This window comes from Medicago truncatula, chromosome 3 (assembly GCF_003473485.1).
Source record: "Medicago truncatula cultivar Jemalong A17 chromosome 3, MtrunA17r5.0-ANR, whole genome shotgun sequence".
NCBI lineage: Eukaryota > Viridiplantae > Streptophyta > Magnoliopsida > Fabales > Fabaceae > Medicago > Medicago truncatula.
The window spans coordinates 45,338,322-45,443,832 of NC_053044.1; the positions used below are offsets into that span (position 1 = coordinate 45,338,322).

Genomic DNA, 105,511 nt, shown 5'->3' on the forward strand with positions numbered 1-105,511 from the left:
TCAATGACTCTCTCTTTGTTTTTTTGGTCAAGTAGCCTATGGGTAGACTCGAACATCTTAAGTATGAAGGAGTAGAAAAGCTAAAGTTCGAACCCCAACATCTACATATCAATATCCTTACAACTACCAACTGAGATGTACTTACAAGACGTAAAATTTTATCTTCAAATTGATTAAGTCATTCACATTGATACTAACATTTGTTTTAGCTGCTGGTGCCCAATTTTGTGTTGCTGATTGTGGTCTCATTGAAACATCTAATCATTTGTTTATTCATTGTAATTTTTTTGGTTCGGTTTGGAGTGCTATTTTTCAATGGATTGGTATAGTTACGGTCGTGCCTAAGAACGTTCAAAGGCATTTTAAGCAGTTCAGTTATTTATGCGGTGTCTCTAAGACGAAGCAATCGATACTTCAGGTGATATGGTTTGCGACTATGTGGGAGATTTGGAAGGAAAGGAATAATAGGATTTTTAATGCCAAGGTTGGCTATATTATACAAGTGGTGGACAGGATTAAGTTGCTAACTTTCCAGTGGTTGAAGGTGAAGTTTGTCACTCTTCCCTTTAACTATCATGGTTGGTGGCTTAGTCCATTTACTTTACTAGGAATAGGTTAACGGGTGTTTTTGGTGGTAAGCTGTGTTGTGGTGCTTGCTATTGTTGTTCTTGTAAATTTCATACTTTGTATCTTTTTTAAGGCTTTTATTCCTTTGCACACCTTGTGCTAGGAAGTAGAGCTGTCAAAACGGGCGGCCCAGCCCTAACGGGCTTCGGGCTTTATCGGGCCGGCCAAAAAAATCCGGTTGAAAAAACGGGCTTGAAATATACTACCCGAGCCCGGGCTAACGGGCCGGCCCGTATTAAAAATCACATTTTTTTTTTATATAAAAAAGTACTATAAAATACTCCTATAGATTTTTTTATAAATAAATTTTTATTATGTTTAAATAATGTTTAGCACAAAAAAAATTGTAAACATTTTCGTACACTAGTCGTAAACTAAAACGGCAAGGAAAACAATTTTAAATAAATTAGATACGTTATGGTTATAGATATTTACTTCCCTAAATAACGAAACGAGTAAATATAATTTTATATTACATTCATATGTGTTAATTCATTGAATCTTCACTTTTATAATCAACTAAGTAAAGAATTATTTGAAAAATATATATAATTTATAGAAATTTTTTGTTATGTGGGCTAACGGGCTACCCGCGGCCCTTTCGGGCTAGCCCTAACGGGTACCAGACTTTTTAGGGCCGGGCTAAAAAGCCCTATTAAATTTCGGACTCAATATTTAAGGTCCAAACCCTATAATTAATCGGGCTAAACGGGCCGGACCTTACTACTAGGAAGGCCTTTGTTGTGGTAATATATCTCATTTTAGTTTCTTAAAAAAACATTTAATAATGTCTTCAATTGGATCAAGGTCCATTTAGATATTTTCGGACCTCATTTGTATAAATTACTCGGATCATATTTCATATTTCTTTTTCAAAACCAAACTAAAGTGCATATACGAACTTTAATACTTATTATTTTTGTTTCGTTATGAGATATTACATTATTATATTATATGTTGATTTTTATGCTTTCAATAATACTTATAAGTTAATTTTATATATATTTTACTATTTCATGTGTTCAACATAACTGGTCATTCCCTTCAACAAAAAAAAACATAACTGGTCATTATAATTCCTTAATGTTATTTTTAGTATGTTATAGGTTTAAATATGTAAATCGTTTCTGTAAGTTCGTGTGTTTTTGGTTTTCGTCTCTGTATCTTTTTTTGTTCTAAAACAAACCTTGTAAGTTATAAACGTTTTGATTTTCGTCCTCCCATCAGCATCTGTTATAAAAATGCTGATGTGTCCAACGGTGACTGACGTGGCAAAACAAACTTATGTGTTTCCACGAAAGATTATAGGGATCAAAATCAAAAACGAAAAACTACATAAGGACGAAATTAAAAATCACTAAGTTACAAAATTTGAAATTAAAAATCCTTGATGTTTCCATCCTCTTCCTTCTTCTTCTATATTCTTCTTCTTCTTCTTCTTCTTCTTCTTCTTCTGCTCAGACTCTCTTCACTGTGAACTTGTAAATATACCATTTGTAACTTCTCCTGATTTGTATCATGATTTCTCCATTCACCAAACATATACTTCATCATTTTGAGGTCAAAACTTGTCCAATTTTTTGTCCTACGTAACATGAGTAAGTACATGTTTATGGGAGAAAATTTAGAAAAAGGTGATAACATTATTCAACAATATCATTTGCTTAACTTATCCAATCATTATTCAAAATCATAATTGTATTGCAATTTTCTTGGGCATCTTCTTTATGTCAGTTGCTTAACATTGTAAATTTAATCAACAATAAAGAACTTCTACCATATGAAATGAAAATTGTGGTATTGATTGATAATTTATGAGCTTGAAGCACTCACAGTGGAAGAAAATGGAAACCGAAAAGAGAGAAATGACACCAGAGTTGCAAGAACTCCTAGACCAGAGTTACAAGAACTCGGGCAACTTTATATTGTTCAATTATAAGCGGAACTCTCTCTGATTTAAGAGCAATACTTCTCTGGTCATGCTTATCTCTCTGCGGATGTCTTGAATTATTTACTACTTGAATTTGAAATTTTCTTAAATCCCTAATGACTAATGAGTTAATATAAAAGTCATCAGTGATTTAAGAAGCGATAATTACTAATTTTCGTCTGAGGATGTAGCCTTTGATTGTAGGGTGAACCATATTGATTTTGTTGTGTTCTTGTGTGCTCTGTTTTCTAGGTTTTTTTATTTCATTTGTTTATGTGTTTATTTTGTTCTGTAAGTGTTTTTTTTGTTTTGCTCTTTCATCCACGTAAAACCATCTGCCACAAAACACTTACTAATTTTTAATAATGGATTCTCTTGTTGGATTTTCGTCTTCCTTAACGATGAGCTGGTGGTTCTCTTGTTGAGAGTTCTAAGGCCGGATTGATTTGTGGAAATATATCTTATATGGATTGTTTATTCAATTTGGTTTGATAAATTTAAAATGCAGCACAAGCTGAATTTGTATGAAATAATGTAAAAATGTCATAGTTGTTCATTTTTTAAAATAACACAAAGAGGATTGTTGTTAGAGATGAAGAAATTGGAGTTGGAGACGAAGAAGAAAAAATAGAGGTTGGAGATGAAGAAGAATAAAATTTTAAATTTCAAAATTTAATATTTACATTTTTTTCAATTTCATCCCTCTGCAATTTTGTGTTTTTGGTTTTGGTCCCTCAAATCTAGTCACTTATCATCTGTCAGTACACATAAGCGTGTTTTGCCATGTCATCGATTGCCACGTGTGACTCCATTTGCAAACAATGCGTTTTTGTAACGGAAGTTAACGTTAGGGACTAAAACCAAAAGGTTAACAACTTACAGGATGAAAACCAAAAACACGCGAACTTACAGGAACCAAAAACCAAAAACACGCAAACTTACGGGGATTATAAATTGTATCCACAAAAAATCATTTCCATGTAAACGCACTTAGTTGGATCATATCAATTTTTTGGATCGGGCGGACTTTTGTTTCAAGATCCAAGTCGTACCGTAAGCATCCTACTTGCAAGTACCACAATCCCATGGAGGCGATTGAACCGTCGTCCTACTCCCGCGCTTCGACGACTTCGATTTTCATTCGAGACCGATGTCGGATTCAATAATTTTAGTTGTATAAACATTAAATTCAATATGATTTGTATCGAGAAACGTTAAAGTATTAAGTGTTTTTTTCTTTTGACTTATGAAGTATTTTTATAGGTGACAACTAGGGTACCCGTGGAAGAATGGTGGATAATTTACTTTTTTAGATGGTATCCATAAACTATCTTGACCCCACCAATAAATTGCTCATTATGATTGGTTGGTGGGTAAATTACCCACCATTTTTCAAAGGTAATCTAGAAAAAAACCATTTTTATATCTATGTTTTCATATTAATTTTTTTTTTTTTTGACAAAATGCCTACACATATGACTATATTTAAATCTCCGAAATAACTATTTTTTTGGATCTGCAACGTGGATGACGCCAAAGTCATTGATTAAATCTGCACTGGATTGAAGCTGATCTGACAATCTGAAGCGATCAAATACCTGAGAGAAACAAGAAAAACAAACAACGTCGCACAAAGACGACGAACAACCAACGTCGCACGAAGACGACGAAATCACAAAATAAAAAACAAAATAGATGTGAAATCACTTATTTCAATACAAGGGAAATAGAAAAACGAGTTAGAGGGGTAATTTTGGGTCAAAAATTGACCCTAAATCACTCCTCTTTGATGGATGAAGGAGAAGAAACTAGGGCTTGTGTAACGGCTCACAGGAGAGAAAGGAAAATAATAAAAAATTAACTTTTTTCTTATCGTTTATTAAATATCCCTTACTAGTTGAATCAATATTTTCTTTACCAATTTTGTGTTAGTAAAAACTAGGTATTTTATTTTGAACGGTAGAGACCAATTAGATAAGAAATCCTTGCTACTTTCAACGTTGCTTTCTTACTAAGATCAAATTCCTACTCAATACCAATGACTAAACTTAAACAGACTTGTATAATTTGAACTGACACAAACGCTTTATTTTTCATGGATTCGGATAATTAGACGGAATCTTCACTTTTTATGTAGGAAACATCAGTTATGCATTCCTCTCAGTCATTTGTATGATTAAATCATTAAAGAGGAAACAAAAGAAAAGAAGAAATGAAAGTGAAAATAAATTGAGTAATAATCAATAACAATACTAACTCACTTTAATAAAAATTGTACGTACTCAAAAATGATTTTATGAAGAAAGATTCAAGAATGACATGGTAAAATAATCATCTTTGGATTTCAGTCTTATTTATCAACCTTTTATAAAAAAAAAAATACATAACACCCACCACCCCATGATTTCTAGCCAGTCTGAGATTTTATTGACTAACATTAATTTCGGGACAATTTCTTGATAAAATTTAAGGGTGATTATTCTGCCATGTCATTCTTGAATTTTTCTTGATATATAGCATTGCTCATTTTTCCGTCGGGTATTGTTAGTTGTTGAGATGCACATTTCCAGTGCAAAGGTGCATGACGTAAAAGCCAGCTTTCTAGTTACACGTTCTATGCCTGCCTTTCAAACAGTGAACCCAATACCATAATGCAGTTCATTGACGCTAGCAAATTGAGCGACTAATTTTTACTTCTGAAGGTATGTCTACTCAAGTGATGGTGACCTCCACAGTTTTCCACTTAAGAAAAATGTTGTTTTCTTATTTATATATTTATTATTATTGAGAAGTGTAAGAAACTCTCCCTAACACTCTTCTTCTAGTCCACTATCTATTGTTGTTTTCTGTACTAAATATTTAAGTTGTTCGATCACTCAGAGTAGAGCGTCTTCATTCTTTGTGTTGGAACAAGTATTTTGGTCAATAAGATTGGACTTAAGGTTGATTTACATTTTTTTTTTACTTAAACATTTTGCATGTATGACACATTTTTATGATTGTAGAGTGTTTGCAGGCACACTTCCTCGTCTCTTGGAAGAAGAAATCTTTGATCGAAGTTCGACGACTCAAAGTCATCAACACCTCCACAGGACGTAGATCTTACTTCTTAGGTCCCATGAGGGATCAAATGTGAAATATAATCTTGCAATTGTAATAATGTATTTATTTAACTTGTCCCTTAAGGTATGCAATCACACTGTCTGTGACACTGTTTGTGACCCTACACTTGTTGTTATATATTCCGCTGAGTGGACCCTTTAATTTGTTTTCGATGGGCTAAAGTTGTGTCCCAAAGCTGGAAACCTTTAAAATACTGGGTTCGCATGTGTTGGTTGTTTGTGTACTATTGAATTACTTTTTTTTCTTTCTTTCAAATCATGGAAATCATTTTAATGTGAGTGTGTTGTGTTGGCCGAAATGGTCCTATTTATATTTGTGAACTGAATCATTGAAAGCTGAATTGATGGAAGATGTATTGGGAAAACTTTGAGTTTCACATAAAACAAATATAACAAAAAATGGATTAACTCCTATGTAAAAATCTAATATGATATGATCTCTGAACAACTCCAAAACTCGTTGACTATCGCTACCAGGTTATGGTTATCGAATTATTCGGATCACATTTTAGATGTTCAATCATTTTTTTATAAAGATAAGTTACTAGACACAATATAAAAACTTTTAAGATGAACCAATACCACTTGACTTTGCCATTGGGAGTTCAACTTCATGGGACTGAATGAATGCAGTGAGGGGCTATCCATTGTTTTAGTGGTCTCTTCTTTCATAGATTTGCATTTAATTAACTTATTCAACCTGAAATACCATATATTGTTACTCATTTTACATAGCATCAAACTTTAATTATCTTAAGGTGTCCTTGAATTCAATGAATATCCCTCGACTGAAAAAAAATAAAAGACATAGAGTAAGAGAGTGGAGTTTGTTAGGTTCAATTTTGAGGGGGATAGTTTCTGATCGACTGTTAAAGGGCTTAACATTGAATTTATAAAAGAGGTGACTCATATTTTCAATGACATGGATCATTATCTCTACAATTACATTGTCAAGTTTTGCTATGAAGTTTGACATGAAGAATTTTGATGGATGAATCAATTTCGCTTGTGAAAAATTAAAGTCAAAGGTGTATTCATTCAATTAAGATTAGATAAGGTGTTTAATTATACATGAGCATTTATCGACATTTGTGCGAGATGTGATGCGATATTATGTTGAATATTGATGAAAAACTTCGCAACATGAAAGTTGCACCATAGTTTTTTAGTCTAATTTTAGTTTCAAGTAAAGTATATTCTTTTTGTTACAATTACAATATGATAGTTCTTTCGAACTACCCGTAGACAATGAAAGCAAAAGATATATAATTTTCAATTAAGGTGTAGATTACTAAAATGAAAAATCTTTGAAACAAGTCTCACATTGTAAAGGAAGACGAAGACCAATATTGTTTATATTGTCTCACGTTCTTAGTTACAATGGACCAATTGAATGATTTTAAGTTTGTAATATGATTTTCTTCTTTTCTCTTATACTTGTGTGAGATGTATTTCAATTTTTTCTTTTTAGAAGTTCGAGTGCACATATCAATCATATAAGAATTTATCATAAATGCAATTCAAACTCATTCAGATAGTTTTTTTTTTTTAGGGAAACTCATTTCACATGGGAGAGCCTAAAACTTTCCCACCATGGGAAAGTTTATATTGACTTTTAGATCAAATCAAGAACACATTTTTATAATACCCTCTCCACACTAAATTTTTTTACACACTTCCACACCACTGTTCTCTCTCCTCCGTTCTTCATTTTATTCTTTCCTATATTTCTCCCCATCATATAATTTTGTAAACCTGCAACTCACCTACCACCACCTATTACTTTAACCTCATTCTCTTCAACTTACTATCTTCAACCTCCATGAAACTACAAGTACATTTCCATCTTCATCATTTGTTCTTAAAAAATCTTGAAAAATAAAAAGAAAACAAAAAAAATTAAAATTAAAGAACAATTCAAAAACAATCTCCATGTGTTGCAATTGAAAAACCATGGTATTTATGGAACCCACAATTAAAAACAATATTCTAGCTTCAATCTAATTAAAGAACCTAATCCTCTGTTTAGGTTTGTTTTTGTAGCATGATAGTTTCTCCATTTATATGGGTTTCATAGATTCCTTCTGATTGTAGCTCACCAGTATTCTGTTATTTTGATTAATAGCACGTTTTTGTTGATAAAACAAAATTGGTTAGGCATACTAGATCTATTATTACCCAAATTAAGGTAATAGTTCCAGATTTCAAATTCTAAATCAGAGTTTTAGATGAATGGGAGAGAAATGATGAAAGGGAGAATATGAAGTTGTTGGATAAACAATTTTGCCCAAATCCATGAGTTGTGATTTTTGTGTTCTTTTATGATTTAAAAATGAAGACCAAGATGGAGAGATGAAGGAAAGGACGGTTGTGGTGGTGCGTGTAGGAGAGAGAGTAGTGGTGAATGATATAATATGGACATACCATAATAAAATCTATGTTCCTATTTAATCTAATGGCAAAGATAAACTTTTCTATGGTAGGAAGATTTTAGACTTTTCCATATGAAATGCCACCACAATAGATAACCATAATCAACTAACTAATGAATTGATTCAAAAGAACGATTAACCCAATATCTCGTTTCCACAATTAAAAACAAGGAAAATCACATGATTAATCAAGAGGATCAAAACCCACTTGATTTCTTACCCAAAAAAAAAAACCACTTGATTTAGACATAAAAAAAAAAAAAAAAAAGAATCATCTAGAAATTTTATGCTTTATCTTATTCATATAGAAACTAATAACCAGCAATAGGAAATCTTTCAAAAAAAAAAAAAAACCACCAATAGGAAATAGTATCAACAAAATAAGACATACATGAGTTTCAGCCAATATTAAGAATTTTTTTGAGAAAGAAGTGCCAAATGCTCTTTGATCTCTCCATCCAATGCTCTACCTAAAATTTGTTAAATTTTATACAGATCACCCACTTTGAACATGATCTCACCACATAGAAAATGAAACTTAGTAAATAAATTAGTAAAATTTCATCTAATAATAAGTGGTGCTAAATAAATATGCCGTCAAACAAAAGTGGTGCTAAATAAAAAGTGTGTAAGAATGTGTCCCAATTAGAACAGTGGAACTTAAAGGAACCTTATTGTACGGAAAGAGAAGACAAAAGAACCGGTGTAAACGGCTTTGGTGGATTTATATGATTATCCTTGCCAAAAGAATGTTTAAAGGTGATCACGAGTTTGACTTCAAAATATAGGTTGTTGAATGCTGAAAATTTCTCATCATGTAATTACAAGTATACAATATTAAAAATAATTTTCATTCTTTATATTCACCTTTGAGACCTACTAATTTCATAAGCATGCTAAATAGTTTTTTAAATGACCGGAATACAATAAACAAAGTTGAGTTGGGCCATCCTAAATCACAAAGCTTTGATTTAATTGGTGTTGCAATTAAATAATTAGTGAAGGGTTGGTTGTAGGAAAAGCACTATACATACATACAAGTCAAGAAAGGAGTGGCCAAGTAAAAAGCCTACTAATACAAAAGTTTAGTATATAAAGAAATGGTAGATTTTATGCATAAATTTTGTGCTCTAATGATTCTTAATTGGAAGGGTCTTCTTTTTCATTGAGTCACTCAGTTTTATTAACTAATTAACGTGCTTAGTGGGTTCCACCTAATGCAAAAGATAGTGATGAGGACCCATATAGAATGGCTCTTTGAGATTGAGCTTACCGGCCGTAAAATAATTTTGCTTCTTTTGAGAGGGAAATTACATCCGGATTCTAGACTATGCATGAGGTTGTTTCCCATTCATAATAAAAGAAAATGACTGGTTTGTAAATCTGCACCAAAAAAATGACAGGGACATAATAACTAAATTGGAAAGTGGAGACATGACTCAACGTTCTCATGAATGAAAAACTAATAAGAAACACATTTGATTCAAGGGAGTGGAAAGGAAGAGGGTTTGTTTAACTAAAGGTAGAGTCGGCCCAACATTTATGATGTAAAGTGAACTCTAAAATACTAAGATATTCGCAACAAAAAAAAAATAGAGATTTTTTAATACCGATAATAATATTTTATTTAAATTTTACCTTTCTTACTTTCGGAGATGCAAATTATTTTAAGGATTAAATAAGTTTTTGTTCTTTTGATATCTCAATTTCATATTTAGTCATTTAATTTTTTTTATAACAAGTTTTGGTCTTTTAAATGGTTTTCGTTATGACTTTTAATCTAAAATCAATTCATATGTATCCTACATATTTTTAAATGTATTTTTATAATTTTGTAATAATATTTTCAACAAAATTTTCTATAATGTATTAAATATGAGTGCAAATACTGATTCAAATTTGGAGGATCAAAATTTGTTGAAATTTTTTAAATGATAAAATTAAATATTTGTAGGGATTAAAAACTTATTCTAACATTTATGTTAATAAAATTTGGCTATCAATGTATCTTTGTACATTCTGATACATTTTACTTGTTATACTTAAATATTTTACTTTTTTTAAGGGCAAAATATACATGAAAAAAATAATTCTTTTAGGAGACCTAAAACCTTTGCTTTACCAGCTTGGCAGTCGTGAAAGACATATGTGTCGAAACTCAAGACCTAATTAAGGCCAACAACTAAAAATCATATGGTAAAAGTTATCTTTTGAATGCCGATGAATGTGAGAAAAGAAAGAAAATAATAGAAAAAATGTGAGGTTTAAATTACTCTATCTTATTTAAAGGATATTTACGCATTCAAGATATCAACCAATTAAAATGTAATATACAAATGTAACATTAAATGTTAATTAAATGAGTCAATTTTTCTATAAAAAAACCAATTTTAATAAGGTAAATTTTAATTTTTTATTTAATTATATTTAGGTATCCAATTTTAATTAATTTACACTATACGGCTTGTAACAATTAAAATTTCACATCAAATTCAACTCATCGTGGCTGTGTTTGGTAACACGAATAAGCTAGCTTATAGTTTGTTGGACTAGCTTATAAGCTTGTTTTGATATAATAAGATGTGTTTGTAAAAAGTTTTTTTCACTAGCTTATAACGTTTTTTGAGAAGCTATTTCAAGTAGCTTTTGAGCTTATAGCTGGTAGTTTTTTTATATATTTTCTTCCAATTTTAACCCTATTAATTTAATTTAATTATTTTTTAATAAAACAACATGTTCATGGCTTAAAAAATAACGGCCAAGTTCATAGCTTATTTTTTTAATAAAACAACTGCCACGTTTTCTCCTTTGAAAAAAAACTGTAGGTTAGTTATAGTTAAATATAAAACCTTTCTTTTAAGTAATATATATAAAGCATTCATTAAAAAATAAAATAAGAATGGCAGTTCTTTTTTTAAGGAGAAAACGTGGCAGTTGTTTTATTAAAAAATAAGCTATGAACTTGACCGTTATTTTTTAAGCCATGAACATGTTGTTTTATTAAAAAATAATTAAAATAAATTAATCGGGTTAAAATTGGAAGAAAATATAAAAAAAAACTATCAGCTACAAGCTCAAAAGCCACTTGAAATAGCTTCTCAAAAAACACTATAAGCAAGTGAAAAAAAGTTTTTTACCAAATACATCTTATTATATCAAAACAAGCTTATAAACTAGTCCAACAAGCTATAAGCTAGTTTATTCGTGTTACCAAACACATCCATGATGGGTTGAATTTGATGTGAAATTTTAATTGTTACAAGCCCTATAGTGTAAATTAATTAAGATTGTCTACCTAAATATAATTAAATAAAAATTAAAAGTTAACTTATTAAAATTGATTTTTTTTATAGAAAAATTGACTCATTTATTTGACATTTAATGTTACATTTGTATATTACATTTTGATTGGTTAATATTTTGAAGGGGTAAAAATACCCTCTAAACAAGAGAGGGTAATGTAAAAAAAACTTAGAAAAATGCAATTCATTATTAAATCTTGATGTAAATCATTCATCATTAAACCTTGATGTAAATCAATTAGGTTGTAACTTTGCACTATTTCACTTTGATTAAGTGAATTCTTAAAGCACTAGTTGTGTCCGTAACTTTAAGAAGACAAAGAAACTTAAGTTAAATCGCGATCTTCACAGGAGATTAAAAAAGTTCGTTGAAATTAGGATCTTTGATCAACACAATTTAAACCCTTGATTTATTGTGTTTTCATAACACTAATAAAATACTAGCATTCACCTTTCAAAAAATTAGAGTATTTTTCTCTCTCCCTCCTTCAATTAAATTAGTTGTTTATAAATAGAATACTTTTTGCTGTGGAAGAATATGGAATTAGTTTTTTGACGTTAAGTTACATTGCTAATCAAGTCTCGTTAAGTAAACTGCATTCTCGTTTTTATTTTTGACTTATAAGCTGAAATCAGTTTGACAACACTGTTGGCAATGGCATGCATGCATTGATCACCGATGCACGGATACAATACAATGATATCGAATATATCCTTTGCAGTCAAGGAACCCAATTTAATGTTTGCTTTCATATCTTACTGTACATAACTTTAATTTAAACTTCGTACGGTTGAATTCCTCTTCAGAACAACTCTGCAGAACCTGATCTAGAATGCTGTTGTAGCTAGTACTTGTACAACTAATACATGATAATCTTCTGTACATAATTCTCAGACCATCCACAATGGTTTTCACCATTCAACACCATTCAACATCACTTTTTCAATTCCCAACACTCCACATCATTTTCTCTCTCTTATTCAACACTCATTCAACTTTTACCCTCTCCAATGGTTTTTCATTCAACACTCTACCCCACCACTTTTTATTTTTTATTCTTATTTAATTTTTGTTTTTATAATTACATAAAATTATCGATTATAATTAAATTAAAATAATACAATTAACAATTTATTTTTTAGTATTTTTGTAAAAACAAAATTTATTTAAATAATTTATTTATATTTTCTTAACTTAAAATGCAATACAACAAACTAAGCACGCAACACACAAATAGCTTAAAATGCAAGACAACAAACAAGCACACAACACACAAGTAATTTATTTAGTACGATACAAATCATCTTCAATCATGAAACATTTCAAACTTTGTCCATATGTGCTTCACTAGATCTGCTTGCAATTCGTGATGAACATTTGGATCACGCAACTCGGATCTAGCACGCACATGATTTGCAAAAGTGGGTAACACCTCGGTCGAGTATGGTTGCTGTGTACTAGATCCACTTCCCTCAGATTGCTCAAAATCGGTCCAACGTTGAGCATATGTATCTCGTTCATCCTCAACAATAATATTATGTAATATGATGCATGACCTCATGATTATACCCAAATCAGCTATGTCCCACAAGCGAGCTGGTTCACGGATGATTTTAAATCGAGCTTGAAGCACACCAAAAGCACGTTCGATGTCCTTCCGACAGCTCTCTTGATGTTTTGCAAATAACTTATCGGGTTCACTTTGAGGAAGCCTAATTGATTTGACGAAAGTTGGGTAAGAAGGGTAGATACCATCAGCTAGATAGTATGTCATATTATAGGGACGTTGATTCACAAAGTAATTCACCCTTGGAGTCTTTCCCTGTTCCACATCATCGAACACTGGTGACCGGTCTAGAACGTTTATATCGTTCAACGTTCCCGGACATCCAAAAAAGGCATGCCAGATCCATAGATCATGAGATGCAACTGCTTCAAGAATAACTGTGGTGGTTCCCTTATCCCCCCTGGTGAATTGACCTTCCCATGCTTTAGGACAATTTTTCCACTCCCAGTGCATGCAGTCAATACTCCCGATCATCCCTGGGAACCCCCGCATTTCACTAACATGTAGTATTCTTTGAAGGTCATCTTGGGTTGGTGCTCTCAGATACACTTGCTCATACAGTCGTATGATTCCTTTACAGAATCTACGTAAGCACTCCAATGCTGTAGTACCTCCTATTTTTATGTATTCATCTACCGCATCTGCTGCCACACCATATGCTAACATTCGCATTGCTGTGGTACATTTTGCTAACGGTGATATACCTTCTTTGTTGGCGGCATCAACTCGCTGGGTGAAGTAGTTATCACTACTTGAAAGGTCTCCAACGATTCGAAGGAAGACATGTTTTTGCATCCGGTACCGACGACGAAACATTGCATCGTCATATGTAGGCTCATTGGCAAAGTAGTCGTCAATGAGTCTTTGGTTTGCCCCTGCATGATCTCTCTTTAAATATTTTCTAGTACGAGATCCACTACCTTCCTCTATTTGTTTTCGACGCTGAATAAATCGGTTGACCATATACGTGTCTTCAGCATCACGTTTTTGGAAGTAGGCTTCCAAATCAAAAGGATCCATTGATAGGTTTTTTGGAAGAAGATATGAATGAGATTTGTGAAATTGAAAGTAGATTTTAATGAGACTTGTGAAATTGAAAGTAGATATGAGTCCCTATATATAAGTACATTGTGTGGTGGACATTGACGGATTTGAAATAAGTTATAGTAGGTGAAATAATGGGCACACAGTGGACATAATTATTAAAGCAAATAAGTCACGGGGACTAGACAACACTGACAATTATTAAAGTAAACATTGGGGACTAGACAACACTCTGATAACTATTAAAGCAAACAGTGAGGACTAGACAAAACTCTTATAATTATTAAAGCAAACACTACGGACTAGACAACACTGACAAATATTAAAGCAAACAGTCGGGACTAGACAACACTGATAATTATTAAAGTAAACATTTGGGACTAGACAACACTCTGATAATTATTAAAGCAAACAGTGAGGACTAGACAAAACTCTGATAATAATTAAAGCAAACACTACGGACTAGACAACACTGACAAATATTAAAGCAAACAGTCGGGACTAGACAACACTGATAATGTTGACTGAATACAAACAAATATTTGATTAAAATTAATTTTCAAACAGCTCACGCTCCAACTTCTCCAACAGCTCCTTCTTCCGGTCATCGAGATGCTCTTCGTCCCTTAACTTTAGATACATTTTCATTTTTTTAGCTTGAGTCTTTTCTTGCAGCAACTTGTTTTTTTGTTGTTTCACCAAATTTAACTCTTTCAATTGTTCAATCTCTTGCTCTTTTAATTCTTTGAATTGAACCCATTCCTTTTCCACCTTCTCCAATGTCTCGCCCTTGCTTTTCATTTTACCTTTTTTTTTAGCTGCCTCCCTACCCATTGGACGAGCACTAGATCCTACAGAGTCCTCGTGAGATCTCTTAGATCCACTACTCCCTGACCCAACATTTCCTCCCATCTGACTACCATAACGTGGTTGATCACGGAGAGCGTGCCATTCTTCATTCAAAGTAAATTGAATATTCTTCCCACCTGCAAATAATTCCTGCGCTTTTGTCAAAACATCATCTTCCGACCAACCGCTTCCTTGCATACGCTTAGCGCTTTCATAAGCACCAATCCATTTATTTATTATTTTGCTCATATAATTAAAACGGTTTCGGCAGGCAACTAGATCGCGGGGAGAATCGAATGAGCAATACTCATTACAATACTCAGCAATTTTACCCCAATATGTTTCTCCTCTCTGGTTTCTCCCGACAACACTGCTTGTTCCATATTTAATCCATGCACTAATTAGAACCAAATTTTGTTGAGTGTTCCATGCTGGTTCCTTACTTCTCTTGCTCTTAGGAGTTGAATCTTCTGGAGTGACTTCATCAGCAACTGCCATGCCACCATGAGTTATTTGTGTTGAAAATTCAGGATATTGGTTTGCATCAACACTAGGAAAATTTTCATTCCCCATTGGCATATAACCATTAAACGGGGGTGTTTGAGATGGATATCTCATCATAGATCCATAATATGGATGAAAGTTTGGAACAGAGGATGACTGGTTGAAATTTGGTGAAAAACCAAAATTAGGTACGTTTTGATGTATGTTTTGAGGACGTTGGTTATAAAATTGATTTGGATTTGGATAATTGTTGGGATTTTCGTAGTTATATGGGTAATTAGAAAAATTTTGGGTGTTGAAATGGTTATTATTAGGATCCATTTCACAAAAAATAAGATTAAAACTTCACTTAGTTTGCTAATAGAAAGATAATAATAAGATGAAGATAGTGAAAAACTTGGTTTTTTTTCTGTGTCCAAATCAAATGATCCAAGTCTCTATTTATAGAGGAAAAAAAATCATGAATTTTGGTAAATTTTTTTTTTTTTTTTAAATTAATTTACAACGAAATAATTGAGGTCAAATTATTAAAATGATAAGAATCCGGACAGCCAATTAAAACGCGCCACGTGTCATTATCTATCCAAAAAATCTTTCTCTCTCCGGACGTCTGACGCGTCACGCGCCTTGTCTGCGCGTGTAACGCACGCGCCAGTTTTTGCCAAATAGCGCGTTGCCACGTGTCCGGCCGGCAGGGTTAATTTGTGTTTAATGGATTCACCTTCTCTCTCTTCTCTTCCCTCATTCAACACACTTTAAACACACCATTGCAAATGAAATTGGTGTTGAATGCTTCATTAAATTGGCCATTGCATATGGTCTCATTCTTCTCTAATAAGTTATCTTAGCGGTACTTAAAAGATTATTTTGTTGAGATGATAAAGAATCTCATTCAATTTGAATATTCACTTAACAATTTTGTTTTCATTGTAATTTTATCTATCTAATTTAAAGAATTTGTCACTACAGTTGCACGCACTTGATGAGAAAGAAAAATCAATAATTGTGTAGAACTTATTTTTATAAATAATGAATATCCTAAAATAGAGAAAGTAATATAATTATTTTTTTAAAAGAAAAAGTAAAAAGTATGAGTAAATTAGTCAAAACACTTGATGAGAAAGAATAGTATGTGGAAAAAGGCATTTCTCCTTCTCTGATCTTAACCGACTAAAATGCCACTGTGCTAGCTTCTACAAAAAGACACCAAGGAAGAATATTATTGAGTCATGTAAAATACTACTTTATTTATCACACAAAGTAGGCTTCATGTCATGTACACAAATTTCAAGTACGTGTCATCACATCATATAGTAATTAGAATTATTTCGAAATGACTATATCACCCCCCCCTTCATGCGCAATAATAATACACCATGAAATGGAAATGAAACCACTACCACTCAGCACTCACTACTACTATATTCCAATTCCAAGTCTCAAAAGCTTTATGCACTTTGCTTTTCACTCTCCTCTAGAAACTAGAAAAAAGTGGTTGTTTTTCTTTCTCTGAACAAGACTCATACACCTTTTCCTTTTTTCCATTTTTCTTCTTAAATCTATGGACACAGCTCAGTGGGCACAGGTAAACATCTTACCTTTTTCTGTTTTCTTTCCTTCTTATAATCATGAAAAAAAACTATAAGATTTAACCATAATAAAGTTTTATGTTTCATAAATTATGTTGATTATTGTTAGTTCTAAGGAAAGTTTCACTTTATATCCTTTACTACTTTTCCTGATCCTCTACTAAAAATTTCAGTTTTTGTTTTGTTCTTGTCTTTTTTTAGATCCTTTTCATTTATTTTTTTCTTCTTTTAAACGTACTAGTACTACACCTTTCTTTTTCCCAAGAAAAAGTTGATGAATTTGTTTGTATTATTTCTAACTTCTTCTTCAAAGTGTAAAAAAGCTACTTCTTTCTTTGTTTTTGTTTGTTTCCTTTATTATTTCTTATATACTTTTTTAATTTGTTTTTATTATTTTTGAAAAATTTAGGGGAATATTGGATTGGTTAAACAAATGGATGGATCAACTTCAAATTCAAAACCAACTCCTTCTATGTTAGAGAGAAAAGCAAGGCCACAAAAAGATCAAGCTTTAAACTGTCCAAGGTGCAATTCAACTAACACAAAATTCTGTTACTACAATAACTATAGCCTCTCACAACCAAGGTACTTTTGCAAAACCTGTAGAAGGTATTGGACTGAAGGTGGTTCTTTAAGAAATGTTCCTGTAGGTGGTGGTTCAAGAAAAAACAAAAGATCAACCTCATCATCATCACCTTCAATCTCACAATCACAACCTCCATCATCAATAACAAAAAATATTATCATTAATCCTGATCTTGCTACAACACAAAATAATTTCCCTCAATCTGCTTCTCAAAACCCTAAGATCCATCAAGGACAAGATCTTAACCTAGCTTATCCACCACAAACAACTGAGGATAATTATAACACCATATCTAAATTCATTGAGCTTCCTTACACAACTGATCATCAAGACAAAACTACAAGTGCTATGGAGCTTCTGAAAACTGCTTCTTCATCAAGGGGTTTGAATTCTTTTATGCCTATGACTTTGTCTGAGTCTAGTGCAATGTATAATTCAAGTGGCTTTGCTTTGCAAGATTTTAAGCTTGGGGTCAATTTTGGCTTAGAAGGGTTTGAGAATGGTTATGGTGGTTTACAAGGGATTAATAATCAAGAGGGTTCTGCTGGTGGTGGTGGTGGTGGTGGTGCAAGGATGTTGTTTCCTGTTGTAGAGGATCAGTTGAATAAGCAACAGCAGCAACAAGTTCCAAATAGTGGTGAGTTTGAACATCAGCAAAATAGAACTCAAGGTGATTCTACTGGTTATTGGAACGGAATGTTAGGTGGAGGATCATGGTAGATAATGGATAAGAAGAAGGAAAAAAAGTGATAAAACAAGGGGTTGGTGCTTTTAATTTTATTTTTATTTTTACTTTTTTTCTTTCTCATCTTTATCTTTTGGTAATGTTGGGGAGTGGATGTTTGAAATTTGAAGTGATCATGATCAGAACCACTAACAAAATAGGGTACATAGGTTATTATTATTTATGGATGGATGTTGTTTTGTTTCTTTAATTTGGTGTTTTTTTCGTTATTATCGTGCTAATATCACTTTTGATTGAATTTTGGCTTTATTTCTTCTATAACTACTAGTATATTATTTTGATCCAGAAGATTAATGTGGCTGCTGCATCTGCATTTTGAAGCTACCTTTCGTTTTATTTTAGGTTATAATTATCAGTGTTATTCCAAGCTTATATATAACCTAGCTATAAAAGTGATATAACTAATTTGTTGAGTTTTCCCGTGACAATATTATTGATACTTACTATTGTTCTTGGGGTTCTAGCTACTAGCTAGTACCAAAAATCATGGTGCACGGATTGCTGCTACTACTACAACAAGTGAAAGAGGATTTCCATCAATACTTACTACCACTGTCAGAAGCCACCAAGTGATAATATTCATATCACCAGATATTTGTCCCCCAAGACGTACTTCAGTGGTAGTTTCATAATTTTCTTACATATTCTTCTTCTTTTAACCAATTAACCGCTAATATTTATCTAAATAAAAATACAGAAGATATTCCCCTCTTTCCGTTATTGTTTATAACACTTTTTCTAACTGTTTTTTTTTTTTTTAATTTAAGACCATTTTCTAACATGCATTAATGATACCTTTTCAGGAGTATTTGATATTTAAAGTACCATTGGACATATATATTAGGTTTCTCTTTTATGATATCAATCAATAATTCTAAAGATAAACATGTAAAAATTGATACAATTTTGTTGACAAAATTATTAGGCATATGTTTGGATGTCTGGTGGAGATTCCGTTATGCTATAATTTCTGAAATCACGGTAATTTTAAGCCTCTTGCGACCTAACTTGCAATTAAACATTCACCACTACAGCTAGGGCGGATCCGGACATTTGGTGCATGTGGGATTAAAATTTGGCTAAATTGCTAACACTTGCATTTGATTCCGACAAAAACAAAGCTAACTTCAAAAGCTTATAAATAATAGCAAATGTGTTGCACTTATTTGTTTTCACATATTTTGTACAAGTTTTGACTTGTTGGTCTTATTCTTAACATATTGTGTTTTATTTATAAGGGTACTAATTATTTTGGTCCCTGATTGTGTAAGGAATAACTATAATAGTCCTTCGATGTATCAAAATTTTAAAAAAGTCTTAGATTGTGCATGTTGCTAGTTAAAATAGTCTCTAATATTAAAATAATTTGTAAATATTGTCATATTAGTCTTTTAATATATTTATTTGTTGTCACTTTAGAGCTATTTTGATTAACAAAGTGCAAAATCAAAGACTTGTGAAATTTTAGTACATTGTAAGACTATTGTGATTACTCGTTACACATTCAAGGACCAAAATAACTATTATCCTAATTATAATAATAAAAAAAAAGGAAATGTTACTAATGCATCGGGATATTAGTTAAGGAATTATAAAATGAAATGTATTTTTGAAAAATGTGTATTTTACTTTTTGAAACTTAAAAAAGTGTTTTTTAATGTTAATTTTGTCTTTTCTTCTCATTTTTAGTTGCTTAATTAGTGTTCTAGAGTACTCATTAACATAACACTAAAACAAGTTAGGGAAGATAGATGTGGGGCTTTAGCATCATATAGCCTCTTAATACATCTGCCCCTGACTATAACATATTAAATAAATATACAAGTGAATAAGATCGTTGATACTTTAGCACATGTAGTCATATCTTGAGTTAATCCATGCTTTTATTGATCTACACATATATTAAATATAAGTATTTTTTGATAGTATATAGTTTTATAATACTAAATTATTTTTTTAGGTTATATAGTAGTGTTGGGACAAGTAAGTGGAGATGGAATGATGGGTGTCAAATCCTTTACAGCGAAAGTGGTCTCCCTATGCATTCCTTTCTTTTTGCTTTGCTTACTAACTTATCAGAAGTGTCAGATCCTATAACAGTGCCGCCATGGTCCTTCTCTCTTCTCTTCTTCCATCCATCCATTCAGTTTTCATAAAGCAACCAAACTGGGATCTGTTAACGTGACAGTAATATACATAACTTATTCAGTAAGTACGATCCACGACCCTTTCATTAATTAATGTTCACCTAACTAAACTAGGTTCATTGCAGCAGTAACACAAATTAATGTAACAATAGTAATAATATAAAAGCTTTAAAAAAAATTGTAGTATAATATATTAATTTAGAACCAACTTATGGCAAGAACACTCCTTAAATAATACAAAAGTTAGTTTTATGGCGGAAAATAATATCTAAAATATGGTTGATGATACATGACAACTTTAGAAAATTGAAGCTCATCATCTTTTTCGTTCTTATTACCGAGACCTAACTTATGTTGGTTGAAAAAAAAATATGGATGAATTTCTTTTTAACTTTGTAAATCGAATATCATTTACGTGCAACTGCATAGATTAATCTTTTGAGTCAAATATGACGGCAAAGAGCGACAAATCTCTCCCTTAAGTAATGTAACATTATTGCATTCCCAATATTGCATTCGATCCTAGGATATTTGGCTAAACTAGAAGAGATTTATTATCATCTCATTCATAACTTGATACCCACTTTATCCATGTTCCACCGTCGTAACGTGTATGCGTCTACTTTATGCACTCATTGTAGTATTTAGGATGAATCCTTCCTCCGTTGAATCCTATATTTCATTCAATGTGAAAACTTTCGGTTAAACCTTGGATTTTCACATGCGGTTTTTTTTCTCAACTCAATACTGCATTAAGAGGATCAAAGATGGCATTTTTGGCCTCTACAATAATCTCTTCGCTGCGAAAACTTGGTGAGCCTGGAGGACTCATAATTCTTACCTTGGTCATAAAACCATGCCTAGTTACCGTCTCATCTTGGTTGTTCGCACCATGGAGGAGATAATTCTTTTGAATTTCCTATTAAAACAACAGGGACGAAAGACACCTCATCTGGATTTTTTTTTAATTTCTCATTACCATCATCAACACTGATGGAATTTGTTTTAATAACCTAATTCGAGCTGGATATGGCGACAACACCTGCAACTCTTCGTGCGTGGGGCATGCTGGTTTTCCATTTTTCTTTTGAACTCAGAAGACATTCTTCAAGCTGGACTTTATGCCATCCACCACGAGGTTTAACTCTTGCAGAAGTATATGAGTTTCAACGACTCGGTTTGCTACACCAATTCTTCCTCTGTATCTATCTTATCAAAGCTCTCCAAAACAAGTTCCATAACTATGTTGCGTTGATCAATACATCAAAGATATGTTGAGAGAGGATAGACTTTTCAGGATCGTATTGATATTTTTTTTGAAGGCAATCAATATGTTGATTACACGCCTAAGCTTGTTGCTTCGTTTGACCTTGACCACTTGATTCATGCTTTTTCTCCCTTAGGTTTAGAGACATCCTTGCAGCTTATGCAACAAGAACTTTCTAACATTGTAATCTTTTTCTTTTTGTTTGATGTTTTCTTTGCTTTAGCCTTGTAACCAATATTTGTTTTAAAAGTAAATATATGGTGAAATCGATTACATTAAAAATTTAATGAATGATTTTGTTATATAATGAAAACATGAGAATAAAAGTTAAACAAAAAATAGTGATTTTTTTTTACTAGCTGTTAAAAAGGTTTCATCTCGATTTGGGTTTAAATATGTACCGAATTTTTCTCTCAGATGGGTTCCCATGTCTTTCATGACCTCACTATATTGCCATTTTGTTGTTGAGTTTCATTAAATTTCCTCTATTTTTTTTAAGATTTATTATTTCACTTTGTATATTCCTCCACATGATGGGCTTCAATTATTTTTCCTTTTCTTATATTAAAAGCCAAAGAAGCTGGTGCTTGACTCTAGTCTCCTTCTATTGCAGTGGGGTAGGGGTCCTACAAACATTCCTATTGGTAACCGTGCAAGAATGATATCCACCACTGCAATTCATCTTCGTAGAGATATACTTATCGTAATTATATTTATTTTAAAAATAAATAGATCACATATTATATACATACAGCTTGTTTAAATATCAATTTAGGATTGATGCTTCTACCTTGTTGTAACGTGTTAAGCATATGCACATATCTATAATTTAATCAAGCTTCTACAAACACACACATCCACACTTCACAATGCACCCACCATGCATGTCAATTGAAATAAATATATAGTGTATTTTTGGTAGAAGAATGTGTACTTGATATTATTCATTTGGATTTCCGCGGCACTAGTATAGATCTTGAATAAATTCTCGAAAAACGAGTCATCTATTAGTAGGGTTCGGACTCATCTACCAAAGGAAAAATTCTCATTCCTTATGACCAAATCGCATGGAGAGAATTGATGTATGTAGAGTTTAGACATTGGATATGAAAACCTAGAGGACAAATTTTTTAACCTATAGCTTCTCTCCAATCATGACCTTTTTAAATTTACGTACATTAGGGTTTCTACGTACTAGACAAGCTCTAACGTTAAGGACAGAAAGAGTAATTATTCATGTAGATGCGGGACCATTTATGTGTAAGCAGGTGATCATTCATTTTTTCTAGCGGAATCATGTTAAGAAATGTGCACCATTGGAATCGACTCTAAGCAATTTGTTTGGCTACATATGGCAACATTTTTAAGTCAAGGCACAAGAATGAATGGGCTACGTACCTAGATGCTTTACATAAATTATCTTGTTGGGTATAATCTCTGCCATCCATAAAAAAAAAAGTGTAATTATTACGTACATTTTTTCCCCGAAATGAATTAACTCTATGAAAGATGCTTGTGAAGTTTTAATGGATGTTGAGCAATTCACGATGTTGCGTCATAAAATATAGTATATTTGATCATAAGCAATCGTATAACTTTATCATATGATGATGGGATTGCATGTCATCCCAATTCCCAAATTAACAGTCTAAGCACTTGTCTACAATAAATCTTCAAAAGTCAGTTAAGAAAAAAAATTCTGTTAGAATTATTTTCATAAGAAATACGGAATTGAGTTTTGACTGCAGTAATTAAAAAAAAAATCTTTGTGCACTGATCATTCTCCACTTTGGACTATTAGCACGTCTAGAATGCATAAAATATGATATTTGATAGCTGACCAGAAGAGTATTTGGTTATTATTTGGAAGGTGTTACATGCTGCCAACTAGGATTCTTGCGCTTTCACGTCATCTCCGGTAACAATAAATATTTGGCAATTTCTATGGTACACTCGAAAAATTTGAGTGTACCGCTACACCTATATTTAATTTAATAGTTTAATGAGTTATATTTTTTTAGGAAAAAATATTTTCTATCATTTACAGTTATAATAACAATATTTTATTTCTCAAAAATGTTGGCGAAGCAAAATTCAACTCTTTTTTTAATTTTTTTATTACTTATAATAGTGAATATTTATTATTTTTTCAATAAAATGTAAAATAATTAGTATGATTCTTATAAAAATGAAATGATATTTTTTCTTATGAAATAATATTTTCTAAAATATAAAAGTCGACAAATAGCTCTTTTTTACATAAAAATGATCGTTAGCTTATTAATTTATGAAACAGGTGTACCGATACACCTTAATTTAAGGATGTACCGTAGAAACTCCCTAAATATTTACCTTTTTTTTTTTTGGTCAAGCAAATATTTTCCTTAATTATACGTGAAATGTATTTTATTGATATTCAATATTGTCACAACTTAATTAAAGTATATGTGATCTACAGGCGAATTATTTTCCTAATCTTGCTATTAGTTCTTGAAGTATATCTTTATTTGGATGTACTTCTGAAAGACATTCAAGAACTAGTATCGAGATGTATGTTTTTTTTTATCGATGATGTAGTTTTCTTTGAAAAATTGAGCGATGAATGAATTGAAAGGTTGGAGACTTTGAGACAAACCTTAGAAGTGTATGACTTCTGTCCGAGTAGAAACAAGACAAAGTATGTGAATTGTAACATCAACAAAAGGTTTAGTAGTTCTACCTTAGATGTAAAAGTTGTATGGTTTGGATACTAAGAAAACCGATCCATCCAAATGTATCCTTATGAGAAATACTTACTTGGTCACAAACACAAATAAAAAATAATTAAACGCACACACTAAGTTGAAAAAATTAAAAGAGAAAATAATTGAATGACATGACTAAATTTTTTTCTCATTTATTTTTCTCCCCTTATGTTAATGAACCCAACTATTTTTCATTTGTATATGTGTCTATGTAAGACTTGCACCTTATTTGGTTTGGAATAATTGAAAGGGAAAGAAGCAAAATCCCTCTTCATTCAATTTGCGACTCCACTCAAAAATTGGAAGAATTTAGATGGAAAAAAGACATGTCTAAAACATTTTTAATACATCTTCAGTATTCTAATATTAGATATAACATTAATTTTATAAGGTTTTTTTTTTTTTTACAATTACCCATTGACCATTGTGAACCAACAAAATGCATACTTAAAATAAATTATCTCCCCTCTTTCAAACTAAACCCAAGTCAAGTTAGATCAAAAGTGGGTTTGCCTTATTCTATTTCCTTCTGTTGTCTCTGTCAAAACTAAATGATTTTTTTTAATTAAATCAACTTTTTCCGCAAGGTCTCGGGTTCGATTCTCCCCGATGCTAATTTGGGTGGGTAGTTTAGCTTAAACAAAATCAATTTCTTCCACTTTTGTTCCCCTCCAATTAACTGAATCTTCTAGTCCTAGATTGGAACCTCATAAATGGTCAAGAGAACTCGGCGAATATACTGAGGAAATGGGAAAAAAAATTACCTGACAATCTAGGCTTCTGCTACAAAAATATGCTGTAATTTACGAGCAGCTTATGTTTGTTGAGAACAGAAAACCAAACATCTAAATCACCCACCATTCATGATGGAAATGGGAGCATCCAAAGCCGAAATTTCAAATATTGAAGCTCTGCCAACATAATCCATAAGTGAAGCTGAAGCAGAACTTTTCATGTCAGCAAGGTTCATCTTCCAAAAGAGATATTCAAAAGTTGGTATGGATTAAACCAGATATTGTTCTTTGAAGATTTCAACCTTGAAATCCATAGACCAGAAAATGAATACACGATATTATTGACAAGGAATGAACAGATTATATTACAATATCACTTCTAGTCACAACATGAGGAATATAATGAAATTGGATAAGCAATGACAAATCCAAAATAGGTAAAGATGAGTACTTCCTGTACATTGTGCACATCCCAAAGCATGAATAAATCTACATCATAAATAAAATGAATGGATTGGGGAACAAAGCTGCAGAAGGGAATGCTACCAGTTCTCCATAACAATTTTTGACTTTTCAAGAATGAATTTTCCTTCCTTGTACTTCTGGGATGCCTCATACGCTCTTTCGTACTTCCAACCCAGCACTTCACGACAATCACCGCAGTAAACATCAGCAACAGTGTGGAGGCCAGTCAAGAGATGCCTGTCTTCTTTTGGCCCAGTGACAACATTCATTGCATGGGAAAACAGAAAGGCTCGGCCATTTCTTCCCTGGTTACAAAATTAATGAAAACAATATCAGTAAATGATCAAGGCAAGCTGTTGTATGAGACAAAATCATAAAACTAGAATGCAAGTATCAAGAGTAACATCAAAAGAAGAATTTAGTCGGAGAAAACAATGATCCATTTGGAATGTTTATGCCTATCAAACATTCTGTATCGATTGAAATACTGCCAATCTTTGTGATATTTGGCTGTTATGTCAAAAACCATTTTCTATTTAAGAAACAAACAAAACAAAAAAAGAAATGCTAAAGGTCTGTTATGAACCTAAAAATTGTACGCAATACAAAAATTACTTTTACTGATAAAACAGGAAAGAATGAGAGAAAACTCTTCCCCAATATTTCCCCCTTTTATAACAGAGTCATTGCTTAATTTACTAAAGAGTATTGCTATATGACTGCAATTGCACGAACATGTTATTTAATGCACAATATATCTCACTCAGTGCCTTCAATTGCAATTTCAAATGAGGTAGATCTGATTGAAAACAGACTGCATATTCGATTAGGGGTTAAATACGAGGGATGTGCTACAGATTGGTCTTGAATACTATAGTTTATATAGAGGGACAGGTTTACAGTAGTAGTTTTTTTTTTTTGTGTTAACCCTTCGGTTCTTGGGGGAGAGGGGCGCTAGTAATCCGGAGTTTGGCTGCGAGCTAAATAAAGTCTGGTCAAGAATTGTTCCACCCAGAAGTCAAATTCAGATTCTTGCAAAAGATTCATCATTGGTTGTGCTCATTAACCAATTAAGCTCGGTCATTTGTTTGTGGTAGTTGACCTTTTGTTGCTACAACAAGTTTCACATACACGGTACGTTTTTTAATTACAATGGCATGAGTTAATACTAGGGATGAGTTACAACACGAAAGAGGTGATGACGTAATATTATGAAATAAGTTTGGTGTTTTGGATAAAATGGTAATTTGAAGGAAATCTGATGGCTATGCAAGTTATAACTCATTCGCGGGGATAACACGAGGTTTTAACTCGTACACTTTAACATTATTCTTTACTAAATTGTTTGCAAATATAAATATCTCCTTTGTATCCTTGGTGATTCTCCTATTTATACACGATACTCTCAAACTAATCAATTAACAAACTCCTCCATAACCCATATCCTAACAAACTAACATTATATCCTAACAAGGTCAAAAATCTTAATCACCTTCCCAATATATCCCATATGTTTAATGGTGTCGTTGTTTTCCCGGCACATTTAAAATGCTGTTTTTCAACCAAAAGCATCTAAAATCACAGTGACGGTCATTGCAAACAGCATCTGCAGTGACAACCTAAATTGCTGCTGTGATAACTGACATTTGTACTTGTATGGCCTGTACAATCAGTGCATTCATTCTAAATATAGTTGCCTTAAAAATCCTATTTACAAATAAAACATATGCTACCAATTCCTAAATACAAGATATGCATGATTGCAAGATATGAGCCTAGTTCAGTGTATCACAAACGCAAACGATTGATATATGATAATCTGGAAAACTCGCAATTGATTAGAAGTTAGGAATTTTACTTATTATATATACATCATGTTATTTTTAAATCAAACTTGGACCTAAAGTGCATGAGAAATTAATCAGCAATGACATATAATAGGTGATAAATTCAAAAATTAGCAAGTAAATATCAAAAATTGAAACTGAAAAAACAAAATGTTTGTTGTTGAAATTCAAGCAAATAGCCTGAAATTCATTGTAGAGCATGATCCTTAACAAAATAAAAATGGAAATAATTGGGTTACCTGAAAAGCCTTGGAAATAATATCATCATGAAGTGAAACATGGTTTCTACAATTACAGCAGCAGTACAAGCGAGGCACTATAAATTCCGCCATGATTAAATTATTTGGTAACTGACTCTATATTTCAGATGGAGATAACGTAAGTGACCAATTCGATCATAAAGCTCAGTCTGCAAGAAGAGGATAAGAACAAGAGTTAGCGTGCTACACTTAATTAATTCATCGCAAAGATGAGTTGTGTGAAATGTGAATATTCTCTCTCTCTCTCTCTCAAAATAAAATAAAAATTTAAAATATCTCATTAGATAAAGACAGAGCCGCTTATAATTATAATTTAGCTTTTGTATTGTAATTGCAAAAACAAAAAGGTTAAAACTAGACAGAGTGACGATTTGATCTGATCTCAGCCGTGAAAACTTAACTTTGATTAGTTGTTTGTTTTCGGTAATAAGCAAATGAAATAAGGATTATAATTTGTAAATTTATGAATTGTGATGTTACGTGAGAGCGTTACCTGGCTCTCTGTTCAGTAATAGTTGAACTTTTGAGTGTGGAACTTGTAACAAATTTGTTAGGTAGGTGAAGGGGATCAACTTTACTATTATCGGCATAATTACTTTTGAGTATGTAGGTTATTAAAACTAATTAATTGTTATTATTATGGGACCCGAATATCACCACGCGCGTGTTTGGGTGGTTTATTATTTGTGAAACCCAAACTTAAACGGTGTCAAAGCGGCGGAATCTCGGTGCTTTTGAACACCGCTACCACCTCTCTAACCTGACCTTCATTACACCACCGATTGTTTCTTTTGATTTTTTCTATTTCTAATGAAAACAAAAATAAGTTCAGATGATAAATGAGCTTCACCAAAACCAAAGAATCCTAGTTGATTCATAGATAAAACAGTTCTTAGTCATGTTATCCTTACCTAACGGCCAAACTTCAAATTATAAAGTTCATTTCTCATAACTCAGATAAAAAATAAAAAATCCTCACTCCATCTCATGTTGATCAATCTTACATTTAAAATATTTTGTTCTCATCAATTAATCTGTCCACTTATACATTTTCTTTTTTGTCATAGCCGTTCACAATAAGTAATTCCAACCAAAAAATGAAAACATTAATTAGTTTTTTAAAATTGTTTGTACAATAAGTTAATACATCCAATCACTTCACTTATGTTTCTCTCCAATTTCATCTTTTTTTACAATAAAATAAATATCATTCAAATGTAGAAACAACAAGAGTACAGTCAAATCGAAGAGTTCTTAACTTGGGCTGATTTATCATGCTGTATTTTCGTTTGGGTTATTCCTGGGTCAGGTCTGATGTCCCCCAATCTTTGTATCTTTTCTTTTTATTTAATATATTTTCTATTTTGCCTAAAAAAAAAAAGAATGAGTTCTCAACTTGGAATATGTTTGATAGAAAAAAGAAAATTATTTCATCACCAAAAACAAGAGAAAAAACGTGAGAAGAGAGATGATGTGAATTCAACAAAACAAAAAGAAGTGAAATTGGAGAAAAAGGTGCTACTGAGCTAGTACAAAACTAATGCAGATGGTATCTTTACACTAAATTTGAGATGATATTAGTAGTACCACTGAAAAAATATTAGAAAATAACCGTCAGCGATCATCTTTGACAGCAATTAGCATTCATCGTTAAAATTAGATGGTAAACCATAGTGGAGTGGCCAAACACCTAAAACATTCCATACTGACAAGTCTAACATACATTATAGCTTAAACCATCCATCATGTATAAAAAAAAAACAAAAAAAGTCGTCTTGCTTGTAATCATGCAAAAAGTAATAGTACATTTGAACATCTGAAGAGTACACACTCAAATAATGCAACAGTCAAGAGAGAAGCAGATCTCACAACTCCATTCCTTGACCAAATTCTTCAATTGTTTTGGTTGCTAGTGTAAGGACGTCTACAAAAGCACTGAACGATGCACGAAGAAATCTGGCTTCTGTTGCCTCAAAGTGCCTGAGGAGAAGGATGTCAAAAGGAGAGAGAGAATTAAGCAAGATTACACATTCAGTGATATGCCCTTAAAGCTAAACTAACTAATGACAGCAATATAATAATCTTTTCAGATAAGAGACGGACAAAAATCAAGGAGTAACAGAAAGTTTGCCCCGCATTCCAACATTGATTAAAGAAAATATTCACTGTTTTCAACTAAACATGATGCAGTACTCAGGTTTATACATATCAACTCAAACATAAATAAGTTCTGATGCAAACTCATGTCAAAATAATGTATTCCAAAGCATAACCTTAAGAAAATAGCATTTATTGCATTGCGGGAAATGATGAAATACTCACACTGATAGCTTTCCATTAGAAACCGTCGTAAGTCGTTTTACTTTATCAGGTTGCAACTGCAGAAGACATAGAAATGATGAAAAACTAGTTGAGAAATTACTGCTAAAGAATCAGAAAGTTGTATCTTCAAACACTCACCTCCTTGTCAACCATTAAGGTGGCATACACAATAGAAGCATTCTCTTCGGATCCAAAATCTACTACCAGGTCACTGCAATTGTCATTCCGCTTTTATTAATAACAATTGTCGAAAGTACTAAATAATTTCAGTACACAAAATCACACACTTTAAGTAGCAATCTTTTGTTGCTGTGAATGTTTATATGGTTATGAAAATCTTCCCATAACAGTATTACATATATTGTTAATGCTTACTAGATATACATGATTCTTAAAAATAATAAGAAAATGTTAATTCTTTAACCTTACAAATTTAACTGATGAATTACAAAATTAAGATTTTTATTTTCCCTATCAGCCATAACAAACGGTTACAAAGTTCTAAATTCAACAAATTTCGTTACAAAGTCCAAGAACAAGTAGGATACAAAACGAAGTCATGCATTGAAAGACAAAAAAAATAGGGAAATATCAAGCACCCAAGGAAATTCAAAACTACTTTTAGCAGTCCATTGTATTATAACCCAAGTAGAATAAGATTTGATTGTAGTTAAAGTTTAACTTAACGTGGAGATGACACAATTTTATAAAGTGCCCTTCGCTAAAACACTGTCATCAATGATGTGATTAACATAAACGAAACTCATGGAGTGTTTTCTAAAACATCTGTATCAACACCATTAGTATTTGAAACAGATATCATCTGGTACACGCTGCTACACTTCAACAAAGTTAAGACTAAAAAGCATGGGTAACAAAAAGATAATAAAAAAACTTCATTGAAGAATTATAAAATTGAGAGAAAGAAAAAGAGAGTAACCAGCTAAAATCCCATTGAGATTGGGCATCTGGTGTGGCATCCATGTGTGATCCAAAAAGCTAACTCTGCAGTAACTTCAAGCAACCAATGTGAGAGAAGCTCAAATTGGAATAGTTCTAGGACAATGTAGTATGGTAACCCAATGCGACGATGTTTTTTAGGGTTTCTGCGAAGAAAATGGAAACACGGTACACAATCAAATTAAAATGGATCTAACTCAGCTCTTATGGATTGGAGTGGATTGAGCTTATTGACCCACCTTATAAAAAGCCTTAATTTTTGGATAGTCCAAATGATAGCGTTTAATGTTTATACTATGTGTTTATGCGTGTCATCACTTTTGTGAATGCAAATCATTATTCCAGGTTATGGTGACAACTGACAACTACAGCCTAACATGCTAGCAAGTAAAAAAGGGTAACAAAATCATGGATACCTCATCATTCGATTCAAATCGTCGAACAAAGTTTATGAAGTAGAGTTAGACTCGTAAAAGGAAACAAATATTAAACAACCCAGTCAGAAGGCAAACAAATCCCTATTATAACACACAGCATCCCTATAATTAAAGGCACATGACCTCTGGTATGATAATCAGTGCTCAACATTTTGGTGCTCAGTCTCTTAACTAATTTAAGCTAAAAATTGACCTGAAACTTGCAAGTGCCTTTTCTACGTCTCCACCATTCTTATTTAAAATCTCCAGCAATGGAAAGTAGTATTGCATGTTATTATCCCTACATCTCCCATAAGGACCGCATCTAAAGAGAGGAAGAGTTTCTTTAGAGTTTTTTTTTAAGCGTATCTCATAACATAGTTAGTACTATTAGTAAAGCTTACAAAAATATCTTATGAAAATCCCATAAATCATCTTCATCTTATTTTGATAAGTTCCTTGAGACAACTTAACTAGACAGAGTAAGACATCCTTTCAATTCTCATACCCAATTCTATATTATTATTATAGTGAAAGCAAATGTTGAGAACACAAATAAATAGCTATCCAAAACTTGGCAAATATGAAATCAAACTCACCAGGTCAACAGCGGCGACGGTTGCCGTTCTTGTTCTGTCCTCAGCCGTGAAGTGAATAGTGGAAATGATGGCTTATCCCTCGCCTTGTCCTAGTTGTTGTTGGCGCTCCCAGATGAACAAAAAAGAATTGAGAGAGAGAGTTAGAGAAAGAAAGAGACTACAAATTTAAAAGAATATTTTTAATTGTTTTTTGTTTAAAAGATAATGGAAGAAAATAATGAAAAATATATTTTATTTTAAGTTTAATCTTGCAAATTGTCCATGTAAGTAGGGTTGATTTCAATTTTAGTTAGGTTAAAACTAAATTCTTTCAATTTGATCATGAAATTTTAAAACATTTTAATTTAACTCTTCAATTGGCTGAAGAGACTCAAATTTTATAACAAAATAAAAAACGGCTCATATTTATCAACGTGATAGTGTGTGAGAGTGGTAAATGACTGACGTGGTATTGTTGATTCGTAATTTTAATTATTTAAACAAAGATGAAACAAATACATGGATATTCATATGTTTGATCATCTCTACCATTGATATAACAACACAAACTATTTTTCTCAAAAGTGACAAAGTCTCATCCCAAGTTCATGTTATGTTGCTTTGTTTTGTTAATCTTTTAAATTCATCAAGACTCTGATTTTGGATCCCAACCACTCGATTCGTTATGAAATTTTTAATGTCTCTTCTTCGGTCATGAAGGGTGACGTTAACTTGAGAATAAGCATTATATATGTTTTCTAAAAAAAAAAAGGTTGTATTATATATGTTTCCTGAAAAAAAAGGTTGTAGAAAAAAGGTTGTATTATAAATTTGAAATTAAAAAAAAAAAAGATTTTAAATATTGGATAAATCATACACAATTAATGTTCTTTTGCGATTTTTAGGAAACGATGAGACTTTTGTTCAGCAGAATGTTGCTTTGTGGAGGACATGGACCAATTTTATTTTTTAAATGTGCGTCATATAGTCGACTGTGGTTATTGATTGATGATTGGTTAGGGATTTCAACAGCTTTTTGTGGAAATCTTCTAAATCATTCTATTTGATTTGAGAGGTTAGGTGAGTTTTCAAAGAATTCTCGTATGACTTTTAACATCATTTGAATTTCGGTGCTTTATATAACTTGGAAGGAACGTAAGGAAAGATTTTTCACAACAAGACTGAACAACTTATTTTATTAGCATAAAATGTTAAACTCCAAACCCTTTAATGGTTAAAACTTTATTGTATTTTATTCGATTTTGATTACTCTACTTGGAAGTGAGACCATTTATTGTCTTTACAAGCCGTTACGTAATCCTTTTGTAATTTTTAGGTTTTGGTTACTTATTGCAACATAGTCTGTATTTTGTAATCATTGAACTTCTAAGTTTTCTCTCGTGCTAAAGGAGCTTATGTGGTTTATAAATATATTCGCATAGTCTTTTAAAAATAATAAATTCTTTTGTGATCATAAAAAGAAGGGTCTAACTAATCAGTACCATAAGACACAAGTTAAAGAACTAAAAGTTTTGCATCGAAAAGAACACTTTCCAACTTAAAAAAAAAAATAGAATTCATAAATTTCAAGACACTCCTCCATACTTCCTTCGTCCTAAAATATTTAGTACAAATTTTAAACCAAAAGACATTAACTTTGATTGACTAGTTGTTGTTTATATTTTGGGACGGAGGAATTATATAAGGAATCAATAGAGAGAAAAAAAGAAAAAGAAAATTGTCATAAAATTATTATTTTATACAAATATCATTTCATTTCTCTTTTTCTTTTGTAAATGTGAAAATGTCAAAAGACTTGCAAATTTCCCTAGAGAGAAAAAAAGAATTAAAAGAAAATAATGGAAAAAAAGTAAACGGACTTGCAAATCGAGATAGGAGGAGTTAGTTCACAACATCGAACAAAAGTTGTGTTGTGTTCCTGTTGAGTTAAGGAAGCACCTCGTGTAGACTTCAACAAACACACCATTCGTATTCACAATCCACCTCATCGTACTCTGTCTGTCGCCAACACCGTCATGTCTGACGCTTACTGGAGATACGCCGAATCTCAGCAGCACGCTCCCCCTACCATCCCCGGCAAACGTCCTCGTACCGAATACGGTATTCAATTTCTTCTTCCATTTTTACCCTTCACTTCTTCTTCTTTTCAATTTAGGGTTTCTACTTCCCATATTCATTCATTTTTCATTCGCTACGTTTTCTTATCGAAATTTACATAATTTTACCCTTTTCAATTTCGGGATTTCTAAACCATTGGGCTTTCCCAATCGTGATTTTTACTGTTTCGATTTTCTACTGAATCTGATTAAGAAGACTATCTTATCTTTTTTAAAATAATTTACAATGTTTTCCCTTTTATATACGTATTGGGAATCTCATGTTTTTCCTAGTTATAGGTATTTGTATTATGGATGTTAGTTGTTTTGTACAATGTTTTAAGAATTCTTGATCTGTGTTAATGTTTTAATCTTTGTGCTGTTTAGTGTTTACTTGTTTTAAATTTGATACGCTATCATTATCATGTTTAGATTGTGTATTAATATAAATAAGGCATGCAACAAGTAAATACAGTTGACTAAAATGAAAATGCAATTGTCAAACTAAAGTTTTGGGTTTATACACTTCAATGAAAATTATTTGTTTATGTCTGTTTTAAGAAGTACCTATGTTTGGGATTGGGATTCTGGCGTCAAAGTTACCTTAACTTTCAACTCTTATAAGCCATCACATGGATCTTATGCCACATGTAATTCTCTCTCTCTCTCAGACAACAAAAGCAAAAAGACACGCTTCTCTCTTGACTCCTCTGCCACGCCACTGCCCTAGGTAAAACCAAACCTCCATGATTAACTCTGAGCATCAACTGTCATTCTCGACTACCGCCGACGTCTTGTCTCGACTAATACAAATTTTTATGCACCGTGTCTGTAGACTCCAACCATTTAAGATCATGAGCTTTGTGGTTACATCACAACAAGTCACAAATTTTTAGAGTTTTAAATTTCTCGCTGAAAAATATTTGTGTTGTACAAGAGAGAGGCACCACAGAACAACATATGACTATGTTGTCATGTACATGTTAATTTTGTAAATTGCAACTTTAAAATGTAAAAGATTAGAATTAGAATTAGAATATAATTGTTTAATTCGTGGAACTATGTAATGCATACGCTGGTTTGAATTTTACAGCTAACATCAATTGCGATGTTGCTTGTAAATTAAAAATGACGCTGAAGAGATTAATATGGTGGTGAAAATAGCTTGTTCAATGGGGTTTATTTAGTCGATAACGGTTCTCTAATGGCAGTTGTATGGCGGAGTAAGAAGATGGAGTTTGTGGGTCATATTTCTTTTTTCTTTTTTTTTTTTTTAATTTTTTAAAAATTAAAAGGTAAAGCCAGATGGCACAACATGAAGCATAAGATCAATCTGGAGGTTTATATGAGCTGAAAGTTAGGGTATCTTTGGCGCCACAAAGTTAGAGAATCCGGATCCTTATTTTTTGATAGTGGAAATTCATCTGTATGCCTTTTATTGTGCTAGCTATTTTTTGGATGCTTAATTTAATGATGTGTTTTTTTCTCTTCCAATTAATAGTTTTTACTTGTTGAATAAAATCATTGACTTGAAGTCATTGCAAATTACAATCATATTTTTCACTATTTTCTCAATTCAACAACAGCCCTGGCATCTTTGTTTCTGTCTTTTCACAGCTTCTAAGCTCTATCTGATTTATCATTTGCAATTTAACCATAGAATGCAATTGAATAAATATATTAATCTGACATCTGTATGATACGTACTTCATTGCTCTATGCCATTTTCTATAAAAGGTGGTATGGTCTATAAGTATTAATATTATTAATTGATAGTAATTAGTAAGTAGGAAAAATGCAACAGTTCTGATATTCTATCTAAAGCAGTGGTGGACTTGTGTTTCTTTGGAGTAAACTTTACATGATTCATGGCTATTAAATAAACAAATAAGATTTGATGTGAGCAATCTAGTGGTTTATTGAATACTGAAAATGCTTTCTTTATTTTTTTGTTTATTATTTTCAAGAAACGAAAACCATGTACGAGTATTTGATTAATATATTTGGGTTAATTGTGAAACCATTTTTATTGATCTGTGTTGATGCATTAACAATCAAACTGTTCTTAAGATTACAAATTTGATGCATGTGATAATGGATTTGAACCAGTTGAAGAGTTGGGAAGCTGTTGAACACCAGTCACAAGCTGATTCTCAACTTTACTAATGTTGCAATCAATTAGATTGAAAGTAATATAGTTGGTATCAGGCTAACCTTGGGATTACTCTTTGGTAACCACGTTAATGTTAGCAAAAACAAGCTTTTAGGGTATCTATATCTAACTATACCCTAACTTTGCAAAAGTGCAATTTTTTTAAAGATAGAGGGCCAAAATTGATAATTTTTTTTTTGGGTTTTGCAACATTTTATAAAGTTAGGGGGGCCAAAAGTGCAATTTTTTTTGTTGAGGGGCTAAGATCGCAACTTTTGCAACGTTAGAAGGCCCAAAAGTGCATTTAAGCCTATTATTTTTCACCGTTGAAAACATTGTCTAACATAATGCTACCAGGAATCATTCATCACATCTCATACATTGAAAAGCAACTAAAATTGCCAGTTATCATAACTGATTTACGAGAATAAAGGCATGAGAATTTGGTGGACTTAAAACTAGAAATAGACTGCAGGGCGATAGCAGTGTTGACGCCCCTCAGCTGATTTGTGAAGAGTTTTTCTCTATGTTAAAGAGTCCCACATTGGAAAAGAGATGACATGAACATGTGTTTATAAGTGGGGGCAATCCTCACCTCACAAACCAGTTTTATGGTTTGTGTTAGGCCCAACCACAAATTCTAAGACTCTAAATGGTTTTTTCCTTGTTTATTTTTCAAACTTACCCTCATATACATCCTTAAGCCTAGATCTGTCTAACATTTTGGCAAATCTTTCATTCGGAGATATATAATTCAACAATGAATGAACAGCCAAATCATACAGTTTCAAATTCAAAATTATGGTATCTTTAGGCTTATATCTCAATTAATTAATTTACATTCATCATGCAAATGATTCCATTCTCCAGTCTTTCTCTTCTCATTAATTTCAATGTTGCTTAATTTTGAAGATGTCTCGGGCGTTCATAACTTGGCAAATTACTTTCCCCATGACGATGATAGAGGAAGGCTCCAAGTAATTAGAGATACCGAATCACTCGATGCATCCTATGAGCGTTACCTCCGTAATGCGGTATTAATTATTTTTCTTGTCCTTAAATGACCAATTATCTGTTCTTGTTTTCCATGGCCCTATTCGGCATGTTGATTTTTTTAGGCCACTAAGATCTTTTTTTTTTTTTTTTTTTTATCTTGCTTTTGCTATGTATACAAATACAGAGAAGATACAAAATTGATCAAGTGCATTTTTAATTCTTAGACTCATGCTCAAATTATTTCCATTAAGTAATGTTTTAGCTCCAAAGTTCTCTCTCGGAGATTTCGAGGTCTCACGGTAAAAATTGAAAAGCCCTTTCTTTAAAGAAGATTTTAGAAAAAAATGTGGGATTACTCTGTCCTATTATAATTATTACATTGTGTGTGTGAGATTTTAAAATCTTCCCTTTTCTGAATTTCCATCCATTCACTCTGAGCATGTGATGGGATAAATTATGCAACTGGATTGAACACCTGTTTAATCTAGATTCGTCACAAGGCACATGATGAATATGGCATCTAAACAAGCCTATATGTTTTAGGTTAACTTATTGTATATGTTGCTGCAGATTTCATCTCATGGTTCGGGACAGTCTACTAGAACCATTGATGGGGGAGTTCCCAGTCATTCTATTGATGATTCTCATGTCACAAGTATGGGGGGAGTTGACCGAAGAACAAATGTAAAAGACCAAATCCTGGAATTAAGTGGTGGAAGGCCTGACCATTCACTTCCACCTGGTGCTACCAATACACTATTTGTGGAGGGTTTACCTTCCAACTGTACAAGACGTGAAGTAGCCCGTATCCTTTCATCTGGTTACCCTTAGTCTATTGTTTTTCATTGCCGATTCCTCTTTCTTAAGGCCTTAACACACTGTATAGATATTTTTCGTCCTTTTGTTGGCTACAAAGAAGTTAGACTTGTCAGCAAGGAATCAAGACAGGTAAATTTAATTAAAAAGAATAAAAATTATATTATTTGCATCGGTGGATTTTTGACTGGGATTATCTGCAGCCTGGGGGTGATCCACTGTTACTTTGTTTTGTTGATTTTGTAAGTCCGGCTCATGCAGCAACTGCCATGGATGCATTGCATGGTAATATTTCCTTTTCTTTTATCCTTGTAATGACAACCTCATACATTTTTCTAAGGCAGTGTGTTCAATTTCTTTATTCCCTTCATGTGCTGATTTTAGAGAATAGAATATTTTTTCCTGCTATGTCCTGTACGTGGAGTTGGTAATAACAGTTCGTGTTTAGGTAATTTATGATGAATCTTCCTCTCATGGCAGTGCATCAATAGTGTGGAACTGCTCTTAGATAAGTGATAAAACTGACTGTATGGCTCGAGAGTGTATAGTGGAAACGATATAAAGAAATTATGGCAAGGATATTTCTTTTCTTTTTTGAAAATTTATGGCAAGGATAGCAAGCATCCAGATAAGAGTGGGGAGTACTACTTGGTAGTGTTCGCGATAAACTAAGAAAAAGCTCCATGTTTAACCGTGTGAATATATTTCTTATATATCCCAACGTTGTCACGCTCATTGATAAAGCTAACACCCATATTATATCATTTTCTCATCTATCCCAATTATGAATGCCATCCATTTTTTGATATTTCCATATTATGGAGGGTGCTCGCTTCCTGGTTTGAGCTATTCATCTGCGCTTGTTTGCTGCACAAAACATGTGGCTTTCCCGACCAATTAAGCCTTCTTTGTTTTGGACTATCACGTTTCCAACTATTAGCAGCGTAATCAGCCTTTCATGTCAAGTTATGTTTTAATGCTGCATAGATACTTAAACTATAGTAGGATATATTCTTCAAGTATTCTTTGTTTTGCCAAATACCCAAAAGCAGAGACAGTCCAACAATGGGGAACGGAGACTCACTGAAGGTTGCTCACCCTTCTTCCTCTTCCTTCTCTTAACCAGCAAATTTAATCCCTTTCACATTAAGTGAAGGTATCACATGTTCCCCTATGTTGGATATTGGATTTGAACGTTAGCAGATGTATATCAGGTTTATTATGTTTTAAGCTGAGGTAAAGTATAGTACACGTCTTACAACATCTGCCTGCTGCCACCCTCTTTGGCTGTCCAGATGTGGTTAGTTTTTCATCGTAAAACAATGAACCTTAATTTTGCAGGTTACAAATTTGATGAGCTTGACCGCAACTCGGTCAATTTACGGTTCCAATTCGCTCGCAACCCTGGGAGGTCAGGTGGCGGGCATCGTGGCAAGCGTTGAATTATGCATTCTACAGGTGATTAATGTTGTCATTTCGATCCGCTCACGCTCTGTTATTAATAGTCAGTGGGTGCTGAATTAAAGCTTCAATTTGAATGGTACTCGTGCTTAATCGTAAAACGAAAATTCTATGTAGGAATCGCGCGTATTGGGGAGGTTGTGTTTGTGAGAGGCAAGTGACCAGCCTTGCAGTAGAGAATTACAATTGCTTTCGTTAGGAACAAGTTGAACCTTTTGAAATTCGTTTGCTAGGCGCGCTCGCTAGAGATTCAGACTGCGCATTTGTTCTAGAAGATTGTCTAATTTTATTTGATATAAATTTCTCTGAATTGTTTTGTTCGGTACAAGTTTGTTTCTTGAAGGTGTTTTACTGCTCTTGCGAATATCTGGGAGTAAGACACATGCTTTTTCCATACATGTTTGCAGTGAGCATTTTAGATATGTAATATTGTTTATGTTTTCCTAAGTTGTTAGATGACTATTAATTGTGGCTAATCATACAAGTAATGTTTCAATAATAGTACTTGGTTTGTCCCAAAACCAACTTACCAAAAAAATTTCCTTCATTTATGTTTTTATTATTATTATTTTTAAATTGTTGCCCGCTTGCATTCCATGTCTGTAACTTTCTAATTATTGATAAAAATATAATTGTTAGATTGTAGTCAATTTAAAATGTTGGCATATTTGCTTTCCCAATTAAGATACAGTATTGGTCTGATGTGTGATCTATTCTGGATTCCACAGTGGTGGTAGCTTTTTAAGTACAATGTTATTCTTTTCCTTTCCAATAATTTTTTTCTGGCTACTCTTGAAAACATACCTCATATTGTGGAATGACTTTTGATTCCCGTGTTCCTAGTTGTTAGTGTTGTGTTTGTAGAGCTGATTTATTTGGGGAATTGTGTTTGTGGGACATGAAATATTAGAGAAGTCACTGAAGGTTATTATCGATCTGTTATGATAATGCTATGAGCAATGACTAGCTAATCATAGCCTTCATATTCAATGATCAGATTAGTGTTGGTTATTACTTGATTTATTCCGTGAGATTGCAGTTCGACGTGGCTTTTCAATTTGTAGAGTATTATGTAATATATTGAGGATGCTGCTTGTGGCATGAAGGCTTCAAACTTCAAATTTGATTGTTTTTGATTTTATTTTATTTTTTTACCAATAAATCGAAATTAATGTATGTTGTGCCTTTTATCACTTCGCACTATAGCAGTTGTTCACATTGTTCTTCTACCCTACATGAACTTTTCTTAAGTTGCAATGCGGTTTACTATGTCGTGAGTCCTATGTTTTGCTGTGTGTATAGTCTCTGCCTTTTCTTCTTTTGTTTTGGAATTAGTGTATTGTCTGGTTATTGACTGTGCTAACGCCAGATAATACTGCTACGTTTGTTGTGGTTGGCAAATATATAGGAAATAAACCGAACTCGTAAAGTAAATTAAAAAGTTCTCATAGTAAAAGGTTTTGCTGGATTAACACATTGATCCTTTACTCCCAAACCCAAAAGGTTAATGCTCCTTGTTCAAAAACCCAAAAAACGAAACACACAAGATGATATGGCCATGAGTCATTGAATTTCAACATCACGTCGCCATGATTTCCGTTTGTTTTAAATCACCACACGTTTCATTCTTGCCACACAATTTAGCAGTGCTCAACCCATATTCCACACAATTATGAAATTGAGTGATTGTGAAAAAATGAATGAGTACGAGTCTGAGTATACCAGTGCGTTGTGGAATGTGTTTGGAATGCTCTTCCAAACACATGCTAAATAACCCACGTTAGGAGGTTCATCTAAATAACCCAAGGAGGGCAGATTTCTTTCTTAATTGTATGGAAAATGGAAAATAATATACTACAATGCATAAAATTTGAGATTTTGCTGTTTATATAGTTGCTCTAGTCAAACTATGAGTCACTGCATTAGGTTGCCTACAAGATAACTCCACCAACGAGTTTCTTCGGTAAAAGTTTGTTTTATGAATAATTCTCCCAAAATCAGAGATAACAAATGAGAGGTTATGGAATTGGTCTACCACCATTTTTTAGTCAAGTTCAAAAATAACAATACATCGATACCCAGCACCAGCATCCACTAAATGAATATAAATAGGTCATATGCTTCATCTTTTGGTAAGCTCAGTTTGCTATCAAATTTGTCAGTTTTACTCGAATAAGATGGCCACATTGATCTCTAAAACACATGCCAAAACCAACCATTCCATTAGTAAAGGCGGCATCGATTGTTATAACCCTTCAACATACCATGAGGTGGTTTTGTCCAAGAGCAAGAGCAGGCTGCGATTCTAGAGCTGATCGATGGTCACTTAGTTGTTCTTAGCAGCTTGCCACAGCTACAAAAACCCCGCTACACAGTCACTTACTTACACTAGCATGTTCTTCCACAATGTCGCCTAACAGCTATAAGTTTTTGTCATGCTAATGACTCGACAATAACATGTGCCAAATACTACAACGATGATGGAACAAGGTGTCACTATACTTGAAGAAAAAGTCGGTAAAATTTGTGAAGACAAGGATAACCAGATCAATTGAATCCCGAAATCCAGTTTGTGAGTGAGGAAAGAGAAATGAAGAGATGAGGATGTGTGAGAGGGAAATCATGAGAGATATAGACACATAAAGGGCAACATGGATGACAATTGGGGAGTGCAGCAGCCTCTGATCCGAATCCAACATGGGGAACATGAGGATTCCAAATGATCGACCAATCATTAGGAACAATAAGCCTAGTTATATCTAATAGAGTATTTGTATCTAGATGGTGAACCAAAAAGAGATACATATAGTTTGTTAAAATTTGAAAGTCACGAACATGTATACTTCTAATTTTAATGAAAATGAATTATTATTTTTTCGGATTAAATGTGAGGTGCAACACATACTTTTTGGGCGGTCATCCTTTTCGTCATAGTAATATTATCGTCTAAACATGTTTAACTACAGAGGTCTGATGAGATCCGAGACATTGGTGCTAGTATGATCACACATAAAAAGAAAATAATTTTAATCATTCATAATAAAAACCGAAACCAAGATTTCACAAAAATACGATTTATAATTTACATGTGTTAAAATGTTAGTTTTGAATAAATTAGGTTGACGTTTGTTTAGCATATTTGGAAATTTCAAACATAAAGTTATCACGTCACGACATCCATGAACTCACAGCTACGCACCAAACCAACAAGTAGTGGTCCATGACATAAATTTATCAAATATGAAATATCAATTGATTTTTGTGGGCTTTTACTGTCTTTAGTTCTATATATAAAAGAAAGTTAAGTCAATAAAAATTGATACATTTAAATTAAATTTTAGACTAAATTCATCAATTCTTGTTGATTTAAACTTTTCTTAAATATAAGATCGGAAGTATTAGTGCTTACCAGAAGAAACAATAATCCTAAGGATGATTAAATAAAAAAACAGATCGAGTAATTGTCATTTTTTTTGTGGCATTACGTTGTGTCTCTTTGTTCATTATGTAGTTTGCATGCTTGCTCTTCATCATTACCAAAAAAATAGCTTACTTTTCATGCTTCTGGTTACTTGATTAGGATGTTTGTTTGTTTGTTACTAATTAAGAATGTTCAGTTTGGATTCAGAAGTCCTAGCTCAACTGGTAAAATGCCGAAATTGTTAGGCCAGATGTCATGATTGGGGTTCGACCTCCACTTGTTTGTGTGAGTTTATAATGGCTTTGCCATTTCATCTATCTACCTAAAAAAAATGTTCAGTTTGGTATTTGGATGTCTGTTTTTGAATTTTCAACGCTCAGCCTCAGTTTTTCTTCTTATTCGACCTTTTATTGTTTTCATTCTTTTGTCCTTCTTTGCATCTTTTAGTTGACTTGTTTCTTTGATGAATCTTATTTTTTAACTTTACTTCTGTTTTCCTTTTTACGAAACATTTTTCTTCTTTATATAGGAAAATATAGTGCATTTTATTTAAAATCGAGGGCTCAATACAACCATGAACGCCAATAAAACTTTTGAGAACAAATTTTTGAGATGGTTGCTTTAGCTAGCTAAGCAACCATATTAGTTTGTAGTTGAACCACAGTGAACTCAACCCAAAAAATATTCCAACACTCGAGTAATCAAAAAATAGAACCTGGTGATATCCTCTTGAGAGTACTTAAAGTCATCAACCATCAACTTGGGATGAGTGACCACACCTACACCTCATTAGAATCTCATTCCTAGTCCATGATAAAAGGTTTTACATGACAAGCAAGCACACACATCACCTAGTCCATGAATGTAGAAAAAAAATATAAAAAAAGAGAATAATAAATAAGAAATATATTTATTAATAATAGCATGAATTTTTAATTTAATTGATTATAAACATTATTTATAAATAAAAAATAACTAGTGTTCGGACAGACACTATTTTTTTTTATTGCACTTAAGGGGGGCATTATAAGCAGTATTGTTTTCTATAATTTGGGATTTTATTTGAATTAATTATTTATTAATTTGAATTATATAATTACTTATTTGTTTTAGATATAAGTATAAATGTTTTTTTAAGGAAAATATAAGCATACATGTTTATGAGTTGTGACTTTCAAATTATAATAAAACCTACCTATATTTTCAATGATATATATCAATAATATTATGTTTCTAACTTTAATTTTATTTTTATGGACTAAGTCAATTTTTTTTTTTTTTTTTTTTTTATAGAGTCAAAATCTAATATCTATACCATTATATGAAGACAACTCCCTCCACATATAGAGTCAAACCACACTTACAAATGTATTTGCATTTATCTCCCTTCAAAGGCAATAACAGGGCTCGAGTCGGGATCTCCCATATTTAATACACCTATCTTTTTACCACTAATAATTCATGCCCTTGGAGTTATTGTTTTTATTTTTGTCATAGACCACATTGGGTATTTTTATCATAGATCACAGAGTTTTTCAATACTAAAATGATTCTTCACTTTAAAATAAATATTTATCAAACATTAAGTTTTAAAAATCTGTACTATATACAAAAGAAATAGAGGATTTCATAATGGGTTTTTATTATTCTATTATTAAAACAAATTCTAGAATAATGTTATATTGTTTGTTTATTAAAAAATATAAGAATTTATGTTATATTTTCTAAATTATTTACATTGGTGCTATTGAAAAAAGAGAGTATATTTTGTTACAAATAAAAGTGAAAAATATCTATACTATATATAAAGAAAACTACCCTTTCAGCACTTTTGGGCTTGATTTTTTCTTCCAAAAATACCCTCAATATTCAATACAAATAACACATGTAACAAATAGATAAGAATAAATTAATATATTAAAATAAAAGTGTAACAAACATAAATGTTAAGTTTTTTCCTTTATCATTTAAAAAGTGTAACAAACTAGATGATTGTATTTATACTTACTTTTTCATTATCTCAATTATACCCTTAAACAACAACTTTCTTTATAATAAAAATTGTTGTTGGTGTCATTAAAAAAAAAGAATTTAGATTATATTTTTTTTGTTATATTGTTGGATTCATTGAAATAGATAATCATGGTTAGTTTGATTTGTTATAATTTGAAAATAAAAAACATATATTTTTACTTTTAAACAAAATTAAAAAAAAAAAAAAAAAACGTTCATAATATTCAAACGTTAGCGCAATAGAAAGAGCGGAGTGCCTGTCTTGAAGAAAAAAAGAAAAAAGAAAAATCAAATTTAAAGTAAATAATTAAGGAGAATTTTGTTTTGACTCTCAAAGAAAAAAACAGAAAAAAGCGTTTAATAAGTGTCGATCTTACTCAAACAGATTAATAAAAATACTAGTAAAAGAGTATCCGAAGACTAAGGATGGGAGTGAATACATAAGCTATAAAAGCATCATAACTCCATAAGGAAAATAACAAATAGAGAACAGTGAAAAAAAAAAAAAATCGCATAAAAGGAGCAAAGCAGAGTCAAAGAGAGCGATCATTCTAGGATGGCAATGGGTAGGGTACTACAATGCCCGTTCTTATACCCGCATTTATAAAAAATACCCGTATCCGTGTTCGTACCCTCGTGGGCAACAACTTTAGTCCCCTTCCCCATACTCTATGGGTACTTAAGTGTCTATACCCGCACCCATTACCCGCACTTTAACTATGGAAAAACAAAAAAAAACATCACAAATGAAATAAAACTACGATCTCAATTTTTTAAAATTAACTCATAAAATAACATAAACCGTGGTATTTAGTCAAATAGAAAACATCCGAAATATTCCTAAAAAATTATACACCGGCATGATGGAGTTGTTATTGTATTAAGCAGTTGTTTGGTTTAAGTTTAGGTTTAGGCTTAAATAGCTAAATAAATTAATTAATTATACATAAAAAATAAATAAACAATTTATGATATTATATAAATATGTATATGCGGGTCTGTGGGTCTGGGCAGTATAGTACCCTTACCCGTGCCCATATTCATTTAATTTTGTGGGTATTACCCGTACCCGTACCCAGATCCATAAAAGCGGGGTTTTACCCTACCCATTGTGGGTATTTTTTGCGGGTATCCATTGAATCTGGATCCAATTGCCATCCCTAATTCTGATATCTATCCTCTTGAAAGGTAAGTCCTCTTAAAACTATTGCATGCATTAACTCATCATGAATCCATGATTATGATATATATCAATGTTTCTCTTTTTGTAATTTTAAGTTTTCTTTCACTTTTCACTCATTAAACTTCATCGTATCTTTGTACCAAAAAAAAAAAAACTTCATCGTATCGAACATATTATATTAGTCTGTTTGATTCCGATTTATGGATCACATAGGTTACATCAGTTATTTTTTTAACGTATATTCCAAGTTAGTGGAGTTGGCTTGTATGATGCTATGAGCTTTGTGTTTAGTTCTTAACCTATAGATCAAAAGTGCTTTAGAAAAAGTTTTAGTTTTATCAGAATGTTCTATTTTTTCTTAAATATTGAATATGGCGATGCCCATAATCGAAAAAGACTCTTTTTTACTTCAATATATAATATATATTTTAAGATTAGGTTAAAATCAAATTTTTAAAAAATAAAACAAAACTTCAGTTCCTAACTTCAAGTTTCAAAATAAAACAAATTTGATAGCGACTCTCTTAACTTTTATAACTTTTAGGTGAACACACTGAAGTTTGCTTGGTAGATACCATCATCCAATTCTTTTTTTTTTTTTTTTTTGGTAGTGTCTATTAGAACAATCGCTATGTTCTATGCGCAGCGGAAAGTGCTTATAAAAATAAGTTGTTTAAGAGCAAGATGAAAATAACAGAGAAATTGTGATATAATGTCTGTGTGTGGAGCCTAGAAACACTTCCATGTCTGTGTGTGGAGCCTAGAAACACTTCCATGTTTTATAGGTGCTTTTGGTCAAAGCATAGAGAGAAATGATAATTGATAAATTACGGGCAACTTCCTACATTTTAAAAAAGAGGATGAATGTGGATTGTAATCACCAAAGTGAGAAAATGGAACCACCAAGGCAATAACAATGGTTTGTTTTCCCTCTCCACTTCCTATAGTGGTTTGTTTTCCCCCTCCCTCCCATTCTCCAGGTTCTCTATAATGTGGGGTAAAAATACTGTCACAAGAACACATATATTATCTTGATTAAAAGGTTTGAGGAGTACAAATAGGGGTAAGTCAAGAAAGTTTTCTCAGTTCACAAAGGTTCATGGGAATCTAACAAGTAAATATAAGATCACAAATAGATGAAGAACCGTATGATCTTTATGTTCTCTCTTGTTCATAATAACTAGAAAAACACTTGGATGAAATTGCAAACATTCTATAGATACTACCACTCAATAAGACAGCAGAATGAGTTAAATATTTCACTATGTGTTGAAGACATTATCTGGATTTCATCACTATGGTTGAGAGAAAGATGCATATATAAAGTAAAAGAGGCTAGCTTAATTCAATGTGTCATGAAAATTATACCAATCAGAACATTGATGTTGCTCAACCTTATAGGCCTTTGGTATGAACAGTGCAGTTAAAGAAATAGAATCCAATCAATCAACATTATCATGTATGCTCTACACTAGAAAGTTTCTTGGTAACCAAACAACTATTGTTTTTTCTATAATACATTTCAATTTTCAACATCCTATTCAGTATTCACCATATGTGTTGAACACGGGTCAGATGCATCCTATAAGTAGTTTATATCCATATATGCATTACTAAAAAAAAAACAGTGAAATATTCATTACTGATGACTTCGTTCCCCTCCCAGATGAAAGAATATTACAAACAAGTAAAAAATTGCAAGAATTATTAACTTTACATTGATGGAGAAGTCGCAAAGTAGGCATGTACGGACCATCACAAACACTAAAAAACAAAGGCACATTGTTCACCACAACCAGATGACTACAAGAACAACGGAAAAAACAAATAGTTATAGAAGCTATAAAACTTATGATGCGTCCAAAACCTCAAAGCAAATAGAACTACAATTCACAAACGAACCATTTAGCAACTATAAGAGATTAAGAGGGGACTTCTTGGGAAGTATATCATCCAACATTGGTTCAAGTCCTGGATACTGCAGTTTAGTGATTTAGGTTAATTAATAGTCACATAGTTAACACAAAGACTGTGACTATGACTGTGACGAACATTTTGCTTGGTTATTTGGTTTTGTACTTGTTTAAGATATTTTATGTTTTGTTAAGTTTTAATTAATAAATAAATATGTTTTGTTTAGTTAAGTCATGAAAACTATTCCCTCCATTCTTTTTTAAGTGTCTCTTTTGAAGAAAAAAAATTGTTCCTATTTAACTATCACTTTCAAAGTTTCATGTAACATTAAATGTTGTTTTACCAATATTATCGTTAGTTATTTATTGCGGAGATAAAAAAAATATGAAATGAGATGTTAAATGAATAAGATCATCATAGTAAAAGTATAACTTATTGCATCAAAAGTAGTAGTAACAATTATTGATTGTCTTGGTTTGTGTAAAATGTAAAAAGTGACAATTAAAAAGGAACAGAGGTAGTAATTAATAAAATGGTTAATTATGTTTAAGGTCCCTATAAATAAGCGAGCTTCCAACATTGGTCCCTATTTAAATTTTATTAAATTTTTCACCCCCAACATTTTTTTCCGTTTGTAAGTTTGGTCCTTGCCATCGAACTGTGCTGACTAGGCTAACAAAATGCTGACTCAGACATGCCACATGGACATTTCAAATGACATGACTGTCATGTGGTAAATGACATCATATGTTTTTGGTCCCTATAAAATTGGGACATTTTAAGTATAGTCCTTATTTAATTATATTAGTGTTCTTAGTCCATATAAAAAAATTATGCACTCAATTTTAGTCCCTACTAAATCTAAATTTGTTTAATTATGTTTAAATAGTTAAGATTTTGAACAATTTTTTGCACAAGTGTTAAGAACATCACAAAAAGTTTATCTGCAAAAATTTATTTCTGCGTCCAGATTTTTGTTACTTTTATTTTGAACTTTTGTCTTTTAAAAAAATTCATATTTAATTTATTTCATGTTAAAAAATTCTAAATTTCAGTAAACGAACCTTTTGTAATGTTCTAAACTTGTATAAAAAAAAATCATTGAAAAATTTAAAAGTTTTTAGAAGAGCGTCGTCAGCATGAACGAGGTGGTGAAAAATCCAAACTCTCTCCTTCTACCCTTTTCACCACCTCGTTCACGTCGACGACGCTCTTCTAACCTTCACTTGCAAATTCATCTAAGACATCAATTTCAACAACTGGATTACACGTCAACTTCAACACAAAAAAAAACTCAACAATCTTCACCATTGAAAAATCCAGCAACAACCTTTTCAAGGTTTAGATCGGGAAACAAAGGGTGGGAGCAAGAAGATTGAAGAGAGCGAAGTAGTAACAAAGAGAAACAGTAACACATATCTGCTTTTTTTTCCCCCGACAAATTTAGGGAATGGCTGGAAATATTTGTAGGGTGAAATATTTTTAGAACATTACAAATGGCTCGTTTACTAAAATTTAGAACTTTTTAATATGAAATAAATTAAATATGAATTTTTTAAAGACAAAAGTTCAAAATAAAAGTAACAAAAATTTGGACGCAGAAATAAAATTTTGATATAATTTTTTGCATATGAACTTTTCGTAATGTTCTTTAACACTTGTGCAAAAAATTGTTCAAAATCTTAAAAGTTTAAGCATAATTAAACAAATTTAGATTTAGTAGGGACTAAAACTGAGTGCATAATTTTTTTATATGGACTAAAAACACTATTATAATTAAGTAAGGACTAAACTTAAAAGGTCCCAATTTTATAGGGACCAAAAACATATGATGTCATTTACCACATGACAGCCATATCACTTGAAATGTCCATGTGGCATGTCTGAGTCAATATTATGTTAGCCTAGTCAGCACAATTTGACAGCAATGACCAAACTTACAAACGAAAAAAAACGTTGGGGATGAAAAATTTAATAAAATTTAAATAAGGACCAATGTTAAAAGCTCGCTTATTTAGGAACCTTAAACATAATTAACCCTTAATAAAACAAGTCAATGTGTCATGGAAGATGTTGTAAGTTGTAACAAAAAAAGTGTTTAATAAGATTGGTGTTGTGACACATTAACTTGATTCTATTAATTAGTTTTTTCCCACATTGATTTATTTATTAATTAAAACTTAAAAAAAAAACATAAAATATCAATTTTAACCGGTACAAATATGGAAAATTGAACTCCTAAAATCCAACCAATTTTTTTAACAAAGTCAATATAAAGTGAATATGAATTTATCTTCATCCAAATCTTCAGACCCAACCCACAACTTCATCCCCTAACTCGGATCTTCATAACCCAAATATTAATTAAAAAAAAGGTGATGCTAACTTTTACCTTTAATGCACAAGTTAATGAGTGTAAAATGAAAAAAAAAATATATATATTAAAAATATAACTTTTGAAAATTTTAAGACATTAAATCTACATTTTTCAAGAAAAAAACCACATTTAGATTCTTAACTTATGTTTCAACTTTCAAGAACACAAATGTACATTTTTCATTTAACAAATACAAAAATCATAAATCATTAGGATAAAGAAAATATATACATCGTCCACCATTTAATAATATTACAAAAACGTAAATGAGAATCTTATAGAGAAAGGATGAAATGCGATGCAATGGAAAATCTTAATCAAGACCATAACAAGCAACTTGAACCAAAGCTGAAAGGGTTAATTCGTGTTATCCTCATGCTATATTCATGTAAGATGAATAGAATCATAAATTTGCGTTTAAAAATCAAAAGCTAGAAATTTAATCGTTCATAATCCTTCCATGTTACAAATTTTGTAAAACGGTTGCAACATTGATTTACATATTTTGAGTTTGATTGACTTTTCCTCCATAATTTAAGTAGACTGAATTATAAAGACAAAATCAATTCAACTCAAAATATCTAAAATAATAGTTGTAATCGTTTTACACAATTTGTATGAAAGGATTATGGAGGGTTAAATACATTTAAATTTATTTGGCACTACTATCCAAGGCAAATAAATTACATATTTAATCTTCCATATCTATACCTATACATAAAGGCAATACAATTTTTTGGTGTAGCCTAATTTACTTCCATAATTACCCTCAATGGTTACTCTAATTTACTCACTTTAACTTCATTTTTATTTTAAAAAAAAAAAAAACAAAAAAGAATAACTTCATATGTAACTTCACGTAACTTCCATAATTACCATCCTTTGTTTCTTCCTCAACAAAAATCATTTAACTATCATTTAACTTCATGTAACTTCCATAATTACAATCATTTGTTTCTTCATATGTAACTATCATTTATTCCAAAACAAAAATCAAACAATTGAACAATTGAATGGTTGAAACATTGTTGAGAGAAGAAGAAATACGTTTGTGGATATCACGTGGAGGACCAGTTCAAACAATTTTGGCTACTACAAGAAGATACAGGTTCTACATACTTTCATTAAATTACTTTGCATTATTCTTTGGATAACATACAAGTTAATTTTGTTTACCTTTCTGTGTCATAAACTTTATAAATGATCATGTTAAGTTTGTATATACTATGACTTGAATAAGATTTCACAGTAAACAAATATAAACTCATAACTTTTAGTTTATATGCGTTAAATATAAGGAAGTAACGCATAACTTTTCACCATATACGTTAATAATCATAATTTGACAATACTCAACCTTATATCTTGGTTTGGTTTGGTTTAACCTTATATACAAGTTGGTCTTATATCTTGCAATTTATCACAGATCTTTTAAGTTTCAACTCCAATAACCATATAAATAGCAATAGAAACGACAATAATACATATGTGCATTAAAGAAAGAGTGTAAATTCAATTATAATTACTAGACACACTACCAAAGAGAATCACTATATATTAATATTAGAGATATAGGCAGTAGGTTGTAATTATACTCATCAGGTTTTTAGTTCTTCAAAACCCAACATGATTTTAGAGCGTGTTTACACCAACGATTGGTCTGAAGAGTTAGAGAAAGAGTTGGAAGCATGTCGTGAATCATTGACCCATGAAACTGGCAAACTGTTGTTTATGTTTTAAAGTGATTGGATAAAAACCTAATTAAAGTTTTTACCTTTATCAATTGGGTTAGTGATAAAGATTGGTTTATGTTAAGTTCTTATATATTAAGTTTTTAGCTTAGTATATGAATATCAATGTCTCCATTTTCTAACTAGAGATATAGGCAGTAGGTTGTAACTATACTACATGTCTTCGTTACTTTTTTTTTTTTTTAGATAACATGTCTTCATTATTTGAAGATCAATATTTAACCATATCATATGAATGACAAAGCCTCCATCAATGAAAATGAACACTAATCTTTCTATCATTTTTTGTCCCTCGATGAAAATTTGTATGGCAATGCCTACATTTTGTAAGTGCCTCCACTAAACTTGTGCAGAACCATCAAATATTAATACTAATATAACTACCGATGCAAAAACTTATACCAATGCCTTGATAATTATTCAACAAACTATTAATTTTTTTAATAACTGAACTAATTGTTATGCAAAAAAATGTATTCTCAATTTTGAGGTTGTGACTCTTTTGGTTATGCTTAATGTAATTTTTAGAGAGCTGCACGGAAGGAGCGATCTGAATTTAAGGGACTTCTAATCCTCTCATTTTTTGACAATTCAGATTTCTTTGCTGATTGAGTTTGTGTAAGTCACAATATCTCTTATTCCTATGTTAATTCAAGAAAGAATATAATTGTCTACTTTTTTTATTTGAAATAAATTATTTTAGAATATGTTTACAATCTTTAGTTTAAATTGGTTTATGTGGGAACAAAAAATTGTCTTTTGGAAAGCTGGATCTGCATAAAAAAAATAAAAAAAAAACTAATTAATTATTTAAGAAGATTTGTATCCTTTTTTAATACATTTTTTAATAAAAATATATTGTCCTACTTTTTCATCCTTTTTTTCCTTAATCCTTTTTGTATCTATTTGTGTTTGTTTCCTTTATTCATTCTTTTATTTTCCAATTGAAACAAAATTTGTCACACGTTTAAATGATTATTTTTTAACATGTATCAGTTTGAAGATTTTATAATATCATCGAGTTTGTGATAAAAAATATCAATCTCATTTTCATACTATTTTAGAACATAGTCCACATTCATAATTTTTTCCTTTTTTTCCCCTGCCGGCACTTTTTTAATAATTTTTCCTTCTACCATCATTTATTTTTGGTTTTGATAGTAACTTTGTAAATGCTTCTTTCAATTGCACAGATCAACAAACATCAAAATAAGATGGAAAATAATCGCGGGCAACAGTCAAGGGATCTGCAAAGGGAAAGACGAACTCAAAATGCAAGAAATCCGAGGCAAAATATGAGCACCGAGCAAAGAGAACAAGAATTGTCTAGAAGGCGAACAAATTATAGACAATAAAAAAAAAGGGGGAAAACAACCTCAGACAACAAGTGAAACAAACAGAGATCACATGATGCCATGTAATGATTTGACAAATTTAAATTTCACATCGTCACGTGTTCAAGGAACACATGACAATGAGGCTGGAACAAGTAGTCGTCGACGAATCAATCACACCACATCTGGTTAGTGATAAAAAAAATATTGTTTATTAATTTATTTAAAGCTTACTTCAAATTACAAATACTTATAACAATTTACAATATATTAATCATTTTTAATAAACTAACCTTCGTGCTTTCTACTACAACTTATATACCGTCATATTGATTCAAGATATTTTCAAGGAACTCATGACAATGAAGCGGAACCAAGTAGAATAAATAGTGATGACACACTACAAGTGGTAAGCACGATATTTTCTAACAATTACTTAGTTAAATTTAGTAATTATATATCTTTATAATTCCTCATATTTAGCCACATTTTCCTAATAAGAATTCACTATATTTTTTCAGAGACTCCAACATTAAATGTCTTCTCCGACACCACACCTAATGACGCAACATCGTATTACAATCAAGGTACGTACAACTAAAGTTATGTATTACCAAAAAATATTAGTAAACAAGTTTGAATTTTTATTTTTCTTATTAACATCTTAGACTTATTATTCACAATTCACAATTTTAAGTTATTAATACGTCGATTTCTCCAACTTTTTTAAACTTCTTTACTTTATACCACTGTTTAAACATACTAATAACAACTAGCCAATGAACAATTTACTCTAGAAAAAACTATTTTAATTCATATATTAAATTAAAAGTGTGCCTATACCAAAAAAAAAAAAAAAATTAAAAGTGAGCCTCCTAATAGTGAACTATGATGACGAGAGTATGTATTGAATTAAAACACAAATAATAAATGTCCGTTCTTCAAATACGGACCCGATTCAGAGGTGAACCACTTCTTTCTTATACAGGAAGGTTGACCACACTATTTTAAATATATAAGGAAGTTTTCAAACAAAAATAGAGGTTCGTGTAATATGTCCCAAAATAAAATATGTTCTTATTCAGTTAGTCGGTCTGACAGATTTTAAATACTATCGTCAAGACGATCACTATGAGAATAGTTCAATTAATAGGAACAATGCATTATAATATACAATGATCAGATTTTGAATCTCCTTCACCCCGCATATTCACCTTAAAAGTGAATTTTAACCACTAACCAAGTATGTCATCATAAATACAAATTAACTGAAAACATTACATCATGTTCATTTAAACAGTATATAATATTATCTTTTTTTTTTCTTATGCAGGAAAGTTAGAACACAATGATATCTTCCATCTAGAGCTGTCAAAACGGGCCGGGCCGTATGGGCCGGCCCGTTTAGCCCGAATAAATATAGGGCTTGGGCCTAAAATATTGAGCCCGAATTTTAATAGGGCTTTTCAGCCCGGCCCTTAAAAGCCCGGTACCCGTTAGGGCTAGCCCGAACGGGCCGCGGGTAGCCCGTTAGCCCGCATAACAAAAAAAAATCCTATAAATTATATATATTTTTCAAATAATTCTTTACTTAGTTGATTATCAAAGTAAAAAAACAAAAGTGAAAAGTCAATGAATTAACACAAATATAAATGTAATATAAAATTATATTTATTCGTTTCGTTATTTATAATTTTAAAGATCGAATATATAAATATTTAAACCATAACGTATCTAATTTATTTAAAATCATTTTCCTCGTCGTTTTAGTTTACGACGTTTGTACGAAAATGTTTGCAATTTATTTTTGTGCTAGACATTATTTAAACATATTAAAAATATTATTTATAAAAAATTATAGCAATGTTTTATAGTACTATTTTAAAACAAAAAATATATAATTTTTAATACGGGCCGGCCCGTGTAGGGCCGGGCTCGGGTAGTATATTTCAAGCCCGTTTTTTCAACCGGGCTTTTTGGCCCGGCCCGCTAAAGCCCGAAGCCCGCTAGGGCCGGGCCGTCCGTTTTGACAGCTCTACTTCCATCTATGTCAGCAGTTGAAAAAAAAAAGCATCTTGAAATGTACTTTGAAAAAAAGGTATGTTACACTTAAATCTTAAATTAACATGTTGTTTTCAACAACTAATGATAGACAATAACATGTCTCAAACCTATCACAAAATTCAGGAGGGAGAGTTTCAGAAAAAATAGAACATTTGGAAGGATGAGGAGTCACTTTCTTCTATGTGCAACATTGATGACAAAGTATTTGCCTTGGTATCAAAAACCATGTCTTCCTATGACAACCTCATCATCATTTCATTAATACTTAATTTTTTAATGACAGATTCATCGTCTAAAGGTGTACTCTCTTGGGTGGGGTTCAACAATAATAACTGATAAAACACATATGTGGAATATTGTGAAAAGAGAAATTTTGGCTCAAAGAAAATATAGGTATTTAATGCATTTATTTATAAAAATATTATCTACCAAATATATTATTTATCACTAATTCATCTTTGAGACAAAACAATAATTTATTTATTTTAGCAATTTGCCTAATCCAATAACTACGGAGAGCTATCAATCTACAACATCTAAGTTAAAACAAGATATCTCTATTGATCAGGGTTTTTATTTTTTTTATTTTTTATAAGCTTTATATATTACTCTTATATATATATGGTGTTCCATAAATTATATTTTCATATAATATTTTGCAATTAATTTGTAGTTTTTCGAAAGACAAGAAATTATCGATAAAGGGGTGTACGAAGAATTAGCTGCAATTCTTAAAAGGTAATCAACTTTTTAAATTTTAAATGATGTTTTATAGCCTTTTTCACGTACAATTTAGTCTTTCCGATTAACGACTAATACAAGTCATCTGTATCAAATAAAATGCAGGGAAATGAGACATGCTTCTGATTCTAATTTCATGTTTGGCCTTCCCATCAAATTCCATCAATGACGACAAATAAAATATTAGTGATGATAAAAGTACAATGTTATTATTAATGCTTCTGAATTTATGATGTTGAATATGATTTCAAATATAGTTTTCATTTCATCTATGTTTTAATATATGTTTATATTAATATGTGGTTATATTATCTTTGTTTTAATATGTGTTATAACTGGGAATGCATATTTCATGTCATCCACATACATATATATTTATGTTGAAATTAAATTATACAAAGAAGGGTAAATATATTGTATACATATTCTATCGCAACACACAAACAAAAAAGGACACCAATAAATCTATACTCATCAGGTTTTTAGTTCTTATATTTGTGAATTGCAAACTATACAAAATTTAATTTATGCAAAAAAAAAAAAAGATAAAGTATACATGTGTTAACGCAGTAGAAAGAGCGGACAGACGGGCACGGGAGTGCCCGTCTGGACGCTAGTTGGAAATAAAATAAAAACATGTAATCATCCGTATCAAAAGCATTATCGAGGTTTCTTTTGAGATACTATCAATTACTCTTTTTTTTTGGTTACATACTATCAATTACTCTAAGAAAAATGCTTTTTGATAGTACTACAGAAAAACTTATAAAAGAAAAAAAGCAACTAAATAATTAACAATATAAATAAATTCCAAGGGAAATACTCCATCCGTCCTAAATTATAAGGAAAAAAAGACATTTTTTTTGTCCCAAATTATAAGCAAAAAGGCCAACTTTTATCATATTTAATTATGTTATTTTAAAAAATCATATTTTTCAAAGAGAAATAATATGCACATTGCACTCATTTTGCTCTCCCTTTCATTTTCTCCACAACTAATAACCAATGAAAATGGTTTTTTTGTTAAGAGGCTAAAATGAAATATATTAACACCACAAGGGCCTTCCTAGCAAGGTGTACCACGGAATAAAAACCCGAAAGTCAAAACAAAGAACAAAACATATTTACAAGGCAAGAGCCAACACCACAAAACAAACCATAAAAACCAATGAAAATTGTTAAATCACACTTATTAACAAAACTAAAACAAAAGAATTTAGAATATACTCCCTCCGTCCAAATTGTATGTCACTTTGGAAAAAAAAAAATTGTCCCAAATTATATGTCGCTTTACAATACCAATGAATCATTAATGTTAATTTTCCTATTATATCCTTCACTATTTATTGCCTTCTCTACTCTCAAGTCATTCATTTATCTTTTCCATATAATTTATTAAGGACAATTTTGTAAAACAACTCATAATATCTCTTTCCCACACAAAATTAATTACATTTCTTAATGCGTGTGAAATACCCAAAACGTCATACAATTTGGGACGGAGGGAGTAACTTTTTGTGTTTTATTTAGAATAAGTTTCATGGGAAGATGTAAAATCAATTTTAATTGGTTATGGAGAAAATGGGAGAGAGAAAATTGAATGCAATTTGCATTTAGTTTCATGAGAATAAGTAAAAGTTTTTATTGGAAAAGATGATTTTTTTTTTTTTGGTCAAGTAGCCTAGTGGCTAGAGCTCACACAATTTAATTGTGGAGAAGTGGGGTGTCCGGGGTTCGAACCCCGGCCCCTGCATATAATATGCAATATCCCTACCAACTGAGCTAAGCTTACGGGGATGGAAAAGATGATTTTTTAAAACAACATGATTAAATAGAATAAAATTTTATGTTTTTTTGTTTATAAATTGGGGGAAAATTGATTTTTTTTTTCTCCTTGTAGTAGTAATTTGAGTATATGATTAACTTGTGTGCTACTTATTTATATTGAAAGAAATTAAATGGATAATAGGCTGGAAAGAGTTTTTCCAACACAAAAAGCATGAAAATAGAAATCTATGTTGGTAAGACACACACTTTTTCCCGCAAGATGATAAAAGATAAGATAATTTTAAGAGTTAATGAAAAAATGTGTGAAGTGTGGACAAAAATTAAGTAGTTATTACTATTTGATGATTGATCCTTTCAAGATTTTGTTTTGGCTAATTTTTCCGTAAATAATTACGAGACATTCAAATTCACTACTATTTACTTTGGTTATGGTCGTGTAAATAAATAGTTAGTCTTAGAACAATAGCTTTAACATACTTGTGTTGTGGTTAACCATCCGAATCAAATCAAATTTGATGGATTTTCCTCGTTTTGATTGGGTTTGAGTATGGGTTTTCCCCGATTTTAAAACACGAGTATGAGACGGATAACGGGTATATAGATACTCATACCCAAACTCGTCTCAAATGCAGAAAACTACTTTGTGTTGACATGTCATATTATTTTGTTTGATAATTGTCGTGTTATAAAGACTAACATTGATATTGAAATGAACAACTAAATCAATCGGTCTAACAAATGTTAAAGTGAGCATGTTGTTGGATAATGCATTACAACATTTCTCTAGGGATTGCAAAAAAACTTCTATTTTTTTATTTAAAAAAATTATTCAATGCGGGGAAGGGCACCCCCTGTGTCTCTGGTGCTATTGACTCAGCTCTTGGGGATATAGATGGGGCGGGGATACCCGAACCCGTCGAGGACGGGGATGGGGTTCAATTTCTCATCTCCGTTGGATATGAGTAGGGTAACAGGTAAATATATGAGAATCGGGTATGGAGACGGGGAATGTAAAACCCGTCCCCACCCCACCCCATTGCCATGCCTAATGGAAAACCGATGCCTTTCGAGAATTGGTATTGGCTATTGTCATCTGTTTGGCAATGTTAATATTATCTACGAAGGAGAGGTTCTTTATCAGCTTTTGTTTTTTGGTTTCTGCAATTTCATTGATGTTGTGTATATGGTCAACAAGACTATGCTCTCTTAATCTCATTAATGGACAAATTTTATATAAGTTAGTATTTTAACTATTTAAATATATGATTTTAGATTTCTTATATCAATATTTTTTTAGTGTGTCTTATGTTTTTTATTTCAAATTTAGGCAGCTATTGAATTAGTTGCATAGTCTACATATCTTCAAGAACTAAACTTGAGTTAACCATGAGAAAGCATACGTCGACAACATAAAGGAAATTTTGTTTATATTATTAAGACATGTTCTCGTAGCATTAAATTTCTACTTTACGTCTTGGTGAATCTCAAGCTGTCAGTTAGACACAAACCCTAATATGGTCACTGAGAATGTAAATTGTAACTTAAAAAGCAGATTTTTTTTTTTAAGCAAACTTAAAAAGCAGATGAGACACAAGACATGGATGATTTTTGGGTGATTTTGATGTTTTTTTTGGTTGATCACAAGACATGGATGTGATATGACTAACACAATGCTACAAAAAATTTAAAAAGCAGATGAGACACAAGACATGGATGTTTTTTTGGTTGATCACAAGACATGGATGTGATATGACTGACTAACACAATACTACAAAAAAATTAAATAAACCGAAAACAAGTGAAAAATCTGCATAAACGCATCAAGATTATTTTTTTCAACAGAAGAAAAATTTCAAAGACGTCATGAGAATTATGTGGTATGCAAACGAAAGAAAGATCATGAAGACTTCACGAGGGTGAGAATTATGTGGTATGCAAATGAAAGAAAGATCAAATGGCATCACCATCTTTGAATAAACTTGTGTGCGTGGTTCCAACATTCAATAGGAGAACCGAACAAAACTTTGTATTTGTCAACACCCACAATGTATTTCACAAGTTACATAAAATCTACATAAATATCTAAGAGAGCAATTTTTGTATCAAAATTCCTTTCTTTACTGTTTACACGAGTATAATAAAATAAACAACCCGGTTCACTTATGATCCCTAAAATCTGGATCAAGTTCCAGAAAACAGGACTGCATCCCTAAGTTGGCATTGCGGCTCTTGCAAGTTGCAACATCTTCAATCAAATCGCTCCATCTACAATATAGAATAAAATAAAGATTGTGAGGCTATATTAAAAATCAGTGGTAAATGGTAAGCCCAATAAGTTATACTATCCAGATAAACAAAAGAGATAAGAAAAGCCACGATGGTAGCATGGTAGCACATCAAACAAGTGAATAACATAAATACGTCCACCGTGTACACTGTGTATACTTATTTAATAAGTACATGAATACAAAGGAGACCATATATCAATTTATACCTTCCAAAGACCATCATTGAGATAATGCAAGTTGTCGACCCCAATTCCCTTGTTAATTGCTTTTCTGAAACCATGAAAGTAGTTGAACTTCTTAAGTACACAATCAATCATCGAAACTGAAACTAGGTTAGCCATATCTTATTTCTATTTGAGGGAGCTTCCATTAAAATTTATACTACATGACAATAAAGTGGAAAACTTGTTTGTGGAAGGAAGTGGTTTCACCCCCACCTAAACACGTAGCTCCACCTCTGATTGCACGAAGTTGTGGCTGATAATGAAATATGACATAAAAAGTTATTTATGCTAATTTTACTATCATGTTCACTAATGTCAACCAGAGAGTATAACGGTAAGAGGCAGAGTTTCTGAAAGAGGTTCTTCATTTATTTGGGAAAGCATTCATATTAATATCATTCAACAGACATGTCTAGATAAAACATGCGATGAAACAATTTTCTTACATGTCTTTTGCTGACATTTTTGTAAATCCGATGGCAAGGGCATGCTGTTTTCCTTCAGCCATGATGGCCTGAAATGAGAAAAATACATGATATGAGGAATGTTAATATAAATTCACTAGAAAATGCTTACTTTTTGTGTATTACGAACAATCAACAAAACACAATGGCAGTACCACAGGACATTCTGCCCCCACTTCCTCATCCAGAACACCCCCAGGAGATGTAAGACCAGGACACATTATGTTTGCACCCGCCAAAACAAATCTTATTGCACCACGGTCAACTTGTAATTTCTTCATGATATCAGGATCTGAAAAATAAAAAACATTAGTACAGTTCACAAGCAATATAAGAAAGACCAACTGCAGAGCATAATGTCTGTGTGTGGAGCCTAGAAACACTTCCATGTTTTATAGGTGCTTTTGGTCAAAGCATAGGGAGGAAATGATAATTGATAAATTACGGACAACTTCCTACATTTTAAAAAAGAGGATGAATGTGGATTGTAATCACCAAAGTAAGAAAATGGAACCACTAAGGCAATAACAATCGTTTGTTTTCCCCCTCCACTTCCTATAGTGGTTTGTTTTTCCCCCTCCCTCCCTGTCTCAAGGTTCTCTATAATGTGGGGTAAAAATACTGTCAGAAGAACACATTATCTTGATTAAAAGGTTTGAGGAGTACAAATAGGGGTAAGTCAAGAAAGTTTTCTTAGTTCTCAAAGGTTCAGGGGAATCTAACAAGTAAATATAAGATCACAAATAGATGAAGAACCGTATGATCTTTATGTTCTCTCTTGTTCATAATAACTAGAAAAACACTTGGATGAAATTGCAAACATTCTATAGATACTACCACTCAATAAGACAGCAGAATGAGTTAAATATTTCACTATGTGTTGAAGACATTATCTGGATTTCATCACTATGGTTGAGAGAAATATGCATATATAAAGTAAAAGAGGCTAGCTTAATTCACTGTGTCATGAAAATTATACCAATCAGAACATTGATGCTGCTCAACCTTATAGGCCTTTGGTATGAACAGTACAGTTAAAAAAAAAGAATCCAACCAATCAACATTATCATGTATGCTCTACACTAGAAAGTTTCTTGGTAGCCAAACAACTATTGTTTTTCCTATAATACATTTCAATTTTCAACTGCACCCTATTCAGTATTCACCATATGTGTTGAACACGGGTCAGCTGCATCCTATAAGTAGTTTATATCCATATATGCATTACTCAAAAAAACAGTGAAATATTCATTACTGATGACTTGTTCCCCTCCCAGATGAAAGAATATTGCAAACAAGTAAAAAATTGCAAGAAATATGAACTTTACATTGATGGAGAAGTCGCAAGGTAGGCATGTAAGGGCCATCACGAACACTAAAAAATAAAGGCACATTGTTCACCACAACCAGATTGAGATGGTTCTGACTACAAGAACAACGGAAAAAACAACTAGTTAGAAGCTATAAAACTTATGATGTGTCGAAAACCTCAAAGAAAATAGAACTACAATTCACAAACGAACCATTTAGCAACTATAAGAGGGGACTTCTTGGGAAGTATATCATCCAACACTGGTTCAAGTCCTGGATACTGCAGTTTAGTGATTTACATTAATTAATAGTCACATAGTTAACACAAATTCACGTGCAATAAAAAAGATGCATATTTTGGTGAATTAGTGCACGTTTGGATTGACGATAAAAGCCACCGTGGTTTCGGCAAAAATAACATTTTGAAGCTTCAACAGAATCATGGCACCAAACCCACATACAATTAGTGATATCTAAGGACAACAAAAAACGAACCCAAAAAAAAAAAAAGTGACATCACCTCATCTGCAATACTTTGCCGTATTCTTCGTTGAACGGAAGCTTTCACTTGATTCTGTGCAGACACCTCTTCAGATGAAAATCTGAAAAGAAAAAAAAAACATTTTTTGACATTTGAATCTAAAGATACGAATTGAAAAATCATTATTTGAATAAACAATTGTAGATTGAAGCAAAAATATATACAATAGAAATAATGAGTTATTGTGGTAAAGAGGTACTAAAAAAAAGTGGGCATTGGAAATAACAATAACAAATTAAATCAATTTTTTAGGGTTTAGAGTACCACCACCAACAATGGTGCAATTGCTGACAGAATTAACTCCGAAAAATAAATTAAATAAAATGAAAAAAATAATATAGAAGCAAATGGTGAATGGATGAATTAGAATATAGAGAGTAGAGTGAGAAAGAGTGTACTTTTTGAACATCTTATGGTGCGTTGAGTTGAAGGTGATGATGTTGGGGTGAAAGTGAATCTGTGTCTGTGTCTGAAATTGTAGAGAGAGAGAAAGTGATGCAAAACGCAACAGTGTGCAACTCTCGAGGGTGTTTCTGTATTTGAACCATTATGGGCCTTTGCTAACTTTGTCAATACATTAGCATTGACGCCTTCTTTTTCTATTTACACCCGTTTTTCAAATATTGCACCCCATTTGACACCCTACCATTTAACATCCCTCTCTCATAGTGCTGATTAATGGCTACCGACCGGAGATCAATATGGTGGAGCTCCGGTCGTATCATAGTGGTCAGAAGCCGAGCTTTGGTGGCCTCACGATGGTCGACGACAGAGCTTCAACAATCAACAAGGAGATTGTTTAAGGAATCTTTAAAATAAAATTGTGTTTTAGAAATAAACATACGTTTTTTTACAAAGTACAAAAACTTGTTATAGTCACAAATACACAATTTTATATGGAAAAGTTTCTTCTTTTGACTCCTTAAACAATACCATAAGGCCACTTGTTAGCATTTTCTAAAAAGGAGTTGATTTGTTGATTCAATTTTCGTTGAGGTAGGCATGTACGGTCCATCACGAACACTATTATAAGCAATCTCATTGACCTTGAGTGGTTAACGAGTTTTAGAGAAGAAACGTTCTGAACAACCTAAGTTCAAATTGTTCTTAAATTATTTTGTTAAAAAAATTCAAGGTTTATACTTGACATGTTTATTTATCATAGACTTATTTTTTTGTCATTAATTTATACGACCTTTTTGAATGTCTTTTATGGTAACATAGAGAAGAAGAAAAAAACAAAAGAAAAAGGCAAAGAAAAACTACGTCATAATAAAGGACATTCTTATAACATCAGCTAGTAAGGCTGACGATAGACATGATGATGGTTGATGCACCATCACAAATGACTTTGATTGATTAACACCTAGTTTATCAACTATATATGTGCAAGAGTTTCATTCTCGAAAAACACGATGAATGGAAGTATCCCACTCCTTAACCAAATACATTCAAATGAGCTTCTAGAGATTTACATAGTGGTAAACTCTCGACTCTTCCTTTAACACTAAATGCACTACCTTTTTGAATATCTGATATGATTTGTTAACTTACTTAAAGAATTATTTCATAATAACATATTTAAATAAGTAATAAACTTAAATATTTTTAAATAGATTAACGATTAATAGATCAATAATATTAAACTTCACTTTCAAATTCAAGGTTTATACTTGACATATTTATTTGTCATAAACTTATTTTTAAGCATTAATTAGTTTGGCTTTTTTAAAAGTTTGTTATGGCTTGCTAACTTGCTTATAAACTTATTTCACACTAACATCCTTAAATAAGTAATAATCTTAAACCCTTAACTCTAACTTAACTTTAAAATTCAAGGTTATATCCGACATGTTTATTTGTCATATAATTATTTTTAGGCATGAATTAATGTCTAGTAATATGATCTAGGTACTAGTTCCTCCGTTCTTAAATATATGACACAATTTTACAACGTGCATCACCCACATAACTTATTTTAACAATATTTTTTAACTAATATTTAAATACAAATGTTAATATATAAGATGTTGTTTGATTTGTCTCAATGAATATTTTTAAAATATCAAATTTTTTATAATTTCTTATTATTGATAATTAAAAATATTAATGGTCAAAATTATGTATTGACGTGTGCAAAGTGGTTGACTGCAACGTGTATTTAAAAATGAAATGAGTACTATCTTTTTTTTCTTCTTATGATAATTAAATAGTTCTATCTTCATTCCTATTCATTGATTTTTGTCATATTAAATTTGTGTTAGATTGATGTTTTAAAAATTAATAAAAATTATATGGTGATTGATTTCTGTGTGTCTAATGAACACACATCTTCAATTATATTCTTTTTTTACAAAAGTAAACTTAACTTATTTTGTCGAATAAAAAATCATAAGTATGGTGAGTGTTTATGAAATGACACATTAGTAAAGAGGTATGTTATTTTATTCGAACAATCATTTATCTGATAATTTTTAGGACAATAACAAATTTACAAAAAAAAAAAAGTGCGTTTTGATAAAAAAAACGATAAAAAAAAATAATGTAAGTATGAAAGAAAGTTGTCATAAAATTTAGGCAAAATTATAATTTTAGTCCCTTAATTTAATTTCATGTAACAATTTGGTCCTTTATCTTTTTTTTCATTTCAATTTGGTCCTTTTTGTCCATTTTCATATACATTTTCAAGCTTCAAATTAAATATTCTTATGCAAACATAGACAAGGAACATAAATTTGAAGACTGAAAGACCATAAGAAAATAAAATCATTAATTTTAAGCTTAAAAATTCATATGAAAATGGATCAAAAGGACAAAATTGAAATTAAATAAAGATAAAGGACTAAACTATTACCTAAAATAAAGTTAAGGGACTAAAAGTGTAATTTTGCCTAAAATTTATCATAGAATGATCATATAAACATTAGGAAAGTTGTGAATAACCATGTTCACTTTATGCCTAGCAAATTTAACCACATAGTCCCTGTTTGGTTTTGCGGTGAGAACCCATGGACGTGTGATTTGCTCCTTAAAATGTGGTTTTACGGTGTTTCGAGATGTTTAGCATGCAGTTCATAAACGTGAGTCTTACTTTTAAACTCGATTATAGTCGAAGCTTCAATATATGTAGCTTATGCGTCCAGCTAAAATCAATTTTGTTGAAGACACGTTATTGTTTACAGCTTTACCCCTATTTATCCTGCGTGCGTTTCTACTTTCTCCTGTTGATGTTACATATTGCTCCTCTTATCTTCATGTTCATAATGAAAGAAAATAAGAGTAAACCATCAATTTCGTCCCTGAATTTTCAGGGATCGGCCAAATTCGTCCCCCAATTTAACGAAATATCAAAATAGTCCCTGAATTTTTTTGACGTCGAAATTTCGTCCTTCCGTTCAAAAGGTCCGTTAGTGTGCTGTGTTGGCTTGTACACGTGGGAAAAAGGAAGCCGCGTGTACAGGGACTAAATTGATGGAAAATACGAAAATTTCAGTTTTCACTTTTTTAACTTCATTTTTCTGCAATTCCTTTTTTACCCCTATGTTTTCCATTACCATAAATCCTCACATTTTATACAGAACACATCAACTAAGTCCCTGTCTTTTTTTCTTCCCTCCATTTTCACTTCTCCAAGATCATCATTCTCTCTGGTGATCAAGCTTGCATTTTTGAAGGAAGATTTCGTCTGTTTTGAAGGTAACTTCGTTCATCTTCTTCTCCTTTTTCTCTGTTCGTTTTCGCTCATTTTTTTTTTCCGTTTTTATGATTTTCGTTTTCATGTTTTTATCTTTTAGTTATGACTTATTACAATTTTGATTGGTATCTACTGCCTTTTTTATGTTGTTCTGCAAATTTATGTCTCAAGGATCAATTGATTTCTGTTAATATAATTCAGGGACTTTTTTATGGTTTTTAGAATAATATATTCAGGGATCGATTTGATAGTAACACAAATAATTCAGGGACTAATCTGATGGTAAAATTATAACAGATACGTAACATTTCATCTATCTTCAACCTCTTTTCATGGTAAAATCATTACAACTCTACACAATCTTAGAAATATACATTAAAATATTGCAAAACTCAAACAAGCAGATTATAACTATCATAAACTTAATCACCCTAAGCTCACTTCCTATACAATCAACTTTGTCCATCAACCTTGTCCTCTAAACCTCGTCATTGCCACTTTCCTTAGCCTTAAGCATGGACTGAACCTTCTCCATCATTCTTGTATTTCTTCCATGAGCAGCACAAATTCCATTGTTGTTAAAGTAACCTAGTTCTTCAGACCCACACAACATTCAAGCACTCTCACATCACCATTAAACATGGAGGATGAAGATGAAGCTTGACTTTGATAGCTCTTTTTGCCCATATGACCACCCCCCTTCATTTTAGATTCAATTTCAACAGTTTTGCTTGAATAATTTTGCAGATTTTGGTTTTCAGATTCAATTAAAAAAATTAGGATTTGCAATTTTTTGATTTGGGGAAGAACGTGACCCTTAATTATTGGAAGAAAATTTAGAGATTTTGGAGTGTAGATTACACATCGTAAAATTAGGGTTCCAATTTTATATATTTGGGGAAGAAATAGCCATTGGAGAAGGAAGAGAGCCGTTGGGGAAGAAGAGCAATTTCCTGAAATTCAATCAACTTAGTCCTTGAAAAATTAGGTCATTATCGGCCAACTTAGTCTCTGCTTACGTGGCATATGACATGTGAGAGGTTAACGACCACGTCAGCACCGTTAACCCTCCATTTGGACGGAGGGACAAAATTGACGGACATTTTACAAATTCATGGACTATTTTGATATTTCGTTAAATTGAGGGACAAATTTGACCGATCAGTGCAAATTCAGGAACCAAATTGATGATTTACTCAAGAAAATAAAGAAACAGCTTCTAATTAGGCCCATCATATTGAGTTAATTATCTTTTATTTTTATCTTTTATTTTTATTTTTTGCTTTTATTTTTATCGATATTTATCAATGAATTTATCTATATCTGATATTAAATTTAGTATTACAGGTATTGAATTGTGCACACAAACGTTCAAAAAGTACTTGATTTGATGATACTTTTTTTTGTTGGATTCTTTTGGTAGGAAATGTGATTTGGCGAGTGTCCACTATGATTTGGGATTCTTTCCGTTTTTAGAAAGAAATGGAAGACTTCATTTACAAAGTGATAGATACAAAGCGTAGATTGTGTGGAATCTCAACTGGCCAATTATTCATTTGAGATGAATTCAAACTCATGCATATGGGCATTTTCTTATTTCCAAGCACGCCAACTCGGATTTTTTTAACTCGAATGATCCTTCATGCATGGACGGATTCAATGTAGGGGCAATGCGGTCAATCGATCGACCCCATTTGTCTCCACTTGCTTATTGTATTTTTAACAAAAAAATTAGATATTTATGCCGTTTGACCCTAATTATATAGTTTTATTGTCTTCACGTAGTTTATTCTAAGGTTACGTGTGATTAACCTTGGTGGTTGAAAAAATAATTAATTATGGTTATCTTTTTTATACTCTGCTATAAACATAACTTATATATAAAACTAAACGCGTTTAGTTTTATATAAATTTTTATGATATAACTTTGACCCCACTTATTAAATTTTAATGATTGAGATCATCTCTATTGAGTCAGGATCCTATCCATTATCAAAAGAAATGTACGACTTCATTTAAAGAGAAACACATACAAAAAGTAGATAGTGAATCTCATTATCACTATTTTATTCATCAATAAATATTTTAATTTTTAAAACTTCTTTATGTTTATCTTCTTCAGATTGAGTTTTTTTTTTGTTTTTGAGAAAGTGTGAGGGAGTTGAGATATTCTCTATTTCTAAAAAAATAGAATGATCCATTCAGAGAGAAAAATATACATATAAATGTATGACGAGACACATAATTAAATATAAATAATTTTAAAATTGGATCTCACCAAACTTTATTTTGTATCTATCTCATTGGTAAATAGAGTCGCTTATTTCTTTTGATTAATAATGAAGAATTAATATCCCAACATGCACTTGCTGAAACAGCTAAAATCACACCACGTTATTATGTACGGTAATAAATGTAAATTGTTTGTGCAGTTGCTGAAACAGTGATTATTCAGCTGGAAAAATCATCATAAATTTGATGACATAAAGAATCAACAATTTGGTGATTGACTAGATATAAAAATGGTGAACGCAAGAAGCGTAGAAACATCACAGAATACTATGAAATCATCCTTAATTATTTTATCCAATTAAAACATGCATGTAAATCACGAAGATATGACTTTTTGGTTTTTTTTAATGACAATCATAACGGTGTTACTATAGCTGACTTGAGATGATTTCATTGATGGGGATGACAGAGTACAATTCATGATTTAATTTGGTTTAAATAAATTGAATAGAAAATATAGTAGTAGATTTGAATCTACCGATTTTTCTTGGGGACATAGAAAAACCTTTACCAGCTATGTGTCCCAGCTAATAAATTTCTAACATGAGTGTATACAGTGTTGCAAAAAATGATAATAATGTTTTTAATATAAGAGTCAACATCAAATGTTGTAATACGGCTAACTAATCTGTTCTAGTCACTTTTAATTGTAGACCAAAATCTAGTCATCTTATAGTTTTTTTATTAAGAATGCTTCGATTCATGGAACTCGACAGTATTTTGTCATACATCAACATAGTTTAAAATTTTAAGGCATTATTTAAAAGTATAGTTTGTGAAGTTTTTTTTTAAAGTGGGATTTGCTTGAATCACGGGATAGCTTAATGGATTGAGTGGGCAAAAGTGAAAACTACAAGTTTTGTATTGTATTTGGAAAAAGATTATAGCAGGGGTCATGTTGAGATTACAACAGGGGTCATATTATTCTGTCAAACTTCGTACACTCGATATTAATTATCAATTAAACATTGCAACCATTCTAAACTCTTAGAGTTGCTAACAACTTTTTGATTTGGTCCATTTGAAGTGCTAATTGGCACAATAGATATTATAAGAGTAGTTTTACTTTATCATTAAGAATCGAACTCGAATATCCCAAAATTTACAACTAACACTCACATGTTATACATCAACCATTTGCACTTGATCATGATGATAAATATAATAGAAAATAAGCCAACACAAACTCATCCAAAAAGTCTAAAATGAAATTGGAAACCACAAGTGTTGGGAGACCGAGAGATCTCTGAAAGCACCAATGAGCTTATCTTTCATGACAAACAAGAGTCAAACACCACATTTCAAACCAAAACCCTATAATTTTTTATATGACTCACACTTGAACACAACAATTTCTTCCTCAAGTGCGAGTCGCACACATCTTATTATACTTGCACACCGTAGTTACCAATGAAACATGGCTCTCGAGTGCATTGCCAGAACGATTTTCGATAAAAGGATCCAAAACCATAATTTCACCCCACTCGGCTCCCATCAAGTCAAACCAGAGCTCATATAGTACTTATTGGGAGAGTTAAGACGAATGCTGAGGGACACAAATGGTTAATGATCGAGGACAAACAAGAGATCATGACACCACATATCCACTCAAACCTTAAGTCATTAGATAAATATGTCAGATTTTTTATATATCCAACATTTAATTCATCCATAATCGATGTGAGACTAACATCTCATCCATGACCCAACACTAAGTAGTCATTACTAAGGCAAGTCAGATCATTAAGTTCTTTTAATAGGCAAATGTTAAGGTTAATTACTATTAGACTACACATTTTAAAACAACAGCTTGATTTTTCGAGCCTATGATGAATGTGCATGTTATGATATATGGGATGTTCATGTTACAATCACAAAACTTAAACTAACACACAAAAATCAAATTAAAAACGGAGAGGAAATATGCAAATTTAATTTTGAGCAAAATAACTATAAATTTTATAATTTCTTTTCTGGCTACAATACATTTACTAAATTTTGTAAAATGGCCATCAAAAATAGTTCCTTTTAATTAGTTATATTTTCATTACAAAAGATATAAGGTGACACATTAAATAAACATGTGATCTTCTAAGTAGACTCCACATCGATTTACTCAACAAAAAAAAAAGCAGATCCCACATCGATGTCACATCATTAAAAACTAAATTATAGTTGTATAAAATTTATAAGATACAAATTATTTAATGTACTAGATATTGCGGTGGTAGCCAAAAAATCATTTGGAATACATGAATACAAGGTAAAATAAAAGTTTTTGATAATATGACATTGATGTGGGCTCACGTGAAATACATATTACTTCCTCAGTTTTCATTCAACAGTCTTTTGATGTCTGATCTTATGTTTCTATTTAATTGTCGTTTTGATATTTTAAGGTATGATTTCTATTATACAATATTTTACTTACTCAAACTCATTTTGAATAAAACTAATTAATCGTATGTATTTGGAAAACTCAAGTTTATTATTTTTTTAATTTTTTTTTAAACAAACTTACCATTTAGTGTTCCATAACACGGGCTTTAGGGTCCGTTTGGTTCGAGAATTAGGAGGGGAGGGGAGGGGAGGGATTTTTACGGAGGGGAGTGGAAGGGAGATATTTTTAATTAAAAGTGTGTTTGGTTCACAAGGGGAGGGGAGGGATTTTAACAGTATTTTACCGTTTTACCCTTAAACTTAATTAAATAAAAGAAACTGTTTGTTTTTACGATTTCAGAAACTGACAAAGACAAGCACACATCTAAGCTGCTATTTTATCTTAAATAATAATACTACGATATAGACAATGAGATGATGAAATTACTCACAATTCACTTTGGAGGAAGCCTCAAGCAGTCGTTGACAACAACAAAGTAGTAGTAAGAGCGGTTTGTACATCTAACAAATAAGAGTGGTAGATTATATAATAATAAAAATTGTTACAAGGAAAATATAACAAAATAATAATAATAATTGTTACAAGAATAAGATAACCTAATAATAATAATAAGATTGTTACAAAAATAATATAATCTAATAATAATAAAAGTTGTTACAAGGTTAATATTGAGATTTGAAATTAATTTAAGGATAATTATGGCAATGCAATAAAATTTTAAAGAGATTTGCTCCCATCCCCTCCCCTTCCCTTCCCTTCTAAAAATTGAACCAAACACTTCAAATTAAAAATCTCCCCTCCCCTTCCCTCCCCTCCCCTCCAAAACTCTCGAACCAAACGGACCCTTAATGACAGAAATTAACATAAAGATTACCTATTTTAGTTTACATGTCCTAATTTTGGAGAAAAAATTTAGGGACTTTCAACAATTGCTTAAAATTTCGACAACCAATTTGCCTAGTTACTCTTTAAAATTATTTTTTTGGTTTAAGTATATTTTTGATCTACTGTCAAAAGTATACCGTAGATCTAAGATTGTATTTGGTTTTTTGTTTTGGTCATTTTAATTTTGTTTCTTATGAAGTGGACTTGTAAAATATACATTTTTACTACAACTACTAAATCAAAATAAGGAAAGACTAATGTGGATATTTTTTTATATAAAATATTTACAACTGTGTGCACAAATGGAAATTAATTAAAATTTAAAATTAAAAAAAATAGAAAAATGAAATTAAAACTAATAATAAACATTGAAAAAATCTTCTTCATCTTCAATCCTAATCTTCATCCTCAAAATCAAAATCATTCAAACAAATTAAACCAAACTCAATCTTTAATTATAACTCATATCCAACCTCATTCCAATTATTATTGTTGCTTTTGGTTTTCCTGTCAAACACAACAAAAACAATATTGTCTTCTTAAGAATCTAAACAAAACCAATTATTATTTTTTCTTTACTGCGTTGATGTTAGATGAGCATGCAGAACAAAGGGAAAGGGAATGGAAAATGAACCAATTCTAGGTTTAACTTGTTGGTACTAATGTTAATTTTCATATTCTTTTATGGGTTTAGATTTTGCTAATTTATCAAAAATGAAAACTAAAGGGAAGAGGAACAAGAATAATTTGTGTGTTGTGTGAATTTAATTAGGGATTTTCTAGGTTTGGGTTTGTTTTTATGGGTTTAGATTTGAAGTTGTTTGGATTTTGTTGTCATTGGTATTTCTACTTTGAATATGTGTTTCTGGGTTTAATATGATGATTTATGGGTTTTCTTTTCATTTTTCAATTATTTTATTTTATTTTATTTCTAATTATGTGGCTTTTATTTTATTTTAAAATTAAAAAATTACACAGTCAACATGTGACATGCCATCCACATCAGTTTTGATTGAGCCAAAATCAAGGGGGACCATGGTTTTGCAAAGGGGGTGAAACTTAAGGAGGCAAAAGTGCTATTTTCAAACTTGGGGGATCAAAATCGCAAATTTATGGAACTTGGGAGGTCAAAAATGCATTTTAACCTTTATTTTATAAAAGAGAAGACTTCATACCAATTTATTTTAAAGGGACTAAAACATGGTTTATTACATGGACAAAAACAATTTTTTTAACAATAAAAACAAATTTTCTTATATATGCCAAATTATGATTGATATGTATTAAGCTTTGTTGTGAATAAACAATAATGGGTCAAGTCATTATATTGATGCTCTTTCAAAAAAAAAAAAAAAAGTCATTATATTGATGCTAGATGAGGTCCTCTACTCTCATCTTAGATTATTCATTTAATAAATTGTTGATCTATTGAGTAATTAGCACATGAAAAATATTGGCAAAGAGTGTGATTTCTCTCATCTTTTTGTACTATACTTTTTAAACTCATAGCCATCAAGTATCAATATTTATTTTACGTCAGGTATATACACATCTAATTGGAACATACTATATGATATCATATTTACTTGATCTATTTTTTGTTGGGCATGGAGAAGACCAACATATATAACAATCTCAAAGAGAAACCAAACATTGAGTTGAATTCAATTTCGCTGGTATACATAAATGGTGCATCAATTGAAATGATCAAATGAACAAAGAAAGAAAGAATGACTACTATATACTGATCAGACAACGATATTCGGACATGTTAATTAATTACATGATGACATTCACTTGTCACTGATTGTCTATGTATCCTCCAAATTGATTTCTGAGGATAGAATACAAGCTACAGTTAATAGTTAACAAGTGCAGCCAAACAAAATTAATTAAAGAAGATTAATAAGATCAGCAATACATACTAAAATTGGAAGAAGAAAAATACCAGGTGATGGTTGGACTTATATATATATATATATATATGCTGCATGCAGTGAGGTGTACTGGAGTGATATTGATTCGGCTCGTCTTATAAGTAAGCAAATGTCATTCATTCATTCATTATTTAATAAGATGAGCAGAAACAACACCACTCCTGTCTACTTCTGCAGAATCAATCTAATATATATATGGCAAACTATAACTTATAAATGAAGTATATAATTAATATGCAATGAAGCAAACAAGAGTGATATTGATTCGGCTCGTCTGAAATTGATATGAATATGGATGATTGAACTTGAAGATATAGATGAGCCGGATCAATATCACGCCATGTATACTTTTGCAGCTGAAGCCATATTTATTATTATTATTATAATAAATAAGGCGATTAAAGCTTCTAGCTAGTTATAGTTTTGTGGAAGGAATGACAATTTCTCCCTCCTATAAATAGGACTGACCAATGCACTGTGGAATATATCTATTTATATTATTATATCTCAAATGCTTATCAACGTATATATGACTTTTCTAGTTTAGCAAGATACCCGACCCAATTAATAAGGATGTGAGATAACATAATGTCTATAAGCATCTAGAACATTTATCATGATAAATAAGATTCACAAATTAATTAGTCCACTATCAATCAACATGCATGTTTATCATTGATTCTTCTGCATAATGGAGGAGGAGCACTAATTCTTATTTTACCTACATCTAGCACGTGAAACTACTATATATATGGATGTCATGTCATTTACAAATAAAAATATATAGTTCATTTTTCCTAGTTTGTAGTATAAGATAGGATATAGGATATGATAGTACTTACTTACTCAAAATAAATTAGAACTGTACTGTCCTATTTAACTACAAAAACTTTTTCATAACCTGTGGAATTAGTAGGGGTTATTTAGGGGCGTGTAATGTGATATACATACAAATTTTAAGGGGAACCACTTTGATAGATGGTGGTAAACGTTGAATCCGTATTTGAAAACCATTTTAAAACATTAAGAATGATTGATGTCATTCTAGAAGCTCATGGCCATTCAAAAAATGTGTTAGTTTGGGAAGTAAAATAGTTTAGTGTTCATCAGAGAAAAATAAGTAAAACGGTAAAAAAATTCCCCTAAAAATCGAATTTGAGTATTATTGGAACAATTTGAGTTAAACGTAACTCATTAGGTACTTGAACTTAATCTACGAGAGAGAACACAATTAGTCTATGAAAAAAAAAAGCAAATTTTGGATTGGAATCTCAACACTTTAGAGTTGACTTTATAGAATAAGGTTCAACAGTTCCAACCTTTTTTTTTTACAGTAAAACATAGCTTCATTCCATAAAACACATAACATTACAAAGGGCTAATGTTAATATTGAAAGGGTGCCATTCCCCTACAATTTAAAAGAGTAAATTTTAGAGAGGTGGTCTACTAAATCATGATGTAAATTACACATACTATTTGCAGAGAAATGTGAGGACTTATACCAACAATCATATCCAAATAACCAATGCATCAACAATGTCCATCAACTGATATTGACAAAGGAAATGTGAGAATCCACAATTTTTCTTTCTATCCAGTTACGGATCATTTTTTTGGCTTCATCACGAGCATTTCGACTTTAATTGGTCTCGATCTTGTTTACTATGTCACACTGAATAAGCATTAGTTGCTAAAAGGCAAATGAATTGAAGTCAGGAGCAGCCTCATAAAGAACTACACGCCTTATGTTATACCAAACATCAAAACTTAGCTGACATACACACTTAATACAAACTAAACATGAATACAAGATCCAAAACACAATACAACACACGTAAAACACAAAGTCACCTACAAACACACAAACACTAAAGCATAAATTGAACAACACGAAATAGATCAAACAACAAATCAACCATGGAGGCTTTGGTGGTGGGCAACAAAGATCTGGATCTGGCGGCACAATAAACTTCACTGTAGTGGAGGAAATGGGTGGAGGTTCCAGTGGAGGGCGGGTGGGTGCCAACCATGAAGGTGGGGGAGCAACCATGAGGGGGAGAGCTTGAAACATCGTTTTCGGATTTAAGATGAGGGAGAAAATTGTGACAACTGTTTGATTGTTTTGTGGTGGTGGCTCGGGTGGTGGTCGCATCGACGGAAGAGAAAGCTTGGCGGCGGCTCGTGGTTGAGAAAGAAGATCTCTGGTGAGTGAGAAAGGTTCTGGTAAAGGATGAAGAGATAATTGAGGGGAAAGGAAGATGCTCCTACTACAAGAGGAGGGAAATACCACCAAAAAGGTGGGGGAAGAAACCCAACATGAAGGTGGGGGGCGGCCACCAAACCCTAAGATTTGGGGGGCATTTTCTATAGAGAAGGGAGAGCCTCTCTCTCTAAACAGTCTATAATACACCTTCCCTCACTTCAACAGTTCCAACCTTAACGTGCTTACAAGTGGGATCAATGAGAGTATAAATGTTGCAACTTGAAAGAAACACTAGTTCAGCCAAAACTCCAAAGATTGTCGAGGTGTAATTTTTTCTTTAAAGAATGTGTAATATTGTATATGTCAAGTTTAGTCATACAATTTTATAAAAATTGATTATTGAATAAATGAATTTTCGATAAAGTGAACTTTTTTTTTTTTGAAGGAAGTAAAGTGAACTAAATACGAAGTAATTTATGTTTGAATAAATTCATATAAATATAATTTGAACAATAGATTGATAACAAAAAATAACAGATGAAAACTCTAAATCCCAATTTCAAGTTATATCTATTCGAAGTTAAAAATAATTTAATTTGAAAACACTCAAACATATAGCAAAAATATTCTATATATTTAAAATCACTTTTGTCTCTCACATGTCACACAAATATTGGAATTATTTTTTTATTATTTTTTTTAAATATCTTAACACACCAATTTCTAAGAAAAGAGATCTTATTTATTCAGAGTTCAATAGTGATTCATGAATCATGAGGTAAGAAGATTCCGACTAAATATTTTTCTGACCAAATAATTTCTCGCCCATTAACCACTTGTGCCATGGTTTTGGAAAAGTTTGTTTCATGCTTTCTTGTTTTGTATAAGAAGATCAAACGAAACGTTGACCGAATCTAACACACTATTGTTCCTTTGATAAAAAGTGCATTGGAAAATTTGCTTTTGTTGGAATCTATACCAAACAGACTAGTATTATTAAAACAGCAAAAAGGTTGAAGGAGGGAAGGATTATCATATTCATACTTGTCAAAATTCTATTCCCTCTAGCTGTAATGTTGTGCCTTTAATCAACTGTCCAAGCTTAGGACGTTTTGGGAAAACAAGGGACATAATTTTGAACCACAACATTTAAAATATACTAGAAGCACTTTTTACCAAACAAGAATTTAGCCGCCGCCACTTTTTCTTCTCGTGTGAAGGTCGTGGTTTCAACTCTCTTTAAAGTGAGAATTTTTGATAGATGATAAATTTGTTAACTCTTGTTGAACTTCAAAACATATCAAGAACCTGATATATCTCGAAGACTAACCACCTAAACTTTATGTGGAAAACAAGAAAACAATATCCTCGAAGATAAAACAAACTAGTAAAGACCATTTGTTTAATAATATGTATCAAAGGGCTTTAGATTCTCAAAAATAAAATAATTAATTATCCCAATTTATGCACGTTAAATTTCTACATCATCATATAATAAGGTTATTCTCGTAGAACTTTTTTAGAAACTTCCCCTCTTTCCCCCTATCTTTTCATTTAGGCAGTGTGCGAGAAAATGGTAAGTTAAAACGACCGGGGAGAATGAATTGAGCTGCTATTGTCTGATATAAGTTTGATACTGCAGAATCAGAAGTGGGGTTGAGGAACAAAATGACTGACCTATTTGTTGGTATACGAGACAAGGTAATTAAACACATAAAAACCATGATTAGTGTGATCTACTCGCGAAGTAGACGTTGTTCAATAAAATGTAAAATCATAGGTTTTAATCGTTATGTGTATATCATATTAATGCGTGATATATGTGGATGAACTCCAAAAAAAAAATTGTAAGTGGATGAAAAAAATTCCTTCTAAAAATAGTTCATAACCAAATGAATAATACCTTGAACTCTCCTGATCCAACGCTATATAAGTCAAAACTCATCCAACAAATATATGTTTAACAAATTCTTAGAGAATTTCCAATGTTCAAAATATTATAATTACATTAGTAATCTATAAAAATATAATTGGTTTAGCAGAAAAAGTTACATAGTTACAATGTGATCAACTAAAGTTCAAATCCTAGTTGGGAGAAATACTTATATTAGTTTTAACTTATCCTAAAAAAAACTAACTTGTAATACTTATATTAGTTCTATCTATATTTTTTGTGAAACTTACTTTTCTGAATACACCCCATAGTGTCTAATATTATCGAGCTTGATACGTGGATGGCTTAAAATAAATGGACTATAATACTATATTAGATCTTTAGATTAGTCTTAACTAATCCTCACAAAATCAACATGTAAGAATTAAGATAGTGTGAGTCACTCAGTCTTTGTAACTCATTTCAAGTGGCTCAAAGGGTGGTTTAGCCTCTCAAGTCTTCTCTTACAATCTGTCGTTTCTTTTCTAGGGCATAACTTACTTTTTTTTTTTTTTGAAGAGAGGGTATAACTTACATTTAGTAACTGATATACCTCAAATAAACTACAAATTTTTATTATTGAACATCTCTTTCATGTCATGAAAATCGTCCAGAATTGAATTTAAATTTAGAGTCCTTAAAATTTAAAATTCAATAACAAGTGGTTCCAAGGGTGCTTAAGTAGCTGAAGTCTTCTCTTGCAATGAAACTATGATAAAAATTATAGTCTTCCATGTCATGATGATCGTCTAGAATTGAACTTAAATTTTAGTTAGAGTCCGTAAAATTTAGAATTCAATAAAATTGCCATGAAAGTCACTACGTACATCTGAACCTGTTTCAGTTAAATGAAATAGTTGAGTTGAAATGTGCCTTAAAAGGAGAAGAGAAATGATATTTGTACAACTGACAACTTTATCTTTCATACTCACATTATGTTTTTATTCTCTCTCTTCCTTTTTCTCTCCATTGTTTTTGACCAATGAAAAGTGAGAAAAAAGAAATTATCACAAAAGTTGTTTAAAATGGTTGTTTAAATATCACTACTCAAAGGAGAATGAGTGGAATTCAAAATCACGTTATGGTTCTTAAAAAAGAATGATGGATATGTTAAATATTTTTAATGAATAAATTATTTTTATCTTATCTTGCTTTTATTTTTGGACAAATTTTATTCTATCTGGTTAGTTAACAGAGCTCTCATTCAGAAATAAAATTTAAACTAAAGTGGCAAAATGGAATAATATTCAACATTAACTTATCATATCCTGATGTCTGTCTCATTAATGGTTTGACATCTCTTTTATTCTTGCCACCAAAAAACCCTTGGGGGGCGTTTGTTTTTGGGAAACACAAATTATTTTCAGGAATAACATACCCGGGAATGAAAATATGAAAATTTGATTCTTGGGTATTTGTTAAAAAAAGTGTTTGGCAAATAACTTGACATTCCTGAAAAAATTGGAAGTTACGATTTTTTTTTTTTAAATCTATGCATAATATCATGGGAATGCACATTCCCATCTCTTTACATGGGAATATATTCATGGGAATAATGGAAGTTATGGGAAGTTACTCCATTCCCAGGAACCTTTATACCCAGGAATATTTTTTTCTCAACCTCATAACAAACATGGATATAATCATTCCCTAGCCATGTATTCCCGGGAATGTCATTCTTAACCTTGAAACAAACACTCCCTTGAATTCTTATATTACGGGCTAGTAAAATTCAGTATTGCATAGATATTTATAGTTTTTATTTAAATTGGTTTTGTTGGATAGATTGGTAGCTTCCTAAATTAATTTCAATAATAAATATAAACTTATTTTTCTACAGTTCTTCGCTTAGTACACTCGCCGTAGAGCAAACTTGGAAGACATCTTCAACTGCCCAAAGTAAATGTGAAAAGGGGAAGGACAGAAATACACGGTCAAATAAATTTTTAACACCTATACATGTATGAATGAAAATCTGAACAGCTTTTCTTTTGAACCCCCAAAACCAAAACCCAACATTTCAAACTAAAGTCTATGCAAATAGTAATTAACAAAGCTCTTGCATCCTAACTTGATACAAAACAAATCCTAAAACAATATGCTTAAAGGGGTCGCACAAAGGGGTTACTGGTCTTACTGAAATTTCTATTAACTTACACTACACGAAAGCAATGGCAATGTGGATTGAATCAAATTAATCAGTCTGCCTCTCAACCTGCTCACAGTATTCCTCAATGTTTTACAACACTCCATCTCAACTTGAAACTCATTGGCTTGTAGCATGTGGAGCTGCCTTTCCAGATACCTATTAAGACTTGCATTGGCAATGCTAATGAGATTAAGTGACTCACTAGTGTGCATAAATTTCGTGACAATAAATCCAGCTAGAACATGTTGATCTGCCTTCACAAGTTCCGTAATGAAATTAGGGAAAAGGATCCTTCTGAAAAATTGATTTTCACTATCTTCACTATTGGTAAATCCTCTACCTGATGCCAGAGCTTGTTGACATCGGTTGGATAAGTTTCCAACCATATAGCAGAGATAAGAGAAAGTAGTACCGTAGGTAGAACCAGTGGCGATAGAAGTGAGAATGCCAGAAGATAAAATTAGAATTAATAACTCGCAATCCTTGCTCCTTGTTTGAGGGATACCCTGTCTTACACTATCTTCAACTGCACCCAGGCACTGCAACTGTAATGTTTTGTAGGGCAGCATGAGTGACATCTTCAAAGCCAGAAAGCAATCCATGCTTAATGCTATCTCATTTAAGCGCGTGGCATCATCTTCATCAAGTAACATACCATTGGGTTTTGATGATGATTGATCAATCAGTCTCAGCACATCACTAAACCTTGACAGGCTCATGAATTTTCTCAAAATCTCTGCCCAACACACATGTAAAGGGTGAACGGAAACAGAGTCCACGATCTTTTCTTTCTCAGGCTTATCTACTTCCTCCAGACTTTCCCATCCTTCGTCCCAATCATCATTGTTCCAGTCATTTCCTCCATCAGATGCTTCAGTAGTGATTTCTCCGTCTTTACCCATGGTGAAAAGTCCCTCCCACTCTTCCAAAATAGAAACCAAGGCATCAAAGTGGGGATCTTCAATAGCTTCTCCACACAACCTCAAAAAGCAAGAAACAGCCGTGTCTACATTCAATAGATCATCGGGGGTTATTTCTATGCTAGGAGAGATTGATGTCAGAAGCTGAGATGATTTAAGGGCAACCAAAGTATTTGTAAACCTACTAGAAGAATCTTTGTGATCTGGTGACTCCTTGTCAACACCAGTCTCACCCTTCCTACTAGCATAAAGTGATTCATCCCAGTCTTCCCATGGTTGAACATTGGCAAGTATTTCTGTAGAGAAACCCTTAATGTTCTTGCCTGAGATAAATTGCATAAGCTCTAGCACATAAACTCTAATGGAACTTGGCAACTGTAAATTGTCAGAGAACTTGACCATTTTCTCCCAAATGACATGTCTAACACATTGCAAAACTTTTAAATCACCTTCTATCTTGCTTAAAGATGACAATATATGATACAGGTTCTGGCTCTCATGCGATCCATTGACCAATTCCTGCAGAACAGCTTCAAGAATATCTGAATAGAAACGAGGAAGATCTTGGGAACCTGTGCCAACATCAGAAGATGAACCAGTTTCCAATGAGGCAACAGAAAATACCTCTGCGATGGCACTAAACCCACAACCAGAAAAAACCATAGCTTTGGAAAAATTATAAATTTCTACAGAGCAATGACCACTTAAGCCACAGTTTACATAGCCATATATGCTGCCCCAGCCCTGACTAGGGGAGATGATATCCTCCATCACCAATTTCATAAATACTTTTAAACAACTCGTTAAACACTGTGGGTTGAAGCTAATAATTTCTCCTGAATTTTCCTCCAGTGAAATTTCCTTCATATCATCTGTCAATCTCATCCAAAAGTTCAAAAGAACAATAAGGCACTCTTGCCAAGCTGAATTGTCAGGTAGGAATCCATATGAACTATGAAGAGGCACAATTACAGTGAGGTACTGCTTCATGATAGCCAAAGCATCAGACTGGTTCAAAAGTCTAATATACTTTCCACATGAATCATAGCTCTGCTCAAGCTTACTTAAAAAGCCTTGAAGGCATTCAGGAGTTCTACTACTAGAATCAGTTGTAGCTTTAGTCTCCAAAGCACTTAGCGAACTCAGGATGTAATACTTGTAGACATCCTGCCATGACATGAAACCCTTGGGCAATGAATCGCCATAAATATTGACAAAAGCCTGTATCATTTTTGACAATGCAGACAAGCTACTTTCCTCAATACATGCATAAACTTCATCACCAAAGCACTCAAAGTTCAAACCATGCAACCCGGCTATATTTTTGAAGTTCAGGTTATTGATAAAGGAAACATTTTTGCACTCTTTCTCAACGACCTTGTAATAATGAGCAAACCTTATATTGGCATTTTCATGTTCAGGATGTGCTATTGGTGATATATCTTTGGTATTTTCCAGCTGCAAGTAGCACTCTGACAACAGACCATACACATAAGAAAGGCGAAGTTTGTTGCACCCATCGATTGCAGGATAAACCTTTGTTGAGATGGTTTCAATGGTTTTAACACCATTACCAATTATTTCTTCTTTATAACCTGCAACTTCGGCTGTAATATCATCATTTGTCCAAACATCAGAAACAAGAACAGCACTTAGGAAATGCAATAGCACCTGCACAAAAACAAAGAAACGGTGAGGTCTAATCAATATGTATGCATTTTGTCCAAAGAACTTGTTGACTTAAAGGAACAAGCAGTTAAACAAGGACCTGAAAATAACTTGTACAACTCAATACCCCTTCACATGAAAGCTCATTTTGCTTATAAAACATGGACAAAATACATATTTATAATTACTTTATACCTATGAAGCACGGACACTTCTCGGATTAGGCGTGTCCCAGTGTCGGACACGTGTCGTGTCCGATACCGACACGACACCGACACTTGTAATTACACCGAATAATGTGATATTTTCAAATTATTAGTTGTGACGGCGTGTCAGTGTCTGTGTCGTGTCCGGTGTCCGTGCTTCATAGCTTTATACTAAAAAATAATGCTACATGACACTGAAAATCTAAGGCTTTGTATGGGAGTTAGGAGGGGAAGGGAGGGGAGGGTTTTGGGGGGTTGGAAATATATAGAAAAATGGACAAAAAATTCACATTTTTTGAAAGAACAGTTTTTTAGAGAATGATAAACTAATACTTATGATTAATATACTTTTAATTTTAAGAATATTATAACAACATAGATTGAATTTGAAAAATTCATATAAACCCTTCATAACCCCCCAAAACCCTCCCCCAATACAATTTTTGAGTTCCCCCAAATGAGGGGGATTTTTTATTGAGTAAAAAATTAACCTCCAAAGCCCTCTCCTCCCAATGTCTTCTATTTCTTCCACTTGCTCCTTCCTTTTTTCCAAAACCCTCCCCTCCAAACTCCCAAACAAAGCCTAAGTGAGAGATTGGAGAGGTTAAGTACAGAACTTCGACAACATTGCCATTGAGCCAAGGAACTAAAAGATAAATGGTTTCATCTCAATCAATACATTTTTCTTTAACATTTATGTTTCATAGAAGTTATGCAAATGCTCATACCTCAGTACTGTCTAAGTCATAAGTATCAGCCAATCTTAAAATGTCCTTCAAAATGTGTCTTTTTTCTAACTTTACCGACTCAATGAGAGAGATAACAACATTCTCAATGTATATGGAGTCCCTGGACAAAAAGCGCTCTGTTTCAACCCCAGGAATTATTTTCTGTAGAGCTCTGGAATGCTCAGTGAGTCTCTTTTGCTCTTCTAACTTCAGTTTCCACTCTCTCCAAAATGAAGACTGTACCTTGCCAAGTTTATCTATATCTTCTGGAAAAAAAATCAAACAATATCTTAGTCAGTATGATCAAGTCCACAATCAGTACAAGCATGATAAACAACATTACAAATAGACGCGGCATACACAAGGCAAAAAAACTGCAACCGAGGAGTCAACTACTTAATAAATGTATGAAGAGAAGAAAATAACAGAAAAGCCAAGTACCAGAACTGGGTGATGTATGTTTTTCCTTGAACCTCCTCTTCAATATCTCCTTTCGCTGAACGGGGTCAGTACCTAATCCAGAGTTGTGTAGCAAGCTGTATGCCATCCCAACATTCATAATGCTACATATTTCTTGGTAGTCTTTTCTTATTTTGAGTTGTTCTTCTATAACTTCTACCCCATTAAAAGCATCCACAAGATTCAGAAGATACGAGCACCCCGTTATATCTTCATCTTCAGTGACTGGAGGTTCCATAACAGATCTTGCTAGAGAGGCAATCAGGTTGTCTCTTGGGGCAAATCCATTTCTAGCCAACCAGGATAAAATGGTCACCACAGCCTGTGTTCTGATGTTTAAATACTGCTTTCCAGTACTCAACTTTTCATTAAGATATCTTTTGTTACTCAAGTCAATCAACCAAGGGAGTTGTAAAGCAGCAAAAGAAAGAACTTTACCATTTTCAGTCAAGACCGATGCCCAGTCAGTTAAATTTCCCACAGCCAAGGTTTTAGCAACAATGGAAAGTGTGTCTTTAATTTTCTCAAGATGAACATCCTGATTGTCAGTGCTATTAGCATCAAATTCTTGAAAGCTCACGTTTCTATCTAGTATGTTTTGAAAACTTTGCTTTTGAAGTGATTCTACAGTTGAGCCTTGCACTGAAAAATTTGAAGGATTTGTCCCAGTTGACATGATTAATGTTTCACACTGGCCATGCATATCCAGGTCTTTCCATGCATGGAGAAGCTCACTAATGGATTCCTCATCACAGTGGCTCAAGGCAAACCCTAATAGCTGCTTTCGAGAATCCACGTCCATATTTTCTAGGGCAGGACCTCTTGCAATTGCAGCACATAAATCCCATATGTTACCATGTCCTTTTCTGGCCAAAACAAGACAAAGATCAAATGCCAATTGTAAATCACCAGAAACTGCAGCTTCTCTAGCAATAGCTTCTTCAACAGCTGATATGTCATCAGCAGACCTCAAGCCAAGAAGTCTGGCAACCTCAACAAGCTCATCAACATGAAAATATGCTCCAGTTTGACTTGTGATTGCCATCTTTACAATTTCCATAGGATCTTTTATTTGCCTGAATTGCATGGGAAGAATATTCACCCCAAGGTTTGGAAGCTTAACTGTAAGCGCATCAATAATATCTGCCTCTGCCTTCACATTTCCACTACTTGGACATAGATTAAGACATTCTTTAGCTTTCCAGATCTGGAGCAAAACAGAGCAACATAATTAATCAATTCATGTGGTGGAGATTAGAGCTTAAAGAAAGCTTCAATATAATTGGAAAATGGCACTGAGGTATTTTATGAATTAGTGTTAGACGTTAGTTAACATAATGAAGGATGTGTTTGCCACAAAAAATAAATAATAATACTAGATGTTGCATTTAGTAAGTCGATGCACTCAATCTTACTTCAGAACAAGAAAGGCTTGAAGCTGAGAAAAAGTACTCCCTAGCTGCTTGAATTACAAGGCTTTCTGCCTTCTCTGATGCCAAAGAAACAGAACTTGTACCCTTCAAGTAATTACGTGCAAGAGAAAACTTCCCAGCTTTAAGCAATCCTCTGCAAAACTCAATCAAAATATATTCCAGGTCCAGAAAAGGAAATGCCTTTTCCCTCAAGTACTGCATATCACGCCACATGCTGGCCCATTCACTATCTGATCGGCCAGGCTGACGGCGAATAAATTTAGAAAGAATAAGGCGAATAATCTGTTTCACACCCTTTTCGTCTAATTGAGCCCCTGGGAAAAAGTTTAATGGCTTTGGGACCTGCATAGAACAGAAAGATAACATAGTAAACACAACCTGGCTAAAAAGCAATGAGAGGAATTTCATAATATTATTGCTAAGTAGCAGAGGAGGAAAACAATGTAAAACAAAAATATTGCGATCCAAATTATGGCGACACACACATTGTAAGTACAGTTACTTTCATTTCCGATGTTAAATTAAAAGATTTAGAGATCCCCTTCATGAATAACATAAGACATACAAGTTTGATTGTCACAGAGGAGAAACTACCAACCTGATAAAATGCCAAAAGTCTCCCTGCTTCAATGTGCCCTTCAGCAACTCTAAGTCTTTTCTCAAGGCTCTCAGCTTGAATTGCACTATCTGCACAATAATAAAAATTTAGTGTACTCAAACAGATTGATAGAAAATGCGACTGAATCAACAAGATTCTCAAGAATTTACTCAATAACAAATGCAAAAATACACAAACAAGCAGCATCTATCTTTGGTTTGGGAAATAACACAATTCCACAGGTATATGCCAATCAAGTATATACAGTTGAAGAAAAGCTACATGATATTGAATAGCCAGAGTGCTAGCAGAATACTCATCCACACTGAATAAGTAGCAAAAACATGAAAAATAAAAAATTGTCAACATACAAGTCAGTACTCTCTGGTTGACAAAAGATGCTGGTGTAAGACCGAAAAAGGAAATCAATAGGTAGGGAACAATTCACACGATTGTATTACAGGGAATTCAACGCTGATTTAAACATGGGCCAAAAAGTACACCAGACTGAAAATTTTCAAAAGCTTATAGAGTTGGCACAGAAAGCTATAGTATAGGCTCAATAGAAAATGTTTGAGTAACTTTTTTATACTTCTTTGTAATTAATATGCCCAAGAAAAGAATAATAGACACTGGGGATTTCAAAATTATGGCATGGATTTATTTGAAGACATTTTTTCGGTTGACATAAAAGGGTAGAACAGGCAGGTTGGATATGAGTTAGTGATCAATTAGAATTCTCCAAGTAGCCATCAGGTGAAGTAACATTTTTATCAAGGTTGTTATGTAAGGAGAATAACGAGTAAAACTATTGAGAACCTGAACTGAAGGTGCTGGTAAGCAGGTATGATTGATGTACAAGTGATGAAACATCTTAATAGACAAATGGTCAACAATGTTCACTTAATGGGTTTACAATGTATTGAATTAATTAACCACTAGTCTAGTTTGGTCTGGTAAATTGTTCAAAACTGGAAAATTTTATACCAGGAATTCCAAAATTTAATTCTTTAGCCGACTCCACTTAATGGGATAAGGCTTGGTTGTTGTTGTAACGGTAGGGGTGTTAAAGATTTGAAATCTCAACTACTTCTAGATCAAATCACATGCTAACTAACTTCATTGCTGCAAATATATTATGTAGACAATATCCGCAACCAAGTATGGCAAATGGCTACGTATAAATGCATCCACTGATCTGAATGCATCTGTTGAGATTTCTACATCGAAGAAAACTCGAGGGTAGAACTAAACTTTGAGAGATCACCTGCAGACCTCCCTCCTCGAGAATTTTGTTTGTTTCTGAAACTCCCTCAAGGTTATGAATGACGATTTGTTAAAAATACGATGATGCCCTCTTAAATGCCAATGCTTTCTTAAACCTCCCAGCTTATAGTTTTGCCCCTGTAATGTTTCATTTTCAACTATTGTAGTGAAGCCCTAAAATGTTAACAAGCGCAATAAACTACCCCCAAGAAATTAGTAAAATTACATCATCACATTGCTCTTAAGATATTAGAATAAACATGAAACCTAACTCACCATGCATTTGAGGAAGCTTAGATAGTATGGCTGACATGATGCTCCACCTATCTGTAACTGTGCACAAATATATGCATTGCAAAGCACAATCAACAGCTTCAACCTCAGTTTCAAAATAGACATTACTTTGGAAATTTCTGCACCCTTCCTCAATTATCACCAAACACATGTCCAATTTATTCTGCAAAGCAATTTCCTTCAACCATCTTACTAGAAATGATTCCTCCAGATTTTGATTTGTAGAATGGGTGACTTCTCCAATTAAGGTCACCCTATGAAACTTTTCGCGCATAAATGGAATAGCTCTGTTGTGTAATCTTTCAATTACATTTTCTTCTTTGACTCCCTTAAGCATAAATTTAAATTTTTCATAGTCTGGCAATTCTCCCCACATGACAAGACTCATATTGAAGCCTGTTTCACTATCATTGTCGTCAGAGTAAATAACTTGATGCAAGTATAAGACATCCTGATGGAACTGCTGCAACTCAGATATGCCTTTGCGAAGAGCAAACTCAAGTAGGCTCAGGCAGTTATCAAGCTGCCCGCTAAAATCGTCCATAGCTCTAGCTCTATCCATATACCATTTTGAGAGCTCATCGATTGATGGCCAAAGAAGTCCAAGAAAATGCTTAACAAGAGGCTCAGTTTTGACTTGGATTTGAATATCATGGTTTTTAACTGATGTATTAATGAAGTTCACCATCTTCTTGCATTCAACCCAATCATCTTGCCTCACAGCAACACCAGACGGAAAAGACCTCCCAGGAAGAAGCTGCACATACATTTGGATAGGAACTGTTTCTGGGATAGAGGCTAAAACTTTCAAAACAAAGGGAGACAGAGAATATGGATGACGCTTGAAAAGCAAGTTCAATGCACCAATTTTCCCACTTTCTGCAAGTGCTACAGCGGCTTCGTTAATAGGCATACTACGGAATTTGCTGTATTCCTGCACAGAAAACCTGCAGAAAACTGTGTCAATGAACTTTGAGTCAGTGGAAACTATCAGAATTATTGAACAATTGTGAATTTTCAAAATTCTATCATTTGTATCCATTTAGGGGACTATGTGTATGCCTGTAATTCTAGCTGAAAAGCTATGCAACAACAAAAAACAGAATTGTGAATTTTCAATTGTTACTAGCACAACCATGAAGTTTCAAGAATATTTTATCATTGAGATTTAAAAATACATAATATAAGTCAATTTTTCATACAGTTAAAGGACTGAAGGTTTTCTTGTATGTGTCTATTGTCTACATGTAGTAAAAACAGAACGAATAAATAGATGGTGGGGTGTTTAACCAGCTTGACCATTTGTTCAACATTCCGCTCCCTCAAATTGGCAAATTATGGACGGAGATCTTGAAATAAACTTATCTTATAAATGCTACTACTTATCTTGCGGATGACAAAATGACAGATTTCAAAAATCAAAAATGCATATCATAATGAAGTCAGTACTAAAGTTGTTGTCAGCAACCAAATGAATCAAGTGAAACTAAGTGATATATACACCTACTTCAGGTACCATGTGAGCTATTCACCCTGATCTGTGAGTTAAGTGATGCTAGTTTTAAATTGGTTCGTATCTTGTCTTATAATGAAGCTTTTGTCTTGCTTGAGCTATGTTTTGAATTTTTTGGTCAAAGCTAAATATGTGGCATGTCCTTGGACAAATTGTGATATCATCATAATGATTATGATAGAAGTAAAGAGGGAACAGTCTGGTGGCGATTTGCACTCCATGCTTAACAATATGATGAATATGGTTAGATGATAGTATCTCTCATATCTTTAAGGAATCCTTAAGGATGTTTTTTACTGTGTAGGAATGATAGAAACCAACTGATATAGAAGAATAAAATAGGGAAAATCCCTTTGATTACAGATAATATTGCAGAACTTCGAGGGTCTGCACCTCCCTATTGCCAAAATGGCCCCTTCCCAGTCAAATCCTCAGATGCCCCTCAATCTTCCCATCTCTCCCCTATTTATTCTTAAAACTTAACCTCCCACTACTGACTTAATTAATTATTAATCATAATATAATAATAAACCATAACTGCATAATTAACTACTATAATTATAATAAAACTGACACAATTCTAATAAGATATCTAACAAGGAACTGGGACAAGATTGAGTTCATGGCTTCCATCTATGTAGTGCAGTTTTTAAAAGGGTTTCTCAGCAAATATAAACAAATATATTGGGGTGTTGGGCAACTTTGTTTGAATGATGTCCTCTTTTGTTTCTTTGTAATTTTGTATTTTTACTTTCATCAAAGAATTTATTGTTCTTCAACTCATTCTAATTTCTTTTCCTCCACTTACTGATGATTCCTTTTTAACTTTTAAATATAAGTTGCAAAAATATATTCAAACAACTTTAAATATCGCAGCAAAAGCATGGAAAACACTTAGTTTATGTTATCAAAATTGATTTCTAGAACTCTCAAGATACCTGCCCATGTTTATTCCAAGAAATGTTTCCAGCCTGTCCTTATATTGCAAAATTTGAAGTCTGGCCAAGCGAACATCCCATACTTCACTAGAATCATCACTATCTACTTCTGAGAATCTATTATGGTCAGTGATACGTAGACCATAAGCCAGCAAAGCCTTCACAGCATCTTCTGTTGGTCCAATTCTATGAACACATTCAAAAACTACAAAATTTCTATCCTTAATATTTGCCAAAAATATATTAATTTCATTTACTCCTTGACTAGAATTCAACCACTGTGACTTCAGAACTTCATCCTTATCCAATCCATGACTATCAGCAAAGTCTAGAGCAGCTTGATAATTTCTCTTCCTAATCAGTAAACCATACATTTCAGGGACAGATTTCTCAGAAAATGAAACAAGGAACCAGAGCAACCTAGAAAGGTGAAATTGTTTAAGCCTGTCTTCAACAATCCACTCTGTCTGGAGCAGGTCCTCTGACAATGCAAAATCAGAAGGACTAGATGTTTCTTTTGATGATAAACTTGCTAAAAGAAAAAGATAGCCCCTACATTTCTGTGCTCTTCCCAGAGCAGGGAAAAAATATGCAGGATCCTCTTCCTGAACCTTTGAAACATTTAGAATGTCTATCAACATAACCACACCATTCCTATCTACAATTGCAATGATATGATCACACCACCAAGTAAAATCCATATAACCCACAAAAGATTTACCACCCCCATTGGATAAATTATCAGACATTGATGAATCATCCCTCTCTCCCAAGACAAATTGGGAGAGTGTAAAGCCTTCTTTGTCCAGCTTAAAAATATGCAAACATCCTGTTAAATCCAGAGTTGCAATGAATGTAGCTTGTGGCGAGATTAGTAGCTTTGGATATATTAGCTGACCTTTATAACCTTTTGGTTTTAAATATAATCCCTCAAACTGCAAAGAGAATACCTGCTCCAGGTCTGTGCTTGAAGTTTTATGCCAAAGAGAAACATGGCAAGATCCTATATGATATATACAACACTAGTTAGCCAAGAACTCGGACAAGCAATATTTAGTAGATAAAAACTGTGTGAGCTCTACGGTATATTCTTCATGTTTTAAAAAAAAAAAGTTATTTGATAAAAGAAGCAAAACGGTTATAGAACATAAAAGAAGAGACACACAAGAAAAGGATAAGGTGTGTTTGAAATTTGAATTGCAATTACATAGTACAAGTTCAGTAATGAATTACTCCTTGTTTGTGATCAAAGAAAAAATAAAGATTCCATGTTTATTTATAAGACATGAAATCAGTGAATATGACCAATCAAAACACTATCATGGCTTACGCAGGTGTCCATATAATTATTTCAAATAACAACAAACTTCTGAAATGTAAAAAAGTCCTACTCATGCAGCAGAAAGATAAAAAAAATAAGGACTATATATTATAACTTTTTGAAATGTTAATACTAGTCATCATTCATATAAAGATAAGACAAACTAAAGATATTGTATAATCATAAAAGTATTATTGAAACTTCAAGCAGAGTATGGAGATCAGCAATCAGCTGCAAGCAACTCAACCCAAAGGTTGTTAACGATACAAGAACTTTATATTGATATCTAAAATATATTTATTATGACGTCTTCTCTTTTTTCTTTTCCTTTCTATCCCTTCTTAAAATTTATTGACTGAACTGTCAAGCTAATGAAAGGCTAGGGTCTGTTTGGTCTGAGAAAACATTTCCTGTTGTCAATTTTATGTACGAGACTATCACCTTGTTTTCAATTTGTTTCCTGTTTTCAAACCTTGTAAAGGAAACTATGAACAAAAAAATTGTTTTCCGTATTCATGTACAAATATTTGAAACAAACTTACAATTTTAGAATTAAAACTGAAAACGAGAAGTGTTTTCTCGAAGTAAACAACCCCTTGGCTTCTAGCATCAATGGAAACAATAGTCAAAAGTCAAACAATTCCTAATCTATTATCATGTAGAAAAAGTGGAACTCTTTTCAGCACCAACCCAGTAGTCTGAGGGAAAGAGAGCTTATATCTAATTGTGTATATCACATGATGTACGTCTTAAATTCAAAACCAACACTTGAGTAAGTTAGCAAATAATTGAGAAAATACCCCAAAGCACACATACCAGACTTCGTGTGAACAGCTGCAAAAAGGTTAAGTTCATGGTGGCGGTCAAAGCAGTAAACGTTGTTGCGGAGATGACTCCTGTGTTTACAAATGTACTTAGGAAAGGTGGAGACACCTCCATAACTGATCTCAATTTGTTGAAGTGAACCATCGGATGTAATGACAGTGAACCTACACCTCAAACAATGTCAAATCAAACTTATACTCAATTTCCATTTAACAAATAGTTCCTAACATTATTTTAAACCATGTAACTTTACCAAATTATGACAGCAAGGACATATTTTCAAGATTACTGACTAACTAATCATCAACAATGACAACAAAGCCTTATCCACTAAGTGGAGTTGGCTACATGGATCAAACAACGTCATAATGTTCTATCATATATCATATTTCTGTACAACTCATTAATCTCTGGATGCAAAGCAACGTAAATTACTTACAGGTAAGACTCGTCGTTCATATTAGAGTCATTATCAGAAAATAAACCTACAATAGGCGCAGATATTTTCAAATCCTTCTTTGTAATTTCTGCCACAACTTCACCGGTGAATTTAATAAAATACAGAGTATCATAATCATCAGCAACTCCAAGAATCTCATCATCTTCGGACCAATCTCCCACACTAAATGTACTAAAATCCGAACCTAACAAACCAATCCAACATCAAAATCAAAATCAAGTCGCGTCTATTTTCACTTTCTAAATTCTTAATAAACACAATCTAATCACATCTTACCGGTGAAAATTGAATATGATTGTTGATAATCATCCTCTTTACTCAAAATCGTAATTCGATTTCCAGCAGCAACTGCAACGTATTTCGCAGTCGGCGAAACAAACAACGACACTAATTTTCGAAGTCTCTTCGGTTCATTATATTCATTCCATTTCTCCTTGAGTTGATTCACACCTTCAATTGGATCCAAATAAAAGTTAATCGAGATCAGAGAAATTCCGTAACCGAATTCGTTCGGTAAAGTACGTTACCTCGAAGTGAGAGAAGAGAAAGCAAGGTTCCTTTGGAATCTTCGTTTGCCTGAAAATTGAAATTCAACGATGAATTGAGAGAATGTGAATTGGAATTGAGTGAGGAAATTGAAGAAATCTAGACCTGGTGTTGTTGTTGTTGGTGTTGAGGAGGGTAATTTGAAGCGTGACGCTGCGTTTGGTAGAGTGGAATCTTCATGTGGAAATTGTTACTGTATCTTCTTCTCCAAAACCCCACACCTCAAAAACTGAACCACATTCGAGTGCTAACTAGCTACAATAAAGAGAAAATGCAGGTGAATTGTGCTTCGGTTCATTCTCATTTTTCGATGATCGATTTTTTTTTTTTTCCTATTACCTTTTCCACCATATGCCTCTCCTCCCTATTTATTTCCAATTTTATCCCTCGTTCAGATTTCATTTTTTGGATTGCATTGTTAGAATTTTGCAGCTGTTTTCGGATTGATTATATTAATATATGAACAATACGTTACAATAATTTTCAAATTTTTTAAGCTTATTACATAAAATCCTAAATTTATTTCTACTCTTAATTTAATACATAAGCAATACCGGTAGCTCCAGCCACCGGTGGAGAGGAAAGGGGGGGCAGAGAGGGGGCGGGCCTCTAGGGAACAAGAGACCATGATGGTCAACATGACACCCAGGCAAACCAACCTTACACCCAGACTGACCTCTTCCCTATTGACCGATCATATGACCCTTGATGGAAACACATCGTTGTAGAGGAGAAAGAAGAATGTGTGCAAATGTTTGAGGAAATGAACCATATTTATAGGGGAGGGGGATTAAAAAAAACGTGGGGAAGCCATCAATGCCGATCAAAAAACGTGTAGAAACACGTTTTTCAACTTGACCACCGTCCAAAACGTTTGAAAAATGTTTTCTTTGTGGTGCATACCACCGACCAAAAGTTTCTGGTGTAATCCGGAATACACATATATTCCGGATTTCATATGCCGGAAACATACGATACTGGGGTGAACAAATGGAAACTTGGGACTTTGAGTATGGTGAGGGTTGGTTCGGAGTTTAGAATCCAGATTTATTCAGCATTGGAATCTTTTGTGTGTCCCACATTGCACCGACAATTTTTGTGGTCCACATCGCCCACATACCTCTATAAATAAGGGTCCCTGTTTTCATTACAATTAAACTACATCAGACAAAAAAACATGGAATTCCCTGGCTTTGATCCGAACACCAAGCTAACTGCAGTCTACTACAACGGTGGAACACCATCTCATCTGTTTAAGATTCGAGACGATGTCGCCCTCTCCGGGTTGAAGGATGAGCTGGATCAAATCAACCGTCAACTCAACCACAAAGACATGAGGAGGGTGGTTGGAGTTGAATATCGATGTCCATTGTCCGACTCAGCCGGATCTCTTCGCTTCAGCCGGATGAAACTCAAGACCGACGACGACGTGCGAACCATGTTATCTGTCTTCGGTTAACATAGTACAAGAGGACCGATCGAGTTGGAAGCTTCGTTGGTTAGATCTGCTGAACAAATTCTGAAAATTTTGCACCGGACCAGGAACTACGAAGAGATTCGGGCTCTGCTGGAGGGACCAGAGGAGGAAGAAGTTAGTTTAGATGATCCGTGATAATGTGATATGTTTTACTTAATCACGTGTTTTATGTTGTTTTAATTGCGTGTTAGTTATGTGTTGTTGAAGTAAGTAGTTGCATTATGTTCATTTATTCGATAAAATAACCAAAGATATGATTTTCGGATTACGAAATCCGGATTTGCCTAGGGCGTATGTGTGTTCCGGAAAACGAAATCTGAAATACCTCAACATAAGATTCTTTTGTATGGACCACACTGCACCATAAGTTTATGTGGTCCACAACATCCAAGGACCTTTATAAATACATCTTCTCCGGTTTTCAGCTTCAACACCATCAAAACACACAAACACAACAAAGAATAACATGCAAATTTTTATCATTAAGCTGAGGATCTTCCTCACGTTGTCGCAAATATGAGTTAGCTCTCTATTTGACAGCGTGATGAAGATCTTCTGCATGCTGTCAAAAATACAAACAAGCACACCAAAGAGACCATGCAAATTTTTGTCATTGTGCCGATGATCTTTCTCATGCTGTTTTAAATATATAGATCTCTATATAACAACATGATGAAGATCCTCAACATGCTGTCAAAAATATATAGATACTCCTTGATGCCTCCTTGATACAGAGATAACTCAAAAATATCAAGAGGTTGCTATGAGTTAGATCTTGCTGTCTGCCAGATGAATATGTCATTTGGCAAGGCAGCAAGATCTAACTCAAAGAAATCCTCTTGAAAACACCTTCCCAAAAGATTCATCATTTATGTTATTATGGTTATTTTTAACTGTTTATTTGTCTCATGGTGTTTCAATTTATGTTATGTACCTTTGTTCTATTTTTTTCCAAGGCATTTTCAACGAAAACGATCCAAACAAAAGGGTCTGATGTAGTTCGGACTTTAAAATCCGGAATAGCTTCATGCATTCCGGATTATAAAATCCGGAAACCCTCAGTAACATTTTGGCCGGTGACGTTTCACCAAAGGTTATGCCGGTTAGTGGAGTTTTAATACGTTTTTTTGGACGGTGACGTTTCCCTAGCGTACTTTAGTTGAAATGTAGTTTGTGTCGGTGATAGTTAGCACCATTTCTTTTTCTAATTGTTGCAAAGGGACTTGAAACAATGATTTAAAAGGTTGTTGAAAATGGAAACTTCACATGATTCAAGGTACATGCATGAGACCTAAACTTTCAAATTCTTCAATTTGTTGATGAAACCATTCTTGTGGGTGAAGAAATTTGGTAAAATTTAAAGAGCCTAAAAATTATCTTAGAAAACTTGATATTGATTTTTAAGTTAAAAAGTTAACTTTTATAAAAGCACATTAATAGGAATCAATATTGAAGATAGATGTCTGGGTGCTTCGTTAACTTTCCTCTCTTGCCACATTCTGAGGACCTCTTGTAGGAGTCAATCTGAAGTGTTACTCAACACGGACTCCGGTTGTGGAACTAATGCAAAAGAAGTTGTGAAGTCGGAGTGGTTGTCATTTATCAATAGGAGAAAGGGGAGACTTGAAGAAAGAAACATGTGTTGATGGTAGACTAGGAGTTAAGGATCTAGAAAACTTCAATATGGCATTGTTAATGCAAATGGAAGGTGGAGTTTGAATGACACATAAGCACTGTGGTTTGTTTTGTTACAATTCAGATACGAGAATATTGCACGAAAATTCTAGAGCGAGTAAATTACGTATGAACCGAAGAGTTTGGATCACATTGGTTTGCTTTAAATATCAACAATGTGTTATGTGATGGTACACAAATCTTCTTTTGAAAGGAAAAATGGATAGACAACAAAATCTTGAAGGATTTATTCCCAGCTCTACACTCATTATTAAGCCAAGGACAGACAAAGCAGAAACATGAGTTTTTTCTGATAAAAACTAGAGCTGGTCTTTGCAGTAGGAAGTCCTCCCAACCGGCATGAATTAGACTTGATGGATGAACTAGATTTATTGTTGGAAGGTGTAAAAGCAGTACAAAATTAACCTAACAAGAGACTTGGATTATAAATAGGATGAATGTGATTTAGTGTGACAATTTAATTTTTCCTTATCATTGCAAATCGACAATAGGTCTAAATAAAATCAAGCATGCGCTATGCACTGATCCTGTTGTGTAAGAATGAGTTTTATTAAAAATAGAAGTGTTTGATTGGAAACTATTTCAAGACAGACTTTCAAAAATAGAAGCACTTCACAAGCCCTCTCTTCTGTTTTTAATTTTGTTGAACATGAATCCTCAAACATTCTAAACTTGTCCGAAAACACAAAAAATATGGAACACCATTCTTAACTGGGTTGAGAAATATTTTCATAAATTAGATTTGTTTTCCCTCGTCACATCCTTGTTGAGGAAGCATACCATCCTCCACAAGCTAATATGGAACATTAACATGGGAGTGTGCATGGTTCATAACCTTTTAGCAGTGACGGAGAATAGCGCCGAACTAGGTATTATCTTGTATCGATGAATAAAAGCTGTCTGCGACACATTTGGCATCCTCTGAGAAAATAACTATCAAATCAAAGCACTCTTTGATCTAACAAATACAGCTAACAAAGCTTTAATTTCACCTTCACAAACTTATATCATAGGCTCCAACCAAATCGTCTCCGTTCCCCGCAAACATGCTCAACTCATCTCTAATATACAAATTCCAATTCCGACTCTATTGTATTCAGCTGAAAAGGAACCGTACATGTTACATTTAAGGAAACTGGTTGGACGACGACTCCAATTACTTTGCCTGTTATGATTCATGATGACAGTCAGTCATTCGCTATTTTTAGAGTGTTTTTATAATATTTTTGAGTTCACAAGCAAGATTAAACAGCAAGAAAAGCAACAAAAACTGAAGAAACTGAAAAAAGGGGATCGTGTCACGATTACTGAAAAACGTGTCATGATTTGGTGAAAACGTATCACGATGGCAAAAACGTGACACGATTATGAAAACCCTAATTTGGGTGGTTTGTTACACAAGGAAGAAACGTGTCACGATTTACTTAAATCGTGCCACGATTTACTTAAATCGTGCCACGATTTTAGGAGCAGTTCTTGCCTATTTAAGCTGAAGACTATTATTAAAACAAGGGTTACGAATTGGAGATAGCAAAGTGCGATTTTGAGACCTAAAGACGGCTAGGAGGGCGATTTCTTCAACCTTCTATCAGTTCATGTATGTTTTGATTCCACTATTGATTATGCTATTTGTAAACTCAATTATGAGTAGCTAAATCTCTTAGAGATTAGGTATGAGATGATTCTTTGTAGCCCTAATTGAACCATGTTGCTGTGAAACTCTATTTATTGTGAATGACAATCTAGTTTTTATTCAATTCAATTGCTCTTAATGCTTTTTATATCCTGATCAAATATAAACATGATTTAGTGAGAATGAATAACTACTGACCATAGCTTTCTACTTAGACAGAATTGAATTGTTCTAATAAACATGATTAGTCTATGAATGGATAATCGTTTGTTAGTGATATTAGGTTAACATGCTTAAACCTTCAAAGATTATTAGACCACCTAAGGAATTAGGGGTTGTAGTTTGAGAAGAGGGATTGATTATGACTATTTTGTTAACTATCGTGGAACTAGAAAATCATTCATAAGAATAAGTGCAGTATACCAATTAGGAGAACACAGATGATTCGAAAGATCTGATCTCATCTCTATTCATATTTCATAACCAAATCTATATTTTCTAACCGAAACTTTATTTTATGTTATTTAATTTTATGCAATCAAATCAAATCTAAATAAAATAATTTATATATCCTAAATATTTATTTTATTGCTAAATTAAGATTAACACAGTCCTCGTAGATACAAACTTATTTTATTACTTCGATACATTTTTAATACACTTGCTAAAAATCTATCAATTCACTGCCACTGATTCCTGTCCATGCGCCTACATAGCGTAGCAAAATTTGAACAAACTACTATTGTTCCGTGAAATGCTATTTTGGAAAAAGTGTTGTTAAAAAGCGGCTATAGCGCCTGTAGCATGGCGGTATTTGAACAAAACACTATTTTTCCTGATCTTCAATTGACAACATTGCTTAATATATATCACTATTTAAGATTCCTAATCTTTGACAATATATTTTGTCCGGATTGATGTTTTTGCAGAGGTAGCAAGAAAGATTTTTTTTCAAATTTTGGGACAAATTAAACGACTAATACCTCAAATTCGTCCTTGAATTTTAAAAAATCGGCCAAATACGTCCCTGAATTTGGCGAAATATCAAATTAGTCCCTGAATTTTACAGACGTCCGTCAAAATGGTCCCTCCGTCCAAAAGCTTCGTTAATGGTGATGACGTGTCCCTTGCATGTTGTGTTGTCTTGTACACGTGTCAACAAGGCAGTCACGTGTACAAGGACTAAATTGATGGAAATGGTAAAAATTCGAGACTTAACTTTTCAGTATAATTTTTCCTGTTTCCAATTATACCCCTCTAAAATATGGATCGATTTGAGACTTACTAGCATAATTTGAGGACTAATTTGATGAATTTTGTTATAATTTAAGGGCTGATATGATTGATTTTATTTGTAGAGAATGAGTACAAGGAGATATGGCATGAGAAGACCAGTGATTTCAAATGACATGCATAAACAAACACCACTGAGGGGTCCTGCTCCACAAAATTCAACTGCTCCTGGAGTTATTAGAGTTCCAAATCCAAAATTCGCTTCTACTCAACGCCAATACATGGAGTTTATCCCAACTCCAGGATTTCCAAAGCATTGATACTTGTTTAAATTATGCTTTTGGACTAGTTTAATTAATGTTTTTTGGACTTGTTTAGTTTATGCTTTTTTGGATATGTAATCACTTAAGAACATCAAATGATTTGATGACTTGATGGCTATGCAATGTTTTTTTTTTTGCTATGTAGTGACTTATGAACATCAAATATATGACTTATGATGGTATGCAAATGTGTGTCTTTTTATAATCAAAGTGTCTGTCTTTTACTTTTTACTTTGTTCAGCAAATGTATGCACCAAGGATCACAGTGATATCTGTTGTGAAAATTCAAGGACCTATTTGATGGTATTTTCACTAATTTGAGGATCGAAATGATGGATATGCAAGGCAAAAGGCAAAATCAGTATAATTTAAACAAAACATTCATACATCAAATAACCATTGTTAAACAAACCTTATGCAGAGGGCAAGCATAGAAAGGTATTCCTGGGTTATTGACAGTGTTTGCTATTCTTACAACACAAATTCTAGGACACCAACATTGAAGCTCTCTCACATCATCATTGTACATAGAGCTTGAAGATGAATACCGGTTGTTGTAGTTGTTTTTGCCCATTCGCGCACCATCCATCAATTCTGAACACCGAATCTACAAGGCAGACCACTTGATTTATGAATTTCGAATTTAATCAAAAAAATTAGGGTTCTAAGTTTTTTGAATTGGGGAAGAAATTTGACATCAATTCATGAAAGAAATTTTGGGGATTTTGAACTCTATGTAAGGAATTATAACATTAGGGTTCCAAATTTATATATTTGGGGAAGAAATAGCCCTTAATGAGGAAGAGGAGAAAGAGCCATTACTCACAAAGAAGAGAAATAGCCGTTGCCAATTTTCTGAAAATCCATCAATTTGGTCCTCGAAAATTTTGTGTAAATCAATCAGTTTGGTCCCTGCTTGCGTGGCATCTGACGTGGTAAGCTTTGTCAGAGGTTAACGTTACACGTCACCTCCGTTAACAGACCAACTTAACGGAGGGATTGATTTGATTGAAATTTTGTAAATTCAGGGACTAATTTGATATTTCGCAAAATTCAGGGACGAAATTGGCCGATTTTTCAAAATTCAAGGACGAATTTGAGGTATTAGTCCAAATTAAACTGTTGGGGAAACATCCTTTGAAAAAGTTTTTACGGGGAGTACATTGATAATACCAAAAAATTTAAAAATAATTGAAAACATAAAAAATGTTTGGACTATTTCTGCCAAGGAATCTAGGATGGAAATGTTTTTAAGCTGCTTCTAACTAAGATAGTACAAAGTGATGATATATTATGATAAGAAAGCAACAGCAGTGATAAAATAACAATGAGCAAAAACCATAAACCCTATACTGACTAACATAGTAAGAACAATTTAATAAACAAATGCACCTGATCCCTTCATTCAAATGATGATATAGTGGGGGAATAAAAAAGAAAATCAGCTATGATTTTCATAACCATGTAGAGAACAAAATATTAGAAAAATCATTGAAAAACTCATAGAAATAAAGAGTGAACAAACTACTAATTAGAACTCGTAATACTCCCTCCGTCCCAAATTGTACGTCACTTTAGAAAAAAATTTGTCCTAAATTATATGTCGCTTTACAATACCAATGAAAAATTATGTTATTTTTCCTATCATATCCTTAACCATTTATTACTCTCTCTTCTTTCAATTCATTCATTTATCTTTCCCATATCATTTATTGAGGACAATTTTGTAAAACAACTCATAATATCTTTTTCCCACATAATATTAATTACATTTCTTAATATGTGTGAAATGCTCAAAACGTCATACAATTTGGAACGGAGGGAGTAACATCAAACATGAACAATTCTAGGAATTGAAACAAAATACCCGGTCTTCTAGAAAATAGATCACTTTGGGCAATCAATGTCATATTGCCAGGACATCGATAATAGCAAAAGATTAAACCAAGTTTAGGAATTGAAACAAAATAATAATGTATCAGACATGAACTATACTTTGGAATTGAAACAAAATACCAATTCTAGGAAATAGCAAACTTTTGAAAACCATTGTCATACTGTCACGACATCAATATCAATAGTAGTAAAATATTAAATTTGCATATTGCCATAATTTGCGCGGGAACAATGTTGTGTCTGCCTTACGTTCTCTTTCTTTCTTTTGCCTGTGTTTAAAGTGACAAGATTTTCTGTTAGAAACTAAATGGGAGGATCCGAATCCTAATATATAATGTCATGGGAAATTATAGTAATAAGTCAATCGATTTTCTCTTTATACTCAATTCTAAATCCTAAAATTTTAAAAGAATTTGAGGTGTTACTGATACTCACAAAGATTACAGGTTTATGTGATTTGACGATCCATTCCGGAGGTGGCCCTAACAAGTTGTAGTATTCAGGATAATCGGACAAAGGGGAAACACGACCTTGATCCAAGTGAAAAATACACATCCCACATAGCATTTTGTTAAAAGGGAGGAATGCATCACCAACAAAGATAATACAATTTCCTTTGACAACAGACAAATTTGAAGCAGAAGCAAAAAACGAACATCCATTCCCCAAGAACAAAACTCTATCCCCTAAACTCGTCAACTTGACCCATTTCTTCTCTTTCTTAGCAAGCCTAAACACATCAAGATTGAAACCATCTTCACCAGGGAACCCAACACAATGAGAGTGATAAATGTCCACTAGCAATAATTCACCCTCACTCTCTACCAGGAATTTCACATCCCCTCCTCCATACACCAAATATTCAGCCACTAACTGGACACTATAGTCTGGTCCAATCGCAAATGTCCGACCACCTTTATTGACCACACAAAATCTCTTTTTAAATACACAGATGTCTTGAAAACACATTGACATATGGGGCATCGGCGTCCAACGCTCTTCGTGACAACGAAACAGTATTGGATGGCCATCATGGTTCAATGTGCCGAGAGCAAGAGGTTCCCCTTGGCATGTGACAGCAACTACCTTTTTAAACCGTCCGAAAGGTAGAAATTCAGCTAGTGGGTTTTCATAAGAGTAAACGAGTGGGTTTGCGCTTGGGTTAAAATAACTTTTCTTGATGTCAAGGAAGAAGTCGGTTCCCAAATGGTCGGAAGAGAATTTCTTGAAGTCAAGCACGTTAGGGAAACAATAAGAGGAAGATGAGTTACTTGGGCAGAGTGGATGGAAGAGTTGGGTTTGGCCATGAAAGTTTTTTTGAGTTCTAATCAACCAAGGGTGGAGGTTTTGTTGTTGTTCTTGTTGTTGTGGGGGTTTGATGAGGAGGAGACTGTTTTGGTAGACGTCACACTCAAAGGATATTGATTCAGCATTAATATGTGGTGGTAACTGGAAGGGAACTCTAGGATGGTGGTGGTGATTTGAGATGGGAGAACTCCGCCACGTCGAACAAACCGATAGAAAGCTAATGACGTCATGGTCGTCGTCAATTCTTTCCAATATCAGATTGAGAAGTTTCTTAGGGAGTTCAGACCAGTTTGCCTCTGCCAGGATCATGGTGCTTTTCGTTTTTCTCTTTTGTATCGTAAAACAGTAGAAGAGAACTAGAAAAGAAACAAACCTGAAAGTTCAACTTTAAATGGTCTTTCACGTAACAAAGTAAAAACAAAGAAAATTATAAATAATATAATAATTTATAGGCAAATTGGTACATATAATATATTTGAGTGTATCGGTACACTCGCTTTTTAAATTAATGGTTAAATGAGTTGTTTTTTTTTAAGAAAAATATTATTTTTTATCATTTGTAACTATAATAACTAAATCTTATTCATCAAAAGTGTCAACGAAATAAAATTAATTTTTTTATAATTTTTATCACTCATAATTGAGAACATTGATTATTTTTTACGATAATATGTAAAAAAATTATTATGATTCTTATAAACAATGAAATGATGTTTTTTCTTATGAAATGTTGTTTTATAAAATATAAATATTGACAAATAACTATTTATTACATAAAAAATTATCGTCAATTTATAAAATTATAAAGTAAGAGTACCGATACACCTCACTTTGTGAGTGTACCGTAGAAGTTCAGGAACTTCTACGGTACACCTCACAAATTGGGGTGTACCGGTACTCCTTGCTTTATAAATTGATTTATAATTATTTTAGGAAGTAAAGAGCCTATTTGTCAAGGTTATCCTTTAGAAAACATCATTTCATAAGAAGAAAAACATAATTTCATTGTTTATAAGAATCATATTAAATTTTTAACATTACTCATAAAAAATAATCAATAATCTTCATTATGAGTAATAAAAATTCAAAAAAAATAAATTTTATTTTGTCGACACTTTTGGTAAATAAGATTTAATTTTTATAACTGTAAATGATAGATTTCTTCAAAAAAAAAAAAAAATAACTCATTTGATTAATAATTTAACAATTTGGTGTATCGGTACACTCAAATATTTGAGTGTACCATAAAATTTGCCAATCAATATTGTAACATGAATCTTAATATAATAAACATCTGAATGAATTTTATGAAAATCAATAAACAACGAAACAATAAAAATTCAATAAACAACAAAACAATGAAAAATCAACATACAACGGACTACTATTTGAATCTATATAATTGTAAAAGGTGAGATGATTCTCTCTATTCAAATACAAAACGATAGCTTTGAGATGATTCTCTCTATTCAAATCAAATACATAGCGATTGCTACGAGATGCTTTTCTTTATTCAAATACAAAATGATTGCTATGAGGTGCTTCTCTCTCTGCATGTAACTAAGATAGAAGATAACATGGACAGATGTTTGGATCCTCTACGGCCCTACTAAGGCTCCAACAAAATCTCAGACGAAGGATTGATCTGACGGGTTTCGAGATCAAAATTTGATTGGTTAGATTAATCCAATAAGCGAGATTAGGCAGAAAAAGATGGAGCGCTAAAGAGGATCCAAGTCATGTAGGTGGTGCAATTGATTTATAATTGATAGCTTTGGTCCTAAAATTACTACCTACAAGAACTTGATGATGATGATGCTAGAATCAAAGACTCTCAGAAATGGTAAACTTGGCAGGTTCAGTGGAAGAGAAATAAGGTGCCAAAACACATTTATCAGCAATCTTCTCAAAATATTGCAAGAAGCACAATGACTCTCTGAGCTGAGTTTTTCAACTCAGCAATGGTCTCATATGCTTAACAACTGATCTCAAAAGCAAATTGTTGCTCCAAGGACTCACATATTGGTTAATTATATGACTATTTAAGATTCCTAATAATTACATCAACAATATATTTTGGCCAGATTAATGTTTCTGAAATTAATATTTTTCAAATGTTGGGACAAACTACACTGTTGGGGAAATATCTTTTTAGTACCACGATAAGTTATGCTTATCTAATTAAATTGAGCCCTCGTGAGGTATGTGTTTAACTTAAAAATTTGCATACTTGTATAATCAAGTTTTTTGTTTGGTACAAAATGACTTTCTCTATCATTGGC

General features: G+C 32.5%; 9 protein-coding genes and 1 long non-coding RNA gene across 17 annotated transcripts; 3 read left to right on the forward strand and 7 right to left on the reverse strand.

Annotated features, from left to right (window-relative positions):
• Positions 1 to 8,519: 8,519 nt before the first annotated feature.
• Positions 8,520 to 14,001, reverse strand: LOC120579615 (uncharacterized). Its single transcript, XM_039832095.1, has 2 exons — positions 12,984 to 14,001; positions 8,520 to 8,581 (listed from the first exon to the last, which is right to left on the reverse strand). The coding sequence occupies exons 1-2, from the start codon at positions 13,999 to 14,001 to the stop codon at positions 8,520 to 8,522; spliced, it is 1,080 nt and encodes a 359-aa protein (XP_039688029.1).
• A 525-nt stretch (positions 14,002 to 14,526) lies between these two features.
• Positions 14,527 to 15,447, reverse strand: LOC120579616 (glutathione S-transferase T3-like). Its single transcript, XM_039832096.1, has 2 exons — positions 14,832 to 15,447; positions 14,527 to 14,549 (listed from the first exon to the last, which is right to left on the reverse strand). Exons 1-2 carry the CDS (start codon positions 15,445 to 15,447, stop codon positions 14,527 to 14,529), a joined length of 639 nt encoding a protein of 212 aa, XP_039688030.1.
• A 1,321-nt stretch (positions 15,448 to 16,768) lies between these two features.
• On the forward strand, positions 16,769 to 18,579 carry LOC11418489 (dof zinc finger protein 1). Of its 2 annotated transcripts, none has more exons than XM_003602235.4 (2): positions 16,769 to 16,963; positions 17,377 to 18,579. In XM_003602235.4, the coding sequence occupies exons 1-2, from the start codon at positions 16,940 to 16,942 to the stop codon at positions 18,271 to 18,273; spliced, it is 921 nt and encodes a 306-aa protein (XP_003602283.2). In that variant the 5' UTR covers positions 16,769 to 16,939; the 3' UTR covers positions 18,274 to 18,579. The 2 variants fall into 2 exon arrangements, with proteins under 2 accessions (XP_003602283.2, XP_024633414.1); XM_024777646.2 differs by lacking the exon at positions 16,769 to 16,963 and adding an exon at positions 16,990 to 17,281.
• A 6,924-nt stretch (positions 18,580 to 25,503) lies between these two features.
• On the reverse strand, positions 25,504 to 28,024 carry LOC11414354 (protein yippee-like At4g27745). The gene is made up of 2 exons (XM_024778000.2): positions 27,742 to 28,024; positions 25,504 to 25,960 (listed from the first exon to the last, which is right to left on the reverse strand). Exons 1-2 carry the CDS (start codon positions 27,832 to 27,834, stop codon positions 25,733 to 25,735), a joined length of 321 nt encoding a protein of 106 aa, XP_024633768.1. The 5' UTR covers positions 27,835 to 28,024; the 3' UTR covers positions 25,504 to 25,732.
• Positions 28,025 to 29,362: 1,338 nt separating this feature from the next.
• Positions 29,363 to 32,217, reverse strand: LOC11437336 (uncharacterized). Of its 3 annotated transcripts, none has more exons than XM_003602238.4 (5): positions 32,060 to 32,217; positions 31,025 to 31,190; positions 30,223 to 30,295; positions 30,085 to 30,140; positions 29,363 to 29,742 (listed from the first exon to the last, which is right to left on the reverse strand). In XM_003602238.4, the coding sequence occupies exons 2-5, from the start codon at positions 31,066 to 31,068 to the stop codon at positions 29,628 to 29,630; spliced, it is 288 nt and encodes a 95-aa protein (XP_003602286.1). In that variant the 5' UTR covers positions 31,069 to 31,190; positions 32,060 to 32,217; the 3' UTR covers positions 29,363 to 29,627. The 3 variants fall into 3 exon arrangements, with proteins under 3 accessions (XP_003602286.1, XP_024633850.1, XP_039687609.1); XM_024778082.2 differs by having other exon boundaries at positions 31,025 to 31,089; positions 32,060 to 32,211; XM_039831675.1 differs by lacking the exon at positions 32,060 to 32,217 and adding an exon at positions 31,284 to 31,324.
• Positions 32,218 to 33,903: 1,686 nt separating this feature from the next.
• On the forward strand, positions 33,904 to 40,118 carry LOC11444223 (RNA-binding protein 2-like). Of its 2 annotated transcripts, XM_003602239.4 has the most exons (7): positions 33,909 to 34,159; positions 37,220 to 37,341; positions 37,874 to 38,108; positions 38,190 to 38,251; positions 38,323 to 38,404; positions 39,461 to 39,577; positions 39,698 to 40,118. In XM_003602239.4, exons 1-6 carry the CDS (start codon positions 34,075 to 34,077, stop codon positions 39,559 to 39,561), a joined length of 687 nt encoding a protein of 228 aa, XP_003602287.2. In that variant the 5' UTR covers positions 33,909 to 34,074; the 3' UTR covers positions 39,562 to 39,577; positions 39,698 to 40,118. The 2 variants fall into 2 exon arrangements, with proteins under 2 accessions (XP_024635727.1, XP_003602287.2); XM_024779959.2 differs by lacking the exons at positions 39,461 to 39,577; positions 39,698 to 40,118 and having other exon boundaries at positions 33,904 to 34,159; positions 38,323 to 38,720.
• Positions 40,119 to 53,419: 13,301 nt separating this feature from the next.
• LOC11430805 (uncharacterized) lies at positions 53,420 to 56,675 on the forward strand. Of its 2 annotated transcripts, XR_003009912.2 has the most exons (5): positions 53,420 to 53,761; positions 53,913 to 53,982; positions 54,095 to 54,160; positions 56,311 to 56,375; positions 56,484 to 56,675. It is a non-coding gene; the product is annotated as an uncharacterized lncRNA (long non-coding RNA). The 2 variants fall into 2 exon arrangements; XR_005645100.1 differs by lacking the exons at positions 53,420 to 53,761; positions 53,913 to 53,982; positions 54,095 to 54,160 and adding exons at positions 55,665 to 55,838; positions 55,921 to 56,030.
• A 3,430-nt stretch (positions 56,676 to 60,105) lies between these two features.
• On the reverse strand, positions 60,106 to 63,529 carry LOC11415367 (malignant T-cell-amplified sequence 1). Its single transcript, XM_003602246.4, has 8 exons — positions 63,393 to 63,529; positions 62,974 to 63,055; positions 62,666 to 62,733; positions 62,471 to 62,568; positions 61,298 to 61,434; positions 61,125 to 61,192; positions 60,661 to 60,724; positions 60,106 to 60,431 (listed from the first exon to the last, which is right to left on the reverse strand). Exons 1-8 carry the CDS (start codon positions 63,401 to 63,403, stop codon positions 60,414 to 60,416), a joined length of 546 nt encoding a protein of 181 aa, XP_003602294.1. The 5' UTR covers positions 63,404 to 63,529; the 3' UTR covers positions 60,106 to 60,413.
• Positions 63,530 to 80,259: 16,730 nt separating this feature from the next.
• Positions 80,260 to 94,001, reverse strand: LOC11415368 (MAG2-interacting protein 2). Of its 3 annotated transcripts, XM_039831677.1 has the most exons (13): positions 93,770 to 94,001; positions 93,646 to 93,694; positions 93,395 to 93,568; positions 93,098 to 93,302; positions 92,650 to 92,822; positions 90,513 to 91,515; positions 88,044 to 89,008; positions 86,502 to 86,590; positions 85,886 to 86,245; positions 85,007 to 85,677; positions 84,453 to 84,937; positions 84,012 to 84,277; positions 80,260 to 83,080 (listed from the first exon to the last, which is right to left on the reverse strand). In XM_039831677.1, the coding sequence occupies exons 1-13, from the start codon at positions 93,842 to 93,844 to the stop codon at positions 80,489 to 80,491; spliced, it is 7,107 nt and encodes a 2,368-aa protein (XP_039687611.1). In that variant the 5' UTR covers positions 93,845 to 94,001; the 3' UTR covers positions 80,260 to 80,488. The 3 variants fall into 3 exon arrangements, with proteins under 3 accessions (XP_039687611.1, XP_024635243.1, XP_003602296.2); XM_024779475.2 differs by having other exon boundaries at positions 84,012 to 84,274; positions 84,453 to 85,677; XM_003602248.4 differs by having other exon boundaries at positions 84,453 to 85,677.
• Positions 94,002 to 102,281: 8,280 nt separating this feature from the next.
• On the reverse strand, positions 102,282 to 103,538 carry LOC11444752 (F-box protein SKIP23). Its single transcript, XM_003602253.2, has one exon. It carries the CDS (start codon positions 103,536 to 103,538, stop codon positions 102,282 to 102,284), a length of 1,257 nt encoding a protein of 418 aa, XP_003602301.2.
• Between the last annotated feature and the right edge of the window lie 1,973 nt (positions 103,539 to 105,511).

Bases quoted from the DNA above. Each gene is read 5' to 3' on its own strand.
- LOC11437336 (XM_003602238.4), bottom strand. From the start codon at position 31,068: ATGGATGCCACACCAGATGCCCAATCTCAATGGGATTTTAGCTG. The intron at 30,296-31,024 runs GTTACTCTCTTT...TGACAATTGCAG, and splicing joins TCTCAATGGGATTTTAGCTG to TGACCTGGTAGTAGATTTTG. The intron at 30,141-30,222 runs GTGAGTGTTTGA...TGTCTTCTGCAG, and splicing joins CCTTAATGGTTGACAAGGAG to TTGCAACCTGATAAAGTAAA.
- LOC11444752 (XM_003602253.2), bottom strand. From the start codon at position 103,538: ATGATCCTGGCAGAGGCAAACTGGTCTGAACTCCCTAAGAAACTTCTC.
- LOC11444223 (XM_024779959.2), top strand. From the start codon at position 34,075: ATGTCTGACGCTTACTGGAGATACGCCGAATCTCAGCAGCACGCTCCC. The intron at 38,109-38,189 runs GTATCCTTTCAT...CACACTGTATAG, and splicing joins TACAAGACGTGAAGTAGCCC to ATATTTTTCGTCCTTTTGTT. The intron at 38,252-38,322 runs GTAAATTTAATT...GATTATCTGCAG, and splicing joins TCAGCAAGGAATCAAGACAG to CCTGGGGGTGATCCACTGTT.
- LOC11414354 (XM_024778000.2), bottom strand. From the start codon at position 27,834: ATGGCGGAATTTATAGTGCCTCGCTTGTACTGCTGCTGTAATTGTAGA. The intron at 25,961-27,741 runs GTAACCCAATTA...TTTTGTAACCAG, and splicing joins TTATTTCCAAGGCTTTTCAG to GGAAGAAATGGCCGAGCCTT.
- LOC120579616 (XM_039832096.1), bottom strand. From the start codon at position 15,447: ATGGGGAATGAAAATTTTCCTAGTGTTGATGCAAACCAATATCCTGAA. The intron at 14,550-14,831 runs GTAAAATGAAAA...GTTTGTATTCAG, and splicing joins GGAGGCAGCTAAAAAAAAAG to TCAACATTATCAGTGTTGTC.
- LOC11415368 (XM_003602248.4), bottom strand. From the start codon at position 93,844: ATGAAGATTCCACTCTACCAAACGCAGCGTCACGCTTCAAATTACCCT. The intron at 93,695-93,769 runs GTCTAGATTTCT...TTCAATTTTCAG, and splicing joins ACCAACAACAACAACACCAG to GCAAACGAAGATTCCAAAGG. The intron at 86,246-86,501 runs GTTGGTAGTTTC...TGTTCTATGCAG, and splicing joins GACTTTTGGCATTTTATCAG to GTCCCAAAGCCATTAAACTT.
- LOC11415367 (XM_003602246.4), bottom strand. The intron at 61,193-61,297 runs GTACTGCCATTG...TTCTCATTTCAG, and splicing joins TGGGGGCAGAATGTCCTGTG to GCCATCATGGCTGAAGGAAA. The intron at 60,725-61,124 runs GTAAGAAAATTG...TCATGGTTTCAG, and splicing joins AAAATGTCAGCAAAAGACAT to AAAAGCAATTAACAAGGGAA.
- LOC120579615 (XM_039832095.1), bottom strand. From the start codon at position 14,001: ATGGATCCTTTTGATTTGGAAGCCTACTTCCAAAAACGTGATGCTGAA. The intron at 8,582-12,983 runs GTATAATCATGA...AACAAATTTTAG, and splicing joins GTGGGACATAGCTGATTTGG to GTAGAGCATTGGATGGAGAG.
- LOC11418489 (XM_003602235.4), top strand. From the start codon at position 16,940: ATGGACACAGCTCAGTGGGCACAG. The intron at 16,964-17,376 runs GTAAACATCTTA...TGAAAAATTTAG, and splicing joins ACACAGCTCAGTGGGCACAG to GGGAATATTGGATTGGTTAA.